Source organism: Myotis yumanensis, unplaced genomic scaffold (assembly GCF_028538775.1).
Source record: "Myotis yumanensis isolate MYYU_CA2020_CCGP unplaced genomic scaffold, mMyoYum1.0.hap1 SCAF_3, whole genome shotgun sequence".
In the NCBI taxonomy this organism is placed as follows: Eukaryota; Metazoa; Chordata; class Mammalia; order Chiroptera; family Vespertilionidae; genus Myotis; species Myotis yumanensis.
The window spans coordinates 202,633,819-202,755,657 of record NW_027223754.1 but is presented as its reverse complement, the minus strand read 5'-3'; the positions used below and the strand labels follow the sequence as shown (position 1 = coordinate 202,755,657).

General features: G+C 39.4%; 1 protein-coding gene across 1 annotated transcript; it reads right to left on the bottom strand.

Annotated features, from left to right (window-relative positions):
- Positions 1–11,130: 11,130 nt before the first annotated feature.
- POLR3B (RNA polymerase III subunit B) lies at positions 11,131–114,524 on the bottom strand. The gene is made up of 28 exons (XM_070410969.1): positions 114,286–114,524; positions 110,156–110,188; positions 108,980–109,036; positions 108,831–108,895; positions 107,592–107,667; positions 104,870–104,970; positions 100,668–100,759; positions 99,378–99,495; positions 97,651–97,759; positions 89,246–89,368; positions 82,979–83,098; positions 81,767–81,901; positions 69,349–69,510; positions 65,910–66,110; positions 62,975–63,137; positions 61,495–61,648; positions 59,555–59,629; positions 58,649–58,747; positions 55,740–55,867; positions 46,779–46,988; positions 43,927–44,085; positions 42,202–42,319; positions 40,605–40,747; positions 26,867–26,970; positions 26,078–26,244; positions 20,041–20,154; positions 16,554–16,727; positions 11,131–11,569 (listed from the first exon to the last, which is right to left on the bottom strand). Exons 1-28 carry the CDS (start codon positions 114,355–114,357, stop codon positions 11,440–11,442), a joined length of 3,402 nt encoding a protein of 1,133 aa, XP_070267070.1. The 5' UTR covers positions 114,358–114,524; the 3' UTR covers positions 11,131–11,439.
- Between the last annotated feature and the right edge of the window lie 7,315 nt (positions 114,525–121,839).

The window sequence follows — 121,839 nt, the reverse complement described above, 5'->3', positions numbered from 1 at the left end:
AAAGGCAGGCTCCAGAGTATGTCCTATCTGACCCCATTGATAGAGAGATCTATTTCCTTTTCATACTACACTGCAGGGCTCTCATGAATGTAACATTGGGTGAAAAAAACAACAACACACAAGGTAAAGAATATGTAGATGCGTCAATTTTTTGTTGTTCTTTTAAAAATACATTTTATTGATTTCAGCGAGGAAGGGAGAGGGAGAAAGATAGAAACATCAATGATGAGAGCGAATCATTGATCTGCTGCCTCCTGCATGTGCCCTGACTGGGAATTGAACCGTGACCTCCTGGTTTATAGGTCAATAGTCAATCACTGAGAAGAGGATATGTGCATATATTTACAAAACAATAACAATATAAACATAAAAAAGGTAAATGGCCAACTCCAGAAGGAAGCGAATAGAATGGAGAAGACAGGATTAGAAGCTAGACTTAATATAAAAGAAAATTAAATAAGAAACAAATTCCTAAAAAAAAAAATTAAGTGAAATAAATTAACCTAACTTTGTATATCGTCAGTGGAAATCACACAGAGAACAATTCTAAATTACTGCCCTGCCAGTAATTTGACTATATATCCCTACTGAGATATTCTGAATAAACAGAAAGACCCCTAAAGCCACAAAAACATTCTTCAGTAATTGTGTTGTTTGTGGTAATGTGGGTAGTGTTGTTCTGAGACTGTTGTGCTTATATTCTGGGATAGTAATTATGTTGGTGTTGAGAACTTGGAACTTTGGTATGAAAATAGATGTAAGATTCTTGCAATTAAGAAAACCGTGTAGCCCTGAATTGGAATTGGAATAATTAGTATGGACTCATGATTCCTTCCTTCCCTCCTTTCTTCTTTCCTTCCTTCTACTCCTCCTCCCTCCCTTCTTCCTTCATTTCCTTCCTTCCATCTTCTATCTTGGCTTTAATCATCCAGAAAACCTAGAAACAACTACCCACTCAGTAGTAATGAGCATTCCTAACGCCTGGATTGTGGTCTTGAAACGTTTCCCATAAAAAAGAAACTGGCCTCTTAGGAGAAATGGTTGAGTCCTGTCCTGGGACAGCACATGTACAATAGGAGACTGGGACATCATTGCAGACCTGAAAGCAAGCAAGTTTCAAGGACTGCTGGGGTGTATCCAAAGGACTCAGGAGCAAACTTGAACAGCCTCTCCTGGCCAAAGACGAGACACTTTGAGCCTCAGAATGATAAAACTGATATGGATTGGGACACATGAAATATAGTTAATCCATGAGTCCATAATGATACCTCACCAAAGCTCATTGTTGAAGGATGCTAGGGAACTAACTCATTATTTTGAAAATGGTAAGTGAAGGAAAAGAATCAAGGAGACCCCTCGCTGCGTCTGCTCCCATTGCCCCTCGCTGCCTTCACCCCTTCCTCCTGATCCTTGTGCATTTCCTGAGGGGCCTGAGAAGACAGGTTAGTTCATCATCGTCCTCCTCTCTCTCCTCCTGACCTTCAATGCCACCCCAGGCTATCCTTGCATTGATTCATGTCCATTCGTTCCTCAAACGTCAGCTGTGGCTGTCGCCTCCTCTGAGAAACTTGCCCTGACTGCTCAGAAGCTCCCACTGATGTCACAGGCTGGCCCCCCTCGTGCTGTGATAGAGGAACCCAGTCTCATTGGGACATTAGCTTCTAGTCAGCATTTAAAGGGGAAACCCCGTAAAGTCAGAATTACCCCTGAAGGCAACTTTAACCACTAAGCACTGGAACAGCTGGCTATGTCTGGTTGAGCACCTAATGGGACAGTGTCTTCAACGTAGGGTCTGTAATGCACACAAAAACGGAACCCATCCACAACCTTTTTAACTCTAGAGACTCTCACGCTGTGAAAAGCATGAGGAGGCAGCAGATTACATTTCACTTCACCTCGACTTGACCATGGGGAGGTGAAAGCAGTTGTCTGCTTTGTTTAAACACTACTCTTCCTTCTCTTTTCCAATGCTGAGCATGTATTAAATTCGTGAAAGTTACACACGTGAATGGTAGCCTCCCCTCCTTGTGTGGCAGCTTCTCTGTCTTCCCTCCCAATTCTGAGCATCTAAGTCATGATGGCATTCCCAGGACGCAGTAGAATGCCCTTCCTCCTGGAAGAAACCAAATGCGGGTGAATGGATTCACGGTGTGGACCTCTCCGGCGATGGCGACTTTCACAGGAATAAAACAGTCCATCTCATCATTTGATCAAATGAAGCGGACCCACCGGTTCAAGGTATCTATCAGGATTCTAACAGGAACTAATGCTCTGAAGCAGGGTTCAGGGCTGAAAGGCTCAGAGGGCTCCAGTTCGGCTGACCAGCAGATGCTATTTGTTTGAAGCCGCTGGTGTGGCTGGACCAACTAACTCATCGATGGGTTCTGGCCGGGTTCCAACGGTTGCTCTGCTGGCCCCTCTTTTCCCTGATCCAGGTTTAACGAGATGAGCGTCATTAAGAAAGGCAGGGCCGTTATCCTTTAAGTGAGCAAAGTGACTCTTCACATAAGGACTGATTTTAATAACCCAGTGCGAGACCCCCTTTAAGGTACAGAATGATTCTGGCACATCAGTTAAGTGTTACACAAACCAGACGTGAGAATTCAAAATCAAAGGCGTTTTTCATTCATGTGAAAAAGGGATCAGTAAGCTGCATGAAAACTGGGGTGCATAAACGTCCCGGGGGCCTCTGTCCGCAGCAGGAAAAGCTCAGAGCAGATTGGGCCCAGGGGGAAGCAGCCTCGGCCGCCCATAACTCAGAGATAGAAGGCGGCGATCCTCATGTGCCGCCTCTGTTTCATGTGCGGGCTCCTGCCTCTGATCTTTCCGAAGTTGCCTAATTGCCGATGACTGTTTCTGTGGACACAAGGGTCTGCTAAATGTGTAAGGCCTGCATTTTTCCAGGGGAGACTTTTTCCTTTGCACATCAGCCAAAGATTCCTTCATACACAAATTCTTTTCGTGGGCAGGTCATCAGATTCTTACGTGGGGGACATTAATGCTGAGTTCAGTGCACACAGCTGAATATGAATATCTATGTACAATCTGGTAACTCGATGGAGTGGGGATCCTCGATGGGAAGGCCCATAATGCCGTATGCATGTCTTGAATTTCTTTCCCACATGAGGACTGCACTCCTAACCCACTCTTAGGTAAGTACTTTAAGCTGTTTGTTTTCTAAGAGTGGAAATGGCTTCACTTGCAACGCACCTTCTGACCCAGTTGCCACTGTACCCAAGGGCATGCGTTGAGGAGTGTTTGAATAAAAGTGAGGGGCACATTTAAACTTACTACTCCAACAAGGATCAAAGCCTAGCATTATCGGCACAACAGGCCACCCACACAGGTAAGAAGTCACACAGATGAAATAGACTTAATTAATTAAGAGAGAGAGAAACGGCTGTATGCTACCAGGATGGCAAATAGGTTCCATATGGAAGCCACCTCCAATTAACCACAGTGATAGCTGATATTTATTGAGCACCGACGTGGGTCACATGAATCGATTCAATTAGCCCCGTGAGTAGGTATTGTTATTACCTCCTTTTTAAGGATGAGGACACTGAGGCAAACAACGTGCCCAAGGTCCCATAGCTGGTTGGCGGTGGAGCTGGGATGTGAAGGCAGGCAGCCTTGCTCTCAACCACAGCAGCTCCTGCCTCTCAGCTGAAGGGTTGTGGCTCTGAGCTTGGTGTTCAAGGGTCTGAGGCCAAATTCAGGGTTAGCAGGCGAGGCTGCTATGACTGATTAGGGGGCTGCCAAGGGGATCCAGACACAGAATGGGAGCATATGTATGTGTATTTCCATCCCTGACTTTATTTAAAAGGTCCTTACAACATCTGTACTATCAGAACCGTAACTGCCTCGATCTCTACAATTATTCACTCCTAGATTTTTGTAACATCTGACACTGAGTAAGGTAATTAGAATAAGTCCCTGCTGGCAGAGCAGGTGATGAATCATTAACAGCCCCGTTTCAGTCTCTGGACCGAAGTTTATGTATTTCAGCTCCTGACAGATTGTAGGCCTACTTGGGACATGCAAGACCAAGACTAATGAGGAAGGACAATTTCCAGTCACTCAGAAAGACAGTTGAGGCTGCTGAGATTTTGCTTGGGGACCCAGCCCTGTTCCTGTCATCTTAAAGTGCAGGCAGTCTGGAGCTGGCTAGGATAGAGCTCTCCCAGGACATATGACCCCATGTACTTGTGCAGGACCATTCAAAGGGAAGGCAGAGTTTCTGCATTGGGGTAGACTGGGAGCTGAACAGTCCCTGGCATGAGGCAGCCAGGCAGATGGAAAGCTGACATATTATTGGGTAAATGATGAAAATCAGTATGTGTCCTTGACAAAAAACAAAAACTGACTAGATATAAAATGAATCAGGCTGTGGGCAAATGTGAATGAAAATGGAGATTATAACTAACCTTATCTTTTACTATCTGTGATAGTACCATCCTATATAATAAAAGGGTAATATGCAAATTGATCCTAACAGTGGAGGGACCAGAACGACAGCTTGACCAGTTACTATGAGGCACACTGACCACCTCTCAGTCCCTCCCCCCAGTCGGCAGGTTCCCATTGCCCAATGGCGAATGGGGAACCGGGGTGGGTGGTGGGGACACAGGTGACACCAGGCCAAGGCCCCACCCCGCCAGTCACCCACACACAGAGGGCAACCTGCAGCGGGGGCAGGGCCAGCAAGTGGGCAGAAACAGCCTACCTCTTGGTCCCTCCCCCCAGCCGGCAGGCTCTGATTGCCTGATGGCAAACAGGGAACCAGGGGTGGTTGTCAGGGTGGGGGTGGGGGAGGGGTCAGGGCCGACTGCCGGGGAAGATGGCCCTGATCACAGGCCAGGCTGAGGGACCGTACCTGTGCATGAATTTCATGTGCCGGGTCTCTAGTTAGATATATAAAAGCACATTTACAATAAGAATAAAACTTATTTAACTTAATGACCAGCACAATAGACATCTGTTTTATCTAATGCTGTTTATAATTTGTACACTGAAGAAAAAATAAGGGCTCTGTGGTTCATGTTTACATTTGTTGGCATAATAGAGTAACAGTTATACTTAATAATTCTGGATAATCACTAGATTGTCCAGAAGCACAAGGGCTGTCAGTTTACTGAGGACAAATCCAAATAACTGCAATTTGAAACTGTTCTCACTTGCTTTGTAATTTAATCTACTTTTCATATGCATTGTCTAATTCAGTAGTTCTCAACTGGGGCTGATTTTGCCCTCCTGGGGACATTTGGCCATGTCTGGAGACAATCTTGATTCTGTATAAATCTGGCCTTTAATGCCCATTTCCTCCACTCAGCCTCCTCACCTGCAGGGGTAGGAGTGGGGGAGACAGGAAAGTGGGGCTAAGGCTCAGTGGGTGGAACAGGCCCATTCAACCTGCTGATTAAGGAAAGTCACGGCAGCAAGAATGAGAGAAGAGTGGGGAGCTAGTTCCCAAGGGGTGGGTCCCCTGGAACCTTTAAGAATCTAAACACTGGCTCTAAGAGAGGGGGGGATCCAGAACTCTTCACGCAGCCGAAGCAGTGGATCTCAAGTTTGAGGTTGCGTGGGAACCCCCTGGAGGGCTTGCTAAGACAGACTGCTGGGTCCCACCCACATTTTTAACACGTTCCCTGGTGATACTGATGACACTGGTCCAGGAACCCCACTCTGAGAACTCCTGGCCTAGAAGCACCCCAGTTGTCAGGCATCCCTGCTCCCTCCAAAGATCTGTCATCATTACTTAACCTTAAAGGGCAATATTACTCCAGTTTTTTCAAATACAGTGTTCATAGAAGCCACTAAAGTAGAGCCAATTCATTAAACCTTCCAGTTCTGTTAAAAATGTGAGTGTGAACTTCACCCCAGTATCCAATACAAAGGGGTCTGAATCCATCATCTGCTTTAATTTATTCACACCGCTCCTTGCCTGCGTTAACGTGGATGATTGGGAGTTAACCAGACTTAAAATTTATTATGCATGGAACGAGCTATTACCTGCACTTGAAAAACGCTTTAACTCCTTTGACCGCGGGCTGAGATTTCAGACTTCTGAGTGAAAATGCAAGTTTCAGGCTGTTCTGAAATATCCTGCCATGGCATCCTGATCACAATAAATTTGATTTGCTGAAGCAAATCTCCTAATTGCTTCCGGAGCCTGTGTCTGAAACCCAAATGGCAGCTTGGCTGCGGGAACAGACGGCACACGCTTATTTTTTTGTTCCCGTTTAAAACTGCCTCTTTCAAGCTTGACTTTAATTCCTCACAACCTTGGCCCTGTGGGCTGATGTAGTAAAAAAATCCAACTTTTGGTCAGCAAATGAAACAAACTGTTTTCAAGACACATATGGAGTAAATATGGATGGTAAAGAGGTGCTACCTTTTACAGTCACTTTTCTGACCATCCGTTTCGCAAAGGAATTATTTGCAGGTCTCCCAGAAACTGGCTTCTCTATTACTCAGCCGGCCGGGAAGCCGACGGGCCCAGCCGCTGGCCCTAATGTGCTCATTCTCGTGTGACTCATTACTGCAGACGGAGGTGTTGGCCCAAAATGCTCTGAAGCAGCTGAAAACTATCCCATCATGCAGCAGCCAATCAAGGCCTCCACGCCCCCCCCTTTTTTAAAAAACACACACAAAAAACACAAAATCCTTTACTTGAATCTCAGCACATGGAAGTGTTTTGAGGACTGGTTCTGTGGGCTTCATGAAACTATTCTGGGACTCCGGTGCCGACAACAGGCCTCACTTTGATGTCAGCGGTAAATGGATGTTCCAAGGAAGTGGGTTCTCAAACCCCACCACCGTCCTTCCTCCCCACCACGGTGAAACAGGGCGGCTTTCACAAATAACTGCTGCAAAACCCTACGGTTTCTGCACTTGGTCCTGGTTCCCCAACTCCCTCTTCTAAAGGAAACTCGGCATTGCCTCTCCTAACCCTTTCCCGATGAAGCTGCTCAGGATAAGGATGGTAAGAAGTAGATATTATCAGTGGAAACAATAATAAACATTTGTGAACACCTGTTACGTACCAGGCACAGAGCCCTTTCGGTGTATCATCTCACTGAGTCTTTAAAATGGCCCTAGGTGTCGGTACTATTATTCTTCTCATTTTGAAGATGGGAAAACTATTTGGGGTGACAAAGCTATTAAATTTAGGGTCTGTATTCTTTTTTAAAATTTACTAAAGTATAACATACCTTCAGAAAAGTGAAAAGTCCTGAGGGCATATAGCTCAATGAGCTTTCACAAAATAAACACACCCATGGAACGAGCACTCAGGTCAGGAAAGGATCAGCCACGCTCGAGAAGCCCCCTTCCTCCACCACACAGGCATTAGCCAGCCACTCTGCCCAGGGAACTGTGACCGTAACGCCTTAGATCAGAGGTCCTTAAACTTTTTAAACAGGGGGCCAGTTCACTGTCCCTCAGACATTCCACACATGCGCACTGCGGGCCTGGGATGAGTCGGCTGCTAAGCAGGACAGGCAGCGGCGGCAAAAAAACCCGTTGGGCCGGATAAATGTTTTCGGCGGGCCGCATGTGGCCCGCGGGCCGTAGTTTGAGGACACCTGCCTTAGATCATGCCTGTTGTTGAACTTCAATGGAACCAATACAGTATGCATTCTCCTGTTTAACTTTCTCAACCCACTATTATAGTTGTGAGAGGATTGAGATTATTGTAGGCAATTTTTCACTGCTGTATAGTATTCCATTGTGTGAACATGGCACAATTTATCTGTTCTATTGTTAATATGCAGGAGTTATTTTTTAAAATATATTTTTATTGATTTTAGAGAGGAAGGGAGAGAGAGAGAGAGAAATGTCAATGATGAGAGAGAATCATTGATCAGCTCTCTCCTGCATGTTGCCCTGACCAGGAATCGAAACATGACCGTCTGGATCATAGGTGGACCTTCAACCTGAGCCACACCTGTTGGGCTGCAGGGGTTATTTTTAAGTTGGGGCTATTAAAACAACTCTACTAGAAACATTTTTGTACATGCCTAATGATAACATTTCCATACATTTCTGCTGGGCATACATACACGGAGGAATGAATTGCTGGGTACATTCAGCTTTTATAAATACTGTTAGCAGTTCAGCCTGTGTTGCTATATGACCTGAGGGTTACTATGAACTGAGTTGTGTCCCTCCAAAATTCGTATGCTGAAGCCCCAACTCCCAATGTGTTCGTATTTGGAGACAGGGCCTTGAAGGAGGTAACTGATATTAGATGAGGTCACAAGGGTCCTAATCCGATAGGACTGGTGTGCTTTTAAGGAGAGCAAGAGACACAGCGCTCTTTCTCTCTCCTAGCACTCATGGAGGGAAGGCTACTTGAGGACACAGTGAGAAGGTGGCCGTCTGCAGCCAGGAAGGAACAGAGTTCTCACCAGAAACCAAACCTGTCAGCACCTTGATCTTGGACTTCAAGCATCCAGAACTATGGGGAAATAAATTTCTGTCGTTTAAGCCACCCAGTCTGAGGTATTCTGTTATGACAGCCAGGGCAGACTCACCGAAGGGGAGAAAAAGTGGGGAAGCTGGCCTCACCTCGATGAGCTTGCTTCCTATTTGGGACTGTGGCCTTCCTGGTCCTGGTGTCTTGGTAACTCTGAGGCCACAGGTTTGTCTCCCCAGCTCTTTGGCTCTGCCAAGGCTCAGGTCAGGGCTGCACCCTCTTAGCGGTTTTGTAGCCTCTCATCCCTGGGCCACCTCTGACCTGGCAAGACCCTGAGAACAAAGTGCTCGAGGGTGGTCTGTAAAAGTCTACTCTATCATTACTGGAAATGCAAATCCAACTGGTAGTTTTTTAAAACAAGGCATGTACAAATAACAAATCAAATGCTATTCCAATGCAGTGGCTGCTAGTTTTTGAAATAGCAACCCAACACAAATTTTTCTTCTAAGGATGTCTCAATTTGGAACCCACACTTTCTTTAATCTTTGTTAGCTTAGAAACTGAGAATTTCCTAGAAGGCTAGTTAGGTGACTCTCTGCAAAATGATCAGAATTGCCTAGAATAGTTTTTTTAGGGGGAAAAGTTTAAGAAAAACAACCACTCAGTGACACTTGAATAAAAAAAACCACAACTGTCACATCTGGGCTTTGGCCAGGTAGCTCAGTTGGTTGAGTGTAGTCCTGATATGCCAAGGTTATGGGTTCGATCCCCTGTCAGGGTACATACAAGAATCAACCACAACAAATTAATGTTTCTCTCTCTCTTTCCTTCCCTCTATCTCTAAAATCAATTTAAAAAATGGTCACATCCGGTAACTGAAAAGCAAATCACAGATGAAGCCCCAACACAGCCGACTCAGAGAGCCTGGTTTCCAGGCCCACACTGTTTCCATTAGTGGTGGGTATGGTGCTGGGGCGTCAGCCACTTAGTGCCTCACTTTCTTCAGCTGTATGAAGGGAATGATCATGCCTGTGAAGAATCGTTCCCAGATCTCCAGAGCAGTTCATCATTATGCCTGGAGCCCCCTCAGCATGGCCGAGATTCGTCCTTGGCACTGATCACCGATGGTGCTCTGACTCGCTGACGTCTGGGCCTCAGCTGAATCTGGCTCCTTCAGACACAGGCCCTTGCTGCTCTCTTTCTGTCCTTAGTGCAGTGCCTCACACATGGCAGGTCCTAATGAACCTGGCACACTGGTAGCTCTTCCCAAACTGACCCATCGAATGGTCACTGAAATGGTGAGCCACACATTACGAGGCAATTACGTCTTCCATGAAGTTGATAAGTGGAGTTGTCACGTGATAGGAAATGGTCAAAGTCACCCAAGAAAACTCATTAAATGGCCCACGAAGTACAGAACATGTTTGTACACTCCATCCAGAACAGTCATCGTTAGGCACTCTCAATTCTGAGAATGACAAAGCCAGGTGAAAGGAAAGGGCGATGGGTATAAACGAAGACCTTGATGCATTCAAACCTCTCAGTCTTTATTACACCTCATGTTTCTTGAAGTGGCTGGAGACCCGTGGTGATGGCTAAGGAAGGCCTACTACCCGCAGTGTCTCCTTCATTCTCCTTTCACCGTGAAGTCTCTAGGACTTTTACACCAACTGATGTCGAGGTTTGGTTCTCAAGTCGATGACTAGCCTGATTCCCGGAACATCCCTCTTTTGGAGAGTCCTGGACCATAGTAGCTTGGTAAAGGCTTTGAAAAAGTCCTTGGTATGTTTAACTTGGTTATAACCATTTTCTCAACCCTATTTCACACTGGCATGTGTTTCCTGTCAGTATATAAAAACCTATTAATATTCTATGAAACATGTTCATTGTGACGTGCTAGGAATGCAGCCTTAGACAGCTACTTAGGGCTTTTCTGACTTATTTTCTAAACAACCCTTAGTACAAGTATTTATCTGGTTTCAGGGCAGAGCAATTAAGAACAAATTAGAAATGGAGAAGGCTGTCAAATTAAAAAGAATATGGACAGCTAACATCTTGGCAGGAATGAAAGGAACAGAAAAATTTTAACGCATCCATGGACTTATTTTCAAATATTCAACACTGCACGTGGTACGATCATGGAGGTTCAAAATAGTAGCAATTAAGTCCATAAGACAAAGTGACATCCTTGGCAAACTTGCTTCCGATGGTAGGAATATGTTTATTATATTTCATCAAGCTTAAAGTTAAGAAGTTTGGGTGTATAAAGGCAGGAAAAATTTATCCTCTCACAGTAGCAGATAAGAAAGCCACTGCTCTATCAATGACACCCTTGGCTTCCCACAGTTCTTTCCTTCACATATTGCTCAGATCACAACCAATTCAAACAGATTCTTTTTTAAAAAAGTTTTTATTGACCTTTTTAGAGAGAAAGGGAGAGAGAAGAAACATTGATAGAGAAGCATCAATTGGCTGGCTCCTGCATGCCCTCCACTGGGGATTGAGCCCACAACCCAGACATGTGCCCTGACTGGGAACTGAACCAGCAACCTCTTGGTGCATGAGACAATGCTCAATCCACTGAGCCACACTGGCCGGGCTCAAACAGATTCTTTATATCCCTCAAGTTTCATACAAACCTTTGAGTTTTATTTAACCCCAAACATTCTTTTTAAGAAGGATGGTTTTTCTAACAAGTAAATTTCAAGATACCAGAACAGAAATAAAAGTTTATTTATCTTTTAGGTCATGTCCATTTGCAAATCAAATTCAGTACATGAACGAGTTACGGCATTATAGTCCACATTGCTGGCATCTCTTCCACGGCCCGAGGCTCACCGATCAAGGGTGTTCAGTCAGTCTTCTAGTGTTAAAAAAGCCTTTCCATCGATTTTTGCTTTTTTTCCGAGAGAACATTCAAAGGAATTATTCACAGGAGCAGACATAGTCCTCAGTCCCTTCTATTTTGCACTGCGTTGCAAAATATGGTTTGTTCTCTTTAAATAGTCACCTTCCCATCCTCACTCATTGTATTTGGCCAGTTTTAACCTGGGGATAATGTTCATAGACTGCAGTTCCTGGAAGAGCAGCTTGCAGGCATACGGAATACGAAGGGAAGACACGTGACAGGACGATTTGCAGTAATGGCACCTGAAACCCAAGTCAGCATGTATTAGAGGGACAATGACTCAGAACAAAGGCCTGCACGCAGGAAGTGAGAATCCTCTCTAACAAATTCTACCGCAATTCCATCGAGTTGGTTTTCTATTCCTCGGTGTTCAGCCACACTATCCAAAATGTACATGTGTGTCCCCAAAGTAAAAAGAAGCCCCCAAAGAAGCAAAAACCAAAACAAAACAACGATCACTCCCCTGGTTTTAAAACCACGTACTTTTAATCAGTTAGCACCATACTTCTTAGACCTTTCTCCTTAAAATGCAAAACAGCTGCCAATATAGTTGTTTTGAATAAGCCCCCGAAATGTGAACCATCTGAAAGTTACTCAGATTTAGACTTTTCCTTGTTGAAAGCATTTTAAATAGATTCAGTCTCCATGTATTGATAAGCATCTACTGCAATGTACTATTCTAGGCAAGAGCTCAACATTTACCATTTGACTTTTGTCACCGAGAGACTTGAAGTATGCTGGGAAAGATGGGACTTTCATATAGAAAGGTGGTATGCAAGGCTCTTCAAAGTTGGTTATTTCTATTAGCATTGGAGCTACTTTACTTACTGGCCCTGTGTATATGCACATATTCCCATTTAATCCTTACAACAGCCCACATTCCTAATTAATATGCCTGCTATGCTAGTAGGATTATCTTTTCCTTCAGCCAGGGAACTTAAAGCCATTGATTAGGTCTTAATCAATGGCTACAACTGAAGAAAGGGTCCCTGGGGAGAACTATTCTGTCAGGTTTCAGACCAAAACAGAGCCTCACCCTATACCTCAAGGATCTGGGGCACCTGGGACAGTAGGTACCCAGGACAAATCCTGAGACTTAATAGGTAGAAAACTAGGTCCTCCCAGGTAACAGAGGAGAACATGAGTGCAAGAGGAATAGCACCAAGGCTTGGAAGATGCAGTACTAACTGGGAACGGGAGGGAGATCCCTCAGGGAACAATATAGGCCATTCTGGAGGGTGGTAAGGCACATGGGTAAAAAATGTAAACACGCATATTACTGATGTGATCACAAAAGTGGCAAAGATGTGCACGAGAATGTTCACGGTCACACTATTTACAGCAGCATGAAGCAGGAGACTGCTCAGATAGTTCTGTGAGTCCACGACACGTATGCAGGAGGACCTGTGCAGACACTGAATGCAATGCTGCAGACACCTCTTTACTGAAATGTAAAGGTGTCCAGGACACACTGTGAGGTGAAAAAAGCAGTCTGCTAGACAGCATGGTCCCAAGCGGGTCCTCAAATGAGTTTCAGTAAATGTATGAAGTTCCCAAAATCACACGTACCAAGATTTTTTGGGTATCTATTTGTATTTCCCTGCTATTAAAAACATCAAAAAAAATTCATGATTTAGAAACAAAAATGGTTCAGAACTACTGGCAAACAGAGATGTCCCCCAAAGTCACTAAAACATTAACAGGGGTCATCTCTGAGTGGCGGGAATTCTGACTAATATTTTTTTGTAACTTTGAATATCTTATAAAGAGCAGGGATCATTTTTGTAATCAGCAAAATAAAGCTTGTATTATTTCAGAAAAGGAAATCACCAGGGCTGAGAATTTGAACGTGCTGGTGAGTGACTCCGCAGATAGGAGCTCCTGAGGAGAAGAGAATGGGATCCACGCTTGGGCCCCTCCCAGGGGGCTGTGGGAGCTTAAAGTGCGGAGTATTTGACTCTATCTACAGTAATAATATAAACATGAGAATTACTTTTCCTAAAAGATTACCTAAAGATCTTTTTAATGCATGACAGTTTATGAATTATGTTTTTAATGTGCCTGGGTTGGTCTAATTTATCCAAGTATCATGTTTATGCCTTAACTGAATTGGAGAAATGGATTTAGCTGGAACAACTTCTTGCAGATTCTCCTGTCATCATCCTGTGAATTCAATCCAGGCTAATCTACTTAAAACTTCTTGCCCTGACCGGTTTGGCTCAGTGGATAGAGCGTCAGCCTGCGGACTCAAGGGTCCCAGGTTCGATTCCGGTCAAGAGCATGTACCTTGGTTTCGGGCACAACCCCAGTAGGGAGTGTGCAGGAGGCAGCTGATCCATGTTTCTAACTCTCTATCCCTCTTCCTTCTTCTCTGTAAAAAAATCAATAAAATATATTTAAAAAACAACAACAAAAACAACAACAAAAAACTTCTATGTGTGCTGATTCATGATCCACAAAGCCCACTAACCTTCTCTTCTATGAATTATTTCTCCACTATAAAATGTTCTAATGCGTATATACACATACATGCATACACAAATAAAAATACATACCTATATAAGTAGAAATATATAAATTACCTTACCCTGGTCTCAACAACTCCCAAAGAAAGAAACTTGACCCAAACAATAATAAAATAAACTGATTTTTCAGGGCAAAGCCAGCAAAAGGAGAAGACTGTGGATTCACATGAGAAATGATTGTCCAGTGAAATATCCTCCATGAGCTAATTATCTTAACAGGGATTTTCTTTTCTCTGCAGTTTTCCTTCTGGACCTCTCTTTTGTGACTTATACCCCTCGTGTCTTCTGTAGAACAGTCTTGCTGTAAATATCCCCATAGCAATGCCTTACTAATGTGCAAATCAGCGACAAAAGGCCAGTCTCAAGGTTCTGAACTGCTCTAATTACTCAGCCTCCATTGTGCTGTTCATTAAAGAGCAACTTCCCCAACAAACGCCCGTGCTCCCTCCCACACAGCCCAGCACACACGTCAGGTAACATGGGAAAAGGACAGCATCATTATGCGCCTTTGCCTGAGAGCAGCACAAGGAGCCTGCCAGCCTTCCAGACTGGACGAGGATGCTTTCCTGTTGGCAACAAGGGATAAAGCAGGCCATTCAAAATCAGACATACAGTACACCAGGTCTGTTTAATTACAGTCAAGACCCTTAAACCGGGTAACCTGATTTAGTGCTCTTTGAAAGGATTTCAAATACAATACACATTGAACACATGAGCTTCAAAATCAGGCACTGCTATCAGATAATCTTTAAATGTGACAGAAGCAAAGCAGGAAAGAAGATATGAAATTAACAGAATAATGCTGAGACCAATTACTGCTTACCTTAGTTTCCCCGAGTATTCAGCATAAGAGAGCAAGGTTTTCAAAGTGCATGAGTAAATATGATCGTCTTTTCCTTCCTTTCTTCCTTCGTCTTTCTTCCATTCCCTCCCTCCCTCCTTTTTTCTTTTTCCCCCTTCTTTCCTCTTTTTCCTCTTTCCCTCATTCCCTCTTTCTTTTCTTCTTTTACTTTTCCTCTTAGCCTTCCTCCCTCTTTCTTTTTCCCCCTCCCTCCCCCCTCCCTCTTTCCTTTCCTTTTCCTCACTCTTCCTCTTTTTTTTGGGGGGGGGGGGGAGGGGTGGGGTGGGGCACATGAGAGAATACAGGGAGAATGGAGAAGAAAAGAAACTCTTTTTTGAAGTTTCATGATCCCTATTGGTAATAAAATGACTCTTCTGCACCATCTTTTCAAAATAAATTACTTAAAAATCCTTGTGCCAAATTTGAAGATTTAAGCATAGTGGAACTAAGTTTCAGGATCTTCCTATTACATTACATCTTGTTGTTGTTACACAGGACAATAAAACACAAACTCAATATGTGTTTCAAAAGACCCATGTCACTGATACAAGAAAGAGCTAAGTTTACGCTCAGAATATTGTCACCCCATCTCTGCAACCTTATGAAAGGCAAATGGCCACCTCTTGTGTCAGATTTTAAAATGAGATGATTTCTTCACAGATAGGTTTCATTGACTCTTCTACATCAAAATTATAAAATAATTGATTTTGGCTAAAATCTAACTAACAAGGTATACACTGTGTTCTAAGAAGGCCACTCATTATCCTTTTTTCCCCTTCATTGTTGAGAGTAATACAGATGTCCCCTTTATTCCCCCGATCATTCTGACTCTTAATTTGCTTTATTCAACCAAGAACTGGCAGCTTAAGATGGCAAGAAGTCGGTGGACTCATAAGGAAAACGTGGCCCATGTAACTAACCCTCAAGCTCTGACAATGAATGCTCATCTGTGCCTAACTACCCTTCCGGGGACTGCCCATCCCTAGGGAAAGGGGCTCTGGAAGGGAGGTGAGAGGTGATGAGGAAGATGAAGCTACTTCCCATCCCTGCAGCACCTGCCTCAGATGTCGTTAGACCTGCTCTCTGATAGAAAAGTGAGTAGAGACTGGGGAACGCAGGCCCTCCTGTCTATAGCGGTATTCAGGGTTCTGGATCATGACCAACGCTCTAAGCAGAGTAGTGGTTCTTTGATGGTGCAGTGGAACCATTACAAGGAGAAAAGATGCTCTAACAACACAAACAAAAGGTATGCAGCATCACCTTTTAAACTGGACTTTGTGTACTGACTGCATCGAACTAACAGACTGAATCACAGTTTACCTACTGACAATCCTAGTGCCAGTTAGCAATATGGTCTCTGCCATCATGGGATTCACAGTCCAAGTGGAAAGCAGCTTGCTGTGCAGACAGAGTACAGACAAGGAATCAGAGTACCAGGTTCTGGTCCTGGTCTGTCACTAATTTGCTATAAGATCTGGGGCAACACACCTGGCTCTTTAGGTTTGAAGTTAAATGAGGGCATTCAACACAATCTTCTCTAAAATGTTTCTATTAACAATATGCTATAATTATAACACCTACCAATGACTCTGCTAGGATTTTTACAGGTGAAGTGTTATAAAAGGTACTCGAGATTATAGTAACAAGATGATCAAGTCCTTAGTCCTTGGGAGTTTAAACTCCGGCTGTGTAAGGAGCAGGACATTAGGTAGACAAAGTGAACATGTACACATAGAATCCGAAATTCCAGAAAAGCATGGACCGGAAGGTTGGAGAATATGTAGGTATGATCTAGTCAATTCTGAGCTGTGCTTTAAGAGGCAGGGGGTGTAATATGAAAGACATATGGTATCCACTTACCAGCCGGAATACCCCAGAAGTCCACACTGCCCACAGACATCAACCTCAAAGGCATCACTTGAAATCATTAGTCGCTCTAGTAAAAGCATACTGGCTCCATAACCAATTAAACAGTCACGTTCCATTTCTCCAAGACGCAAACCACCATCACGAGATCGACCTTCAGTGGGCTGCCTTTGAAACAAGTTAAACAAATGTGTTATTATATTACACAAAGAGGCCGCATCACATGCTGGCTAAGGGCACAGAGCTTTGGAGCAGGGCTCACCTGGATTCAAATCACTTATTAGGCAGTGACCTTGAGCATGCTGCTCAGCCTCTCAGCCGCATTTGTAAAACGTACATAAGACTACCTGTTCCAAAGAGCCTTAAATGAGCAGAGATGTGATCCTAGTGGTTGGTTGCTATTTTTATTTTTAAATAGAAATAATAAGTAATTATTTAAATAATGATATAATAATAAACATACAGCATATAAAGTACCAATGCTAGCATTACGATTACTATTACAATCACTATCATTATTATTAGTGAGGGATGTCTTTTGAGTATTTTCAGAGATGTCTTAGTTCTTTGTTATTTAAAAACAGAAAAAGTGAGCAGAACAGAGTGTGGAAGAAACCCGGGTCCTCTAGCAGTTAGCCCCAGGCCTCCATGTTTAATTTATTTACTATTAAATAAATTAAACCTGGAAAGAAGCAAATGGATTTTTATAAAATTTGGAATAGATCAGGAGTCACCTGGAGCCAGATGGGAGGTTCCCTAGAGACCTACCTCCCCCGCCCCCAGTTGTGTGTCCCATACAAGTTCTTCCTTCGTGTGTAAAAATGCTCCATTCCTTTTTAGAGGGAGCACTTGAACTGGGCGGCTACTAGCCCCTGCATGGACTCCCTGTAGTTTATGTATCTGCTGGGCTTGAGAATACTTTAAAAGATTAAGAATCCAGGATCCAGAGATGCAGGTAAAATTTAGAGATTCTGAAACAACTTAGGCAATCCCACCTAGGTACTGGTGACACAAATGATCAATGAGAGAGACAGAGAGAGAGAGTCACGAGCACCCTGGCCAGCTGATGTTGGAGTGACACTCCTTGGAGGTAGTCTGAGCAGGGGTGGACTATAAAGCTCTTGTTTGCTTTATTACACAGCATCTTTTAATCTTTGCTATTGTTGCTGCCAGTTTTCCAAAGAGTTAAGGAGGTAAACACACGATTGCCAGCACATGCTGAAATGTTAACTTGTGTTGTTGATAGTTACAATGGGAAATCAATTTAAGTTGTATATTATTTGTTGAAAGAAAATCTACATATGAAAAATTTATAAGTAGATCTCAATGAACACACTGTAGTGGAAACTTCATAGCTGAGCACAACATATATATGCTTTTATCTGACAGAACCTCCCAGGGACAGGGGAAGGATCCTTCCACCTGTGGCCACTGGACAAGTGAAGGTGGTCAGATCACATATGGGCAGAACCCACAACTTGAATTTTAACCAACTGAGATAACTGACTATAGACAAATGCACTCCAGGCTGTCTTCATATGGAATACACAAAAGTAATAATAAAGTAATAACTTTTTTTATACAACCAAGTAAAACATAGGAAATAACTGCTTTGACATTTATATTACTCTGAAATAGTTTTTGGATGTTGTAAGTGAAATACAAGTTCCGGAGGGAACAGTATGCAGGGGAAAGATACACCTAACTCAAGTAGGGTCTCAGTGCTGAAGTCAATACTGGCTTGAGAATCTCAACTTCTCTTCCCTCTTCTGTAATCTAAGCACACAAATGCCTATCATTTCAATAGGCATGTGCATTTGCTCAGTTTTACATGAGTCATCTATACCTCTCCTGTGGTTTGGAAAACAAAACAGAACAAAGACCCAAATATTAGCTGCTTCATCCTCTGCTCCCTCCACTACACTGGAACATCTAAGCAATGCTCCATGACAGTGGACAGGAACCTGGATATTTATTGAGCATCTCCCATGGATCGACACTGTACACAGTCTATATTCAAACACCTGACATTCACCAGCATGCTGTGTAGTGGATTTTATTGTCTCTACTTCATATACAGGAAAATGAAGCCGAGAGACGTAAGAGATCTGTCCAAGGCTCATGATAGTAATACAAGGTGGTGATGAGTTCACATCTATGTCATTCTGACCCCAGGGCCTGTGTTCCCTCCCCTGGCTCAGAGTTCCTCATCCTTGGCAGTAGTCCCATACTGAGCTGGGTAGTAATTCTCCGAGGTAAAGGCTGTGCTGTGCATTGCAGGATGTTTAACAGCATTCCTGACCTCTAGAAGCCAGTAGCTCCTTCCTTGCCCCCCAGTCGTGGCATCCCCAAAATGTTTTCCAATGTCCCCAGGGAGGCAACATTGCCCTGGTTAAGGACCACTGCCTTAGCCTTTACTGCTCCAACTGGAAAATGTAGTAGTGAGAACACATAAACTTGGTATTTGCAAATTCCCTTTCCCAACAATTATACCCATTCGTTAAATCCGATATTGGGCTTGAATTGAGGATACACTGGTGAAGGGGCATACATGGACCCTGGAGCTTATGCAAATAAGCATGCAAGTACAGGTGTCTTATGCTCCAATCACAGAAGTTTAAGAAAAATGACAGCTGTGGCTTAGGCTACCAAATAATGCGTGCATGTTTTCTGTGCACACACAGGAGTGTGAGGTGTACTGATATGCATGTGTGTGTGTAAGTGTACCTACATTCTTATGAAGGAACTTTTTTGAACAGGACCATACTTGTAAACTGGTACACAGTAAACAATTAGATAGAAGAACACTGTGAAGACCTACAGAGGGTTTGCTCTTGTGTCTGTAAAATGATTTTTAATTGGCTGCCATTTTTTAAATATATTTTATTGATTTTTTACAGAGAGGAAGGGAGAGGAATAGAGAGTTAGAAACATAGATGGGAGAGAAACATCGATCAGCTGCCTCCTGCACACCTCCTACTGGGGATGTGCCCGCAACCCAAGTACATGCCCTTGACCGGAATCGAACCTGGGACCCTTCAGTCCGCCGGCCGACGCTCTATCCACTGATCCAAACCGGCTAGGCCAGTGGTCGGCAAACTCATTAGTCAACAGAGCCAAATATCAACCGTACGATTGAAATTTCTTTTGAGAGCCATATTTTTTAAACTTAAACTATATAGGTAGGTACATTGTTATTAACTTAATTAAGGTACTCCTAAAGCTTAGGAAGAGCCACACTCAAGGGGCCAAAGAGCCGCATGTGGCTTGCAAGCCGCAGTTTGCCAACCACGGGGCTAGGCAATTGGCTGCCATTTTTAATGTAAATCAGACATATATAATTTTTGTGGATGCCTAATACCCCAAAGTTTGAAATCTCAGGGAAACATAAACTTTGCTGAGTCTGCTTATTGCTGTACTTGGAAATGCAAGGGAGACTCGCCTGCACTGTCAATCCCTTCTGTGAGTGCTCTCCTCTTACCTGGTAAGGACAGCCCGTGGTCCCCGGGCACGGGCATGCATCTTGTCCAGCACCATGTGTTTCAGCTTCTGGTAGTACACGGGGCCAAAGTAAATGTATGCTTCCAAAGGCTCCCTGAAAGAAGGGTCAGAGTTTGGGGTTAAGAAACTAAGTTTGGGCTGACAGGAGACAGCCTTTCTAGGTCTCAGCACTGGCAGGCCCTTACTTGTTTATGAACAGGTTTATGAGTGAGTGAAAGAAAATGAAAAGGCTAGATCTGAAAATATAAAAGTACCATGGATACATTAAAGCAGGGGTAGGGCCATTCTTTTGCCAAGGGCCATTTAGATATTTATAACCTCATTCATGGGCCATACAAAATTATCAACTTAAAAAGTAGTCTGCTTGCTGTAAAAAAGAAGGAACTCTTACCATTTGCAACAGCATGGATGGAACTGGAGAGCATTATGCTAAGTGAAACAAGCCAGTCAATGAAGGAAAAATACCACATGATCTCACTCATTCATGGATAATAAAGACCATTACAAACTTTTGAACAATAATAGATACAGAGGCAGAGCTGCCTCAAACTGATTGTCAAACTGCAGTGGGAAGGCCAGGGAGGGTTGGGGGACAGGAGGGAGGGGAGTAAGAGATCAACCAAAGGACTTGTATGCATGCATATAAGCATAACTAATGGACATAAGACACTGGGGGGTAAGGGAGGGCAGGGGATTGTCAAGGGCGGAGGTGGGGGAAGGACACATATGTAATACCCTTTGTAATACTTATTATAATATTTTTTTTAAAAGAATAAAAAAAATATTAAAAAAATAAAAGTTTTAGAAACTGGAAAAAAAAATAAAATAAAATAAAAATAAAAAGTAGCCTGCTATATTTGGTCAAACATTTAATTAACTCACCCCTAATGCTTTAACAGAGCCAGGCCAAATGATTTGGCAGGCCTTATATGGCCCGCAGGCTGGATGTTCCCCACCCCTGCATTAAAAGGTACAGTGTTTAATTAAGAAATAAAATTTAAACAGCTTGTGAAACTGTGTACGGAACGGTGCTTCCTTCACTGCTCCCACCCTAGCCAGGCCACCATCCTTTCTGCCTGGACTACTGCGGATAATCTTTTAGTTGGTCGCCTTGCTTCTACTTTCCTCTCTCAACAATCTCTTCTTCACAAGCCAGAGCCACTCCTTCTAAAATGTAAATAGTAGCAGGTCACTCTTCTGATCTAAATTCCCAATAATTTCCCATTGCACTCAGAATCCGTATCAAACAAACTTTGCATGTAGCGACAAGGTCTACGGTAATCTGGCTCCTGCCCACATCAGACTCATTTACTATTTCTTTTCTCCATCGCTCATTCTATTCCCTTACACTGGCCCCTTCATTGTTCTTCAACTGTAGCAATGAATTTTTAGAAATATTGTAGTAAGAGTTTAAAGGAGTGAATATTTAAGTGCTTTGACAGAAGAAACTTTTTTTCTTAAGTCTGGAGCAAGAGTAGCCAGAGGATCAATGACTTTAAAATTATTTTTACTGCCCCAGAGCTTCCTTCCTGAAAAAAAAAAAAAAAGCATCTACCATGTGTCACTTAATCCATGACTTAATCTGTATAACAATCTGTCATCCCTATTTTTAAGATGAAGAAAAAGGCACAGAGTGTCCAAGAGGTTAAATAAGAGCTGGTGAGTGATGCAGGAAGCTCCAAACCCAGGGCTCTCTCTGCCATGCTGGCCAGTCTTGAGCCAGGTAAATATGGGCCACAGCATGATGTAAGAGTAGGAAGAGCAAAAGACATGGCAGAGAGGCACATAAATATATCTGCGCCCGCTTGCTTGCTATACCTTATACTTTCTGTATCATTAGCAAAGGCTTTTGCACTTATCAAGCCATTCCGTTAGCTTAAGCACAACCAGATTCTTGGAAGACCCAAAGTGGAGTGGAACAGGGCGTCAGGAGACCCTATTCTTGTCGCAGTTTGTCACATAGTAATTACATGACTTCTTTATCTCAGTTTTCTTAGTTGTACAACCAAGTGGTTGGACCAAGTTTCTTTCTAGCTCTAATAATGAATGATCCTATTCCTCCATAGTATGACCGCTCATGGTAGAATTCATGGAACTCTGTCACCATTTCATCATCAACTGAATAAGGCCATATGCAATCTTTCCTCCTAGCTATGCTGAAGAATGTGACAAAGGGTGAAAGCTGGTAGGTGAATATGCTTGCAAGCCCTTTGTAGAACTCCGAGATAATTAGGAAAGAAATGAAAACACTGGCTGGAGTATAGAGAACAGTGATGTAGACATAGCCATTAGCTATCTATAGGAAGCAGAGCATAAGCCATTCAAATCTTTCAGTAAAATTATGTTCAGAAGGTCCACCAAAATGGTTCATTTGTTTTGCACACTTTCTGGGCAACTTTGCATTATTTCTGCATGAGAAGCAAAGGCTAAGATGATTAGTTTACAATAACAACAACATTTTCTGAAATGAACCTCAGCTATTTTACTGAATCATTTTTTAAATGGACCATTACTCGTTCCCTGTAATGTGATTTTCTGTAACATCTCAAGTATGATACACCTAAAGAAATCCATATTATCACAGGCTGGATAAATCATTTTAGAAAGCACTCAATGCTTTTAACAGATACAGATTTTGACCATTTTAATCACATCTGGATAGTCCATTTGCAGCACTGAAATCAAGCTGTGTGTTCTCACACATGCTTCCACACTGAGTTTCAGTCGTGCATTTCTGAGGTTTAAAACCTCAGAAGAACAGTATAAACTCTGTGTCCCAAAGTTTTACCTGGCATAAAAATACTGAAGTGTGTCTTAATTTAAACAACCAACTTGATCCTTTAAAATCATGTGCAAGCCAAGTTTCAAAACCTTGTCCTTCACAATAATTTCAGGGATATCTGTTTCTCCCAGATAAAAAGAAATCCCGTCCCTCTGCCTGTGTGACCTGCTCTCCCCTTTCCCCAACCTCACTTCAGGCTGCACCACTACCTCCTCACTGCATGGCAGCCAGGCTCGCCTCTTCCAGTTCCCAAACCTACCAAGATCTATCCCTTGTGAGATGTTAAATACTCTTTTCCTCTACATCAGTGGTTCTCAACCTTCTGGCCCTTTAAATACAGTTCCTCATGTTGTGACCCAACCATATAATTATTTTCGTTGCTACTTTGTAACTGTAATGTTGCTACTGTTATGAATCGTAATGTAAATATCTGATATGCAGGATGGTCTTAGGCAACCCCTGTGAAAGGGTCGTTTGACTGCCAAAGGGGTTGCAACCCACAGGTTGAGAACCGCTGCTCTACATGAAACACTTCAAAAGCTTCCCTCTTCTCATCCTTCACATTTCTGCCTTCCCACAGGGGTCCTTTAGCCTACTCTTTGTCTTCATTCAGGTGAGAGCTTTTTGTATTTATTATTTGTTTTCATTCCTTTATTCAACAAATATTTATGGAGTGTGTGCTGTGTGTCAGGCTCTATGCTAAACACTGGAAATAAAACAGTAAACAAAACAGACAAGCTCTGCTCTCAAGGAGGTACATTATACTTGGGGAGATAGACAATAATATTACATAGTATTATTATACTAGAGGCCCGGTGCATGAAATTTGTGCACTGGGTGTGTGTGTGTGTGTGTGTGTGTGTGTGTGTGGGGGGGGGTGTCCCTCAGCCCAGCCTGCACCTGTTCTAATCTGGGACCCCTTAAACCAGCAGTCAGACATCCCTCTCACAATCTGGGACTGCTGGCTCCCAACCACTCGCCTGCCTGCCTGCCTGATTACCCCTAACCGCTTCTGCCTGCCAGCCTGATCACCCCTTAAACACTCCCCTGCCAGCCTAATTGCTCCCCTGCCAGCCTGATTGCCCCAACTGCCCTCCCCTGCTGGCCCGGTTGCCCCCCACTGCCCTCCCCTGCAGGCCTGGTTGTCCCAAACTGCTCTCCCCTGCAGGCCTGGTCCCCCTCAACTGCCTTCCCCTGCCAGCCTGGCCACCCCCAACTGCCCTCACCTGCTGGCCTGGTTGCCCCTTACTGCCCTTCCCTACTGGCCCGGTCACCCCGAACTGCCCTCCCCTGCTGGCCTGGTAACCCCTAACTGCCCTCCCCTGCTGGCCTGATCGCACACAACTGACCTCCCCTGCTGGCCATCTTGTGCCCATATGGGGGCGGGCCATCTTGTGCGAGGGTGTGATGGTCAATTTGCGTATTACCTCTCTATTATATAGGATAATCTATATAGATAAAAGCCTAAGCGATCAAACAATTGGTCGACCGGTCAACTGGTCGCTATGACGCACACTGACCACCAGGGGACAGATGTTCAACACACAGGATTAGGCTCCCTCCTGTCTGGATTGGGCCTGTGGGGATTGGGCCTGCACCGGCTATCCGACATCCCCCGAGGGGTCCCGGATTGCGAGAGGGTGCAAGCCAGGCCGAGGGACCCCACTGGTGCATGAATCCATGCACTGGGCCTCTAGTCCTATATAATAAAGAGCTAATATGCTAATTAGACCGGACAGCAGAACAACCTTCCAGAACAACCAGTGGGTGGGGCTGCGAGGTAAGCTGCCGCAGCTGTGAGGGCTGAGCCCCTTGCATGAATTTTGTGCATTGGGCCTCTAGTATATTTGATAATGATGAATCCTACAGAGAAAAATAAAGCCGGAAATGGGCAATACTGGATTGTAGTTCTAAATTAAGTAGTCAGGGCCCTGCAGAGAAGTTAACTTTTATATGTTATTTTTTAACTAGAGGCCCAATGCACAAAATTCGTGCAAGGGGCTTGGTCCTCGCAGCTGCAGCAGCTTGCCTCGGTGGCTTGACTTGGCCCTCGCAGCCCCGGCTTTGTCTGGAAGGTCGTTCGGCTGTCTGGTCTAATTAGCATATTATGCTTTTATTATTATAGATGTCTAATAACAAATCTTAACAGTCAGCTCCTTAGGTCAGGGACCATGCCTATTTTGCTCACTGTTATAAACTTAGCACCTAGCTCATGCTCGGTATTTAACATGCCTTTAGTCTGTGGATTGCAAAGTAAGGCCTCAGGCCTCTGACAGAGCACTAATTATCTGATATTCATCGTATCAATAGAGAGCAAGTTCAATAGCTAAAGAATTATTTTACATTATATATAACTGACTTGTTACTTAAAGTTGTGTAGAAATCCTATTTTGGTAAATTATGTTTTCTATATTTTAAACAATAGCCCCACCAGTAAAACAACCCTTCTTAATTTATCAGTTTTCTAAGTTTGGATTTTCTTTTTTCCCCCATCCCTGTTTTATTGAGATATAATTGACATAAGACATTATGCATGTTTAAGGTGTACAACATGTTGATTTGAAACATTTATATATTGCAAAATGATTACCACCATAGCGTTAGCTAACACCACCATCATAAATCTGGATTTTCCTATATCAGATTTCTTAAAGGAGTAAACTTGATTATCTTAAGGCAGTGTTTCTCAACCTTGACCGCACATTAGAATCACCTGGGAATCTCTTTAAAATCCTGATTTCTGGGCCTCATCCTCCGGAAATTCTGTTTCTTTGTTACTAATGTTGTGGCCCCACCCCATAAAAAAGAAACAGAATTTCCGGAGGATGAGGCCCAGAAATCAGGATTTTAAAAAGATTTCCAGGTGATTCTAATGTGCAGCCAAGGTTGAGAACCACTGTCTTAAGGGCTCTTGCTTCTTCTAATAAAATCATACTTTTTTGTTTTGTTAATCCTCACCATAAGATATTTTTTCCTTTGAATTTTTAGAGAGAGTGGAAAGGAGGGAAGGAGAAAAAGAGAGAGAGAGAGAGACAGAAACATCAATGTCAAAGAGACACATCAATTGGTTGACTCCCACATACACCTGGACTGGGCCAGGGATCGAACCTGCAACTCAGGTACGTGCCCTTGACTGGAATCAAACCTGCGACCCTTCGGTGCTCGGGGCCGTCACTCTAAGCACTGAACAACACCGGCCATACTGTTACTTTAAAACACCTAAACACACACTTACCCTGTGATGCCAGATGTAACATAGTCTTTCCCCAAGTAGTTATAACCATGGCGAACGAGGTCTTCACACACATCCTTCACTTTACTGCCTCCAAAGGCGGTGCCGTAGTGGAATCTGCCATCTAACACGCCTGCCTTGCCCGCCAACAGCTCAATTAACTTTCCCACCTGTGGAATGTGAACAAATTAAGCGAGTACCTTCCTGTGGTATAGAAATCCTGTCTGTTTATTTAGCTCTGGCCTATTTCCCTAAAGAATTATGAAACTACTACTATTAATAAGAGTGATAAATTAATAGTAAATATTTATCTCTCTCCTACTGTGTGACTGACTGTTAGAAAATCTTGACATGTGTGATCTAAGTTTATGCCTCCCAAACTGCTAGGAGATAGGTACTATTATTTCCCTGACTTTACCTATGAGGAAACTGAAGTACACAGAGGTTAAGCAACTTCCCCAAGTCATATAGCCAGTAAGTGCTGGAGCCAGGATTATAAAACAATAACCATAGAAAGAAAGATGCATTAGGTTCAATACAAAGGGCTCTCTTTTCTGAGGGGTAAGTTTGCCACCCAAAAGACTACTCTCAAAAGGAAGGGCAAACTTGCTCCACATTCGCTCTGTAGAGGAGAGTCGTCCAGCATCATCAGGAGCTGAGAACCTAGTTATTTGACGAGGGGTCAAAGGGCCCTTTCTAAATATCAGTTTCAGGGTCCCATCACACCCACTAACTGCAAATCAACTGCCAGCTTTCTTCCTTAAGAGCAGTGCCTCTGAAAACCATCCCGACCGTCATTCGTGATGGGAAGCCGTGAGGGTTCATGATGATGTCCGGACAGATGCCAGAGTCACAAAACGGCATGTCTTCCTGAGGGACGATCAAACCGCAGACACCTGGGGGAAGAGAAGATTTCATGCCACATAAAGCAAACTGGCAGAAAGAAAGAATACAGTAGTTAATTGGGCCCTCCCTGCCGCCATCTCTATTTTTACTACTCTTAAACCTGCCCCACGGTCTCTATCAAGAATAACAAAAGCAATTCCCAATAATCCCGCTAGATGAATAGTTCAAAAATGGCTGTCCTTACAGAAAGGCAGTGCAGCCTGTGGCCTGGCCTGCTGGCGCGACACTCAATGGTGCTGTCAGGCAGCTCACCCAACCTCTCGTGCCACTGAGATGGAAGAGCAGCGACTTCACTGGGTCCTAGCCCCGTCAACGTCCCTGAAACCTCAAGTCAGCAGCAATGTCACTCCTTGTCATCTTGTCCATGACTTGCTACACATTGCACTCAAATCACAGGAATCCAAGTTCTCTGACCACCAAACACAGAACTGATTGAATGAGGGGTGTGTTTAAATTATGGTTTTAAAAACCTGTGACAAGAAGTACTCGCGTGTGGCTGACGTGCTGATGGGACTACCTATTGGCTGCAGAGTGCTAGCTGGTTGGCTGATTTCTGCCAGGCTTCCCTGGCTGAGTCTAAACTGCCCTAAAGAATTTTAATTCCTATAGCTTATAACACATTACAAAAGTGATCTTTGATTGAAGTTGTAAAGTTGAACAATAAAATTAAATAACAAAGTATTCTTGGAAGAAAAGACTAAAATTATAAATGTATCCTAAGAATGAAAACAGAACAAAACAAAAATCTACCAACTCCACACACCACTAATAGACTCTTAAATTAACTGTACTTTATTATTCCTTTAACAGTATTCTAACTTGTAGGAAATTTTTTTGATTAAATACTTGGTAATTCCTCTTACATCCTTTTCTTGGTAGGAGGAATAGGAGTATAATTTAGATTGTTAACCATAATCTATATAATCTAGAATTGAAAAACTATTATTCAATGGCATTGGACCCAAAAAATGCTTTTATAGTTAGTAAGATAAAATTCCTTTTCGTGTGTATATAAATTATCTGTACCTATTGAAAAGAAATTGCTCTCAAAGAAACTTTTCATTGCTCAGTTTGATTTCTACATACGCAAGAAATCAAACTTTTAAAATAAAAGTTTGGTGATGTTCAAAGAAAAAGAATGCCATTTGCCTATTTAACATTGGTTATTAATACTCTGATTTCTAGTGGTTGCCAACAATATGGCAATTAGGTTTGTGGATTTGAATTCCATTGTATGGAGGTAGTTTAACGGGCTTTTTGGTTGAAATTGCATTGTTTATTATAAAGAAAGTATGCTTTCCTACACGAAGAACAGAAACATTCAGTTCGCTTTATTTCAAATTCAGCTACAACATGTTAGAATTTAAATCAAGCACAACGTGTGACCCTCATCTCTTCCCTCTGAAAATCCATCTTGTCCACACTGAAATTATCTGACAAAACACTAGGGCTACTAGGAAATCCACTCTGAAAGAGATGAAATTGGAAATCTAGGTGCACAGATAACAACACTGTTTGGCAGTGAACAAAATGTTAAAAATAGCAAATCTTAAAGAGGCCAGTGGTGGGATGTGGCTGGGTGAGAATGCCATTTTGGAGGGTTCAGCTACATCCCTCAAAAACAAACCAAAGAAAAACTTCAGCACCCCTCCAGCAGTAGTTCACAGGGGATGGATGCCTGTGGCTGCTAAGGAGGAAGCTGCTTGTTTACCCTCCAACAAGAGAAGGTGGAGTGAGGGGCAGGAGGTACCGAACCCAAGGAGGAAGCATGGCATACTTATACTGGAGGGGGGTAAGGAGAGGGATGATTTGCATTTTCCATTTTCAATTTTAGCCCACAGGTTAATTCCAGCAAATGTAACTTTAAAATGAGAGCAATGCTCTTTCCCCTAAAATCCGAATTTCTAATAACTCTGCTTGAAATCTGATTAATATTTAGCATAGAACTTCCTTTTGGGGAAGTTATTTTCTAACTAGCACTTTTCTGCCATTGCACTTAAAACTAAATATAAGTAACTTTCAGATTTTTTTCATTCCATTAGAGGAACTGCACTGGCCACATCTGAATCAAGGGCACCTGTAAGCCAAAAATTAAATCTTAGCTAACTTAAAATTACTTTAGGCTCTGAAACCCTTTTATATGCCAAGATGGTTCCCATAGCAGACAGCCCTGTGTTGTTTGTTTTGTGTGAAAGTGAATGATAAAAGATCCATGAAATCGACACAGAAAGCCAGAACAGCAGAAAGAACTGAGGGCTCTCCATCATTGCGGCTTCTACCCTCTGCTGACTTGCAGAACAATGGAAGCTACACATCCAACTGCAGATCTAACACAGCTGTGCATTTCATTAGATGAAGAGCACTAGTGACACAAGTAAATAATTAACTTATTCTGGTCCGCTGACTGTGCTTATGAGACCAGTCATAGCTGACAGATTTTAATACAAGTTAACACAAAGAAAACATAATGAGCTTAGAAGTTAAAACAAAATATTTAGACAGAATTTGATGATCTCAAATCTCAAATTAGACAGATGATTGTTAAAAGTCTGCATTTTACTGAATCCATTAGGGGAGAAGAGAGCTCTCAATCTCAGACCCAAACTTTTTTTTTTTTTTTTTTAAAGAAATGGTATTCTCTGTTTCAGAATTATTCAAATCCTTAATCATAGCAGGAAGCTTTCTTTTATTTTCAAATAAAAAATTGTAATTTATTTCCAGGGACAGAGCATAAAATCTCTTTCCTATATATAAACTCTTAAAGGTTATAGTCACTTTTCTTTAAATGCTGGTTTAAAAATGTAAATGATATGCAGTACACCTCAGTGTGTTAATACTCCCTGGGTCCTTGAAAAGATGATGGACTACAAATAAACCATATCTAATGGAAGCTGTTGTAGAACAATTACTGATTCATACCTTAAATGCTTACACGGCATTTCAGATTTTAAAATAAAATTTCATCCCCTGGTCCATGCCTGTGTCTCAACCCCATTGTATATAGCACAACCTCCTGGCAATGAAATGCAAATACAACAGTTTAACAGGCCCAAAAACATTTAATGCACTTATAGGGGCCACTGGGAATTAGACCATAGACTATAGCACAAAATTTTAACAAATGAAAATAGATAATAAGGAAAAACTGGCACACAAAAAGAGCAGAAAGGTTCTATAGAGACCCAGTCAAAATAAAATTATTCTATCACCATCTATCTTATTTTCAAGTTGTAAAGGTGAGACTTTAGGGAGTCTAAAGAAACTACAAGTCTGACTGCCAAGCCGCTCAGGAAAGGCAAATTTGGGGACCCACTGTCACAGTTCCCTCAGCGTCATGCCCCAGACACTAGAGGCTCTTACACCAATTTGTTATTTCTATTTTCATGGCCTAGCAGAACAACATATAAATCACTTAAAGAATAGGTTTACCCAGCAAAAAAAAACACACCAAAAAACCCCAGTTAATCTGATGAATCATTCTTAGAAAGTGTTTCTAATTATAAACAGCAACTGACTTGTTCAAAAGTCTTTTTTAAAAATTAGTTTTAGTGTAATGGTCCTATCACAATTCAAATAGAAAAAAAGAAGGTAAGGATGTAATAAAAATGGTAAGGAAAAACTAAAGCATTCTAATACCATATCAAGAAAGGAAAGCAACTTAATAACAGAAGACAACTTAATAACATCGCTGATTCAAGAGATGTTCTGATGGGACTTCAATGTTTTAGCCACCCACAAGCAAATGGTTTTCAACTTGGTCGACAGCCAGGTCTCATTTTAATATCACACTGTTTCACTTTTTAACTTAAAATTTTTTTCCTTTAGCAAGTCTACCTTCCATAACCACTTTGGGATTGAATGTACCACTCCGAGGGTGATATATGTTCTTACTCTTCCTTTTTTGAGCAAGAGAATCATTTCCTTCAATTACCAAGCATCTGCTATGTGACAAGTGCTGTGAGGGAGGTGGGGACGTACGAAGAGGCTCAGGGATACAACTCCACTTGAGAGGAGGCCTGCAGATTAATCTGAATACTGAAAATGAAAACATTTATACAATTCAGCTTGCCACATTCTAATGCTCTGCTTTCTGCAAGTACCTGTTAGACAAGGCTATTTATTCTGCCCAGTTTGACACTTTGCACGAAATGAAGGGTGAGATGATGCTGTGACTTTTCTCTATCAGTCACAGTGCAGGAGGAGGACTGATGTTTGGTAAAGGAGTGATCACTGTGCAATGCCTGGTCTTAATGAGGTTCATAAATGTGTGTGGGGGGAATGTCATCTGTAAAGGACTCATCACTTCTTGGATTCTCAGATCTATGTAGGGCAGGAGATCAAGGAATCCGGTGACCTTAATTTGACTCTGTGCTGTTCCACTGACAGTGTGTTTCCTAGGGGGTGGGGGGAAAGCATCACTTTCTGGCAAGACTTAGTTGTCTGGTCTTTGTAATGGGGATAATTAGCACCTATCTCATGAGGCAATTGTGTCAAAAGAACAGATGAGAGGTACTAATGTCTGAGAGGTACTTTAAGGTCCTTAGAGGAAGGCGGCATCTAAATTCAAGGAATTATTATTATATAAGAAACCTAATTATTCTCAGCAGGAAGCAAACTAGCAAAGCAAAGGTGACCAACTTAATGAACGGAAGAATCAAGTGCAGTTGCACTAACTTTGGTTGAAGAGCTGAAAAGAAGCTCACTCTGGTTGGGCTGTGCAGATAATTTCACCCGACCAGGACAGTGTCTCCTAATAACTTCAGAACTTCACAGGATTGGGGCTGAGGATTTCCAGTGTGGAGCAGTTTACTGCTGATGAATATAGTGGTAAATGGAGCCAAAGAAGCAGCAGGAATGCTTTCAAGTTTGACTGTTCGTATTAAGCAAAAAAAAATGTTTTTGCTTTGAATAAGCTCATCTCCATAAGCCTTTATATATTCAGAAATGTAAATCTCTAAATCAAAACGTGAAAGCTAACACAGGTGGTTACTCCCTTTCTTCCTTTCCCCCTTTCCAGTGATTGAATTAACCTTCTTTTATTTTCCTCAACACCACCTTAAATAATCCCAAGGGGGAGGGAAGGAGACAAAACTGTTGAATCATATTAGCTTTGTTCTGCTGTTGAATCACTTCCAGATCTATCACATCACTTGCCACTATCCCGGTTGACATAATTTTAATTCGGCTCTTCCTTACATGTTAACAGATAAATAATGCATAAGAAAACTTGATTAGCTTTCTTATTAAAACATCACTCTAAATGAGAGGAGGCGCTAGAAGACAATACAGTTTTTACATGGCTTTCCCATGAGCAGTTGAATGGTTGATGTGATAAATTTGCATAGTCTGAAGCACACAAAGGGCTGATTAATTGAAACCCTTACAATGCTTCTGGAAGCAGCTATTGTAAAACAATAACCATAGGAACTTTACAAAATACACACGGCTGAATGTGTCAAGAGCTTAATAAAATGTGTTGGGGCTACACTATTTGGAAACAGAATTGGAGATTTTTATTCTGGGCCATAAAACACTAACCGCCCTAATTTCAAAGCTTTAGTTGGATATTTACTGAAAGGTCAGAGGGTTACTGGCTAGCTACTGAAGACCAAAATTTGTTCTTAAAATAGTAAATTAAATAAAATCTCCTTATAATAAAGGTGTCTATGTGGACAAAATAATCCTGATTTCTAACATTTAAGCAACAGCTGCCAGAATTTCTTTTTGGACCCAAACTCTGACGGATCGTTTGGCAACACACCTTATCTTGGGGCTCACACTATTAGCTCCATTGGCCCCTTCTCCCCTCCCACTTGGAATCTTTCATTCAAGCAGGATCAAGCAAAGTAGGGAGCCAAAGATATCCGACTTTGAAGCTTCAGTCTAGCAGAGAGGATTTTAGGCAGTCTCAAGTGCTACAGGAGTGCAAGGTGTTATTATTATTACTTTAAATCAGAGTCTTTTCATTCTGTTTTAGAAAACATAATCTAGAAAAAGGAAATAAATAAAGGTGTGGAAAAAGCAAAACTTTTACCCAAACCTTATTTAACAAATAAACTTTCCTCTCGGCTTCCTGCCACCCACAAATGAAAATTTTCCTACTTCCCACAGCCTCTTCATACCTAGTATATAAAGATTCTTTAATCAAAGTCTTAATAAATTAATTCACCAGGTTGTTGAATCACTTTTTAAATGCAAAGTGAAAGCAAGTGACCTTATATGAAAATTTTAACGAGAGGGTCAAAGATAAATCTTCCAAACATTTTTATCCATAAATGCATAATCCTTATGAACCAAAGATACACAGAATCATCCCATTAAAAAAGTCTTTTGATAAGACTGTACTTCTACTCTAAAACAAAGGGTGACTTTACTCTATTTAAAAGAGCTATCTGAGGATTTAGGGGGAGATACTGAGGAGTGTGTGCCATTATCTCAGATTTGCAGTTATTAAAAAACTTCTGTTTGCCAGGACACTCTTGCTCAAATACAGTTCTTTTCCTTAGGAATACTGTTTGGTATTGCTGCCCAATTCTGTGATCTACAGGACCTTTGTTGAGGTGCTAATCCTTTTTCACATGAGAGACTGAGAAATGTTCTTTCAGGGAAGTGATATATTGCTTTCCCCCCACATCAAAGGAGTCCACGGTTTCCTCCCTCATTGTGAACAGCAGCAAAAGTAAGAGGAAAATATAATAATTTGGTTTGCCTGAGCACTGAAATGAAACTTGGGAATTCCTTAGGCTAACAGATAATTTTTGTTAAAGAATTAAAAAACAAAAGAGCTGGAAATCTGCTCACCCCTTTTTTAAAAAAAATATTTTTTTACTGATTTCAGAGAGGAAGGGAGGAGAGTTAGAAACATCAATGATGAGAGAGAATCATTGATTGGTTGCCTCCTGCATGCCCCCCACTGGGGATCGAGCCTGCAACCCAGGCATGTGCCCTTGGCCGGAATCGAACCTGGGACCTTTCAGTCTGCAGGCTGATGCTCTATCCACTGAGCCAAGCCAGCTAGGGCTGCTCACCCTTTTAATAAGTGAACTAAGCATCAGAAAAAGCAAGGCCCAAGATAAAGATGTCTGCTTTTGATGAGTTACCTTCACACAGAACTTATACCAAAGTTCAAGAGGCTTACATAAGTTATTTTGATTTTAATAAACAGTCTGGTTCCAAACATGACTCCAATCCACATTATATGTGGATGCCTCTTCCTATCTTTAACTCTTTCCAAAAAGAGATCAAGAAAGAATATGAAGAGAAAACATGAAGAACATTCCAGATGTACATTCTACTCTGTTTCCCTCTATGGCGCATGATTATGCATCTATCATATAAGTCTGGCCTCAAGGTGTCCAGAAGTCCAGAACATTTGGAAAGGATATTAAGACTTTAGGGTTTTAATATTTATTTCCAACTGAAATTAAAACAAAACTAAAAAACGTTCCTTCCCTTGTAAACAAACATGCAACAAACTCACAACTTTGGTGCATAGGTTATTACTAAACTAGAGGTCCGGTGCACAAAATTCATGCATGAGTGGGGTCCCTAGGCCTGGCCAGCTATCAGGGCCTATCAGGGCCTAGTGGCTGCTGGCCGGGGTCTGGGGGCCTCCGGCCGGTGGGAGAAACCAGGGGAGGTTGGCTGGCCGTGAGAGGTTGGCTATGAGAGTGCACTGATCACCAGGGGGCAGCTCCTGCATTAAGCATATGCCCCTTGATGGTCAGTGTGCATCATAGCAACTGGTCGACAGGTTCAGTAGTAACAGTTGCTTAGGCTTTTATATATATAGACCATCTCACCTTTCTCAGTATTTTGCATTCCGCAAAAGGATGAACTGTTGTAAAGATTCTTGATCAAAGACACAGCTCTTTGGGGGGGGATTCACTGTGCATTTATTGATGAGGTACATAATGGACTTCTAAAGACCCAAAGAGGACTGTACTTTATTAACCTTTGAATTTCTCATTAGAAAACTGCACTGGAATTCCATTATCTAGGAGGTGTGCTGTGAGTGAGCCCTGACTGCTTCTCAAGTTGGAATAGTCTTTATGTTATTTGGGACCCCTCTTCTTTATGAAATACTTTCTCCTTCCTGCATGCTTGGCTTTCTGCTTAGTCATCTTCCATTCTTGAGGTCATAGAAGGCAACACTACTTATTGGGTCACATTTTTAGCAGCTACTGATCAAACACGTTCACTTCAGTGGGACTTCTCTGATCAATTACACCTAATCTTTGCTTATGGCATAGCACTGATACTGATCCCCAAATAGTTAGTACTAATTCTCCTCCTCCAGTTCATCCACTCATTCTGTCCTCTTCAATCTTCCTCAGCTCTTTTACAACATAAACCACTGCTGTTTAGTTTCCTCTTCACATTTGTTTCATTTAGCTACTAATTATCCTACCAGCTTTGAAGTGTTCAGGCTTGAGAAGGATAGACACTCATGTTCTGTGAAATTAAATCAAGTCTCCTCTGATTATTAGAGAGGATATTTTAAGAGGCACTACCTGCAGAAATTCAACCTATACACTATGCATAGACTAAAAGAATCTCTAACAACAGCTCTCTCAAAGTCAACTTTTTAAAAAATATATATATTTTACTGATTTTTTTACAGAGAGGAAGGGAGAGGGATAGAGAGTTAGAAACATCGATGAGAGAGAAACATCGGTCAGCTGCCTCCTGCACACCCCCTACTGGGGATGTGCCCGCAACCAGTGTATATGCCCTTGACTGGAATCGAACCTGGGACCCTTGAGTCTGCAGGCTGATGCTCTATCCACTGAGCCAAACCGGTTAGGGCTCAAAGTCAACTTTTAACAAAAGATAAAAATCAGGCAACACACACGGCCATGTTGCTTTCTGAACATCAAGAATACAAACTTAATGCTCTAATGGAGAGGGGAAAAGAGGTAGGCATAAAGAGACTCTAAATAATCTTTATATTTTTCACATGTGTTAGCTTGCAGGTGGTTCTATAAAGAAAAAACAGTATTTCCAAACAACTCTCCACATCAAGAGTGAAAACTAAGTTCAACTAACTATGGGTCCTACTGTGGCATGTATCTAGACCAATCACAAACAAATCACTGCAGGAATTCATGGCGTGACGCATACACCCTGAAAATTCACAACACTATCAATTTTTATCAGCTCATGTCACGACAACCACAAATAGCATAAATATTGTGAACTACATTTTTCATTTCATTCACATTTTACTTGCCAACATCCAACTTTTAGGTCTGATCCAGTTCCTCTCTGGCCCCCACACTAAGGGCTGGGTTGTTGTGTGGCTTCTTGGAGACACTGCCAGCTGTGCCCACTGCACGTGAATACAGCTCACTGTTCTGTTTCTGGTTCCAACTATCACAGCTTAGCCAGATGAACAAGAGAATGGTCAAAGTTGAGGGCTCAAAAATTTATTTCCGTTTATATCTGTTCAAATTCTTAACAGATTTTGAATTTTAACTAAGACTACTAAAACCTGACCAGAGTATATGCATATATGTATAACCCATGGACACAGACAATAAAGTGCTGAAGACCTGGGGTGGGGGGTGGTGGCAGGCTAGAAGGGGTCAATGGGGGCGGGGGGGGGGGCATACGTAATACTTTCAACAATAAAGATTAAAAATAAATAAAATAAAAATAAAACCTGACCAGAACACCAATCAAAAAAGGGAGTGGGAATAATGTTTTACAATGAGTTGATTTTAGAAGAGATACCAGAAAACACAGCTCTATGTTAGGAGTATGTCTTTATATGAGTTTGGCAGGCATTTCTGGAACAAAGTATCTGGGGAATAGGATTTACTCTGGATTGGTGGCTGAGAAGTACTATGTAAAGTTGTTTATCTAGGAAGAATAGGAATTTTAAGAAGATGACCACTTAAGGAAGAAACAGAAAAGATATATTAAGAAATATTAGTATTCAAGTAAGACTCAGGAAAAGGCTATGTCTTACCCAAGGGGAAATCTCAGGGAAAATGGCAATCCAGGGGACAGAGTGGTAATGGGATATCCCCTGCAGGAGCTATTATTTGCAAATATCTCCTATTCGGTTGGTTGCCTTTATATGTTTTGTTGGCGGTTTCTTTTGCTGTGCAGAAGCTTTTCAGCTTGATAAGTCCCATTCGTTTATTTTTGCCTTTACTTGCCTTGTCTTTGGGGGCACTATGAAGAAAATCTTCTGGGGATAAATATGGTCGAAAAAACTATTGATTGTGTGGACAATTGTTGAGAGACTGCTAATGGTATAGAACAGGGGTGGGCAAACTTTTTGACTCAAAGGCCACAATGGGTTCTTAAACTGGACCGGAGGGCCAGAACAAAAGCATGGATGGAGTGTTTGTGTGAACTAATATAAATTCAAAGTAAACATCATTACATAAAAGGGTACGGTCTTTTTTTTTTTTTTTTTAGTTTTATTCATTTCAAACGGGCCGGATCTGGCCCGCGGGCCATAGTTTGCCCACGGCTGGTATAGAAGAATGGTAATAGGTATAAGAAAAATTAAGCAAATAAAAATATGAAATTATTAACTTCAGGAAAAAAAAGTTATAAAACAAAGGAAATGCATCCAACAACTGTTTGGCTTGGAAGTGAAGAATATTTATGTAGTAATAGTAATGGAATCTAAATAATTAAATACCCCCAAATTATAATAAATCTGTGCTGGAAGTAGAGGTGAAGAGTATGGAGGAGAGGTAACAAAGTGGTAGGTCCTGCTATCTATCATATAATAGAAAATCAGTATCTAAAATGGATGAATGAATATATAACTGTCTAAGGAATTCACTACAAACTGTGAAGATAAAAATGAGAAGAAATTGCTTCTGGGAAGCAGAACTGGAAGAAAGGCAAAGATTGATGTTTTTTTAGTACAAACCCTCCTTTTCTGTACTATTTGACCTTTTTAAACCATGTGCATTTATTATTTAATAAAAAATTATACTTAAAGGAAATGAAAATTATGTTCAGTTAAGGGTTCTATGCCATTCCTTCCTTATATTACTCTGTTAAAAGGTTACAGTATCTATTTTTTGTTTGCTGTTTTTTTCTCAATCTTTTCAACAAATCTGATGAAGCTGTAAAAGGAGGAAATACCAAGGGAATCTAGACTAATCAGAAGGTTTTCAACCTTGGATTAAAAACCAACTGGAAAAGGAAAACTAGCAAGATAAACTCCTCACCACAAATGAAAGGTCATCTAAACCCAGGAGGCCTTCTTCCGGTTTCACATAGAGCTGTACAAGTCAAAGCCCCCGAAGACTGAACAGATCTCTAAAAGCTGAAGTTTTAGGTCATTGCAAGTTGGAAACCACTTCTGTCAATGATACAATTATCTGTATCATATTAATAGTTTAAAAAATGCTATAGCGCAAAGATTTACTGACATTTTATGTAGAGGTCTGTATTTATAGGAACTTACTAATCAAGTGTGCTTTTCCATTTTCAAAAGTACTGCTTTGTCCATATTATTCATACACACAGTCACATATAATAGACCAAAATCTATGTAAAACCAATCCATTAAGAGTAGAGAATCTGTCCCTTTCTATTTCCTCTACCTTCAATTCATTCACATATTCAACCATTATCAACTATCTATTACATAACTACTATAAAGGAGGCTCTGTCAGACTTCATGAGAATAAAGACATAGTCCTTGTCTTCAGAAAGTTTAGGGGAGTTAGAACACAGTGGATAATCACTGAAATGTATGCCAGCCTTCAGGTATGCACAATACTCTGATGGAATAAAGCACAAGGATTTTGGATATGCGAAGTTTGTAAACTGATTCAGAATAGATATTTTCTTATGGTGTACATTGTTGTAAAGCTTCCAGTGCTGACATTTTATAAGAATATCAAGCTTTGCTCTTGTCCAGATAATAGGTCAAGTAAAACTGAGCCTGTAAACAAGGGTATGATGACTCCAGAATGACTTAGGAGTGTATCTCAGAAATTATCAAGACCAAGAGAGAAGAAGAAACAGAGAATTTCATTGTCACTGGTAAGCAGCAGAAAAAACTAAAATCTCAAGATATGTTTTAAAAAACTCAAAAGGTATTAAGAGTTAGCATCTTAGAAAATTGTACAAAGCAAGGTGTCAAATTTAGACTTATAATGGAACCAACTCTTATAAAATACTGATAGGGTAAAATAATTCTGCATCTGTCAACTGAACTAAAATACTTTTGATGAAATAGTATCTTAGTCTGAAAAACTTTCATTGATGGAATGACAATTAAGGCTGGATAGATTTGACCAAACAAATTGTAATACTGGATATACTTGCTTGGCAAATAAACAGTTAAAATCAGTAAGAATATTATAATATTACCAATTTTTTAAAAAAAGATGTCACACTAGCAATTTATAAGCAAAGGTGAGGGTAAGATTCAAGGTTGAAGAGTAGAATGGGTAACAGCCACTGTTAATGATCTTGCTATTCTTTCTTTACCATTAAATACATATGTGCCAGGCACAATGCTCACTGCTTAATAATCAGAATAGTAGTTAGTTCAAGAGCATGGATTCTGGAGCCAGTCTGCCAGGGTTCAAAAACCAGTTTGCCAATAAACTGGGGTCCTTGGGCGAGCTACTAATCTTTCTGTGCCTCTGTTTCCTCTTCTGTAAAATGAGGATAATAACAGTACCTACCCCTAGTACTGTGTGAGAAGTGAGTGCTGAGAACATAGTCAGGCCCACAGTACTACAAAACTGATTCAGAATAGATATTTTATTTTATTAATATTAGCTGCTGCTCATGTTCTTGAAATTAGAAAGCGACAGACAAAGCCAAAATTCAAACCCCAGGATGAACTTACCCTCTCTTAAACAATATATAAATTGACTAAAAGAGACCATAATAATAATGAGTTCATTAATAGTGACATAATGCTTTGGTTTTCGAAGATAAAAAAAACAAACAAAATAAAACCACAAATGGATGAAAACCCAACAGTAACCCTGAATGAAAAGCGTGAGGCCTGCCAGTGGGATCCGATGGAGAAACACCATCTAGGAGGGGGAACGCTGTGCAGTGGACAAAGCACTGCACTGGAGTTGGGAGACCGGGGTTCTGACACCTGCTCAGTAACTGACTAGTCGGGTGCCCCTGACTGGCTGCTTAACGTGTAGGGTCTCAACTGCCTTATCTGTTACATAAAGGGGCAGATAACTCTGAGGTATCTTCTAGTGCTGACATCCTATGATATTATGACCCAAAAGAACATATAGTAGTTTAAATATGTACCTTTCATAAAAAAAATAGGTATTACTATTGGTTTTTTGAACAGCTACCCATACTTCAGTAGGTACGTCATCTAGAATGTATTTATAGTTATAACTTTGGTCCAAGAAGTTTCAGGAGAATGAAATAAATAGCACAGAGAAGCAATTCTACAGTATATTTTAAATGCCTTTAAAATATAAACAGGTTAATTTGAGAAATAAAATAAGAATTTTGATGACAATGTAATTATTTTTCAAACATACTACATTTTTTAATAGGGGAAAGATATTAAACATTTCTTATATATGTGGTTAATAAATATTTTAGTATATTCAGTTTTACTAGTATAAACAAGCTGAGAAATGAAGCAATTTACCTTTCTGCCCATGACGACTGCTGAATTTGTCTCCAATTTCTGGACGTCTTGTCTGTCTCAGCAGCATTTTGATTAGGAAAGCATCTTCAGCATTTGAAGATATCATCACTTTTTCAATGTATGAATCTGTTGCCCCTTTGTAGCTAGTGTTAAGAGGAAATCAACAAAACAGAGTTTTAAACTGCCAAACCTATCACCCCCAGACCACAGGTTTTATTTAATACCTACCCCAGAATATTTTGACATTCCCATTTTGGGCTCTGAAAAATTACTTTCCTTTTTAATATTAATTCAATTACAATTTCCCATTTCTAGCCTTTTAAAATGGCTATCATTTACTAAGCATTTATTATGAGGCAGACATAATGCAACTTAATCTTCACAACACATAGTATTTACATATTGTTATTCCCTTACTATAGACAAGGAAAACTGATGCTTAAAGAAGAACGTGCCCCGGACATATGAAGTGGACCTGGGATTTGAGCTGATGCCTGTCAGACTTGACTCCAAGTTCTTAACCACTTTTACTGACTGAGCTTTCCCATTAACTTTTTCACATACTTTGCCTCTTCTCTTACCTGTTTTTCATACAATAAACATTACTAAGAGTCTAGTCTGTCAGACCCTTTTAGACTCTGAACATACAAAGATTAAGTAGACATGGCTACTGCCCAAAGGAACTCACAATACAACGAAGGATGAGGAAAAGGAAATACAGTGAAGATGCCAGGAAAGACGCAAGGGAGACAACAGTCAATCCTGTTAGGGTTTGGATATGACAGTAGTGATGGGGAGGGGCAGGCTGTCAAGGACTGCTTCATAGAGGAGGTGACCCTGAAGCTGAGACTTCACCAGTGGAAGGGCATTCAGGTAGGGGGAGCAGTGGGAGCAAGTGCCGAAGGCCTGAACTAGGATGATATGTTATGGAGAGTAAGAGACAATTCACTAATATGGGGCCCAGTGTGCAAAGGGGTAAGGCTAGAGAGGTGTGCCGAGGATCACAGTCAGTCCCGTACGTATTGTACCGCAGGTAACATTGCCATTGGGAGTTGTACTCAATCTACTCAAGTTTTATTCTATTTATTCAAGAGAATCACATGACCCGATAAGTAACTTAGAAAAAGAAATCACTCTGGTAGTACCAATAGAGAGAGCCTAAGAGATGGAGAGGTGCAGGGCTGGAGCAGATGTGCAGTTACAGTTAACTAGGAGTCCACAGGAGAGGAGGACCAGAACTCATACGGCAAGCACCGTCATCCAGAGGATAAGGGGACAGCTAAGGAGACAGAACCTATACATTTTGCTGAACCTACAGGCTTTCAGCTTTGTGTGGCAGGTAAAGGAAAAGAGTCAGGTTTGTGTTGCAGGTGACTGGCTGGATGGTGGTGCCACTCATCAAGAGAGGGACCCCAGAGGAGCCTGTTTGGGGTGGAGAGGATGCTTTTGGTCTGGATATGGGGCCCTGTAAAGCTGTGCAAGTATGAAGCTGAAACCAGGCAGGTGTCTATCTGGAAGTCATCGGCAAAAGCAGAGTGAGTGGAGCACTATGAGGGTGAATCTTTCTGCGTCTTTCCAAGGCACAATCAATACATACGTGATGGGCACATCTTTGTACTGTGGTTGCTGCGGCACATTGCTTCCTTCCAAGGGGATCTGAGTTACTGTGGGCATGGATTTATTTACGAGCACTTGTTTGTTTTCTACTTTCTCACCTAAGAAACAAGGGTTAGACAAATCATTACCGTTTATGTGATATGTAAAGATTATTGAGGCATAAAACAATGTCATTAGACTTGGTCCATGAAGTCTAGACATGGGAAAAAAATGAGTTCATATAGTGGGAACCAAAGTTCAACAGGGCTTGCTTGTAATTCTGTGAGCCCAATTTTAAAAAATCATAGATTCAGATTATAGTGTACATAAAATTAAGCAGTTTTAGGGGACCACATTAACCCGAGAAATGTAGCAATTTTATATATCTCTTAGGTTGTCAGAACAGATTTGGACCATTTATTTCTATTAATAGTTATTTCAACCAGTAATAATTCACTGCCCACTTAACTTGGGCAAAGGAAAAAAAAAAAGATTTCTTTGATTTTTCTGCTGTTGTCACCTTTGCTTTGCATCTTTTCATGGTAAGCTCCACAATCAACTCCTATAGTACTGTCACAGCACTTACTTCCCAGCTATATGACCTGGGTGAAGAGTGAGAGAAATTCTCCAAGGAGCAAAGGCAGCAAGGAGGGGAAGCCATGCACCATGTGGCTCAGGACACCACAGCGGAGCAATACTCACCACCCATGCACCATCACAGCAAGGTCATGCAGACTTCCCCTCCTAAGAACCTCCTCCACCCAGCCCTTCTCTCCACATCACCACACCTCCTGTCGTCTGGTCCTCTGTGAGAGCTCTTGGTTGGTCCTCCTCCATTTTGGCTCCCCTTCTACTCTTTTTTCCACGTGGTAGTCAGGATGATCATTTCATAATGAAAATACTAACATGGCTACAATGCATTACATCTGGCCCCTGCACCGTCCCCCCATCCCCCACCCTCATTTCTCTCTCTCTCTAAGACTCATGTTCACCATGCTTCCCTATACTCTTTGTTGTAGCTACACTGGCCTTCTTTCAGTTCCTTTAACTATCAAGCTGCAGGGCATTTGCACAAGCCCTTCCCACTGCTTAGAACACACTCTCCCCTCTTCATTGGTTGACTCCACTTATCCTTGATTTCAGCTCACTTCAGAAGAACGCTGCCTCAATATTCCTAAGTCAAATACTCTTGCTGTAAATGGCTTCATAGCTCCTTATATCTTTCCTTAATCTGGTTGTAATTTGACATACATTTATATGTGCTTCTCTGATCAATGTGTTTCCCACACTAGCCCATAAGACTCAGGGCAGGGGCTGTAGGTTGCATCAACAAAATTCATTATAAGCTTATAATTACAATGGAGTCACACTTTTTAGAGGCATTAGGTTCTAAAGTCAGTCTGTAAGCTAAGTGCACAAATGATGATATACTCAGGTAGATGCTGGAACATGACCTTCTTATTTTAAATATTTCCTTAAAGTGGCTTTTCTATGATTCCAAATTATAACTAGGAAAGTAGAACTAGAATAGATTACTGCTATGTAAAATTATATGCATAAAAAGACAGAAATGAAATTCACCAAATAATGAACATACTGGCTGAGTTAGGATAGTGGTTTTATAGGTTGATTTTTTTCTATTCCATTTACCACGTATTCCGATATATTATTAAATAACTTTCATAATTTCAAAAAGCACACATTAAATTTTTTTTAAGGCTTTTACCTGGAGAACAAATACCATCTGCATCTAAAATTTCATGTCGCCAGATGGGTTTCCTTGTGGCAGCATCCAATATCGGCCCCATCACTTTATCAAAAGTCTGATTGGTATATCGTTTCAATGTACACTTAGCATTTTTATATACAAGGCAACGCCCAAAACCTAAAGTGAAACCAAAATGGGTATCAGAATCACCAGTAATAAAAAACTGTGAGAAAACACAGATTTGTGTTATTCAACAACCCACCCCATTCCCACTCCCCCTCTCCCTCCCAAAAAACAAAACTGTTTTACATTTGGATAATCTGGGACTGGCCAAACCAAATAACAATCTACTAATCTGAAGAACTAGCTCAGGATTTCTCCTCCCACCTACTGTCCATACAAACACTGGAATTCCTACAATCATTTTCAGCATGGACTATACATATTTTATCACAGAGGAAGGTGAGAGAGAGAGATTCTTTTAGAGCACAGAGCCACAGAATGTGAGAAATGGAAAGGGCCTTAGAGATCACCTGGCATAACCCCTCTACCTATCAGGCGCTACAAGTGAAGTCCAAAGAAATTAAATGGTCATGGTCACCAAGCAAGTTGGTGGCAGAATTGAGACAAACCAAGTTTACTGATCATCCAGGGTTTCTCCTACAAATCATTTTGGTGCATCACTTTTGCTAACCTTCCCTGGGAAGTTTTTCTTTTTCTGATATTAGCATGTAGAGGAAGCCCCAAAGAAGCACATACAAAATTAATTTTTCTTCAAAGAACACAGAAAATGAAAAGAAGCAATCAAATGACTTTAATGGCAGAAATAGTTCACCTCTGTCCTTAAGATTAGTTTACTTTGATTATATTTTTAGATCACATTTATTTAGTGGATGAAGGAAAAGGCCTGAGACTAACGATCTAAACATTAATAAAAATAAGCAAAATGAGCAGAAGAACACCTTTAGATGGGACAAAAAACTCAACCACTGAATCCCACAAAAAGATCCATCAGCTCTAGCGTTGCCCAAAAGAGCTGTCATTCCTTCAACATTAAATATATTTTCCCAAGACTCTGTGACTGATTTGTTTCTTCTCCCACCCTGGTTTGGTCAAGCAGATTTTCTTTTCTTTAAAAAAAATTTTTTTTAAATTTATTGTTTTGTGTGTGTTTTTTAAATCCTCACCTGAGAACATATTTTCATTGGTTTTAGAGAGGAAGGGAGAGAGAGAGAAAAATGTCGATTGGTTGCCTCCTGTATGCACCCCAACTAGGGATCAAACCCACCATCTAGGTATATGCCCTGGTGGGGACTTAAACCCCCAATCTTTTGTTGTACGGGATGAGGCTCCAACCAACTGAACCACCTGGCCAGGGCTGCTTCCCCCTCTCCCCACCCCCCAACCCCCTAGTAGTTATTTTAAACTGGATTTTCTCTCTAATCTCTTCAGGACATACTGAGCCACATCAAAAGTTTACTTAAATAGGAAAATGTCTCAGGGTTAAATGCTAGGTATTGCTGATGAAATACATGCATAACTGTAAAATCCTTCATTTAAAATTCTCCAGCAAAAGCAGAACACTTTCAAGAAATCTAAGAATGTGAATTTAGAAAATCAATCAGGAAAAAGTGGATTTCTAAATAAACTATCCGTGCTCTAACGTAATTTTTAAATATGAAGGTGACTGTTCAATGAAACAACACATTTCTACAAGTAGACAATAGATGAAGACATTTGTGTATCTTTGAAAAAGGTCTTGGTCATTATGGCTCCTAGTAAATTGTGTATGGCCATAATACACTCTGCTCCAAGAGACAGCTACTCTGGAAACATTACATGATCTTCAGATTTCGTACAATGGCCATTAACTGCAACATGCTGGAGTGCAGTGTGAATCTGAACTGCATGAAATCAAGAAGTGTTTTCTTCTAAGGGTAAATGGACATTTTATTTACAGGTGGTAGCTTCAAAGCTAGTGGACAGTAAACTCTAATCGTTAAATTGTGCTGCGGAGTTTCTGACAGATATCACAAAGTCTTCAGATTTCCACATAAACGTTACCAGTTAATCAGAAAAGAAAACATCCAGTTTTAAAGCATGGCTGTTGTCATTTGGAGGAAAAAAAGAGGCATAAATTAAGTGCAGCCAACATTAATGCCAAAGACACATGTCTAGGAGTACTATTATGGCTGCCTAGCAACTACAAAGAGTGAAGGGAAGGCAGAGTGGGTATGCCAGAGAGCAGAAAAAGAAATACAGATTCTGAAGAGACAAGTCAGACTTCAGATCAGGTGATGGCTAACAAACCATAAAGTGGTGACCTGCAAAAGCAAACTATCAAGAAACAGAGAAAGAAAATTGTAAAAACTGTAAGTCAGAGTTGGTGTATGTGTATTTTTAAACTTTCATCATTATGCCAACAAAAAGGTCTAACATTATGAGGTTGAGTTATACAATAAATAAAATAGCCTTTTACCTACATATATTGCTACCACCCTACCAAACAGGTTTATTGTTGAATATATATCTAGATATATTAAAAACCCCCACCATATTTCATTTATTATAATTTCTGCTGGAAAATAAACAAATTCTTACGTGTTTTCTGCTGAGGAATTGCCTCAAGTCACCAATAAAGTAAAATAAGAAAGAAAAAAGATTACATTTAACAAACTACCTCTATATAATGTTCATTTTTTTAAAAATCAACACCACAACATAACAGCCTCTTGTTTGTATATTATAAAATTATAATCACTTGAAACTGACATTAGCATTTTGACACTAAGTGATTTTTACACTGATCATCCCTATATCTAATTCTGTACCGAGCACTTTTGGTGTCAGAGCTTTGAAAATTCACTTACCTCTGTCCAGGGAGGCCTTGTTTAAAACAAGAGCATCTTCAATATCATAGCCACTATAACTCATCACAGCAACTGTCGCATTCTGTCCAGCTGGCAGTTTCTCAAATTCTATCAACTCAATGGTTTTTGTTTTAACCATAGGTTTTTGTGGGTATGCTAGTAGATACATGAGAGTATCAATTCTGTTCCGCTGGTTATATCCAATGGTACCTTCATTGACATTGAAAAAAACAAAATGCAATATTCTATTATGTCAAATAATTAGGCAGCAATGAACACAGGGATAAACACATTAATTTCACTAATTGAAATGGAGAAAATCTTTAGGTCAAACATTTCAAAAGCAATAACCTCATAGTGGCTAACAACTTTTAAAAGCATTTTTTTTTCTCATCAACATTAAAATTCACCCACAAAGAAGAAAAATCGCACTCAGGTATACTAATCTAAATAATTTCAGGTTTTAGATTTATACAATTAATCCCAGTTGAGGAATTCTAGTCTCCACTGGTTAATACAGTAAGTCAGTCAACAATTCTGTATTGGGTTCTACTACTAGTATAGTCCAAGCATATGTCCAGTTGCTGGGGGAAGGTAACTGGAGAACACACCCTGGGCTGAGGCAAGGAGTTTATACAGGGGGCAAACATAAAAAGAGACCAACAATTATAAAAGTTTTAAATGAAAAAGAAAGCAGGAGAAACAGAATAGAGAAGAGGAAAGTGAAAGCAGAGAATAGGCTTATTCATTTGCTAACTATTCATTTATTAAGCAGTTAAACACCGACTCTGCCCAGTAGTGGAGATAAAAAGGACATGCCTTTCCCTTAAGGAATCTAAGGTCCCATTGAATCAGGGATGGGCTCTTCCCTCATTAGCAATCAGCCTGTCCATCTGATGGGACCTTGAAAAGGTATTACTGTCAACTAAAAATGAAATTAAATCCGAGTGTTACTTGCCTCTCTCTCCCTTTTCCCTCTAGGGCAGCAGTTCTCAACCTGTGGGTCGCAACCCCTTTGGTGGTCGAACGACCCTTTCACAGGGGTCGCCTAAGACTATCCTGCATATCAGATATTTACATTACGATTCATAACAGTAGCAACATTACAGTTATGAAGTAGCAATGAAAATCATTTTATGGTTGGGTCACAACATGAGAGCTGTATTTAAAGGGCCAAAAGGTTGGGAACCACTGCTCTAGGGGTTTATTAGGGTTCACAGACCTGCCTGAAAAAAAAAAAAAGCTTTCGCTCTCGGGGGCTTGCTCCTACTCAGAGACCTTAGAACTGGGAAACTCATGTTTACCCTACTGCTGAGCTTGAGTGTGGGCCCCTGAGCCTCTTTAACTTCTTTGGAGTATCTCTTCTTTTCCCCCTTGAGTAGCTAAGAAGTCTCTCTCTTGCATGTGCTTCCACAGTGATAACATCCACAACACCCACATACCTCAGGATCCCATGTGCCATTTAATGGAGTTAAGCTCTAAGGCAAGCCAACACCAAAACTCACCACTTTCCTTTACCTTTTTCTCTGTACTCATGTCATTAAATCAATGGTGATTTCAATTCGGGGATGAAAATAACCTACTCAGATGTGATGAAAGAAATTCTGGAATCTGTAGAGTACTAAAGAAATGAGCACCTACTACATTGCTGGGTTCACTACAGATGCTCAATAAACGTCAAGTAAATGAAACTGAAGAACTGCATTATATTCTTTATGACAGTATATATTTGTGCTTAAATCTCTAGAAAATTTATCAAAATTCAGTTGAAAAACAACAGCTAAGCTCAAAACCTCATGAACTTTTTGTCGAATTTACACTATATATTGCCAATTAATTTGTTATGTTAGTGCCAACTAATAAAAGGGACAGGATACCTGGTAATAGATCACTTACTGTTTTAGAAATAAAATCACTGCTGCTTGGACTGTGGTAAAGTTCACTGGCAGTAAGTTTGTCCTTTTACATGAAATCATTTAAAATTTATGTTGAGATTTCAGCTCCAATTGTATACTTTAGCCACTGTCCCACCAGGCTGCCAAACATGTCTTCTGAAACCCGAGACAAGCGTTATTATGCAGCAGGGGAGCATAATGGCTGCACCTCTAAACAATGATGAAAGAGACTGGATCCTGTTGTAAATTGTATCAGGCCCAGAACATAATTCTTGAACATTACAACTGACCACTGAATGGATGCATAGCAAAACAGTTTAGCAAATGTTTGGTGCTTATGATCTCATCAGAAATTTTTCTTTAAAGGCTTTTAAAAGAAATTGAAGGAATATACATGTAAATCCATTTTTAGCAGCACTGACAGTGTTGTGCAGGTTAATACATGATTTATCAACTATGACTTCTATATTGAAACATTTCAAAATGCTACTATACCCCATATAATTGTTATAAAAAAACATAACTGACTAGCTAGCTATTTTGCCAATAATAAGCTTTTTGAGAAAATATCATACAGAAATTAAATGATAAGACTAGTCTGGGTGAAGCACGTGTTCAAATTAGAATGTCTCTATTAATGTTTACAGCTTCCTTAAAAAGAACATTATATATATATGCTAGAGGCCCAGTGCACGAAATTCATGCACTTGTGGGGAGGGAGGGTCCCTCAGCTTGGCCTGCGCCCTCTCACAGTCCGGGAGCCCTTGGGGGATGTCCGACTGATGGCTTAGGGGGATGTCCTAAGCCGGCAGTCAGACATCCTTAGCGCTGCTGTGGAGGCGGGAGAGGCTCCTGCCACTGCTGCTGCGCTCGCCAGCCATAAGTCCAGCTCAGGGCTTCTAGCTGAGCGGCACTCCCCCTGTGGGAGCACACTGACCACCAGGGGGCAGCTCCTGCATTGAGTGTCTGCTTCCTGGTGGTCAGTGTGCGCCATAAACGGTTGTTCCACCGTTCGGTTGATTTGCATATTAGCCTTTTATAATATAGGATATTAACAATAAGAATATCTATAAGCTAAATTATCCTTTTACAGCCCATTTTGCCACAACTGTAGGTCACCAATGATGTCAATTTCATACTATCAGGGCACAATTTTTCTTACAAAGTCATATTTTCTCGATCATTACTTTCTTAAGAAGTCACAAGTTGGCACAGCAAGGTATCTAAATGTAGGTTAAAACAGTGAAGAAATTTATTTTTAAGGTGGGATGAAAACGGTAAGAATGCACTTAGCAAAGAAAATGTATACTGAAAAAAAAGTTTCATGCATTTAATTATTTTTCTGTCTTCCTTTGCCCAATTTCCCTTCATTTAATCAACATTATTGAATATAATAAACTTCATCCATTTAAAGTGTACACATTGATGAGTTCTGACCAATAGATACATCTGTGAAACCACCACCAAAATCAAGATCTAGAACATTTCCAACTATCCCAAAGGAGCAACCTCTAATCTGATTTTATCATTATGGATTAGTTTGCATTTTCTAGAACATTACATCAATGGAAAAATACAATACGTATATTCTTTTGCTGCTTCTTTCATTTAGCATAATGATTCTGAGATTCATCCATGTGGTTGTGTGTGTCACAGATCATTGCTTTTTATTGCTGAGTTCTACTCCATTGTATGAATATACATTTTGTTTATCCACTCACCTACTGGTGGATTTGGGTTGCTTCCACTTTTGGGATATTGTGAATAAAGCTGCTCTGAACCTTCATGCACATGTCTTTGTGTGTTCATTTTTCTTGAGGAAATACACAGCAGTGGAATTTCTTGGTGGTTTAGTAAGGGTGGGGTTAACTTGAATAAACAGCATAAGAATTTTTCAAACTGACTATTTTTTACATTCTCACGAGCAGTATATGAGCATTTTGGTTGCTCCACATCCTAACCAACACAGTATGTCAGTCTTTTCACTTTAGTCATTCTAATGAGTATGTAGTAGTATCTCAGTTTTAATTTACATTTACTTGATTACTAATAATATTGAATATATTTTCATGGACTTATTGATCATTCCTATTACTCTTTGTGAAATGTCTGGTTTTTGTTTTTCCCATCTTTTAATTGAGCTGTCCTATTAGAAAGGGGTTCTTTCTATATACTGGATACAAATCCTTTATCAGATAGATGTATTGCAAATAACTTGCTCCCATTATGTGGTTTAAGGTCTCTTTCATATTCTTAAGAGTATCTTTCAATGAGCAAAAGCTTAATTTTGAGAAAGTCCAAGTATTTACTTTTTTCTTTTTTATAGTTGTGCTTTTCATAGTCTATCTAACAAATCTTAAGTTATTCAAGATTATGAAGGTTTTTGCCCATTTCCTTCTATAAGTTTTATGGTATTAGCTCTTAACTTTTAAGGCTATGATTCATTTTGTGTTAATTTTTGTATGGTATGAGGTAGGAGATGGTACTCATTTTATTCTACATAGATATACACAGAGACATTTTATTTTGTTGAAAAGATTTTCCTTTCCCCTGAATTACCCTGACACATTCATCAAAAAACAATTGCCCATAAATGAGTGGTCTATTGCTGGATTCTTAATTCTGTTCCATTGATTTACATATTTACCCTCATGTCAATATCATACTGTCTTCATTACTGTGGCTTTAGAGTAAGTCTTAAAATCAGTTTGTATAAGCCTTCCAACTTAGTTTGTTTCAAAGATTCTTTTAAAAATATCACCTAATTTCTTAACAATTAAAAAAAATTTTTTTTAAATATATTTTATTGATTTTTTACAGAGAGGAAGGGAGAGAGATAGAGAGTTAGAAACATCGATGAGAGAGAAACATCGATCAGCTGCCTCCTGCACATCTCCTACTGGGGATGTGCCCGCAACCCAGGTACATGCCCTTGACTGGAATCGAACCTGGGACCTTTCAGTCCGCAGGCCGACGCTCTATCCACTGAACCAAACCGGTTTCGGCATCTTAACAATTTTAATGTGCTCAAAGTTTCATTCATTCATTGTGGAAACATTGATTGAGTACTTCCTGTGCTCTACCTACTTAAGCTGGCACTGTGCTCCAGTAATAAATAATACCCAGTCCCTGTCCTCAAGGAGCTTAGAATCTACAGTCTAACAGGAAAGGCACCTGGATCATGATCCACAGGGAATAGGAAAAAGTGAGGAAAGAAATTAGTTTCAGTTGAGAAGAATTTTAGTAAGTTTTATAGATGGCACTGCACAGAAGATGTAATCTTTTAAAAGATTCAGTTGTCTTTCAGTCAGAAACAAAAAAGGCATGCATTTTATCTGACAGCATTACTATTATGAATAGAAGAAGAAATGCACATATATCATTTGGATATTCAATAAGTGGCAACATTCAACATGACTGATATTAATAAGAGTAGTAATAAAAGTATATATCCCATCACCCTGCAATATCACCCTTTCTACCTCCAACTCTGACCTGTATACTACACTTTAATTTCACCTCCATAAGTACTCATTACTAACATGCTAGTTGCAAGAAATATTATATCAGCTTACATTTAAATTAGTTAACAACGATTTTAATTTTTTTTGAACCAATAGCGGAATTCTAAAACAAGAACTGCCAGGGACAAATTGAGAAAGACATCTTTTCATTTTTGTATCCCTAAATGGGTAAAGAATTCTTTTTAAAATTTCAAACAGAAAGTGGGGGAAGAAATGTAAAATAAAACAAAATTTTATAAGGATCTTTGAATATTTTGTGTTTTTCATATCTCCAGACATCCCATCCTACTGTTAAGAGGGAAATGCAAGAGAGGAGACTATGTGCTTAGGAATGGAATCTATTGAAAGCAAAAACAAAACCAGAAGCTGCATTAGGTCCTGAGTTAAAAAGAAAAAAAGCCCCAGCAATTTGAAACTGAAGGGGAGGGGGTAGTGAGAAGAAGCTAAGACTAGGGGAGGTATGTGATGCATATTTATTAACAGAGCTGATAATGACTGAAAGATCCTTTTAAACAGGAGAAATTGCCCCATTAGAGGACTGCCAACTAATAAAACAGGCAGATAAGAAAGCGTGAGTCATGTGAACTTGGCGTCTGGTGCCAGGGAGAGTACATACAATGCAGCTCCAACACACAGTCTTTACTTGTAGCAGTGAGTGACCTGGAGACCTTGCCACGTCCACACGCGTCTCCTTGATTCTTGCTCTGAACCATGTCACAACAAACAGAGCCGTAGCCATGGAAGGGGGGTGTTGCTAAATAGCACAGTGAGATGCAGTATGGAAATTTTATTAGAACCTTAGATGTAAGAAACACCCTCTGCTGGTGTTTCATGTTGGATTAAAGTCAGCTCTCTCTCATGTATAAGGTAAGGCTTTCAGTCTCTGTGGTTTCTGCTAGTTTTGGTCTCCTTCGTAGTGACAGAAAATGACTTTCACTCATTTCTTTACTCTGTTCAATGGGAGGAGTTTGTAGTGAAAGGCAGACAGCAAATTTTCCAGAGTGGCTAGAATATTCAGTGAATTGATTCTGGGCTACTGTCCTCCGCCTTCCACATGGACTAATGGACGAACAGCATATAGTCTTCAGTGTATATTTAAAATGGGAAAGTGCGCCTTTGACTAATCAGCTGTCAAGACTGCATAGAATTAAAATGACTCAGAGAAACCCAACTCAAAGTGCTGGGTCTGCTTTAGAGATCCAGGTCTCTGCAGTGGGTTTTCGCCCTCTGTCAGCCTTTCCCCTTTTGTGATTTTTCATATAGACCTCGCTCAAGACTTCTACAGCTATTTCAGTGTCCAAAGAGAAATGTGGCCACATTATGTGCCAACTTTAAACATACTTTTATCTCTCTGCTTTTCTTTATAGTCAGGTGTTTTATAATAACAAACAGTAACAAAGGCTTTTTTTTTTTTTTATTACTTAAGATATTCAGCGGCTTTTGTCTTCCTAGCGTCAGCAGTAACGTCAGAGGATTGTATCCAAGGAGCTAAATGTGCAGGACCCAGGGTCAGAGCAGCTGAATACACCAACCTCAGAAAACACAGACAATGAATTGCAAATGACACTCAAAACAAAACGAGAAAAAAAACCTTCACACAGAAAACTACAAAAGAACTCTACAGACACTGAATTGGCTTTCTGTACACACTGATCCTGCTTAACTGTGTGTGGTAACTAACCGAATGTTTCAGATACTCATGGCCACAAAATAAAGGCTTTGGGAGGGGGGGGCGGGGTGTGGAGAGAGAAGTTACAAAAATAGAAATATTATTTCTTTCCTTCAAGTCTCTTATTTTAAAAACACACACATACCATTCAATAAGTGGGGATAGAAGCAGCCCTTTTTATTTCAATCTTCAAACAAACACAGTACTAAAGAGTGGCATTAGCGATGAAGTGATTAGTCTTCCGTTAATTCTGCTGAAGGTTCTACACAAAAGGTGTATTGTTTCAGCTGGGATTCACATCATGAAACAAAATGGTTTGGTAAACCCAATAGAAGTGATAGCCCTTTCATGACACACAGGGTTCAGTACTGTATATTTCAACTTGTTAGCAAGTCAGAAGCACAAGCGGGAAATCAGCCTATACTGCAGCTGAGAATGAATGGGAAAGGCTAAATTGATGAGCCGCTGTTTAGATTTTCCCACTGGGAATTATTCTGAACTGTCGAGGCATTACATCATTCAGGTAAATGGTAGCAAGACAACATGCTTCTTATTTCTTTATGGCCAACCAAAGGGCAATATAAAAACTTGAAAAGAAATACAGACTCTTTATCCATAATGAGAAATAAAATTCCTTAATTGTCAAATTATAGTTAATTGCAGCGGGTTCTTGGTAACGGAGAGCTAACTGCATTCTGGTTGTAAACCAAACACAATGCAAAAACCTTTTACAGGTTTTTTTAAATGAAGCTCCTTATACCATACTTTAAACCAGAGACAAGTCATATTGATGTCATTGACATATATGAAAGTAAAATTTATTACACTTATTAGGATTTAAATTATTTAAAAAAAAACATTTCAAAATGTTTATAAGCAAAACTTTTTTTGCCTTGTATTCTCTTTGTATCAACTTCAAGATAAAAGCCAAACTCGTTAATATATGGCATCTCTACACCTATAATATACTAAATAGTCACATCAAAGTAGCAAGACTTCCTCATGAAATGGTTGCTTATAATATCCATACTCATAAGGATACTAGTGTCTTTTAAGACTTAGTTCAATTCTCCTCTTCAAAAACAGCCTACTCTCTAACCTTAAGTGACCTTTCTGCTCTTCTTCCCTTAGATTCTGGCTGTGGGTCTATTATAGAATTTATCATACTATATGAATTACCATTTTATTTGTTAGTCTCTCTTACTAGACTGTGAACTCCTTGAGGACAGGTGTCCTCATCTCTATATTTTCAGGTTTCAGCCCCACTGTCTGATCTATAGTTGATGCTCAATAAATGTTATAGATGGGTATACAGATAAATTAATAGATGGGTGGATGAAAAGGAAGCAAAACATAAAGAAGAAAGGAAAATGAGTTCAGAAATTGGTGTGACATGAATTGGATGTTTCAGGAGCTACAGGAGTCATTGCATGGATGTAATGGGTTCAATGACTGTCATCCAGACAATTACTAAATACATTCTAATACACATCATGCATCTTTATTTCCTCTTCCTCTCCACCCTTAACCTTGAGTTGTCTGCTCTTTCTTCCATCTCTCTGGATTAATAACTTACATTTCACAGGGCTTTCTCTTCATACTTACCCCTTCATAATTCTGTGACATTTATTGTATGTCCCTTTGCTTAGTCAAGGGGACAAGTTCAGAGAAGTTTTCTCCATTTTTGTTTAAGCTTTAGACATGATAGGGGCAGCTGCAAGTATTACAGAATTCCATAGGCAACCCTCTGAGTTTGGTAACACTTAGTTGTTAGCAAAGCCTGATTGGCCAGACACGCAATAATAGTGAAGTAAGAATAAAGACATATCTTTTATCCCAGTATTTAGAAGCAAATTCAAGAAGGGAATCTTACCCATAGCTTGTTTTCCCATGGCGCACTGATATGTGTTTCTTGGGGACTGGTTATGATGAGGGTATGGAATTAGGCCCGCACAAACTCCAAGAAGAGTAAAGGGTTCAATCTCCAAGTGGGTGGTATCTCTAGCAAGTTAATTAAGAATAGACATCTTAGGCACCACCAAGTATAAAATAAATATCACTGAAAGGGTATGAAAATATTACTAAGTCCCTATAGGATCTAGATAATAATATTTAAGTTTATATAAATATATATAATAAATTTATATAATAAAACCTCAATAACAAAATTTGCTGCTATAAAACTGATAAAATATAATAAAACAAATTTTTTAGTGATAGAAGCTTCTATTATTTGTAGGAATACAAGAGAAGGAAAACAGTATGGAATGTCTATATAAAAAAGTATTATTATATACTAACTACTAATAACAAGAACTAGCATTTATAAAGAAATTATTAATCAAGCATATAGGAATGCAGGTCAAAAACATCCACATGGATAACTTACTTTTCTTCACTTTTCCAACTTAGATCAATGAGAAAGTTGTATCACCATTTTATTTTAAATATATCTTTATTGATTTCAGAGAGGAAGGGAGAGGGAGAGAGAGATAGAAACATTAATGATGAGAGAGAATCACTGATCGGCTGCCTCCTGCATGCCCCCCACTGGGGACTGAGCCCACAACCTGGACATGTGTCCTTGGCCAGAATCGAACCCAGGACTCTTCAGTCTGCAGGATGACACTCTATCAACTGAGCCAAACCAGCTAGGGCTGTATCACCATTTTAGAGGGAGAAATACATCCCCTTTAAGAATAGTTACTATAGTCCTAGAGGGGCCAATGCCATAACCACTAGCTAAGTGTAGCTATTAAGCACTTGAAAAGTTACGACTAAAGGACTGAATTTTAAAATTTTACTTAATTTTAATCACCTTACATTTTATTGATTTTGAGAGAAAGGGAGAGGGATAGACAAAAACATCGATGAGAGAGAAACATCAATCAGCTGCTCCTGTATGCCTCATACTGTGGATCAAGCCTATCACCCAGGCATGTGCCCTGAATGGGAATTGAACCGGTGGCCTCTTGGTTCATGGGTTTACTCTCAACCATTGAGCCACACTGGCTGGGCTAATCACCTTAAATTTTAAAAATCATATTTAAATTGAAATAACTTAGTTCAATCATTTTAAACCTTTTAGTTACGTTTGTAACAACTTAACATTTGTGAGTCTACTTTTTCAACTGTGTTAATGAGATCAGATCAAGTATTTCCAATAAAATTTAGCATCCAAATTGAGATGTGCTGTTAAGTGCATACCAGATTTTAAAAACTTAAAAGAAAATGTAAAATATGTTCATATTTTCATACTGATTATATGTTGACATGACAACATTTTAGATATATTGGGTTAAATAAAATTACTGAAATTAACTTCATCTGTTTCTTTTTTACTTTTTAAATGTGGCTGCTAGAAATTTTAAGTTATATAGGTGGCTTGCATTTTATTTTTATTGGATAGCTCCACTATAGACATTGAACACAAAGTAAGACTTTACATACTAAGTGTCAGAATCTTTGTTACTTTCCTAATACATATTTGCAGAAAACTCAGTTTTGGCTAAATGATTAAGCAATTCAGAAAATATCTGAGAAAGAGCAGCCAAATTATTTGTAGGTCTTTGCTGAAAGTAACAGATATCACATCCAGGATCTGTGGTCTCTGTTGCCTGTCTATCCAGCGGTTCTCAACCTGTGGGCCATGACCATTGGAAAACACATATAGCATATCAGATATTTACATTATGATTCATAACAGTAGCAAAATTACAGTTATGAAGTAGCAACGAAAATAATTTTATGGTTGGGGGTCACCACAACATGAGGAACTGTATTAAAGGGTCGCAGCATTAGGAAGGTTGAGAACCACTGGATGCCTTCCTCAAGTGTTTCTGAAGCATAACTTCAATCATGTCAATGGCTTATAGTACCTGTGAAGAGAAGTAATTTCCAACATAACCCAATCCATCATAAAAAGAATAGTTACAACACACATGACAGAGGACCTCCTGCTTATTTATCTTTTTGTATTGAATTATGTCTCTAGTTGGGTTATAGAATGAACCCCAATCCTCTTAGACACGTTAGAACTTTGACAGGAGAGAGGAAAAATACTTTGAGAGATTCATACCTTTAAGGAATTAAAATCTGATTAAAAGCATTATTAACTAACTTATAATTAGACAAAAATAAAGTAGTATATTTCATTTGATAGCAGGAAACAGAAAAGTACTTTCTCGCTAGAGGACATAAATAGTTACCGGCTGGTAGTATCAAACTCCCTAACTATTTAACAATATATTCCCATTTCAGGTAAGCAGTACATCAGTAACATGAGGCAGACAGCAAGTTATATAGATGTCCTCTAATGCATCTAAAAATATCACTGTAAACATAGCACCATTTCATGTTTATATTACACATAAGTTTAGAGGCATCTTAACTGCATACTATGTAGGGAATTCCTGCATTGATAATAAGAATCCAAATGTCCACTGATAAAATCCTCTCCAGAAGAGATAAATACATCTTGTACATATTCTGATTCATTAGTTCAATTTTGTTAGTAATTAAATATTAAATTCAGAGCAGCAATTCCTTTTAAAATATAAATACTAAGTGTAAAATGCATAGGAAAGATAATTAAGTCTAAAAATGACTTGTTCACAGTTTTGTTATACTCTTACATTGAGATAAATGATGGATTATCGTTTATTATAAAACAGTATACTTCTAGCAAAGGACACAATAGAAAAATTGAAGATGAAATGGATCGAGAAGGTAGTTTCTATAAGCAGATAGGTTTTACTTATGGTTGTTACGGATCCTACTTACTTATTAATTGTATGCTCATAGAGTGCGATGTTACAATCATTTTCTTCATTCACATCTAGATATTCCACCAGACTCTCATGTAAGAAATCTTCAAAATTCCTGGGAAAATATTGGTGAAGCATACATTACTAAAAAGCATTTAATTACAATATTATATATGTAATATTGGAAGATCTGGCTTTCATTTACCCAAAGAACCCTTCTCTCCCAGAGAGTATCAGAACAATGGGATACTTGAAACATGCTATTCTTGGGTCATACAATGATCACAAATCACTGATCAGTAAAACATCTGTGATTCTTGTCAATCTGGTCCCCAATCTAAAAATATCTTTGATGACTTTAGAAACTCCATATGATGAGAGCCCCACAGTGTCTATATCAACATATTAATGAAAGTCTGTCTTTTACTACAAACACTTAATAGTACACTACTTTACACCAAGAATCTGGAATTCTCATGATCTACGTTGATAAATATTTTACAATATCCAAGCAAGTTCACATAGTGAAAAATGGATTTTTAATAGGCTAATATATTTAGTGAGGAGGAATTAAAGGATTAAAAGTGAAAATATACTATCCTTAAAAGCTCATATAAAATAATGTTACTGTTGCCCTGACTGGTTTGGCTCAGTGGATAGAGCATCGGCCTTCGGACTGAAGGGTCCCAGGTTTGATTCCAGTCAAGGGCATGTGCCTTGGTTGCTGGCACATCCCCAGTGGGGGGTGTGCAGGAGGCAGCTGATTGATGTTTCTCTCTCATCAATGTTTCTAACTCTCTATCCCTCTCCCTTCCTCTCTGTAAAAAAATCAATAAAATATATTTAAAAAAAAATAATATTACTGTTGATTATATCATGTGAATACTAAAGAGACTCAGAAGTTTTGCTTTTGGCCACTTACCTGTACCCCTGAGCCAGCTCTTCCATATGCTTATTCGTGACTGCAGGCTTTTGTTTCTTAACTATTATGTAGGGTCTGGAATGGAAAAAAATAAATTCATAGTAGTTCAACAGAAAAATTAAGTCAGCAAAAAGTTTACTATAGGGAAATGCGGGAACCTGTAAATATAAGCAAACTTATTTCTGCACTGCTTGAGGACACCAGGTAATTTTTAACATGTGAATGCACAGAGGTTTCTTTTCTCTCTCTCACATACACATGCACAGACAGACACATCAGCCCATGTCTGTATGCGTGCACAGATACATATATACACATCCAGTACTTTTCCAAGTATCTTAGGAAATACTTGGTTCTGAGTGAAAAGGCAATTCAAAAATGATACTCAATGAAGTCTAAAAAGGATATAAATCCTTTAGTGTCACATTTTAAACTGTGTAAATGCATCATACTAAAAGCATCTCCTATTTCATACTGGAAATATGTCATCTTCTACCCAAGAAGTTAGCAGGCAGAGAAGAGCTGTCACTGAGGTTTACAATGGCATTTTGTAGTGAGGGCCTGACGAATATCAGCTGTTTAGAGTGATCTGCTTTAGGGCAAACATCACTGGGCTACAGAGCAGGCTACCAAAAGCTACACATGACCAAAAAGAGTGGCAGTCAGTTTGCAGAGAATAAAGTTTTTTTTACTTTGTAATTTTAGCAGCATACTGGGTATAAGGTAGAGGGAGTTTGGGTCTACATGTTCTGGTAGATTAAACTGTAACTGTCAGTGTTGATTTGCCTCCGAGCGCTTCACCACCACGAGGAAACACTGACACAAAGGATGGCATGCAGCACTGAAACGTCAAGGGCTGTTCTTATTTGGATAAGCAGCTCTTACAGAGGAGCAAGTCACCAGCAGACACTTGTGCCCCGTACCCCAAAATCCAAATGACTATTGGAGGACTAATGAGCACTTTTAAATAGTTACGAGGAGCTGTACATTACAAGTTGCTGAAAAATGAACTGGGTGAACTTTTTGTGGAAATAATCTTCAAGGGCTGCAGTTTAGTTCAGGTTAAGGAACCCAGAAGTGATGACAGAGCAGTAGGACGGAGAAGTCACATTTAGCTACTTCAGTTACCTTTTACTTTTACTCACTATATTCTAATTCTTCCTGCCAAATCTATGATATGCCATTATAAAATTACTTCTAAAAAAGAATTCATTTTCTTTTAGACTATGCCATATTATTTTGGATGTAAGGAAAGAGGAAAATCCTAAAGGAGTAACCTAGAAAATGCCATTGCTTCCCCCCCGCCTCCCTAAATGGACCAGGTCAGCCACAAATAAGCACTTAATACGTGTGCCTGGCACCCTACATGCACTAACCACATCCATGATTTTTATTCTTGCCATTCCTTAGCTTTTCTCCTTCCCTCCAAGTAACACAATCCTACTCATCCTTCAAAACTCAGTTTATAGTGATAGAACGTAGTGGGTAAAACAATGAGTGTTGGAGTCAAATAAACTTCAAATACTTTCCAGTAAAAAGCAAACTCTACCAGTATCTAGCTTTGGGTAAGTTAATTAGTTTCACAAAACCCACTTCATTTGTTAAGTGAAAATAATAATTGAACCATAAAGGGTTGAAGGTAAAGCCTTATATATAAAACATCTATTAAAATAATAAATAATGGCTATCATGTACTACTAGCATAGTTGGTTGTTATTAGTAATTACTTTTGCTTTTGCCAGCAGGCTGAGCTCTCTGACGGCAGAGACTCATTAGTCTTTGAATCTTTAGTACCCAGGATGCATATTCATGAAGTGTTTGCTAACTGAATGAAATTTATCTTAACAATGAAAGAAGTTAAAGCAGATTAAAAAATAAAAAAGTCTATTTCTTTCTAAAGTAAATATAGATTCTTAAAAAGTCTTTTTAGCAACTTATACCTGCACAACCTTCCTCCATCAGAAGAAATATAGACACATCGATCTGTAAGATTTGTAGAGATGGAAACAAATTCATTGATGTATCCTGCTCTTCGCATCAGTCGAAACGTATTCACTAGCTTCTTATGGTCTCGAATGACACCCAGGATGTTACCTAAGCAGAAAGAAGAATATTTAAGACAGAAATAAAAAAGCAATCTAAGAGGATTTAAAATATACACCCAATAAAAATGAAAAGCAGCACTGAGTAGGCACTTGAAAATATTGTTAACACCTCTAGCCAGTCTCTAAGGCTGTAGGGAAGCAACAGAGTGGAGTGGTTAAGGGCAGCCAGAGGGACCTGTGAGCCCTACCAGATGCTAGAAGAGTAGCCCTGGAAAAATTAGTCTCATTTTCCTCATCTGTCAGCACCATGCTGGAGGCACAGACTTGGATTCAGACCCCCTGGGTTTGAACACTGGCTCTACCATTTCCAAAGAGCCGATGTGATAGTTTGAGGATTCAGAGAGGTACGGGCAGAAAGTGAAGAGTAATAGCTCACTCAATGTTGGCCACTGGGATACACTAAATGAGGCAGTCAGTGAACTGACATTTTCCTACTCACCAGCCCATGCAGTAAAGGATTGAATCCTCCCAGGGTGGGAGGAAGAGGATTGTCGGGGCTAAGTGGTCAGGATGAGCACATGGAGCACAATGATGAGGGGACAGGCAACCAAACCACCAAATCTCAAGTAGAAAGGGCACATTTGCTAATGAGTTTCGAAGGACTCCGAAGGGGGTTGCAAGGGGTAGGTGAAAGAAATGACAAGAGCATGAATGGAAGGAAAGGAACCCTTTTGCCACAAGCTGTTAACAATCGATTATCAAGTGACTGAATATAAGTCAACTCACTGTCGGGGCTGATCTGTTTATTTTTGCAGAATGCCACACATATTTAACTTCAACTTAAAGATATCATGTTGAGGCTTATTCCACTGTGCATATGCTGATAGCTGCAAAAGTACAGAAAGCAGCCAGTCTTTGCCATGTTACCCTCTAGCTCTGATAGAACCTGGATGATCCAGCCAATGGAATAACGATTTCTGTTACTATTTTCATACCTTTAAATTAACGTCAACCCGGGTCCAGGATAAAAGTATATTTGTGTTTTATTTTATTTTATTTTTTATTTTTTTAAAATATATTTTATTGGTATTTTACAGAGAGGAAGAGAGAGGGATAGAGAGTTAGAAACATCGATGAGAGAGAAACATCGACCAGCTGCCTCCTGCACACCCCCCACTGGGGATGTGCCCGCAACCAAGGCACATGCCCTTGACCGGAATCGAACCCGGGACCCTTCAGTCCGCAGGCCGACGCTCTATCCGCTGAGCCACACCGGTCAGGGCATATTTGTGTTTTAAATACATGAATAATAATGGCTGCCCTTCCCCTCCCCCACAGACTGTTTATGATCAACATGTCTCCATAGTATGCTCACCATTGAGGAAGACGAGAAACACATTTGGGTAAGAGAGCTCTTCTCCACATAATAAATTCACATCTTCTACTCCCAGGTTACTGGCTAATCTAACAATGGGTCCATCTTCCATGTCAGTCGTGATGTGCGTCATAAGGGCCAAGTTTTTTACCAAACCACATGCCTAAAGAACAAAAGATAGTCATTTCTAAGAATGAGCACTAGTGATACAAAGTACAGTTTGTGTCCAAAAATAGTTCGACTTTTTGCTGATACAATGTAAAGCAGTGCAACCTTGTAGGGCACAGGTTGGCAATTTATACAAAAGCCTTAAAAAAGTACAACCCTTTAACCAGAAGAATTTATCTTAAGGTCACAAGAAAGGTTATACACATAGATTCAGTCACAGAACTGCTTAGCACTGTACTATTTGTTTTTGGTTTTTTTTTACCTTTTTTTTTAATTGCTAAAAGTATTACAAAGGGTATTACATATGTGTCCTTTCCCCCCTCCCCCCACCCTTGACAATCCCCTGGCCTCCCTTACCCCCCAGTGTCTTATGTCCATTAGTTATGCTTATATGCATGCATACAAGTCCTTGGGTTGATCTCTTACCCCCCTCCTTCCTGCCCCCCAACCCTCCCTGGCCTTCCCGCTGCAGTTTGACAATCAGTTTGAGGCAGCTCTGCCTCTGTATCTATTATTGTTCAAAAGTTTGTAATGGTCTTTATTATCCATGAATGAGTGAGATCATGTGGTATTTTTCCTTCATTGACTGGCTTATTTCACTTAGCATAATGCTCTCCAGCTCCATCCATGCTGTTGCAAATGGTAAGAGTTCCTTCTTTTTTACAGCAGCATAGTATTCCATCATGTAGATGTACCACAGTTTTCTAATCCATTCATCTACTGATGGGCACTTAGGCTGTTTCCAGATCTTAGCTATGGTGAATTGTGCTGCTATGAACATATGGGTGCACATATCCTTTCTGATTGGTGTTTCTGGTTTCTTGGGATATATTCCTAGAAGTGGGATCACAGGGTCAAATGGGAGTTCCATTTTTAGTTTTTTGAGGAAACTCCATACTGTCTTCCATAGTGGCTGCACCAGTCTGCATTCCCACCAGCAAGCACTGTACTATTTTAAAGTGCAAATAATGAGAGCATCATAAACACCACCATCCCCAAAAGAAAATGATACCATAAATTGTTATTCCCAGACAATAGAACATCACAGTCATTAAGATGCATTATATAGAAACATTGATAAATATGGACACATAAAATTTCTGGCCTGAAATGAGAGATAGTCTATAAAATAATTAGCCAGTACTCTATAAAGCTTCTTGGTCATAAAAGGCAAAGAAAGACTGAAGAACTGCTCCAGATTAAGAGACTAAGAGGACATGACAACGGAAAGCAATGTATAATCCTGGATCAGAAAAAAGACATTAGTGGGACAACTGACGAATCTGAATAAGATCTATAGGATCTATAGGATATAGCAATGGTACCTTCACGAGGTTGATAACTATGCTATCGTTATTTAAGATGCTCACATTTGGGGAATTTAGGTGAAAGATTATGAAAATTCTTTTATTTTATAACTATTTGCATGTCTAAAATTATTTCAAAATAAAAAGGAAATAAAAAAATTTTAACTTCTATACAACCAAAATCTAAAACAAAAATATAAGTAAATATATAATATAGCAAACAGACATGTAAAGATTTCATTTTCAATTATTAAAAACCATCTGCTGTAGTGATGCACAAAATAGGTATCTCATCGGGATCAGTGAAGCAACCTTTAGGAAATTTAGAGTTTCAAAGCTCAAGATTTTTTTTTTATGCAAATTTAACAAGCTACATAATTTTAGTGTAAATTTCATATGGTTTAAGAAAAATTAGAATAATTTCTAAAAATTATACCCCTGCATAAACTATTTTTCATCACTCCCAAGTCATAATAAATTCCTACACTTTGAAACTTACATCTTTTATTTGTTATAATTACCTCATTTAATCATTCAGCATATATTTATGAGGCCTTTACTCTGAACAAGGCTCTAGGAGCTTGGCATACATCAATGAACCCAACAAGGTTCCTTCCTTCGGAAGTTTACAATTTAGAACGAATACAATTAAGTGAAACCAACAATGGTTAACATGAAGGAGAAAGGGTCATGACACAGGAAGCAGTAAGTGCTATGGAAATACTTATTTAAACTTGTTGGTTTAATTTTAAGTAATTGCTTGTGTATCCGACATAACTGAATTGAAATCCACTTTAGGTCTTGGGCTGTGTGCTCCCAGTTGGCTGCAATTGCAACTATGATGTTCACTAAGGACACCTAAAGAAAATAAGGAGAAGCTTAAAAGAGCTCCTCATAAGTGCCGAAACCAGTTTGGCTCAGTGGATAGAGCGTCAGCCTGCGGACTGAAAGGTCCCGGGTTTGATTCCGGTCAAGGGCATGTACCTGGGTTGTGGGCATATCCCCAGTAGGAGATGTGCAGGAGGCAGCTGATCGATGTTTCTCTCTCATCGATGTTTCTAACTCTCTATCTCTCTCTCCCTTCCTCTCTGTAAAAAAATCAATAAAATATATTTAAAAAAAAAAAAAAAAGAGCTCCTCATTAGTAAAAGTAATGGGTCTCTCAATTTTCCTTCACATTCTTGTCTCCTCTCCATTGCATGGTTGGATTCTTGGGTTAACTAAACAAGCCAGAAAATTTGATCCATGTTTCTATTGAGATGAGATACTAAATCAAATGCTTCTGTAGGTACTGATTCTGGAATGATATTGATGTTATCCTGTTAAACTGCCTTAATACTTCTCAGCCCAATAAGTGGCTGACCCAAAAAAGAATATGGCCTGGGGAAATGGAGCAGAACCAGAACACCACCAACAGGTATTAACTCTGACACAGCACAGAGACCCCTCAGGTACCTTACCTCTCCTTCAGGAGTGTCTGAAGGACAGAGCATTCCCCACTGAGATGGTTGGAGCGATCGAGGACCACTCACTTTTCTTGTTTTTTCAAACTGGGAAGAGATTCTTGTCATCATGCCCAGTGCGGATATATATGACAAGCGAGACAACACTTGAGTCACACCTTGACGGTCCATTTTAAATCTCTTTAGAGACCAATTTCCCTGTAGAGAGAAGACACAGAACCCTTGATTATTAATAAATTGTCTAATACTTCCCAGTTACTCTGAGAAGTTCATTGTAGGAACTACATGTTTACAAAATTATATTCAGCAATCAAAATGTCACTATTAAAATAAAAATTAGCCACGTCACTTGCTGGGGTTTTCTAGGAATTTAATGAATATTACCTATAAATCATCGCAGAATGCTTTGATGGATCAACCTTATCACATCAAAGCAGTTATTTTCTGAAGAACTAATTATATCCCAAACAAGTAAGTTCAACTAGAGATTTCCACTCGAAGCAATAAGCTAACTAAGAGAACAGTAGCAATTTCTACACATGTTGGAATGTGCCATTATTTAAATGTCTTCCAAAATTAGTCTTAGAGAAAAATATAGCAACAGAAAAATGACTCTAATAGCAGTTACCAGGGATAATGAAGAAACTGTAGGCTTCTTAATGAAGGCTAAAACCTTTATATATATTCATATTAAGAAATATTATATCTCCTCTGTGGCTATGTCAATCTTAAAATAGATCCATATGAAATAAATCTTGAATATTAAACTTACTTTATCTTTTATGTGTTAAATATATTATATTAAATATACTACTTAATATATTAACCGCACATATTAAATATTCTTAATGATAATTTAAAGATTAAGATTAGAAACTGTTAACTTTTAAAGTCACTGATAACATGAATTAATGATAGAAAATAGGATGCATAAAAAAGCAAAATAAGCCCTAGCTGGTTTGGCTCAGTGGATAGAGCATCAGCCTGAGGACTGAAGGGTCCCAAGTTCGATTCCAGTCAAGGGCACATGCCTGGGTTGTGGGTGTACAAAAGGCAGCCAATCAATGATTCTCTCTCATCATTGATGTTTCTCTCTCTCTCTCCCTCTCCCTTCCTCTCTGAAATCAATAAAAATATGTATTTTTAAAAAAGCAAAATAAAATAATTCAATGATCTTTGATTCAAAAGAAAAAAAAAATTACATCTGCCTAACAGTGGTTCTTCATTTTTCTTTTGAAAATCTGATCAAATCTATGACTGTTTTCTTGAGAAAAATACACATAGATCATGAACACAAAATTTTTCATTCAATTTCCAAGGAGGACTCATGGATCCTGTGTTAAAACCCCTCACAGAAAAATTGCTAGGGTTTCAGAAGCAGATGAGGTGGTTTGTTTGAATTAAAATATGTGACTTTAGTGTGCTCCATCACAAATTAAAATTTAATCATTATTACTGTGAAAGTCTATCACTTCAAGAACTTAAGTTTTTGATAACATGGAAAAGAGCTAAATTCTAAGAAACTCTTGTTATAAAGCAAATACATTTATCACATAAGTTAACTTCTTTACTGCTTTTCCTGTTAACTCCTTTTATGCTTTGAATGAGAATGAACTTCATGAACTGACTTATGCCCAGAGAGTAAGAGTAAGGTAAATAAATATTCTGCACAGAACTGAAATAAGGCAGCAGCTGCTGGCAAAAGGGAAGTAGATGGGGAGTGAAGCCAAGATGTTCAGCAAGAGAATTTGGTCTAGTATTTTGCAGGAATACTACAAAAACTGCAGGAGTATTACAAAATGGAGAGAGAGAAACAGACAGGGTCTAAAATCGCTCTTCTGAGAAAATTTATTTGTTGAAAATATTCTACTAATGGCAACACAGAATTTTAGAAGCTGACTATCTTCTGGTTGTCTACAAGTTGGGGTACATCTGCAACAAGGTCTGCTACTGACTTTTCTGATAAGCAGTCTTCTCTGGGAGATAATGCAGTATTACTTAAAGGCGAAAGAACTACTTAGATCAGCTATTATGACCTGAAAATCATGGGAAAGCAAGGAAAAGTAATCCTAACAGAAATGTGTTTAAATGGTCTCTGGAGGCTTCTCTTCAAATATCAGGGGATCTACTTTCAGGCAAATTTGGGCCACAAGAGCTAAATGTGCCTAAATAGGCGCAAAGGCCTGGCTCTTCTCAGGTTTAGATGTAGCTGTCAATGCAAGGGCTGCTCACATAGACTGCAAATTTCTAAAGTCAAAGACTGCAAATCTGCCACTAATTCTTTCATTAAGGGAATCAATGTGTAACATTATACTAATCTTTTGTTGAGGCAAAATCCCATCCATAAAACTAATTTTATGTCTGGCACACAAAAACGTAAACCAGACTTTATCAGATAGACCTGTAGTTGTTACACTTTAAGAAAGGGAGCAAGAACCTATCTGATAACCCTTTATGAACAGCCAGAGGCTCTGAAACACAGCAGCTGCAGAGGCCTGAATTTATCTCTATGTGAGGAAGAACTGATAGCCCTTTGAGGAATATAGACCTACAATGAAATGAAACATTTCGTACTGTTATGGACAAAAGCTGTCATTAATAAACCTATGTGTAATATGCTCATTTTATTACAGAAGAAAATGGGGAAACGTATACATGAAAAGAATGACTATTAACGGTGAAACAAAGAATATACTTATTTTCTTATTGCCTCGTATAATACAAACTATAATTTGGCAATAAAAGTCATATAGCAACAAAAATTCCTACTGATAACATTTAAACTGTAGACTATATTTCAAAGTAGACAATTTGTGATTTGTAAACATCCTTTTACATATATACCAGAGGCCCGGTGCATGGATTCCTGCACTGGTGGGGTCCCTCAGCCTGACCTGCGGGGATTGGGCTGAAACCAGCTCTCCGACATCCCCTGAGGGGTCCTGGATTGCAAGAGGGTGGTTCTCAGGTGATGCACCCCGGCATCAGGCTCCCTGCTCTCTGGTTCCAGGTACGTCACCCGAGAACCACAGCTGCCAAGTCACTGCAGTTCGGCAGCTCCTGCATCGATCATCTGCCCCCTGGTGGTCATTGCGCATCATAGCTACCAGTCGGACGGTTGGTTGGTTAGGCATATATATATATATTTTTCCACGTAGATTCTTAAAGTACTTTAAATTTTCATTCTACTGAATAGATTTTAAAAAAACTCTAGGGACTGTCTAGCCTGCAGGCTATATAAAGCTCGAGAAATCATTTGGTCTGGCCTTGCCAAGGCATTAGGGGTGAGTTAATTAAATGTCTGACCAAATACTTATAGCAGGCTCATTTTTAAGTTGGTAATTTTGTGTGGTCTGCGAATGATGTTATAAATATCCCAATGGCTCTTGGCAGAAAAAAGGCTCCCCACCCCTGCAATGAATGACTGAAGACTTACAGTAGAAATGGCATTCACCATGCCATTGGTAATCTGGTCTTGACGCATGTGTTTGACTACATCAAACTGGGCTGCTCTTTGCTTAGGAATCACCTGGTCTGCAATCTTCTTCATTTCAGAATTAAATTTTTTAAACAAATCTTCAAAAAGAAGAGATAAAAGCTAAAAAAAAAAAAAAAGTATATGGTGAACTTTCAAAATGCATTACTAGCTTGTTTAATACACTTTAGGTTCTTATTAAACTGTTAAAAACACAAAATGAAGAAACTGCTTCAAACTGAAAAAATATATTTTAAAGTTCAACTTGACAAAGATGAACCTTTTAAAAAAACTATGTATTTTTATTGATTTCACAGAGAAAGGGAGGGGGAGAGAGAGAGAGAGAAACATCAATGATGAGAGAGAATCATTGATCGACTGCTTCCTGCATGCCCCACATTGGGATCAAGCCCACAACCCGGGCATGTGCCCTAACTGAGAATGGGAACCATGAGCTTCTGGTTCATAGGTCAAGACACTCAACCACTGAGCCACGCCAGCTGGGTGGTGGCATAATTTTTTAAAGTTGTATCATACAGAGACACATTTTTAAGTATTTACAGAATGTGATTTGATATCTGAGATATTGAAATGATTTGATACCCTAAAGATTCCACCAAAAAACTACTGGAATTGATAAGTAAATTCAATAATGTAGCAGGATACAAGATAAATATCCAGAAATTGGTTGCATTTTTATACAACAATAATGAACTATCAGAAAGGGAAGCTAAGAAAACAATCCCATTTACAATTGCATAAAAAAATAAAAACACACCTAGAAATAAACTTAACCAAGGAGGTAAAAAACCTATATTTAGAAAATTACAAGACACTGAAAAAAGAAATTGAAGAAGATACAAATAAATGAAAGCACTTACCATGTTCATGGATAGAAAGAATATTGTTAAAATGTCCATACTACCCAAAACAATCTATAGATTCAACACAATTCTTATCAAAATACCAATGGTATTTTGAACTAGAACAAATAATCTAAGAATTTATATAGAACCACCAAAGATCCTGAATAGCCACAGCAATCTTGAAGAAAGAAGAATAAAGTTGGAGGAATCATGCTACCTGATATCAAACTATACTACAAGACCACAGTAATCAAAAAAACATGGTACTGGCATAAAAACAGACATATAGATGAATGGAACAGAGTAGAGAGCCCAGAAAAAAACCCAAGCTTAAATGGCCAATTAATATTTGACAAAGGAGGCTAGGACATACAATAGGGTAAAGACAGTCTATTCAATAAATGGTGGTGGGAAAATTTAACAGATTATGTACAAAAAAATAAAACTAGACCACCTTCTTATACCATATACAAAAATATATTCAAAATGGATTAAAGACTTAAATGTTAAACTCAATACCATAAAAATCTTAGAAGAAAACATAGGCAGTAAAATCTCAAACATTTCTCTTAGTAATATTTTTTCTGAAATATCTTCTTGAGCAAGGGAAACAAAAGAAAAAATAAACAAATGGGACTACATCAATCTAAAAAGTTTTTACACAGCAAAGGAAGCCATCAACAAAATGAAAAGACAACCAACTGATTGGGAGAACATTAATATATGTGATAAGGAGTTAATATCTAAAATTTAAAGAACTCATACAACTCAACACCAAAAAGCCAAACAATAAATTGAAAAAAGGGCAGAGGACCTGAATAGACACTTTTCCAAAGAGGACACACAGATGGCTAATAGACATGAACAGATGCTCAATATTACTAATCATCAGAGAAATGAGAATTAAATCCACAATGAGATATCACCTCACACCTGTCAGAATGGCTATCATCAATGAATTAACAAAGCCTGGCCATGGTGGTTCAGTGACTGAGTATTGACCTATGAACCACGAGGTCACAGTTCGATTCCAGTTCAGGGCACATGTCCAGGTTGCAGGCTCAATCCCCAGTAGGGGGCATGGAGGAGGCAGCCGATCAATGATTCTCTTTCATCATTGATGTTTCTCTCTCTCTCTCTCTCCCTCTCCTTTCCTCTCTGAAATCAATTTTTTAAAATATATTTTATTGATTTTTTACAGAGAGGAAGGGAGAGGGATAGAGAGTTAGAAACATCGATGAGAGAGAAACATCGATCAGCTGCCTCCTGCACACTCCCCATTGGGGATGTGCCCGCAACCAAGGTACATGTCCTTGACCGAAATCAAACCTGGGACCCTTGAGTCCAAAGGCCGATGCTCTATCCACTGAGCCAAAACTGTTAGGGCAATTAATTCCCTTTTAATGTGCACGAATTTCGGCTACTAGTAAACTATAATTTAAAAAATTAGATAAATTAAAAAAAAAGAAAAGAACTGATTTGATAATCAGATTTGTTTAAACAACCCAATTTGTGGAATAGGGGGAGTGGGAGAGAGTTAAGGAGGACATAGATAAAACAAGATTGACTTCTGTTGATAACTGAAGTTGCATGATGGATATATGTGAGCAAATTGTATTTGCTAATTCTATTTTTAATATTTAATATTAAATTTCAAATATTTAATATTATTTTAATAGCCAAGACACTCCTGAAAAAGGTGAAAGGCCTGATGAATGCATAGACAAATTGACCAATGGGTACAACCAAGAGTCCAGAAAGAAACCCACACATATTTTAAAACTTGTTATATGATAAAGGTGGCACTTCAGATCATTGAGGAAATAAAGACTATATGATAAATGGTACTTGAACTTGCTATTCATTTGAAAAACAAATGAAATTGGATGGCTTACTTCCTTCCATACACAAAAATCCATTCTAGATTACTAAAGAACAAATACCAAAGGCACAGGTTTAAAAATAAAAACAGTACTCAAAAATATATAGGCTTGACAAAACTGACCACAATTAAAATTATAAACTTTTAGACATCAAAGATCCCAGAAAGTTTTGTTGTTTTAAAGAAAAAGAATCCAGACTGAGAAAAAGAATTAGCAACACATATAACCCAAAGTAGAAACCCAAGTATATAAAAAAATCTTGAAATCAATAAGGAAAATGCAACAACTCAAATGGTATTTCAAAGAAGAAAAGCAAGAATCCTCAATAACCATATGTAAAAGAGGCTCAACCTCATTAGTAATGAAGAAAATGCAAATTAAGATCACAAGGAGATGCCACTTTACACCCATTAGATAATCTAGACAAAAATTTAAAAGTTTGATACTAAGTCATAGGATGAAGATTATCAGCAACTCATGTATAATGCAATGAACAAATATTTGGAAAACTAGTTTGACATTCTCCACTTATGTTAAAGATTTAACTTGACTCCAATGACGAGGCAATCTTATTTTTATAATTTCTTGCATATGGATGCCAGAAGATATTAATAAGAATGTTAATATTTTTAAAAAGGAAAATATATACTAATTGTTTACATAAAGAGGGATTCTGAAATTCAGTGAAATCTTGTAAGCTAAAGATTTTCTAAATTCTATACTATGTTCTTGAATGTTTATTACCCATTGGCAGTTTTTTTTTACTCATAATGAAAAATTCAAAGCCAATGAGTCTTCTTTAGTCATTACTGAAGAAAGAATTTCCTAAGTAGAATGTGATATTATGCTTTCCCCCCTTAAGTTAGACACAGCTTCCACTTTTCTATTAGAACTGACTTTGCAGATAGGAAAGCCAAGATTCTGGACTTGAATTTACCCTGTCAGAACAGTTCTAAAAAGAAAATTTCCTCCTCTAAAGAGCTTAATCCTTTCTTCCACTCAGATCCAGCAGTTTCACTCCTGGAAAGAAAGACTATGAGAATGGAAGCAGGTGCAGAGGGGTGAAGGGAGGAAGAAACCCATTTCAGCAACTTCCTGTGGAAACTGGCAAAAGGAACTTGAATAAGCATTCTGAACAGAAGCAAATGGCCTTAACCTACACCACAACAGCTCAGCTCTATTTTAATTAGTCTCTTACACTTAGACTTTTGTGTCTCAAATTATGACAAGGATTTTTTAAATCCCAGCTGAATGTGTTGTAGCCCCCTGATTCAAACACAAGGAAATGCTCCTGGTACTAAACAGGTAAAAAGTAAGAGCACACTCATCAGAACTACTGCCTAATTAATAAATGTCTCCACCCCTGAATTTTCAATTTAAGAAAAATGTTCTCCAGTTCACAGTGCAGTGAGACACTACAAGGCCAAATCACACAATAAGCCACATTATTTAGGTCAAGAGTGAAATGATTAAAACGGATGGAATGCTGGTGATAATATTCAATACCTTTCGTTGCTAGTATGAGGTCTTTCAGTTTGCTTAAGACAGGAGTACTAAAGAGCACATCATATTTAAGGAAAAAATGCTGACAGCTCATCAATTGATTTTCAATGAAAATCCTAAAAAATTTAATAAAGAAGTTAAGCTGCTGAAACACAGTTTCACCAATTAGCTTAATGTCAGAGAATTCTAATTAGGCGTCTTGAGAATGCTATTTAGTGTTTAAGCTTTCAGAGTGCCAAATTCTCCTTTTCACACAAACTGGTTGCAAAATTAAAGACATTAGGCAGCCTTAATTACATTATCAGAACAGCTGGGATTAGGCAATCTCTGAAGTCAAGACGGGCATTCTTTTGTCACAGGGTGGAAATCCCTGGCTTTCCAGGGTGCCGGATTTTGGTGCCGTTCCATATCTCACCCATACAAAGCAAGCTGCATTAGAAACAAAAAAATTGCAGACAAAGAATAGAGTAATGCTCAGCAAATAATGAACACATTACGGGAAAAGAAAAGGTAGGTGAAAAGATTAAGCCTGAACTGGGTAGGTTTTGCTAACACCTCTACTGGCAGCTGGCCTGCCAGTCCTCAGGTGGCAGCAAGACTGAAGGAAAGCTCTGTGGACCCGTTTGGCCAGTGGATACAGCTCTGTTATCTAAAGCTAAAGCACATTTATCCCCCCTCATCCCAGGGGCTGGGAAATTAGCAGCTATTGTTTTTACACATTTTAGCCAACACAATGCCTTTTATGTCTTTACATTGTTTAGAAAGTGATGTTTTCTTGCACATGGGAACCCTCATTTTAATTTTAATTTTTTAAGCAACAGGACAGTTTCTCCTCTACCCTCTCCTGACTCCATTCCTTATTCCTCTAAACAACCGACTCTTTTTTTTTTTTATGAACTCATTTCACTACATGATTTTTTTCCAATTAAAAAACTGTAAAAATTGGGACTGATGGTGGTGGGATACCCATAATCCCCTGAACAGTGGTCACCTGCCAAAACCCACCTGCTAGCATCAGCCATTAACCAAATAGAACCTCCCAAGTATTTAGATATTAACTTTCCCCCTAAACCTAAAATTGCTATAAATTTTTAATTTTAGTTGTGGTAGTATCTGCTGGTTACCATCCCAATTATCACCATCAGCCATGCAGAATACTGCCATAGCCTCCAAACCACTCCACTCCACTCCTGGCCTGTTCATCTCCGAATCAGATCTCTCTAAACAAGTGATGGCGAACCTATGACACACGTGTCAGAGGTGACACGCGAACTTATTTTTTTGGTTGATTTTTCTCTGTTAAATGGAATTTAAATATATAAAATATCAAAAATATAAATCTTTGTTTTACTATGGTTGCAAAGATCAAAAATTTTCTATATGTGACACGGCACCAGAGTTAAGTTAGGGTTTTTCAAAATGCTGACACGTCGAGCTCAAAAGGTTCGCCATCACTGCTCTAAACTGAAAATCAGGTTGCATCATTTCCCTGATTAAAACTCTCCAATGGTTTCCCACTGCATGTAAAACTAAATCCACCCCCCTTCCATGACCTACAAGCTAGTTCTCCAATGTCATCTCTCACCACCTCCACACCCCATGCACTTCAGCCACAGTGACCCTCTTCCACTTTCTCCAGCACCAGAAACTACCTGGGCATGGATACCCCTGCTTGGGTCTCTTTCTGGAATGCAGTTCCCAGGGTTGTGAGAGAATGGCTTCACCTCATTCAAGTCTTAGCTGGCATAGCTGAGGGTTCAGCTTAAACATATAACTTTTTCAGAGATCTTTCCTGACCATCCTGACTAACACCCTTTCCCCCAGCAACACCTACCCCTCTCTAGCATTAGCAGTTTTTAGTCTTCTTTAAATACTTATAACTATCTAAAATTACCACATTATTTACAGTTTACTTGTTCATTGTCTCTTTTATCAAAATGCGTACTCTTGAGAGCAGGTGACTCATAAAATCTCAGTCACCAATGTATCTCAGTGTAGAGTACTTTATCTGGAGATAGAGAGATGAATATAAATGGTTCCTGCCCTCAATAAACGTACAGTCTATAGATGGAAAGAGCGTGCAGGTAAAGAATTATATAGTAATTCAGCATGCAAATAAAGACCTGAACAAAGTGCTGAGGGCATTTGGAAAACAGAGCAATTAACTTATTCCTGGGGTTCACAGATGGTTTCAGAAAGGATGACTCAAAAACAAGAATGATGAATGGGGGGAGAACCAAGATGGCGGCATAGGTAAACACCTGTACTTGCTGCCTCTCACAACCACATCAAAACTACAACTAAAAGACAAAACAACTATCACCCAGAACTGCAGGAAAGCTGGCTGAGTGAAAGTTCTACAACTATAAGGAAAGAAAAAAGCGCATTGAGACTGGTAGGAGGTGTGGAGGTGCGGAGGCGCACACTGAACGGGCTGACAACCGGGTGCGCTGTTGTTGTTTTTTCAATTTGGAGGGAGATACAAGCTCCCGTTTGCTTTGAACTCCAGTTCCGATCGAGACTCTGGGGACCCAGACTCATACGGAGGAAAGTGGACTGTCTGGCATCAGACCGGAACGCGAGGGCGGCTTTCTCTCAGAGGTGCTACAGCAATCATTGTTCCTGCGCAGGGGCGCCAGACACGAAAACATGGGGACCTCTCGGGTGCAGGGCTGACAGGCAGCCATTGCTGTTTGCTCCACCCTGGTGATTCCCTGAGACCCCGCCCCACCCAATTTACAACCCCACCCAAGCTGTGCACAGCGGCTTTTGCATATGAATGGCCGGTCCTTTCTTTGCCTAAAACCTGTCAAACTGCAGCTGGGTCAGAGAGACCCAAAGCTTCCAAAAGTAGGCTCAAGGCCCAGCAGCATCCTGCCTTACTTCACAGCTGGGCCTCGTCTGGGCACTTCCAAACCCCATACAAAGAGGAGGAATCTGTGGATCTCTCTGTAGCCCCTGCTGGGTGGTCTCAGGCAGTGGCTGACTTTGCAACTCTTTGGAGATCCAAGAGCCAGTGTACCCAGTGGTCAGTGTGAGACCATACCAGAGTACAACTCTTCACATCCATAAGCGACACACTCAAGGGGCAGACTCAGTGATCACCAAAGCCCCACTGAAGCAAGTCCTGCCACATAAGGGTGTCTCCTGCACAGCAGTCCTTCCATTGTAGACATAGCTGGTCCTCACAGCCAACTGGCCTGAAGGTCCTCCCAGTGATACCAACAGCAATCAAGGCTTAACTACAACAAGACTGTGCACACAGCCCACAAAGGGGTGCACCAAGAGTGTCCATCTCAGGTGATTGGGCAGGCTGAGCCACAGGGCCCTATAGGACACCTACCACACAAGGCCACTCTTTCAACACAGGGAAGCAGCCAAAATGCGGAGACAAAGAAACATGTCATGAATCAAAGAAACGGAGGAAAGCAAACTACTGGATATAGAGTTCAAAACTACAGTTATAAGGTTACTCAAGAATCTTCTAAAAACCTCCGAGGAACTTAGTGAGACCTTCAAGGATCTTAGTGAGAATGCCAAAGAAATGGAAAAGGACCAGTCAGAAATTAAGCATATACTGACTGAAATAAAGAATAATATACAGAGATTCAACAGTAGACTAGAGGATCCCAAGAATCAAATCAAAGATTTGAAATACGAGGAAGCAAAAAACACCCAACCAGAAAGCAAAAAAGCAAAAAGAATCCAAAAATATGAAGATAGTGTAAGGAGCCTCTAGGACAACTTCAAACGTAACAATATCCAAATTATGAGGGTGCCAGAAGAAGACAGAGAGCAAGATATTGAAAACCTATTTGAAGAAATAATGATAGAAAACTTCCCCTACCTGGTGAAAGAAATAGACTTCCAAGTCCAGGAAGCGCAGAGAACCCCAAACAAGAGGAATCCAAAGAGGACCACACCAAGACACATCATAATTAAAATGCCAAGGGCAAAAGACAAAGAGAATATTAAAAGTGGCAAGAGAAAAACAGTCAGTTACCTACAAGGGAGTACCATATGACTGTCAGCTGATTTCTCAACAGAAATGATGCAGGCCAGAAGGGAGTGGCAAGAAATATTCAAAATGATGAATAGCAAGAACCTACAACCAAGATTACTCTACCCAGCAAAGTTGTCATTTAGAACTGAAGGTCAGATAAAGAGCTTCAAAGATAAGAAAAAGCTAAAGGAGTTTATCACCACCAAACCAGTATTATATGAAATGCAGAAGGGTATTCTTTAAGAAGAGGAAGAAGAAAAAGGTAAAGATAAAAAATTATGAACAACAAATACATATCTATCAACAAGTGAATCTAAAAATCAAATGAATAAAAAATCTGATGAACAGAATAAACTGGTGAATAGAATCAGAGGCATGGAAAGGGAGTAGACTGACAATTCTCGGCGGGAAGAGGGTGTGAGGGTGCAGGAAGAGATTGTACAAAAATCTTACACCTATGGACAAGGTCAGTCGGGGGTGTGTGAAGCATTGGGGTGGGGTGTGAACTGGGTGGAGGGGAGCTACGGGGGGGGGGGGAGAGGAACATCTGTAATAATCTGAACAATAAAGATTAAAAAAAATTTTTTAAATGATGAATGGGTAGGAGTTCCTCATTAAGGGGAGAGGGAAAGGGAGATAAGGGAGGGGAGACTAGGGCAGAAGGCATAACTCAAAGGCACTTAAGATCAAAGAGCATCATGGTGTGTTTAAGGCGATGCAAGTGCTCACTTTGGCACAAGATCAGGCTATAAAAAGGTGTATAGAGGCAAGATCATCAAGGACCCCATTAGCCCTGCTAGAGTCTAAATTTTGTTCTACAGAGCAGACAGAACAAAGTTTATTAATTCCACACAGGGTTTTCAGGGAAAGGGCGAATAGGCAGAGAAACAAGCTCTTACATCCCACTTCAACCAGAGAAGCTCAACTTTTATCTATTTTAATGTTGGGATTCTAAGAGTTCATGCTTTAAAAACCTTGAAATCCACATCTGAAGCTGAAGCTGAGGGATGCTCCTGGGAAAAGGACCGGTGCTTCAACTGATCTCAAATAAACGCTCAGGAATGTGTGAGGGTTGCTTTCTTTCCACTAGGTAAATAGGCAGGCACCTGGACAGAGTCTCAGGGACAAACAGATAGGAGGAGCAGCTAAGAATCAGAGAAGGTACACAGAGAAGTCAAATGTACTAGTTCTATATTAACTCTTAAGATGAGCTGGGACATGTGAATACTTGTTTTATGAGTCTTAATACACAAACACACATACACACCCTATATAATAAAACCCTAATATGCAAATTGACTAAACAGTGGAACAACCGGTTGCTATGATATGCACTGACCACCAGGGGGCAGACGCTCAATGCAGGAGCTGCCCTCTGGTAGTCAGTGCACTCCCACAGGGGGAGTGCCGCTCAGCCAGAAGCCAGGCTGACAGTTGGCGAGTGCAGTGGCGGTGGCAGGAGCCTCTTCCGCCTCCGCAGCAGGGCTAAGGACTCCTTGGGGGATGTCCACCTGCAGTCCTAAGCCGGCAGGTGGGCATCCCCTGAGGGGTCCCAAACTGTAAGAGGGCGCAGCCTGGGCTAAGGGACACCCCCTCTCCCCGCCCAGTGCACAAATGTCGTGCACCAGGCCTCTTGTTATATATAATCTTGTATGCATGAAATTTTTCATAACTATAAAGTACATATACAAAAGCAGGCATATGTCAATTTCTATAGAAACACATGCATTTCATTGATTAAATCCCTCCTTAAGTAAGAAGGATTCGAAGTAATGGCCAAGCAACATTCACAGACATGCTGCTTTGAATATCTGTTTCCTATTAATGAGAACAAATTGTTTTAGCATATGATTTCTTCTAAAATTGCAAAGCCTGACCTCCAAACTTGCCTCTGACAAAGGACTCAAAAATGAGGCCCATAAAGGTTAATATAAATTCACACATAGGCCTGAATGTCTGCAAGCCAAGTTTCTAATAGTACAACTTTAAAATGATAAAGATATTTGTATACACATAAGATACCTTTGAAAGGATAGAATAAAGAAAGGGAAAAGTGACTGTCACTGGAGAGAGGAACTAGGAAACTGGGTCATGGGTCAGGTGGGAAGGGAGGTCAGAATTGGGAGATTCATTTTCACTGTAAACTTTCTTATAATTGTCTGCAACCCATTTAATGCTAATATGTTATTTTTAAAAGCATTTTTACTGTATATTGTGATTTTTATTTTAATATCTGCTATTTGTTAATGCTTAATTTACTGTTTTATTTTTTTAATCATAACACTTTATTTAAAAATTAAAAATACTTGTTTGAATTGGTAAGACAAATAACCATGAGAATAGCAAAAAGAGCATCTTATATCCCAACTGCGATTAAAAAAACTAAATGGAATGTTTCAGCTGTTTGATGCAAGGAGACAGAACTCAGAGGTTTACAGCCAAGTTAACTGCCTTAAAACAAACAATAAGCAGAACACTCTTCAGAGGAATAGGACAGAATCTAGAGACTACAACTCATCATCCATAATGTTCATTAGGATACAATCCAAGACTATTAGACATATGAAGAAACAGAAAAATATGACCCATACTCAAGAGAAAAAACTAAGAGACTGATCATAAGATGACAGAGATGTTGGAATTATCAAACCAAGATTCTGAAGTAGCTGTAAAATTCAAGGATATAAATGAAAATATGATTGCAATGAATGAACAAAGAGGTCTCAGTAGAAAAACAGAAGCTATAAAAATACCCAAATGAAAATTTTAGAAGTAAAAAATAATAATTATCTAAACTGGACAATTATCTAAGAGGATATTAGAGATGACATAAGAAATAAGTAAACCTGGAAGTAGATCAATAGAAATTATCCAATTTGAAGAACAAAATTGAAAAGAAAATTAACAGAGCCTCAATATCCAAGTGTCTAACAATATAATTTGAATCAGAAGAAGAGAAACTAGTACAAAAAAGATAGCTAAAGAAATGAACCCTAAAAATATCTCAAATTTTCTGAAAGACATAAATTTACAGATTTAAGAACTTAACGAACCCAGTACATCCACATGAAGGCAATCCTTTAAAAGCAAAGATAAATAGAAAATATCAAAAGCAGCCAAGTCTATATTCTGGCATATTCTAGCTCTTTGATTTAAAGGCAATTTCTGATTTAAGTGCTGAAACATGAAGGTGTTTTTATTTGTTTGTTTGTTTTTTTAATATGTTTTTATTAATTTCAGAGAGAGGTAGGGAGAGGGAGAGAGAAATAAAACATCAATGATAAGAGAGAATCATCAATCAGCTGTGCCCTGCACACACTATCAGGGATAGAGCCCAAAACCCAGGCATGTGCCCTGCCCGGGAATCAACCGTGACCTCCTGGTTCATAGGTCAATCCTCCAACCACTAAGCCACACCAGCTAGGCTGAAGTTTTGAAGACTTTTAGATATTTACTATCCAGTTGAAAGGGGTACATGCTCTCAGAATAAGATAGCTAAGACTTAAAATGAGATTAGAGACATTCTCACTAGCCCACTTCTATTATGCCACCAAAAGTTAGGGGATTGTTTACTTGTTTATTGCCCACCTCTCTCAATAACTAAGGGAAAAGGGAACTTTGTCTTATTCCTTCTGTATTCCCAATTCCTAGGACTATGCCTGGCATATGGCAGCTGATCAATAATAAATATTACTGCTCTGGCCGGTGTGGCTCTGCAGGTTCGATCCCCAGTAGGGGCGTGTGCAGAGGGCAAGTGATTGATTATCTCTCTCTGCTCCCCTTTCCCTCTCTAAAGTCAGTGAGCAGGTCCTTAAGTGAAGATTAAAATAAATAAATAAATAAATAAATAAATAAATAACTTAAAGTCATACTTCACTTCCTACATTACATAGAATGAGGGTAAACATCTCAACAAAAGATATAAGTAATATACTAGTAACATATTTAAAGAATTAAGATAGAGTTTTCATAGTTAAAGAAATTCTTAAGAGATAGGAAGTCATATGTGAAATGTTTATATATGAACGTATATTCCATTCAACTATCTCTTCCTATTTAAAATTAATACCAAATTAATTTTTATTAAAGAAAATAAGATTTCTGACATAAAATAATTAAATTACCTGTCCTGCCAACTCCAATCGCTTGTTACCATAATAGTCTCTGTCATCAACTTTATTATCTCCTTGGGCCAGAATTACCCTTCTTACCATCACTGCAGTATAGATACATTTGGCTCGGAAATTGAATTCTTTAACCTGTAATTCAGAAATTAGAGAAAAATTCTGAGACAATGTATATTATAATTTAAGATGCCTCAAGAAAAGAACCAATGCTATAATATTTAAATAAGAAAAAAATGAATTGCTGTGATTCTTGCTATTCAAAGAAATTCAACTAGTCTATAAACTTCCTGAGAGCTGAGATGATGACTTTTCATGTTTGTATTCAGTACCTATAGTAGCTTTTCTTTAAAGATAACCACTATCAACTCCTTCCCTTTCTATAATGTTTCGTGTTACTCCTTCATTAGAGGTAGAATCCATCATCTCCTTGTGCTGGCCTGTAAACTAGCAGTTTCTACTTCCTCTTAGAGTCCTGAAGTACCACATGAGAAGTCCAGGACACTGTTGGGGAAAAGGGGACTTCTTGGGAAAGCTCTGAGGAGACAGAAGTATGAGTAAAGACATTTTAGATGTCCAGCCCAATTGTTTTCAAATAACTCCAGCCTCAGCTGCTACCTGTCTGCAACTTTATGAGACCCATGATGAGAAAGCCCTTCTCCCACTGTTGAGCCCAGTCAAACCACCATGAGAGATAGCAATAAACAGTTATGTTGAGCCATTAAGTTTAGGAAATGTTTGTTATGCAATAATAGATAACAGGAATAGTACTAAAACATCATCTGGCACTCAATTATTTATTGGATTAATGAATCCACCACAAATGTTCTATTCAATCTTCTCTAGTACAAACCCTGAAATCCATATGAATAAATCCAGCTCAATCAGTAAGTTAAATCATAACTGGTTAAGTCCGTGGTCGGCAAACCACGGCTCGCGAGCCACATGAGGCTCTTTGGCCCCTTGAGTGTGGCTCTTCCACAAAATACCGACTTCTGCGCATGGGCCACGAAGTTTCAATCGCACTGTATGTGGGCGCCCGCAAATGGTATTTTGTGGAAGAGCCACACTCAAGGGGCTGCATGAGGCTTGCGAGCCACGGTTTGCCGAGCCACAGTTTGCCGACCACTGGGTAATTATACTGGTTTGTCTGGAAAGACAAAAATCTTAGGAAACTAGGTAAATCTTTTTTCTACATGCAAAGGTACTCACTGGTACATGGGTCAAGATGGTAGAAGCCAGGAGCTCTCTTGCTTCTTCTATTTTGGTTTTCTTTGGTCCACCTCCCCACATCCTTTGCCTTCTTACTTTGTTCCCTATATATTTTAATGCCTATAAAAAAAACAGAATATAGTATAATAATGTTTAATGATTATAGCATCAAAGACAATTTACGAAGCACCTACCCATATGTAAAGCTATAAGCAAAAAGACAAGGGTCCTGGTTATAGAAAAAGTGCCCGGCTGGTGTGGCTCAGTGGTTGAGCATCGACTTATGAACCAGGAGGTCATGGTTCAATTCCCGGTCAGAGGACATTCTCGGTTGCAGGCTCAATCCCCAGTGGGGGGTGTGCAGGAGGCAGCCGATCAATGATTCTCTCTCATCACTGATATTTCTATCTCTCTCTCCCTCTCGCTTCCTCTCTGAAATCAATAAAAATATATTTAATAAAAAAAAATAAAAAAAGAAAAAGCTGTGCTGGGCCTAGTCAAAAATCAATATTTGTCACAAATCTACAGCAAAACAGCATTATACATTATCTAATACATTGATTCCCTTTCATTTTATAATCTGTTTTCATACTATAAAACTGATACATAATCATTGTAGAAAATTTAGAAATACAGATGAGTAAAATACATATATATATAAAGTAGCCATAAATCTTCAACCTAGAGAAAACATATTTACAGGTAATATTTTGAGGTAGTGCTTTTTTCCCCTCAGAAAGCAATCACACCATGTAAAACCTCTAACCTGAAAGCTACAAAACATTGCTGAGAGAAAACAAAACCTAAGTAAATTGATGGTTATGCCATTTTCATAGACTGGGACATTTAATACTGTTAAGATGGCTTACTGTTAAAATTCTCTCCGAAATGACCAAGAGATGCATCATAATTGCTAATTATATTGCTGGCAGGCTTTGTAAAAACTAAAATTAATTGATTCTAAAATTTACATGAAAATGCAGAAAACCTGGAATAGCTGAAACTATCTTGAAAAAGAAAAGTTGGAGGATTTACATTACCTGATTTCAACTATAGAGTTATAATGAAAGCCAGTGTGATACTAGGATAAGGATAGACAAATAGATCAATGGCAGAGAATAACAAGTCCAGAAATAAAGCTATGCTTTTATGGTGAATTCATTTTTTATAAAAGTGCCAAAGCAATCCAATGGAGAAGGGACAGTCTTTTCAACAAATAATGATGAAACAACTAAATATCTCTGGGTGGTGGACACACAGATCATGTAACATAGAAATCCACACCTAAAACCTATATGATCCTATTAACCAATGTCACCCCAATAAATTTAATAATAAAAAAAGAAACAATTAAAAACTAAATTCCCTAAAGTAAAAAATTAACCTGACCCCTACCTCACACCAAATAGAAAAAATTAGTTTAAGATAAATTTTATACAGAAACATAAAAACTAAAGATATAAAGCTTCTAGAGAAAAATACCCTGGGGGTGAGCAAACATTTCTTTAAACAAGACATAAAAATCAATAACCATAAAATACAAGTGAACAAAAAAACAACAACAACCTCTTGATAATTAGATTTTATCAAAATTAAAGATAACAGGAATAGTACCAAAGACAGTTAAAATAATGAACAGGAAAGCAATGGACTAGGAGAAAATATTTACAACACATAATTCTGACAAGGATTTATATCCAGGATATTTTTTTAAAGGATTCAAATTCAATAATAAAAGAACTCAGTAAGGAAAATGAGCAAAAGATTTGGACAGACACTTCACAAAGTAAATAGCACATGAAAAGTGTTCAATGTCATTAGTCATCTGGGAAACACATATTAAAACCAGTTTGGAAATACCACCAAAATGGCTAAAATTAAAAAGACTGACAACACCAAATGATGATGATGATGATGTGAAGTAATGAGAACTCTCATACATTGCTGGTGGGACTGCAAAATGGTCGTCACTTTGGAAAAAGATTTGGTAGTTCCAACTTTATAAAAGTTATAGACACAACTTCTTTGATCCAGCAATTCTATTCCTAGGTATTTATCCAAGAAAAATACTAACCTGTCCAGGCAAATACTTGCACAGGAATGCTTATAGCAATGTTATTCATAATAGCCAGAGTGAAACCAAATGTCCATTAACAGGAAAAGACAAACTGTGGTATATTCATACAATGGAATACTACTCAGCAATAAAAAGACATCAACCACATGAATAAATGACATAAAAAGGAACAACTTGGACCAATATCAAACAGTATGCTCAGCCAAAAGAAGCTGGACACAAAAAGTATATATTGCATAATTCCATATATGTAAAGTCCTAGAACAGGCAAAACTAACCTATGGTGAAAAAAATTAAAACAGTGGGGGTGAAATCAGAGGTTGTAGGCAAAAACTGACTAGGAAGGGGCATGAGGAAACTTTCTGAGGTAATGACAATATTTTATATCTTACAAAAATTATATGATTAGAACTGGTACATTTTAGTATATATGAAGTTTACTTAAAAATGAAATATTAAAAGCTAATCAAGTAATGAGAGGAGTGTAAGTGGAGATTAGATGAAACAAGAATGGCAAAATGTTTATAATTGTTGAAGCTAGATGACAGGTACGTGAGGGCTCATATACAGAATATCTGTATATTCTGTATATGTTAAAATGTTTTAATAAAAAGCTTTTAAAGAGGATCATGTGGTTCTTATTACTTTGCAACAACAATGAATGCATTTTTCTTTTTTACACTGACTTTCAGTTAGTAAGAAGAAAAAGTTGGGATTCCTGATTCTTTATCCTAAAAGTCCTATCCCCAATTACCTGCCTGAGAAATTTCTTTTCCATGCTTCAAACCTAGATGAGGTATCACTTCCTCTTTGAAGCCTTTCGTAACCCCACTCCTTTTTCTATTTTAATTCCTTACATATGAAAAATTGAGTACTTTCATTAGCATTCAGATAACACTATATTTTAACTGTCTATTTACATGTATGTCTCTCTCCTACTAAATGTGGTGTCATCTTTTTCTTTGATTCCTAATGACAAGTACAGTGCCTGGAACTCCTCTGTGATAAGATTTGGGCATCAAACCTAGGATCTTCCCTATTAAAAGGCCATTAGAACATAAGATTAACTAAGACCCTGTAAATACTTGTGGCAGTAACCTAGCCGTAAGTAGTAACTAAGTAACTGATTAACTTAGCAGTGGGGGGGGGGGGGGGGGGGGGGGCAGGAATAGATGGGCAATTGGGTTTTCCCTAAACTGAGCTGTCTTCATTAAATTTTCTCTTCCAGTTCCTTTGGGGAAAAGGCTAAAGGCTCTTCACTTTTTGAGGAAGAAACAAAAGAACACAGGGGCACCTGGTACTACTTCTAATGTAGCAGAAAGTCACCTTTTCCCTAGAATACCCAATAACATTACCAGGGTTTCATAGTGTGAGGGTAAGAGCCCAGTCAATTTACAAATAGGACAAGATGCATCCAATCTTCCCCAAAAGGGAATAAATCATTTCTTCTCTACATACCAGATCCCTTGGCAAGGATAATATAAAATGTACATAACCAATATAGAGCAAAAAGGTTTTGTGAGCAAAAGAAAAAGGAGGTGAGACTAAAAGGGAGGCATTAAAAACAAAACACTGGTTTTAAGCAATCCACTAAAATGCCATGTCATCAAAAATTCTATTACATAAGATAAAGTGTACTTGTTACATTTTCATTTAGAATAACATAAGATATTCATGTTACCCTAACTCCTAATATATGTTCAACTTAACCATTTTGGATTACTTGTATCTCTATAACCTTTAATTAATAGCAAATAATTAAGCTATGTCTTAATCCAGCATAGAGTACAAGCCATGTCAAATTTAAACTTCCTGTTTGTTTTTCTCATGTTAGAAACATTTGTCTTTCTTGTTAACTAACTATATATTCCTCTCATCTTTTTCTTCCGTTTTATTGAATTTATTGGGGAGAAATACGTTAATAAAATTACATAGGTTTCAGGTATACAAGTCTATAATACATCATCTGTAACTTCTCTGATTCAGTTAGCTAAAATTTTCTGTCAGTACCTATTTAAGAGAAATAAATGAGTAATTTTCCAACCCACTGTTAGCCCTTGCTCAAACAGCTTTATGATGTTAGGGTTATGTAACCACCAATGATGATGTGTGTAATAAAATGAATAATAGATCTCATTGAATCCACTGGGGTATCATTAAGGCAAATTGCTCTTCCAGGACATTACACAGCTTTATTTTTTTTTTTCATAGTATGGTTATTTTTAGTAGTCTTCTTGGGCTGCTATAACAACAAAAAAACAAAACATAGTACTGAGAGGTGGTGTAAACAACAGAAATGTACTTTCTCATAGTTCTAGAGCAGTGATGGCGAACCTATGACACGCGAACTCATTTTTTTGGTTGATTTTTCTTTGTTAAATGGCATTTAAATATATAAAATAAATATCAAAAATATAAGTCTTTGTTTTACTATGGTTGCAAATATCAAAAAATTTCTATATGTGACACGGCACCAGAGTTAAGTTCACAATGCTGACATGCCGAGCTCAAAAGGTTCGCCATCGCTGTTCTAGAGGCTGGAAGTCTCAGACAAGGTCCCACAGGGTTGGTTTCTGGTGAGGAATTCCTGGCTTGCAGATGGCTCTGCTTTAAAAGATAGAGTGTATCTCCTTACACTGAACCTGTCCCTGAGTTATTTCTTAACATTTTCCTCTTCATGTTCTAGGAACCCTTGGATAATATAATTTCAGTTTGTTACAAAGACTCATGTTCACTAAATATTTTATTTTTAGTAAAGACCCAAAATAGAATCTCCTAAATCCCAACCACTTTTCCTGCCCAATAATTAGAGTCAACTATTAATTAACTGCAGAAAACGAGGAAGGTGGTGATGAGCATAATCGCTACTGATTTGTGCTTTGGAATTACATGTACTTACATATGATATAACCTCCTAAATGATAGACTCAGTCTTTGAAAACATCAAGATGAGTTTGATTTTTTCAGAGCACACACTAACCGATATAAGTGGGAAATGCTATCTCTACAAGCATCCTAGGTGACAAGAAAAAAGAAGCCTAGAATCTATACCTTGTTACAGGTAATCCACAGAACAGACAACATACATATGGATCAATAAAAAGCTGGGGTATCATTAGGGCAAATTGCTCTTCCAGTGCATTACACAGCTTTAAAAGATAGAGTGTATCTCCTCAAACTGAACCAGTTCCTGAGTATTAACTCACTTTGTGTTAACTCACTGATATGTGCCTCTATAGTAGGGAATTCCTACCTCGCAGGATGGCTCCCAAGGATGTCACCATTGACTTCCACTTAGCAAAGCACTTTACAAATGTTGTACTAAAAATTCTAAGTATGGCTGTTTTATACACACACACACACACACACACACACACACACACACATATATCCCTATCTTCATCTTTGTGTCTTGTCCTAAAATCCCCAGGTTCCAACTAGGAGTGCCTCAGCAGGTCAATGAAGGCTCTGCAGTGGCAAAGGGGTCTCTGAACTGGTCCGATCTTGCTGATAACACTGGGAATTAAGGAAAAGGAATAGAAATCACATATAACTAGATGTCAAAAGCAATTAGAAGTAGGGAGTAAAAATGGATAAGAAAGAGAAATGCAAAAAAAAGCCGTCTACACTAGAGTTGCTGTAGTTTTATAAAAGATTTAACTCAGGCAAATAAGGAAAAAAGAGTACTTCCTATCATATCAGAACAAACGCCTCTTGGCCACATATTGCCCCTTCTAAGTTAGGCACCATAGGCTGATGATTTGTCTAGGCCCACTTCTTTCTCCAATCCCTTTTCTTTTTTTAAAAAATATATTTTATTGATTCTTTACAGAGAGGAAGGGAGAGAGATAGAGAGCCAGAAACATCGATGAGAGAGAAACATCGATCAGCTGCCTCCTGCACATCTCCCACTGGGGATGCGCCCGCAACCCAGGCACATGCCCCTGACCGGAATCGAACCCAGGACCCCCCAGTCCGCAGGCCGACGCTCTATCCACTGAGCCAAACCAGTTTCGGCCCTCCAATCCCTAAATAAATGAGTCAGAGGTGCTTCTCTATTACTCCTCCCATCTCCCCAATACCCCTCCCAAACCTATGCCCCTAAAGTCACTGCATCCCATGCTTTATCAATGAGCAGCATTAAATCTCCAATTCCCTCTCATAGCAAAGGACAACATGAAAAGACACACCTGCATCTGTGTGAAAATCTGAGCTTTCTGGCATTCTTCCAAACTGGGCCCAAAGGCAGCCATCACGTGCTCCTCTGTTCCAATCATCTGCACAATTTCTTGGTCACACTCAACACCCATGGCCTAGGAAGGAAAGAAAGGAGAGAAAGAGTGTTGGCTTTGTGTTAACTCACTGACATTTGCTTATGCTAATTTGGCATTGTTTGTGGGTATTACTTCTAAGCAAAAGCTAGCTCTTTCCTCAGAAATGGTGCCATCTGGCATTGGCAGCCAAAGCCCAAGCTGCAGAAGAACCTGAAACAGAAATTTTGATTAGGAAGAGGAAAACAAACATTCTCAAGCACTTTTTGCATGTGTACTATCTTCTAAAATTTATAAATATTCTATGAGTTTCATCATGAAAAAAAGGAGGTGAAGAGATACAGTGGAGACACTGGTCACAATTACAAAGGCAAACTGAAAAAAAAATTTTTTTAAAAATAGCCAAAGAGCAAATCAGAAAATGTGCAATGCTGAAAATAAACAGAACCCCAATTAGCTTTGTCAAAAGAATGATATTTCTGAAAAGTGTCAAAATTCACATTCAGGCTAAAAGAATTTTTCCTAAGGGATGTTTTACCTCACTCTTCTAGATACTAAGCTATACTTTATGCAGGTTTTAAAAGTGATCGTTTAAAAACTAAGAACACACTTAACAGGTTTAAGAAACCCACTTATCTTAAGTGTTTCAAGGTGGCAGCAGCAATGCAGGTCTTTGTAGATTCCATATGGTGAGAAGGCTCACTCCTTCACACACTTGCCTGGAATTCTGCCATATCAAGAAATACAGCATAATTGCACTAACCTTCCCTTTGGCAGAGAAATAATCTGCTTCTTAGAAGCTAGGGGGAAAGTTATGTTTGCATTAAAATTCTTCCTTTAGCTATGTAGTGAAACAGAACCAGGAGTTAACTGTCTCGTTAGGTTTTGATCCTCTGTTTCTCAGTTCTTCCTGAGAGAGAGAGAGAGGTTTAAGTTGAATCCCAAGGTCCAATGCAGACCTTCAAGAACATTACCCTGAATACAATGGAAAGGGCACCTCCCTGAGGTGTCCGTCCTAAAGTAATGTCAACAAACCTTATAACCACCGCTATCATGTCGCCTCTTCCACCTGTTTTCTCATTTCTGTAACAAAAGGGCACAACTAGGTCCCCTTCAGCTCAAAATTCTACAATTGAATTTTAGTCTGCAGTCTGTAAATTTGACATGGATACTTTAGACAGCTCTGGGCAAACTACGGCCCGCGGGCTGGATCAGGCCCGTTTGAAATGAATAAAACTAAAAAAAAAAAGACCGGTACCCTTTTATGTAATGATGTTTACTTTGAATTTATATTAGTTCACACAAACACTCCATCCATGCTTTTGTTCCGGCCCTCCGGTCCAGTTTAAGAACCCATTGTGGCCCTCGAGTCAAAAAGTTTGCCCACGCCTGCTTTAGGATCAGAGGTAAACTTACTGAAAGTTTTGAAGTTTTTGTGGGGAGCTAAATATATGCTTATGTCCCTTTCAGGTCAACTGTAGTGGTTTAAAAAATATTCACCAATTCTTTGACACTCTCTTCAAAAGGTGAAGACTAATTCTCCTGTCCCTGAGTGTATGCCAAACTTAATGACTCACCTCTCCAGAAGAAAAGTGGAAGTGACAATATGTGACTTTGGAGCCTTGGTCATAAAAGGCACTGTAGCCTCCTGCTTTCTGCCTCTCACAGTGCTCCTCGGGGGGAAGCCAGAGTCATGTCATGAAGACACTCAAGCAATCTAAGGAAAGGTCTGGTGCTGATGCCAACTGCCATGTGGTGAGCCATCATGGAAGGGGACCCACCAGCTCTAATTCAGCCTTCAGATAACCGTAGCCTTGGCTGATATCTTGACTCATGAAAGACTCTGGGTCAGAACCACCCAGCCAAGCAACTCCCAAATCCCCGGCCAACAGAAACTGTGCTATAACTTGTTACCTAGGACAGATAACTAATGGACCAAATTTTGGAATTACATTCGCATTTAAACTTGAAAACATTTTTTAAGTGTATAACTTGTTCAAAATGTTTTTGTTCAGTGAACAAACAACGAAGTTCTCAGGATACAAATCTTCTTGTACTATAATTTTTGCATACTTTTATCTCTACTTTGCATTTATTAAAATGGACACTAGGCATTCATTAAAACACGTAGCCTTTCACAGATTAAAGAAGTGTAATCCTAAAAAAATTATCACTCCTAATTTTATTTTTTTATCCATTGCAAATTTATTATGCATTGGAAGCTTAACTTAAAAATGAACAGCATAGTAAAAAGATGTCATTTCTGTTCATAGCAGAACAAGTTTCAAAATATATTTTCTTTTAATTTATTCAGTCAGGCCCAGCCAGCGTGGGTCAGTGGTTGAGCATGGACCCATGAACCAGGAGGTCATGGTTTGATTCCCAGTCAGGGCACATGCCCAGGTTGTGGGCTCGACCCCCAGTAGGGGGCATGCAGGAGGCAGGCAATAGATGATCCTCTCATCATTGATGTTTCTATCTCTCTCTCCTCCCTTCCTCTCTGAAATCAATAAAAAAATATTTTTAAATGTATTCAGGCAGTACATAATTCTTTATGGAAGTTGTATATATAATGATAGAGCCAAGACAGCAGCAGCTGGGCTCTCCTCCTTTGAGGAGCCTGGGAGTTACTGCACTGAGCTATAAGCTCGGCAGAAAGGAAGATTCTGTAGAAGTGGTCTCTCTGGAGGGGAGATGCTAGTGGCATCATCTACGGCCAAGTTTGGTAAGTAACCTTCTGCCTCCCTTCTCTTCCTCCTCCTTTTCTTCCATCTTTCTTTTCTCTCTCTCTAAAATCTCTAGATGTGACTAATGCACATCACTTCTCAGAGGAAAGCCCAAACACTAAAAGAGATCTATAAAGGGCAGATACCAAATGAAGCCTGCAAAATGAGACTAGAAAATGGTCTCACTGAGACAAATTGAGTCCTAGAGCTGAAATGGAAGTAGTTTTCTGGATCAACCCCCTTTCTTGGAGTACATTAATATCTAAAACATCTGAACTAAAGCCACCCAGATTATCTTAATAATTAGTTCAGTAATTTCCAAGTGAAAAAGACTATATACTTGATTGCCTATTTTGGTATTTAATAAAAGTTCATTCTCATTTAACATATGAATTGCCACTTCAAGTTGCCCTGATGCTGAATCTAAGGAGTAATTTTATAATTGCATAAAATTCTCAAGGGGCCTAACATGGACCTAAATATTTCTAAGCTCTCCAAGTATGTCTTAGTTATGAAGCAAAGATATGCCAAACACATGCTAAATACTAGTAACAACATATGTGCAGAAAGAATGATCAGTGGCAAAGCTTTTCTCTAAAAGAACCAAACTCTTCCTGTATCAGAAATACAGGGTGATAACTCAATCGGGTATCATCAAAAGTGCTCCAGTTCCAAAATGACTTTATGACTACTTAGCCTTCAGAAGTCACAGCTACAAATAAAAGGCATATTGCTATGGAAACGACAGCAAAATGGCCAACCATTTTGCTTTACAGACATAATTTAGACATCTGAAAACTAGCTTTACATGGAGCTCTTTGTACTCTAGATAGCTGAAATCATTTCACCTAATTTAAGTCAAAAGTGAATGCTATATAATAACCTTATGAAAAAACAGCAGAGTCTAGCAATCAGCAAAAAGAATAAAAATAAGGAGACATGTTCTTTAAAAAGTGGGAATCTCCTTGAATATCTACTGAGTGTGATTAAAAGTGTGACTTTTAAGAGATAAAAAGAATACTAATGAACAGAAGAGAATGATATGCAGGCAAATGGTGATATGCTGAATATATAATGTGAAGGAGGGAAAGGGGATAACTTCTTAAAACATCTAATATTCAGAAATCTCTAATTTTTCTTCACAGTAGACAGAAGTCAACTTAATATTACCAAAAGGAGTCCTGGCAGAAAATAAAAGAACTGTGATAGCCCTCTTTAATTGTGTGATTTTTCCTCTTTAAAGATCAAAAATTTCAATATAAGTTTGCTTCCAAGAAACAATACAATGCCCAGCACACCCTGAAATTTGATCTTTTCCACAAAAACTTTCAGACTGCAGATGCCATCATAGCACAACTGCTGAATACTTGAGAATACAAAATGCAAAGTGGGGAAGATTCATGGGCAGGAGAACCTTTGTAGTGATTCAAGTCCATAAATAAGGCTGATCTAGGTCTTAAAAGCTTTATCCATCATATTCAGACTCAGCATGGACTCTAAAACCCTGCTGTTTCTGTCACTTTTAGCCAATTGTTGGTTACAATCAACAACCATCAAGTCCTAATGACTGTCAAGGTCTGTGCTAAGGCCACAGAACACAAAAAGAGAAATGATGTGACTTTTCTGGCATCCAGTTTATTTTCCTGGACTTCTGGCAACAAATGTGTAAGGAGGACTAAGGAAGGAGAAAAAGCATCCTCTTTTTGGGTTGTCTTAGCTTTAAAAAAACACATGATATCATTTGTTCTTCACCACTACCTTCTTAGGTGAAATTCTCACTTAAAAGTGAATTATCTAAGACCCAAAGAGATTGGGGAACTTGCCCAATGTCACACAGCTAATAAGTGGAGAAGCTGGAATTCAACCTAAATCTGTCTGATTATAAGCAATCCATTACCCAATCTACCTCCCAGAGGGAAAGTCTAAATAGTAGTTATCAAACAAGTTTCTACTGAATTATTAAAATATCCCTATAGTAGGAAACCAAAAAAAGTGACTGAAATTTGAACTGAATATTTAAACTGAAAAGTCTGGAAATTTTAAAATGTTTAATTCTTATATATTGATGATACACTATGTATAATACACATTATACATAGAATGTAATGGATACATTTCAGAAGAAAAATGTGTCAACATATACCAAATTGTTTTTTTAAAGATGTAATCCACTCCCAGGAATTAAGTCTCACAAAATAATCAGCAACATGCACAAACATGTATATATAAGGACATCCAGGATTGTGTATAAGAGAGAAAACTTGGGGGAGAGGGGGTGATACCTGAATGTCTAACTACAGGAAATTGGTTAAATACATTATATCATACATATGCAATTTCTATATAATACCTGTTAAAAGCAATGATGTAGACTCATATTTACAGACATCAAAAACTACTCACAGCCCTAGCTGGTTTGGCTCAGTGGATAGAGCATTGGCCTGCGGACTAGAGGATCCCGGGTTTGATTCCAGTCAACGGTACGTGCTCAAGTTGAGGGCTCGATCCCCAGTAGGGGGCAGCCAATCAATAATTCTCTCTCATAATTGATGTTTCTATCTCTATCTCCCTCTCCCTTCCTCTCTGAAATCAATATATATATATATATATATATACATACACACACACACACACACACACACACACACACTAGAGGCCAGGTGCACAAAAATTTGTGCACTTGGGGGGGTCCCTCAGCCCAGCCTGTGCCCTCTCACAGTCTGGGACCCCTCGGGGGATGACCACCTGCTGGTTTAGGCCCGCTCCCCGGGGCATTGGGCCTAAGCTGGCAGTCAGACATCCCTCTGGCAGCCCAGGAGCCCTTGGGGGATGTCCACTTGCCAGGGGGAAGAGGCCTAAGTGGCAGTCAGACATTCTTAGCTCTACTGAGGAGGCGGGAGAGGCTCCCACCACCACCACTGTACTGGCAGCCGTCAGCCTGGCTTGTGGCTGAGCAGAGCTCCCCCTGTGGGAGTGCACTGTCCACCAGGGGCCAGCTCCTGCATTGAGCGTCTGGCCCCTGGTGGTCAGTGTGTGTCATAATGACCAGTCATTCCCAGTCGTTCTGCTGTTAGGGCCAATTTGCATATTACCCTTTTATTATATAAGATATATATATACAATTCATTGTTAAGTGAGAAAAATAAAATGGATGTGTATATTACAAAAGCAAAGGAAAAAGAGGTCAGAAAAAATATACCCCAAAATATAGTAATACTTTTCAGTGGCTTTAAATTTTTACAATGTAAGGATTGTTTTACTATAACCAGAAAGGAAGAAGTTTAAAATCTCAACTACTGGTTACATAAAAATGTACACTATGAATTAATAGCCCATTATAAAAGGATTTAAGTCAGCTACATTTACAGAATAAACATTAAATTTGACAAAAGAAACTCTTATCAAGCATTTGTCACCTAGCAAAAAAAAACAGTTAATATATATCTTCTGATTTTAATGCATGTGTCTAGTGATGCAATTTCCATGTGAGTGATAAAAGATTACATGCATTATAATTAATTTATAATTTCTGGTGTAAGGAAGGTAAGTAAGTAGTCCCGTGCATCTTCAAGCATCAAAACCTTTCAAATAATTCCTTTTGATGCATGGGAGCATACTGCCCTCTGCTGGAGATGTGATTCTACATGGTTACATAAAATTTTCTTTACTAAACACCACTATGTACATAAGACACTGCACTGGGTACTGTGATCATCTGAGCTCTTTATTTTAGTCAACCTAGTCATCAAGATTCATTTAATACCCATATACAGTAGATCATCATTATCCACAGTAGCTATGTTTTACAAAGTTGCCAAAAACACTGAATTAATGAAGAAGCACTGCTCCTGGGGGAAACAGGTTCTTGTGAACCTCTGGTTAAATTTTCTTCAACTGATTAATACAGAACCTATGTATGTTTCTATTTAAAGATACCTTATTTTACATGTGTGTGTGATTCATTTACACTGAAGTCACAGCCAACAGCACTCATGCCTGAACAAAGCTTATCTAACAAATATTTTCTCCATAAAGCACATCATAGCCTTCTTGCGCTTAGAGACACTTCAGCACTATGCTTGGGGGTCATTTTAAACAGCAAAATCTCTAACAAAAGGTACAAAAATGTGAAAAACATAACACTAGACAGAAAAAAGGGCACCTTTTAACAGTATGAGAGCTGAAATGAGAAATCAGTGTTGCCTTGTTTGACCTCGGCTGGGAATGTGCCTGTTGGGTGGCTGAAATTTTTCATTGTTCTATGCATATGCACGCCCATAAATAATTGTAAAAGCACCACAAATATTGATTTGCAGTTACAAATAAATTTTAGCAAGTAGAAGAATTGGAAAATATAGAATCTGTGAATAACGAGGACCAACTGTATGATATAATGTCAACTATTTTTCTGTTTTGCTAAATACTAATACTATAATTTAACTGTTCAGAGAATGGAAATAATATTTAAGTATCAGAGAAGATTAAATGAGCTACTATACAATTATCTGAGAAGATAACATTTAGACATTATTTCTGTGGGAAAATTTTTGGAGTCTAAGCCAACAATTCACAAACAAGCTGGGGGTGGAGGGGAAATCAGTTGTAAATCGAAGATTAATATTTATGCAGAAACTCGCTAGAATCCAGAAGTCCAAAAAACAGAACAATGAACTTGGTCCATACTCTTTGACCTAGAAAATTCCACTACTAGAAATTTAGCCTACGGTTGTCCTTGCCCATGTGTAACATGATATTGCTGCAGTTATGTAATAGCAAGAGATATGTCCACTGATAGCAGAATGTTAAATAATAGTACAGCTATAAATAGAACAGTTTGTTGGAAAGAATACAGTAGCTCTGTATGAAGTAACATAACACTATTGCCAAGATGTAAGTTACCAAAAAAAAAAAAAGAGGAAAAGCTGAGAGAAAAATGATGTAAAATATATGTAAATAAAAAACAAAACAACAGAAATAAAATTATATACTCATGTGATTCTACATGTACAGACGAGCTCTAGAGAGATGCACAAGAAACTAGCAGCAAGTGGTGTCTTTGGGCGGAGAACTACATGGTTAGGTACAGGTGGGTGGGAGGCTTACTCATCACTATATACCCTTTTGTACTTTTGGAATTTTTTATAAACCCTGGTCTTATTAGCTTTTCATTTAAAATGCATTACATGATTGAAAACTTGTCCATACTACAAGTCTCTCTATTCTTAACTCGTTATCCTCCAAATTTCTAATTACATATGAAAAATCAGAAAAAAAGACTCAGATACAGAGAACAAACTGATGGTTGCCAGATGGGATGGGCGCTGGAGGCTGTGTGAAAAAGGTGAAGAGATTAAGAAGCACAAATTGGTATTTTCAAAGTAGTCACAGGGATATAAAGTATAGCATAGGGAATATAGCCAATGATATCATAATAACTATGCATGGTGCCAGGTGGGGATCACTTTGTAAGTTATATAAATGTCTAACCACTATGCTGTACACCTGAAGTTAATATAATATTGAATGTCAACTGTAATTGAAAGAAGTAAAAATTTTAAAAATTTCTTTATAATTTTCAGTAGATACCTGCAACCTTACCTTAAATATAATTACAATCGGTATATCTTCTGATAAAGTATTATGCCTCAAATAAAACCGTCCTTGTTTCACAGCCATATTGGTTCTGCTTTTTTTCTCATGGGTAGAGCTACAAGGAAATACAAGTTGGTTAAACTGCATCCCCATTTAGTTTCAAGCTACATGCAATAGAAATGTATGTCAATCAATAAGGTTTAACTGATCAATAACAATCAGTGAGGTCCTATCTAATAGGTGCTTTTTAAAGATGCCCAACTCCTCTCCTGCCCCTGCCACTTGCATTTTAAACACTATAAATGTTTCTTTAGCTTTGAGATTATGGTGGAAATTTTGTGGGTGAATTTATTTTGACCTACTTCACTTTGATTCCACCTGAACTCCTTGGATCCAATGTGGGGCATATATTCACAAACAATTTTATAGATTTGAAGAGAAAAACCTCAAAATGAGCCTGTACCATAATGAGAAACTATGAAGAAATGAATTTGTGTACTAATAATCCAATAAAACATACCTATAGTCTGGGTATACTGTGAAGAAAACAAGAAACCTAAGGAAATCTCCTCTTATAGATCTCTATTCACTATAAAATTTCCAGTGGATTTCAACACTTTATTCATTCATAAAAGTAACACACACTAATCATCAGCTACATAGTATGCACCTTTACCAATCTATTTACATTAGCTCTAATCTCATACATACTAAAACTTATTTTGAAGTGTTGCCTCCGAATTACATATGAGGAAACCAAGGCTCAGAGAAGCTAAGTAACTGCTCACCCAAGTACCTCACAGCTAGTAAACAAAATCTTTAGGATTCAAATCCTGATTGCCCTGGTTCCAAAACTACAAACAGTGGGAAGACATACTGTAGAATTATTAGATCTGGGTTCAAATGCTTATTACCTCTGATGATGGATGTGACCTGCACTCAAGGTCTGTTACTCAACTATAAAACAGAGATAATATCACTTATCTTGGAGGACTGAGCTGACCAATAACATAGGTAAAGCACCTAGTATGCTGCCTGATTCCTAGTCCTAAATGGCCATTATTGTTAGTTGCCTCTCTATCAGAAAGAAAAATGAAGAAACTCTGAGTTAAGAAGTTCAATACAGGTTGTAAGAAGAAAAATTCTACTACACACTGACATCTTAACTATGTCACAAATTTTTTATATCCAGAATCCATTAACTTCCAAAATTCAAATTACATATGATAATAAGCCAGAGGGAAAAAAAATTACAGTAGTAATAAAAGGGATACTGTTAAAGAAAAATGAGTATACTGTGAAAGAGGCTGGTCTGAAAAACTAACAATAAGATGTTAAGTTCATGAAATAATTCATTAAATATTAAGTGTAAAATAGTCTCATATTATATCAACAGAAATAATCAATAATAAAAATCTGGAATACATATGTAAAAATCCGGAAATATTTTTTATTTTTTTTAAAGTTCCTTTAATGCTACAAATGAACATAAAATTCAACTTTTAAAATAACTAGCGGCCTTTCAAACAATGTCTCATACATTCATCACAGAAAATTTTAAATCAATACTCTATGCTTACAGTGTTACACAATAAGTTGAATACAGATAGTTTAAATATTTCCCTGCCTATTATCAGAGAGAAATAACCGGGCACCTCCATATCAAAAGACAGCCATTTAATATTAATGGAATTATCAGTATTTCTTAAGAACACCATCTCTGCTCTCCATACCTGGTAACTGACGCACCAACTGTCCCTTTTCTGTCAGCCTCCACAATAATCCTGTTCTTAGACAGCTGCTCTTGGATAAGAATAACTTTCTCCACTCCTTTAACAATGAAGTAGCCACCTGCCCAAAGGAAACAAGAACAGTTCCACCATCTAGTCTTCTAACAGTGTGCTTTAGTAATCTCCTGAATTAGAGATCATTCTTCCATTGCTTCATGGCACTTGGCCACCACTTAATTCAAAGAGATTTGCTGTTTTATTAATTAATGATAGTGTCAGCACATGATTTTATATAAAATGAAGCACAAGATAATAAACTTCTTGACAGGAAATGTATCTTAGTGTCTATGCATCACCAGCACCTGACACATATAGGAGGTGAATACAAGTAATTATGTTAAATAAATTAGACCGCAGATTTCTTAAGCAGAAAAATAGCTAACCATCTTCAATATAAACTGAAATTTGCTCTAAGTTTTCTAACAAATCAGTGATAATGGTAAGCTAGGTTTCTGTAATATTCTATACTCAATAAAACTCATAAAACATTACCACATATATTTTTGCACACAATTCAGAATATGACAAAGTGAGACTTCATTTTACCTTCAGAATAAAGTAGAAACAGGGCAATATATTTTACTTATGCAATATTTTATTATAGTCTAAAAGTCACATTCTTTGTTAACTTCTTTCCAAAACCTTCTGGGAGTCTACATCAATGCAACTTTAAAGGAAGTAGATTAAAGCAATTATAAATTAAATCAGTGTAAAATATGAGTTAAGGAATTAAAAGAAACTTTCTGTTAAGTGCTAAGCTTGAAACTTTATAAAAGAAACTTCCTAGAAACAGGTACAAAAATGTGATTTTTAAAAATTTAAACAGAAGACTTTTATTTCCCCCCTGCAATGCATTTAAACTAGCCTGAAATTAGATGTTTGAGTCTTTACAAACTAGCTAGATAAGTAACTTTGTGAGATTATTTTTTAATTTTTAAGTATACCAAAAGAGCATTACCCTGGAGCAAAGAGACAAAGAAAATACTGACAAACCACAGCAATAAATACTTGGGGTATTAAAGTTTTAAACCTGAAATAAAAGAGGAAACAATGTATCTTTTAGAAATATAGACTAATAGAATAAAGTTGAAACCAAATTTCTGGACGTTTTGTAAACAAAGTTTTATCAAAGTTCGTTATAAAGCAGAAAGGCTGGTATTGTTTTAAGGAAAATGTTGAAAAACAAAAAACAAAAACAAAGGAAGTGGAGCAAATCCAAGGACTCACACATACCTGGATCTAAAGGGCATTCATTCAGTTTGGCAAATTCTGCTGGTGTTTTCCCTGTAAGAACACAGTTTGAACTACGAAGCATTATGGGCATTCTGTTTAAAATAAAACAAAAGAAATTATCACATAAAGATTGTCACTGGGTGTGTGTGAGTGTGTGAGTGAGGGCAAGTGTACCTGTGAGTGTCAGCAAGGACACAGGGTGAGCAGTTTGGGCTATCCTGGCGGAGGAGCCGTGAGGCCCATTGCCAGGAGTCAGGGTCCAGGGACTGCAGTATTTGCTGGGGAGGGGGCTGTCGCTTCCCCCGCCCGCTTCCCCAGCCCTGGGCGCCTCTAGGTGGCTGGAACCACAGGCTGGAGAGACTGAGAAGGATGCAGCTTGGTCACGAAGCCAGGAGTTCCGGGACTAAGAGGTGGCTGGATAAGCACTGGCTGAGAAGGCCGTGGCGGGAGCACAGTGGCGGGAGACCAAGGCTGAGACTCACGGGAGGGAATGGCCAGAACGCCCCGCCATCATCCCACCTGGGAAGTTCACCCAGATCTGTGCTGCAGAAAGGGCCACATGGTGGAATTCAGGGACGGGGAGGGGTGTGACCCGCACACCCAGCAGTGAATCTGAGGGACAACTCAAAAGTTCCGGAAGAATTTTTGGCAGAGAGCAGGAAAGGGGCTGGACAGTGTGGCCCAGGAAAGAGCATTGGTCCTGCCCACTTAGGTGCAGGGGAGGCATGCCTTCCCCCACCTGCAGAATGGCTGCAGCAACCCGAGAAAAGGGGGACCAGCTCTGGGCTGGAAATCTATACACCAGTGGCTGGGTCTGGTGGGTGGGGAACTTTGACAATGGCCTGGTTAGAGCCTGGGCGGATGCCTTGCCCAGTGGTCAGACACAATGAAAGACTGGAGTGCTAAGCAGGGATGATTTATTTATTATCCCTTCCTGCTCGAGAAGGTAGAAGGTAGCAAGGAGGTGCCAATGAGCCAGGCAGAGCTGAGGCACTGGAAGGAGAGGAAGTACCACCCTTCTACAGCTACATATACCACCCCCAAAACGAGTCTGTTTAAACCATCATGGCAGGACACAGAGCCCAGCTCCATGGAGGCAGGGAGAGTAGCTCAGAACAGGGACAGTCAAGCTGTGAGCCCCTAAGCAGCCCCAGCCTCTGGGTTATGGAGGCCCAGTCCACCAGACTACTTGGAGCTCAGCCCTGCCAGTGCTTCAGTCAGGTTGCCCAAAGGCCAGGCAGGGGCAGCAATAAACATTGGCTGGCACCAGAGAACCTATCAGGAGACCAGCACCAAAATATCAAGGGGCCTGACTGATTCAACAACATCAGAGCAAAATCCAGCAAACTCCACAAATAGCAGATCCAAATATTTTTTTCTTTTCATATCTCTTTCCTTTTATTCGTTTTTCCTCTTTTTCTTTTTTTAAATTTTTCTGTTTTTTTCCCCCCATTTTTCTTTTCCTATTATATATTTTAATTTATTCATTATTGTTACTTTTAAAAAAATTATTATTATTTCATTTATTTTTTTCTTTTCTTTTTTAATCTTATGCTATTTCTTTTCCTTTCACATTTTCTTTTTTGGGTTCTTTTTTCTCTAATTCTTTTGGCCTCATATATTTTAGTATCCTTTCTTTTTCTATTTTAGTCCTTTTTGTTGTTGTTTTGTGTGTGTGTGTGTGTGTTGTTTTCAATTCAGTCTTGTTTTGTCTTGATTTGTTCTGTCAGCACCTATATAACTGTTGGAATGATGTGGTTGGGGCTGAGCCCAACCACAAATGCGACAACAGCAATCAAGACCCAAATATAACAGGAGGGCCCATTTAATCCAAGCAAGGGACATTCCTAGTGCTCCCAGCTCAGAAGATCAAGGAGACTACACACACCACTGGGTCCCACAAGAAGTCCACTTCACCAAGACTGGGAGGCACAGCAGTCTTATCCAATACACAGAAACAAACACAAAGAAACAGCAAAAATGGAGAAACAAGAAAACAGGCCCCAAATGAAAGAACAGGAGAAATCTCCAGAAAAAGAGCTAAATGAAATGGAGGCAAGCAATTTATTAGAAACAGAGTATAAAGTAATGGTTTTTAGAATGCTCAAAAGCATAAAAAAGGGCACAGAAACCATGAAAAACAACCAGTCAAAAATGAAGAATAAAATAGCTGAAATAAAGAATACACTGGAAGGAATTAATAGTAGGTTAGAAGAAGAGGATTGAATTAGCAAATTAGAAGGTAGAAAAAAAATCACTCAATCAGAGCAGGAAAAAGAAAAAAATGCTTTAAAAGCATGAGGACAGTTTAATCCTTTGAGTGCCAACCAATATCCTAGGAACTATGCTAAAATTGCCAAGGCATTTTTGCTGATTTTACAGCAGTTTAGGAAAAAAATTATGAATCGCAAGTAAATGAAGTTACATATTCAAAAACTTAAGAAAACCTTTACTACATTGACATATTTAGCAATATCATCATCACTAATAAAAGCAGACTTAGAACTGGATGCCATTTCGAAGCTTTGATAGCGCTCCCGGCACTTTTGGCGAAAGACAGGAGGAGCGCGATCGCGCTCCCCAGCACTCTAGGGATTAAGGGAACTTTGGGACACCATGAAACAGAACAACATCTGTATCATAGGGGTGCCAGTTGGAGAAAAAGTGAATAAGGGATTAGAGAACCTGTTTGAAGAAATAATGACAGAACTTTTCTAACCTGGTGAAGGAAAAAGTCACACAAGTTTAGGAAGCACAAAGTCCCAATCAAGATGAACCCAAAGAGACCCACATCAAGACACATCATAATTAAAATGGCAAACATTAAAGACAAAGAATCTTAAAGGCAGCAAGAGAGAGAGTTTCCATAAGGCTGTCAGCTGATTTTTCAACAGAAATACTACAGGCCAGAAGGGAATGGCATGAAGTAATCAAAGTAATGAAAAGCAAGGATCTGAAACCAAGACTACTCTGTCCAGCAAGGCTATCATTGAAAACTGAAGGTGAAATAGCTTCTCAGACAAAAAAAAAGCTAAAGAAGTTTATTACCACCAAACCAATATTGCAAGAAAAGTTAAAGGGACTGCTGTAAGAGGAAGAATATATATGTATTTATTTATACGTTTATATTTACTTATTTACTTTTATTTATATACTAGAGGCCCAAAGCACGAAATTTGTGCAAGGAGCTCAGCCCTCGCAGCCACAGTGGCTTGCCTTGGCCCTCGCAGACCTGGCTTTGTCAGGAAAGTTGACTGGTCTAATTAGCATATTATGCTTTTATTATTATAGATTTAGAGAGAGAGAAACATAGATCTAAAAAATAAAACGGGAGAGGACATTGGGGGGATAAGGACACATTTGTAATATCTTAATCAATAAAGGGAAAATAAATTTATGTACCTATCAACAATCTTAAATGGTAAATGGATAAAATACTCCAATCAAAAGACATGTAGCCTGAGTGCAGCTGACAAGAACTATATAATTATCTTTCTATTTACCTGAGCACCCATCATAGTGCATGACAAATGAGAAGTTGGTGCATATTTGTTGAACTAATGGATTGTTTATTAAGCTCTTAGCACTTTTGAAGGAGGAAAAACACTTGAATGGGAATTATGTGAAGTTTAAAGTCCAACATCATTCATAATCATTATTATTATTATTATTATTATTATTATTGTGGGTTTTGTCCATTTCTACAGGAGAGTCAATATATTTCTCTAGTTAGGACATGCAGACTGCAAAAATGCTAGCGATCATTTCCAAATCTGTTCTGGGTAAATAAGTAACTTCTCCCTTAAATACTGCTATATGAAAAACAGTTAAATGGCCAGGAAAATCAAACTTAAGATATACATGAATCCACCAAGAAGACCAGTCCAGAGACTTCATTGAAATGCTTTCTTACCTAATGTTTTCCTAACAGCCTGGTATTATAGAGGAAATGAAAGCATTTTCCTTAACTTTACAGAAAACATTTCACAATTAAAAAACAATAACCACAAATATGTGCTGGATACTGCTGAAGTGTTTTATATCTACTGACTCACTGAATCCAGAAAATAAGCCATGAACTAGGCACCATTTCCCACATTTTTCAGATGAGGAAATGGGCAAAGAGACCTTTAGTTGCTCGAGGACACCTCACAGGGCTGGAATGCAGGTAGTGTATCTCTAATACCAACATCATTTCTTACCTGCCAATGGGTAAAGCATTGCGGATGATCCTCTGGCTGCCCCGGGTATATTCAATATCCACTGTAATGGGGGCAGAGTATGTCATGTCCCGCAGGCGGCACTAAAACAGATTCAGACAGTCACTGCTCCTCCTCTCAGGAAAACAAAGGTTCTGAGAGCTCCAAAGAGCTCCTTCTTTAGTAGAAGTTTGGCTCAGGTTGAACTTGGATCTGTCCATGGAACACTGAGCTATTACATATGCTACCTTAGGGCACTGGGAATGATGAGCCTACCTTCTCCTGGAGGAGAATGATACCAGCTATAGATCTAGCCATCACCACAGCATCTCCGCCCCTGCCAGCCCAGATATGAAACAATAAATCTGGTACTGATTTTCTTCTCTCTGATCTGATGCGATCACCAATCTGCTCCCATATCTTTGTTGCTGCCTTTTTCAAAACAGTTAACCAGTATAATAACTAAAGTACACACACACACACATATATGTACATACACACAAACTAAGAAGTTTAAACTATACTACCTTTTATTCTCCAAATAAACAAAACTAGATCACAAAATTCCTTAACAAATAATAGATTATAGCACAAATCATTCATCACATCGTTCTAATAATTGCTGAATCATTTGAGGAACTTTAGAAATTGCTGCTGAGTTTTATGTGGCTCGCAAAATGATGTCCTTTGCTGAGCCTTGATCAGACAGAGGAAACCTCATCAGAATCATCCAATGACTTCCCCATTACATTGATGGTCATCAGGTGGCTTATAGTCTCAAAAGAAATTTCTCTGACCATCAACCTTACAATTTATGGTGCTAAATTGTCTCTGTGGCTTCTACTGAACCAAAGATAGTTAGATTTAAACTTTTTCTAGTCTTTATCAATGCGCCTGAAATTTTAAAATATTAGATATTCCTATTATTGACCAATAGAAATTATTTATTTTATATTTAATTAAATCAAGTCTCCTCCTTCAGGTCAGACCAAAGGCAGTGTGGCATGGTGGTTCAAAGTATGGATTCTATTGCCTGTGCTTAAATCTTGGTTCTACCACTTAAATTTTACATCTCTTCCTATGTAAAATGGGAATAAGAATAATTTTAATTCCCGAGAGTATAAATAGGTATTTTTAAAATTATGCCTAGTATAGAACAGTATATAATATTATCTCAATTTTATTAATAAAACCAACGTAATGTCCATGATAGGCAAACATTTGTGGGTTTTAACAAACTTATCCCTTCAAATGGAAATGAAAATCAACAGATGTCGTAAGAATTAGGACCAAACTTTGTAGGTTCCCGAACTACTTCCGTGAGTCCCCTCCATCCCCCTCGGCCTCTCTCTATTGCAGGAGTAGGACTGCTCTGGTGGAGTCTGCAGTACCTGCACCCCGCCAGTCCTGCTGGGGGTCCCATGACCGCCCACCCATCTGCTCTCCCACTCTCCCCAATTCTCCAAGAGTCAAAATCTCTCCAAGAAATCTCCACACCCTCTCTAATTACAATAATACTGACATGTTTTTCAACATAAGAAAGAATAATTATAATGACAATTGTAGCCTCAGCCTTCTTGAACTACTTCAGACTACTTTGTCTTTTCCTTTCTCTGAACTCAGTTTATTGTTTATAGTAATACAGTTTAGATGACTTAGAAATTGCTAATTGGCTGCTTAGTTCTCAAAAAATTGGAAAGTTCTAGTAAAAGGGAATGGGAGGCGGGGAAAGCCAAACTGGGGCACACACCTTCCAATATCCCACAGTCCTCACCACTTCCTACTCAGTACAACTTCACATATTTGCCTTCCTACCTGATCATTCCAGACATTCAAAGTGTGTGACCTCTGGTGTCTCCGTTTCACATGTTTTATAATTTTAATCTCTCCACAAGAGTATGAACTCCTTGAGGAAGAATATGTGTCTCATTTCTTTTGTATCTCTCAATGTTGAGACACAAAATAAATGTTCAATATTTGGTGACTAAGTAATACCAAAATTTATTTATGTAAAATGTCTGGTTACTTGTTCATACTTCCTATGTAACCTTACTCAGACAACCATACAATCTAACACCTTAATTGTTGTTTAATAAGATTCCTGTGCTATGTTCCATAATTGCTATTTTAGCATTATATTAATACACACCAGATAAAGCTACAAAAATCATTTTATTCCCTGAATCAATTCCCAAGTCTGGATATCAAGTGGAAGAATTTGAAAAGAAGTCTAGTATCTGTTAAAAGCCAATAAACAGACCTATTCTATAACCCTCTGTCTGCATCTCTGTTAATAATCTGGTATTTACATTTCTTCTCATCCACCTCTTCTATTAGACTGTGAGCTCTTGGTCCTTGGTCTCTCTCCCTAACACAATGCCTGCTGACCCTCAAAAAATGCACTAAGCAAGTAATCTCTGCAAAAAAGAGCACCATGCTAGGCACAAGTGGCTGGGAGATACCACTAAAATGCTCAGAAACAATATAAATAGGGCAGTTATATAACAGTGCAAGTTAATAACATTAAATGACAAACTAAACAGCACAAAACTGTTTCCTAATATAGTATTGTATTATATAAGTGCTTGTTTATTTTGGTTACCTGCCTCATAAGAGATTTTTTTTTTTTACCTGTTTTTAAATCATCTTTCAAGAGTATCTATTAAGGGCACAGACTCTTTGAGTTAAAGTAAACAAATTCAATTAAAGTAAGGTTTAAAATTACCTCATGAGGGGACACTGGTCTGGTTACATTGAAGCTTTCTTCAACATCAGGAAGCCCAACATAGATATTAAGATATCTGAAAAGCAAATTATTCCATTACCAATTATAGTTCTCCAAAGAACATATAAACAAAAAAAAGACAGTTTCCTCCTAAATACAGGATTATGCTTTGACAATTGTTTATCTTGCTAAGGATGACAAATTAAAAATTATAATTGGAGAATATCTTAAAGTGATAGTACATATAACTTTACAAAGGAGGGAAAGTACTCTCTAACAGAGTATCTTTTTAAAAAACAGTGTAGCCCAGCCAGCTCAGTGGTTGAATGTCGAACTATGAATCAGGAAATCATGGTTCAATTTCCATCAGGGCACATGCCCAGGTTGCGGGCTCAATCCCCACTGTGGGGTGTGCAGGAGGAAGCCAATTAATTATTCTCTCTCATCACTGATGTTTCTATCTCTCTCTCCCTTTCCCTTCCTCTCTGAAATCAATAAAAATATTTAAAAAAATAAAAATAGTGTAAATCTCTACAAAAATACTAGAAACATAGCTGCCTTAAAATGATACTTAATGAAAAAAGCCAAGTACAAAAGAGTATCTATAGTATGCTATGATTCATATAAGAAAAAAGAGGATATAAGGGGAAAAATATATATGCTCATTTGTGCAAAAGAAATCAAAGGAACTTCTATAAAACAATCAATCAGAATTCCTCAAAAGTGTCAAGGTCATGAAAGACCAAGAACGCTTAAGGAGCTGTCAGTCTGGAGAAGAGTGAAGAGGCATGACAATTAAACATACTGTGGGGTCCTGAATTGAACCCTGAACCAGAAAAAGGACATTAGTGGGAAAACTTTAAATAAGATCTATAGATTTGTTGCTAATACAGTATCAATGCTAATTTCCTGGTTTTGCTAATTGTGCTAGATAATATAAGATGTTAATAGTAGCAGAAGCTGGGTGAAGAATAAAATGGGAACATTGTACTATTTCTGTAATTTTTATTTAAGTCTAAAATTGTTTTTAAAAATTTAAAACCCTAATAGTTTTAGTAACTTCTTAATCATAATGCTATGTGTTATACTAGTAATTAGTTTACCAATTAAAAATTGAACACTTGATAATTAACTTATTAAACAGATTAAAAAGAGTTTTGGTAGCAACTACATTCACTTTTTAAAATGTTAGACATTATCCAAAGTATCAAAAGAGTAATTGATAGTTGGATTTCTTACTTTAGGTACCACATGGGGTCAGCATCACTTGTAACCTTTTCATTGGCTTTCATGATCTTCTTTATCTGCAGTGGAAAGAGTAGCATTAGGAAAGACTCTAGCTTCCGATTAATTTTTAGCTGTGTGTAGTTCTAAGATCTGATGCTTACCTCTACATTAATAAAATAGTTGAATGAATCTATATGCTGTTTTACAAGGCCTTTCACCTAAATAGAAAAGAGGAAACAGTAGATTAGCAACAAAAGTAGGTTAGCAGATAATATAATAGACTCTAATCATAGGTAATCATCAAATTTGTCTTAAAACCAAAGTGATGGAAAAAGTTCATGAATTTTGTTTAGTAAAACTTTACATTTATATGTCTTCATTCCATTTCTTCTCCATCTTACTAGAATATCCTCAAATTTTCCTCCTTGAGAAGCAACCTGACTTTGGGAAATCAAGATACAAGTATTTGAATATACCTAATAATTCCACACAAGCTAATAAATAAGGTAGACTTTTCTCTGCATATTTTGAATTTTCAAAAAAATATAGCAATTGAGCATAATATCATCTCTTCCCCCTCAAACAATGCCATTTAGTTTTTGTCTTTCTCCTACCTGGGCAATTTTATGATTTTCACACATCAAACTGGTCTTTCATATCACTTTATAGAAGAATGAGGGAAGAAAAATAAGAATCTCTATTAAGAAAATACTTGTATTTGATACTGAAAGCAGGTGAAACTCAACAAACCTAAGATCAGATACCAGCTAGCAGTACCTTCCTTTTATTTCAGAAGTCAGTAACAACTGTACACAGATAGTGCTGTGTACTGCTACGGAAAATAGTGAAATAATAAACACAGACTCCAAAATCTTATGATTTAAAAGGACTGTATATGTTCATTTTCTTTATGTTAATCTTCAAACACAATTAGTTCAACACTTCTAGAACTTTCTTGACAGATAGTCATAGAACTTTTGTTTTAATTATACTTCCTTATTGGGCATCTCACTGGCTTACAAAACAACCATCCCATATTTTAAAGTAGTCCTGATTGTTGGGGGGAAAAATTCAACCTTATAATGATGAGGTCTACCTTCCTTGTTTCCACCCCTTGAACTTAAGAGTCTCTTCTGATCTGCCACGCTACTTCCTCTCTAAAGTTAAATCACCATTCTCCCAACTAGCAGAAATACTGCCTTATAATTCCTTGTATTTCCCAAACCTAGCAATATACACAATTGTATATAGTAAAATAATGGTGATAAAAATTTAATTTTAATAAAAGGCTTATTTCTTGACTTTTCATCAGAAAGTTATTACTAAAGATTCATTACCTTTAAAAATGCTGGAAGCAGCCTCCATTTTTCCTGTGAATCAAAATAGTAAGAGTGTCAGGATGTGTGCTGGCAACCACATATTTTTATGTTATTTTAATGTACCATAATGACTCACTTTATCACAATAAGGAAAGAAAGTAAATCAAAATGAAACCAACAATTTTTACACAGTAATCACTTTTATGGAAATCACATAGGTATGTATGTGCATATGTGCATACAAATATATGTATAAACACATATGTATACAACAGATTTCTTAAATAGAATCTAATTTAGTCTCTTCTTGATGACTCAAGATCCCAAGTACTTTATTTTATTCTCATGACACTTCCTGAGTAAGTGGGTCTGCCAGTTTGAGAAAGGGAAAGCAAGTTTCCGAGGGTCTGGTGGGGAAGCCAGGTCTCTCGAGTTCTTTCTCTCTCCCACTTTCTGTCAACTAGTGCATGGTCAGAGCTCATCTCAGGGCGGTAGAAGGACGGCACACGCGGTGTTCACCTTCTACATTAAAGAGCTGCAAACTGCTACACTTCTTTTGTTCTTAGGCCTGTTATTTATTATACTTTGCTGAGGTTTTAAGTAGCCCACCATGATACGGCTCTTTTCATGAATGGCATCTAATCTGCTAATGGGAAATCTAACAAATGGGTAGAACTGAGTCTAAAGTAAGAATACGCTGTTTCTGAATAAGGGCCTAAGAATCACGTTAGACCTGGCAGCAACTGCAAAACTTTTGACCTTCACTCTGACATGAGAAGCATTGGAAGGTTCTGAACAAGAGAGTGACATGATGATGTGACTCATTTTGACTGGATCGATTAAAACAATAGGTCGAACTGCTGGCCTGAGGAAAGACAAGTTAGAAGCAGGGAGATCATTTAAAAGTCCACTGCACGATTCCGGTCAAGGGCATGTACCTTGGTTGCGGGCACACCCCTAGTAGGGGGTGTGCAGGAGGCAGCTGATTGATGTTTCTCTCTCATCGATGTTTCTAACTCTCTATCCCTCTCCCTTCCTCTCTGTAAAAAAAACAATAAAATATATTTTTTAAAAAATAAATAAAAGTCCACTGCAATACTCCAGGCTGATAACAGTAGAAATAGTAAGAAATTGTTAGCTAGGAGACTCAATGTGAAGTTCAAGCCAACAGGCCTTGATAGATTAGATAGAGACTCTGAGAGAAAGAGGAGTCAAGATTGATACCTTAGAGTTGCCATTTATGGAGAGGAGGAAGCAGGGATGCTGTCAAGAGCAGCAGGTTTCAAGTGTGGAGGGGCTATTAGGAGGTTGGTTGGGGGCATGCTTAGTTTAAGATAGACACTAGACTAGCCGTGGGCAAACTACGGCCTGCGGGCCGGATCCGGCCTGAAATGAATAAAACTAAAAAAAAAAGAAAAAAAAAAAAAAGACCGTACCCTTTTATGTAATGATGTTTACTTTGAATTTATATTAGTTCACACAAACACTCCATCCATGCTTTTGTTCCAGTTTAAGAACCCATTGTGGCCCTCAAGTCAAAAAGTTTGCCCACCCCTGCACTAGACACTGAGGTGGAGATGTCAAATAGACAACAAATATGAGTCTGGAACTTGGGAAGTAAGTGGCCTGGAGATACACATTAGGAAGAGGTCAGCAAACAGATGGGAATTATAGCCACGTAATGGATGAGCTTGCCTAAGGGGTGTAGATGGAGAACATCAAGAACCTTCCAATATTTAGAAGGCAGATCTAGCAAAGGAGACTATGAAGAAGAAGTTAAGCCAAGGAAGGAGGCAACCAGGAGAAAGTAAAAACATTTTTCAAGAAAAAAAGGAGGGGGGTGTGGGGCATATGAAAGATCTCTGTACCTTCCTCTCAATTTCACTGTGAACCTAAAAAGCTCTAAATAAAATTGAGTCTTAAAAAAAAAAAAAAAAAGAGGGAATCAGGCAAAACTAATCTATATGATAGAAACCAAAGGACGGGGTAGAGACAGACTGAAAAGGGAACTTTCTGGAGTGATGGAAATATTCTCCATTTTGTATTGGGTGGTGGGTTACTTGGGAATCCATAACTGTCAACACTGATGATCGGAACACTCAGTACTCCTGTATTGTATTGCATATACATCTACAGAGGAATGAGAGAAAAATCAAAAGGAACTAAATGAGAAGAATAGAAATATCTCAGGGGAAGCAGGTAGTGAAGGTAATGAGGGAGAGAGAGGCTGGGAAAGCTAACAGTGGCCAGACTGAGGAAGGCCTTATAAACATCGTAAACACTAGATTTTACCCTAAGAGCAATGGGAAGAGACCGAAGAAGCTTAACCAACAGAGCAGCATGATCATATCTGTGTGTTTAAACTGATGGTTGTTGTCACCGAGCAGAGAGACAGGCCTGCGAGAAGTTAAGAGCCTGGGAAGCAATAGATGACAGTGGTTCAGGCTTTGAGAACCGCGGGAATGATGTTTCAGGTTTGAGTCTTAGTAGGCAGGACCCTGAAGATGGGATGGATGGTGGATGGGATGCTGGGGGGGGGCCATTCCTGAGTCAGACGACTCCAACTGCCGTTTTAGTTCCTCGGCAATGAAAGATGAGGACTCAGGAGTCAAGACTGCAAGAGTCCAAATTCCAGATCAGTCCCTCACCAGCCTTCTGACATTGGGTTACTTAAACCTCTCTGGGCCTCAAAAACCTTCACTGGCATGGGGTGGGCACAGTACTTATTTCAGAGACTTAAATAACCATGCATGCTGGGTTGGCAGAGCCCGGCACATAGGAAGTGCTCAGTAAATGCTGGCTCTTCCTACCAACTCTTCAAGAGCGAAAATCCAGTATTGCCTGGTTAACGACCAGCAGGGTTTCCTGCAGGCTCTCACTGACGCGATCTGAGGGGCTGATAATCATCATCCGATCTCATTCATCAGCCAAATTATTATAAAGAGGTTTTTATAATCCGAGCGTTCACCCATCATGCCACTTTCCTGCTTAAACCCTCCGACAGCATCTCATTGCTCCTTCAGGTGAGAAGTCTGAGAAAACTTCTCATAACCTGGAGCTGTGCCCATCCTGCATCTTCGTATCTCCTCTCCTCTCCTCCACTCTAGTGCTTGTTTCAGTTCTTCAAAGCCTTTCAGGTGTCCGGTTCTCTCTGCCCGAAATCACCCCACTATCTTTCCAAACCTCATTTCTCTGGATTTCCCCACTCCACACCATGGACGATTCTGACGCCTGGAGGGGTTATATCTACACTAATAAAAGAGAAACATGCAAACTGGTCATCACTCTGCTACGCCCACCAGCCAATCAGGATGAGTATGCAAATTAACCCAACAAAGATGGCAGGTTAATTTGCATATGCAGGAGCAGAGCAAAGACCGAAGGCTACAGCCCCATGGAAGACTGAAGAGGACTGAAGACTGAAGAGGCTTGGCTTCTCCGCTGCGGCTGGACCAAAGGCCTGGGTCCCGGGTGCCGGCGGAAAACAGGTGCTGGCAGCCAGGGGAAGGAAGGCCTATTGCACGAATCTTCGTGCAACGGGCTTCTAAAAAATAAAATGATGTCAACAGCTGAACTTCATGAGGCAGCTGCCACCCCAGGGCAGTTAACCTTCACTTCTAATCATATAACAAAAGCTACGGTGCTACTTCCCAAGAAACACCCAGGCGAAATTCGGAGTGAATTTTCGGGGCGTTTAAAATACTCCTGCCGTCCGAATTTGAATTCCAGGTTGAAAGGGCAAGATTCCTTGGCCTGGCATGGAGACGATTTGGTTTAACCACCACAGGCAGCTGTGGGACCTCACGAAAGGGGCCTATACTCCCTGGGCCTCAGTGTCCTCTGTAAGCCCGCGAAGATGGAGTATGTCCCCCACAAGTGGGCGCCAGGACCAATCTTCCCCACACACGAGCGCTGGAAAGGGCCCAGCGCGGGAACTGAACGCGAGAGCGGAGCCCGCGCGGCGCGGCACCGCGAGCGAGCGAAGACCGACTCGGGAAGCACGACCCCCAGTGCAGAGGAGTGAGCATGCGCGAAGTGCTGAGCATCCGCAGAAGCTACGACCCGCCCCGACCCTCGAGTGCTCTGAGGGTACCGCCTCCTGGGGACGCCTCCCGGCCCCTTCCGTTCCGCGCGTGCCCGGCCTTTACCTCTACAGTCGGTATTGGCGCAGCTAGCTGCTCCGCGGTCAGGTTCCCAAATTCCTCCGCAAGCACGTCCATGCTGCTCACGGCGAAGGAAGAAGCCAACAGGAGCCCCACACGCCAGACTCCGCTGGCTGAAGCAAGCAGCTGCACCCGTAGGGAGCGGTGCGCGTGGCCTAAACCGTCCCCGCCGCGCAGGTTGATGGAAGGCGCGAGAGAAAGGTTCCGCCCGCTCCTAGCCTGAACCTGAGGTGGCACCCGGATGTGGCTGAGGCGAAGCTGGGAAACTGCGCCCCCTAGTGTCGCTCGGAGGTCTCGCCGGGTAATCCTAAACCCCACAGGACTGGTTCATTGTCAGTTAGTTATCCAGTAATTGGGACCAATAGAGCATATTGGTTGTAATTTTAAAAATAATTCAGAGAAAGGGGCAAACGGATAATTTGCGAAACGTGAGCCACCGAGGCAGGGAACTTACGTAATTTAATCCACAACTACACGTTGTATATTATGGAAAAATAGGGAATTTACCAAATGCCTAGTAGTAGGGGAGGGGATTGGTTAAAAAAATATAATGCGTGCATGTGTTAGAATATTATACAACTATTAAAATGACCATAAAATGAGGAGGTATTAACTCACTTAAGAGTAGAGAACAACAGAACGGTAATTAAGACTGTTAAATTGTAAAAGGTCTGGATATAAGGTCCAGGAATAAATATCAGCACATAGGGAACTTGAGTATGAAAAGATAACATTTTAAATCAGTTGGGGGAAAATGAGTTATCTAATAAATGATGTTGGAACAGTTGATTAGCCACTTAGAAAAAAAAGTAAATCCTATATAGATGAAATGTTTAAATGTTAACAAAACATTAGAAGAAAATGCACGTGAATATATTCATAACATTGTGGTGATGAGGGCCTTCGAGGGTGGCAACAGTCAGAAATTATAAAGGGAAAATATTCATAGATTTGGCAATATAATTCTAATCGTAGTTTCATGATTCCATTAAAAACTTTAAGTTTTCTGAACAGATTTTTAAAAATCACTATGAATAAGAGTTGTGGGTTTTTTTTTAAACAAACACAAATTGATAAAAGACAAAGGCTTGGTTTCCCTAATTTAAAATGAACTCATGCTCTGGCCAAGTGTCCCAGTTGGTTGGAGCATCATTCCATGCACACCCAGCTCTTAGGGAAGGTAGCTGATGATGTTTCTCTCTGACATTGATATTCTCCCTGTCTCTCTCTTCCTCTCCCTCTCTCTCCCCCTCCCTTCCTCTCTCCCTTTCCCTCGCCCTCTCCCTCTTTCCTCTCTAAAATCAATAAAAACATATCCTTGGGTGAGGATCAAAAAAAAATGAACTCATGCAAATCAATAGGAAAAAAATATCCCACTGGGAAAAACAAAGCCAAAGATACCAACAGTTGTTTAATGTGTGAGGAGTTCCCTTTTAGGAAGGTGCAAAAGTTATGGAGATGGGCGATGGCGATGGTTGCACCACCATGTGAATATACTTCCAGCCACTGAACTGTACACTTAACATGGTAAGTTTTATGTATGTTTTTACTACAGTAAATTACCAAAATTTGTTAAATATGCATTTGCCGTTTTCTCATGAATGTATAGGCCTCACACCAGGCTAATTTCTGAATTAGCGACTTCAAGTAAATTTTAATGCCTGTATCTTCTAAGTATGGGGCCGATTGACATCTGAAAGAATCAGCTTCTGCTCTTGAGGATCTTACATTTCACTTAGAGACAGATACACTTTTCTGTCATCCTTGTGAATTCGCAGAGAGCAACCTATGTGGAATCTAGTCTGGAAGGGACTGTAAAGTGATTTTCTTAGTAGCAGAGATGTCAAGGTTGGCTCAGATGTGTTGGCTTTCCCTTGGCTTCCACCATTAGCCCGCCTCACCTGGGGAGCTTGTTAAAACAACCTCGGCTTTCTGACTTGGTAGGTTTGGTCTCTGGCCTACAGATAGGCATTTCTAATCAGTTCCAGGTGATCACACTTTGAGAATCATTATTGTAAGACGTATCAATACCATATCCTCTGTTCACGTCTAGCTCTCCTTCAGGCAGGGGGCTTCTGGAACAGGGGCCGTCTTGTCTGTCTTTGTATTCCCGTGTTCTAACCCACTGTTTGTTTCTCAAGAAATTTGTGTGGAAACAGTAATTTGAAAGAAAAACATGCAGTGAATGATTTAAAAATTCAATACTAAATTTCACATTTTTTTAAAACCTAATTTTTTTTTTCTCTTGAAAAGAGGAGGCTGTGGTGGACATGGTCCCAGAGTCCTTCATGGCAATAGTTGGCTGACACTGAGCAGTGTTAGCCCTTAGACCACAGCTACCATAAGCCTTTATGACAGTGGTTCTCAACCTGTGGGTCGCGACCCCTTTGGGGGTCGAACGACCCTTTCACAGGGGTCGCCTAAGACCATCGGAAAACACATATATAATTACATATTGTTTTTGTGATTAATCACTATGCTTTATGTTCAATTTGTAACAATGAAAATACATCCTGCATATCAGATATTTACATTACAATTCATAACAGTAGCAAAATTACAGTTATGAAGTAGCAACGAAAATAATTGTATGGTTGGGGGTCACCACAACATGAGGAACTGTATTAAAGGGTCACAGCATTAGGAAGGTTGAGAACCACTGCTTTATGACATCTGGCTGGGCCCCGAGGTATTGGCATTGGCACCCCCAGAGGAAATCCATGACTTCTTCCTGATCTCCTAAGGGAAAAAAAAACCCAGAAAAATCAGAAACCAAAAAGCCAGGAACAGTCTCCTGACTTCTGTGTCTTCTGCTGCCACATCCATTTCCTGAGGTATTGGTACAAAATAAGTAGTGGTTTGAATAGAGGGCTGAGCAATTCGGGAAAGGGAAATGCCAAGGGAAAATGGTTGATATCTTGGACTACTCCATCCCTTATGTGTCAAGTGTTTGGGTAGCCAGGTGAGAAAGTGACCAATGACATCAGGGGGAAGAGCAGCAACATTGGTTAAAAGAAAATAAAGGAAAGGGAAAAACAGAGGTGTCCAGGCTGGGCCCTGAGATATTGGGGAGAGCGTCCGTTTCCTGAGTGTTTACTCTTGGCCAGACATTGGAACCCCACTCTGCGTGCACGCTCTGACTTAATGATGGACGCCTGGGGGATAGGTAGGATGATCCCCACTTGACAGGTGAGGACACTAACGCTCATAGGGGTTAAGAAATTTGCCAAGCAGAGTAGGGATTTATAATTATCTGATGTCAGAGCCCGTGCTTTTCGCCATGCTATCACAATACCTCACTGAAAGGAGGTGGTGGGAGACATTTCAAGCAGAGAAAAGCAGCCTGAGCAATGGCATGGGGGGCTTTCGATGACGGAATGCCGCATCCTGGTGATGGAGTGTGGTTCTCCCGTAGAGCTGCCAAGGGCCGTGTTTATGGATGACGCTAGAAAAAATCCACTGGGACTGAACCATTAGTGGCTTTTATGCCACGTTAAAGTTAGACCTTACGAGAGGCTGCAACATGCAGATACTAGAAACAAAAGGAAAAAAATTACCCTCTCTTCAAAAGCTTTGTGGATTCAGGCTGGGAAAATCTGTATGGACTTGATTTCTATAGCCGAATAAATTCATAATAGAACTAGAGAAGACCAGAACAATGTTGGAGAACGGATAAGGGCTCTTCAGTGTGACAGGCAAGGGCGGGGGGCAGGGGGCGCAGTCCTTGAAGTCGGTCATTCACAGGCAGCAAGGTGAGGAGGAATACGATCAGAAGCCTCTACAGCAGTGGTTCTCAACCTTCTGGCCCTTTAAGTACAGTTCCTCATGTTGTGACCGAACCATAAAATTATTTTCGTTGCTACTTCATAACCATAATGTTGCTACTGTTATGAATTATAATGTAAATATCTGATATGCAGGATGGTCTTAGGCGACCCCTGTGAAAGGGTCGTTCGACCACCAAAGAGGTCGCGACCCACAGGTTGAGAACCGCTGCTCTACGGCAAGCAGAGAACATTCTGCATTTTGAGTAAGACTGGGTGGTCCAGCTGCCGGCCATACCCACAGGCCTTGCTCCAAAAAGCCTTGCTTTGCCTCCTGTGACGTTGTCATCCTGCCCAAAGCAGTAGGGCCAGGAATCTGCCAAAGACAGTCCCGTAAGGGAGCTGAGGTGGTTTGTCATGAGGTCCCCTACCCATTGAGGGGCAGTGGGACAGGGGCTGTCCATACTTTTCTCTTTCTGCTCCTCACGATCCCCTTCCAATTTAGGAGAAATGTTCTGGAATGGACCGTGCGTGGAATAGTGGCAGGTAGACCCAATCACATTCTCTCTCCTGGGACTTTTTCATGAAGATGAACCAAAAGAGAGGGCAGCAACAGAAATCAGGAGCAGAGAAATAAATATCAAGTCAGCATTTGGTAGCAACATGACAATAAGAAGTAAATTTTCTGCCCTAGCTGGTTTGGCTCAGTGGATAGAGCATTGGCCCACAGACTGAAGGGTCCTGGGTTTGATTCTGGTCAAGGCCACATACCTGGGTTGCAGGCTTGATCCCCAGCCCTGGTCAGGGAGTGTGCTGGAGGCAACTAATCGATGGGTCCCTCTCACATCGATGTTTCTCTCTCTGTGTCTCTCCACCTCTCTTCCACCCTCTCTAAAAATCAATGGGTGAGGATTAACAACAGCAAAAAAAAAGAAAAAAGAAATTTTCCTTTGGTGACCTAAGGAAACTAATGTAGCAAATAGTTAAGAGCATGCATTCCGGGGGTCAACTCTTTGAGTTCCAATATACTTAACAGCTCTGTGACCTTGGATGACTGCCTCAGCCTCTCTGAGTCTCATTTTGCACAAATGGAAAAACGAGAGAGCCTGCCTATTACGCAGATATATGAGACCATTTATATCAAGTGCTTAGGGTAGTCCTTGCCATATGGTAAATGCTTGGTGGCTGTTATTATTTTATTCTATTCTGAAGGGAAAAGGTTATATTCAAGTTCTCCACCAACTCTGCCAGTGCGGCTGTTAGGACAGATTCCTGGGTTTCCTTTCTTTTTCCTAAAGCCTCCCACCCAATCCCTAGGTCCCTTCCTTTGAAACCTGAAAGAGGCTAACATAGTCAGCTCAGAAATGAAAAGATAAAGCTTCACTTCAAAAACAGAGAACAAGAGGGAACAAGTGGATAATACAAAGCCACTTCTCAAAGGTTCGATTAAATCATGGAGAATAAAGTCACGTTTGATTCATGAAAGGAAGTCAGAACATGTTGGGTTTTGTCACTTATCCTTTGAAGTTGACATCAAGGACAATCACCGCAGCCTCCCACATACCCTTGAGTTTCTCCGCCAATGACAATATTGAGCTTAATGAGCCATGGTTCTGATGAGATACGACAATTTTTGTTCTTGTGTACGTAAGTACTTAATCATCGCCTCTCACTAGACTAAAACCTCGTGAAGCTTGAAAGAGATTTAGGACTGATAAATTACAGTTATTATAACGCATTCTGGCTGCATTGTGCTTTAGGATTTGCAGACAGTTGCAAGTACATTATCTGTTTGATTCTCACCATATCTCTGTGAGGTAGGTGGGCAGTAGGTTAGGCAGGTGTAAGGTAGGCAGCCTCCATCTGGGAGGTTAAGGGAGATAGAAGACTGGCTGGAGTTCACATAGCTGTTAACTAGCGAAAGTGAATTCCACCTCAGATCTTGTGACTCGCAGTCCCATGCTACTTTTACTAAAGGAGTGGAAAATTCTGCATTTGACATCCTCAGAGGTAGAACAGGCTTAACTCCAGTTTCAAAAAGGGGCTCAAGTGAGAAATAAAAACATGTTGCACAAGAGGTGGCATTCCCCGTGTCCCGTGGCATACTTTACCAATCGGACCCAGAATTCTCTACTGCTTGTCCTGGGGCTGGCTTCAAAATCATCCCAACAGAGTGCTCTGGGGAGCTACTGGAAGATCAGAACAGACACACGATTTTAAACTTATTTTCATGAAAAGAAGGTTCATGAGGCATCTTCAAGGAAGCTGGATGCTTGCCAATATTCATGTCAGCTTCTTTCTTCTGGGCACATTTTCCTGCCTCCCTTGCAGTTAGATGAGGCCACGGGATTGGGTTCTGGAATGGACCATGCGTGGAAGTGGGCAATTTTTTTCTTTCCCCATCTACTGAGTAAAGGGAGAAGACTCTGAAGATGTAGGGTTCAGCTGAGTCACAAGGTGGATGGAAGTGGGTCTTTGGCTGAATGATTATCCCCAACCCCCAAGCAACATACCCCCTGCTTTGAACTATAACTGGAGAAATAAGGCTATACTGAGGCCACCATGACTTGGGAGCCTTTGTTCAGCAATAAAGGTGGACTTCTTGTGATTATGCCCTTCCTTGAATCATCTTTTGGTGTCATTCTCAGAGGCAATGCTGGACTAGGCGGTCTCACACATTTCCTACTTTCAAATTTTAAAGACCTTACGAATGTACATTGTAACAGACTTGTTTTTCTCTTTCTGCTCCTTACGATCCCCTTCCAATTTAGGAGAAATCCCTAGTTGGGTGACTTTGTCGGGACCACGGGAGTCTAAGGATCAGCTATTCCCTCATTCCATCCCCTGCAAATCAGAGTCTGGGCACTTGACTTAGATCCTTCCAACTGAATGTTGATATCCAGGATACTAAACCTTAACCAAATGGGGCCAAGAAGCAAGGACAGTTCAGAGTGCAATCTCCGAAGCCACACACTGAATCCAGTCTGGCTGGCGTCCTGCCGCTTGCATTGTCTTGGTTCTTACCCATTTCCCAAGCCTGATTCCCCAGATCTAGTAGATTCTGTGAGGTGCTCAATACCTATCCAGTAAACCCCTTCTGCCTCGGTGAGCCAGCGTCTGCTTCTCCTGCCTGTTCTCTGTGCTCATGTGTAAGTGCATGGATGCATATGCACACACCCCAGGACTATCCCAGCACCAGCAGCAAGTGTTCTCTGCCAGGGCAGTCTCTCCAAAACAGTCATTTGTTGGTAACCTTCTCCTGGTTCAAAAGATTCAGTGATTCTTTATTTTAGGACAAAACCCACACGTTTTACTACGACCCCCCAGAACCTGTTTGCCTTTCTGGTTTCACTCTTCTTCCGTACGCCGGCCCCTGGGCTCGCCCCATCTCCACACCATTGTATTCACTGTGCACGTGGCCTGTTGCGCTTTTCTCATGCTTGGCTCCATGGCAAGTTCCCGCTCTCTCTCATGTTCTAGCTCAAGAATGACCTCCAGGAAATAGAGTTTGATGATTTTTCCACTAGCACTGTGTGTAGCTGTTTCATAGCTTTTGTTACACTTTATTGTAATTATTCACAATTTCATCCTTCCTAGTAATAAGCTTTTTTAACTTTTAAAATATTTTAAAGATTTCAAAAAGGGAGAGGGACAGATAGAAACGACGATGATGAGAATCACTGCCTCCTGCACGCCCCCTGCTGGGGATAGATCCCAGCATGTGCCCGGACTGGGAATCGAACGGTGACCTCCTGGTTAATAGGTCGATGCTCAA

Bases quoted from the DNA above. Each gene is read 5' to 3' on its own strand.
- POLR3B (XM_070410969.1), bottom strand. From the start codon at position 114,357: ATGGACGTGCTTGCGGAGGAATTTGGGAACCTGACCGCGGAGCAGCTA. The intron at 108,896-108,979 runs GTAAGCATCAGA...TTTCCACTGCAG, and splicing joins ACTATTTTATTAATGTAGAG to ATAAAGAAGATCATGAAAGC. The intron at 66,111-69,348 runs GTAAGTCTTCAG...TTCTCTCTACAG, and splicing joins TGGTGAATGCCATTTCTACT to GGAAATTGGTCTCTAAAGAG.